This window comes from Equus quagga, chromosome 13 (genome assembly GCF_021613505.1).
Source record: "Equus quagga isolate Etosha38 chromosome 13, UCLA_HA_Equagga_1.0, whole genome shotgun sequence".
In the NCBI taxonomy this organism is placed as follows: domain Eukaryota; kingdom Metazoa; phylum Chordata; class Mammalia; order Perissodactyla; family Equidae; genus Equus; species Equus quagga.
The window spans coordinates 37,370,554-37,510,032 of record NC_060279.1 but is presented as its reverse complement, the minus strand read 5'-3'; the positions used below and the strand labels follow the sequence as shown (position 1 = coordinate 37,510,032).

At 51.1% G+C, this 139,479-nt stretch overlaps 5 protein-coding genes and 2 long non-coding RNA genes across 16 annotated transcripts in view; 3 read left to right on the top strand and 4 right to left on the bottom strand.

The window, feature by feature from the left end:
• The first annotated feature begins 6,785 nt into the window (after positions 1-6,785).
• On the top strand, positions 6,786-14,815 carry LOC124249716 (uncharacterized). The gene is made up of 3 exons (XR_006891451.1): positions 6,786-6,916; positions 12,127-12,288; positions 12,805-14,815. It is a non-coding gene; the product is annotated as an uncharacterized LOC124249716 (long non-coding RNA).
• On the bottom strand, positions 13,059-46,216 carry MEF2D (myocyte enhancer factor 2D). Of its 5 annotated transcripts, none has more exons than XM_046680957.1 (12): positions 45,870-46,216; positions 29,605-29,796; positions 28,781-28,984; positions 26,909-27,043; positions 25,855-26,065; positions 25,578-25,634; positions 23,695-23,885; positions 23,176-23,196; positions 21,764-21,893; positions 18,031-18,259; positions 17,266-17,572; positions 13,059-16,932 (listed from the first exon to the last, which is right to left on the bottom strand). In XM_046680957.1, the coding sequence occupies exons 2-12, from the start codon at positions 29,656-29,658 to the stop codon at positions 16,921-16,923; spliced, it is 1,551 nt and encodes a 516-aa protein (XP_046536913.1). In that variant the 5' UTR covers positions 29,659-29,796; positions 45,870-46,216; the 3' UTR covers positions 13,059-16,920. The 5 variants fall into 5 exon arrangements, with proteins under 5 accessions (XP_046536913.1, XP_046536911.1, XP_046536912.1 ...); XM_046680955.1 differs by lacking the exon at positions 26,909-27,043 and adding an exon at positions 27,100-27,237 and having other exon boundaries at positions 45,870-46,215; XM_046680956.1 differs by lacking the exons at positions 26,909-27,043; positions 45,870-46,216 and adding exons at positions 27,100-27,237; positions 45,156-45,274.
• Positions 46,217-64,437: 18,221 nt separating this feature from the next.
• Positions 64,438-103,970, bottom strand: IQGAP3 (IQ motif containing GTPase activating protein 3). 2 transcript variants are annotated; one of them, XM_046680150.1, is made up of 38 exons: positions 103,910-103,970; positions 101,571-101,658; positions 96,958-97,114; positions 96,244-96,321; positions 94,889-94,965; positions 94,077-94,144; positions 93,874-93,987; positions 93,450-93,628; positions 92,900-92,987; positions 92,163-92,326; positions 91,549-91,636; positions 89,735-89,898; positions 88,094-88,251; positions 86,539-86,660; positions 86,275-86,438; positions 84,998-85,088; positions 83,926-84,093; positions 83,693-83,832; positions 83,418-83,588; positions 79,969-80,052; positions 79,759-79,830; positions 79,583-79,652; positions 76,651-76,859; positions 75,812-75,964; positions 75,355-75,518; positions 74,795-75,019; positions 73,782-73,922; positions 72,253-72,337; positions 71,601-71,833; positions 71,126-71,258; positions 70,890-70,992; positions 70,099-70,225; positions 68,930-69,017; positions 67,850-68,062; positions 67,236-67,402; positions 66,824-66,925; positions 66,276-66,384; positions 64,438-65,589 (listed from the first exon to the last, which is right to left on the bottom strand). In XM_046680150.1, the coding sequence occupies exons 1-38, from the start codon at positions 103,944-103,946 to the stop codon at positions 65,476-65,478; spliced, it is 4,908 nt and encodes a 1,635-aa protein (XP_046536106.1). In that variant the 5' UTR covers positions 103,947-103,970; the 3' UTR covers positions 64,438-65,475. The 2 variants fall into 2 exon arrangements, with proteins under 2 accessions (XP_046536106.1, XP_046536107.1); XM_046680151.1 differs by having other exon boundaries at positions 92,900-92,978.
• Positions 103,971-107,407: 3,437 nt separating this feature from the next.
• Positions 107,408-114,714, top strand: TTC24 (tetratricopeptide repeat domain 24). Its single transcript, XM_046683216.1, is given in 13 exon segments — positions 107,408-107,494; positions 108,761-109,464; positions 109,666-109,869; positions 110,472-110,600; positions 110,773-110,885; positions 111,220-111,318; positions 112,350-112,447; positions 112,573-112,682; positions 113,122-113,141; positions 113,143-113,193; positions 113,195-113,237; positions 113,358-113,454; positions 113,863-114,714. Coding segments are annotated over 12 exon segments (1,746 nt in total). The 5' UTR covers positions 107,408-107,494; positions 108,761-108,764; the 3' UTR covers positions 113,945-114,714.
• Positions 114,715-118,120: 3,406 nt separating this feature from the next.
• NAXE (NAD(P)HX epimerase) lies at positions 118,121-120,683 on the top strand. The gene is made up of 6 exons (XM_046683215.1): positions 118,121-118,457; positions 118,583-118,691; positions 118,837-118,947; positions 119,033-119,146; positions 119,916-120,063; positions 120,425-120,683. The coding sequence occupies exons 1-6, from the start codon at positions 118,276-118,278 to the stop codon at positions 120,625-120,627; spliced, it is 867 nt and encodes a 288-aa protein (XP_046539171.1). The 5' UTR covers positions 118,121-118,275; the 3' UTR covers positions 120,628-120,683.
• Positions 120,684-121,015: 332 nt separating this feature from the next.
• On the bottom strand, positions 121,016-127,964 carry LOC124250914 (G patch domain-containing protein 4). 4 transcript variants are annotated; one of them, XM_046683213.1, is made up of 9 exons: positions 127,868-127,955; positions 127,270-127,430; positions 125,463-125,599; positions 124,941-125,014; positions 124,740-124,832; positions 124,553-124,639; positions 122,920-123,011; positions 122,611-122,661; positions 121,016-122,394 (listed from the first exon to the last, which is right to left on the bottom strand). In XM_046683213.1, exons 3-9 carry the CDS (start codon positions 125,539-125,541, stop codon positions 121,611-121,613), a joined length of 1,260 nt encoding a protein of 419 aa, XP_046539169.1. In that variant the 5' UTR covers positions 125,542-125,599; positions 127,270-127,430; positions 127,868-127,955; the 3' UTR covers positions 121,016-121,610. The 4 variants fall into 4 exon arrangements, with proteins under 4 accessions (XP_046539169.1, XP_046539167.1, XP_046539170.1 ...); XM_046683211.1 differs by lacking the exon at positions 127,270-127,430 and adding an exon at positions 126,923-127,001 and having other exon boundaries at positions 127,868-127,944; XM_046683214.1 differs by lacking the exon at positions 127,270-127,430 and adding an exon at positions 126,942-127,001 and having other exon boundaries at positions 127,868-127,944.
• A 7,210-nt stretch (positions 127,965-135,174) lies between these two features.
• LOC124250885 (uncharacterized) overlaps positions 135,175-139,479 on the bottom strand; it is an 8,725-nt gene continuing 4,420 nt past the window's right edge. For both annotated transcript variants that reach the window (XR_006891644.1, XR_006891643.1), the window contains 2 exons: positions 137,980-138,545; positions 135,175-136,712 (listed from right to left, as the gene is read on the bottom strand). This is a non-coding gene — a long non-coding RNA (uncharacterized LOC124250885). The remainder of the gene's footprint in view (positions 136,713-137,979; positions 138,546-139,479) is intronic.

The window sequence follows — 139,479 nt, the reverse complement described above, 5'->3', positions numbered from 1 at the left end:
CTGCAATTTCAGGAAAGAAGAAGGGGCTCAAACATGGAGAGGTACATGAGAGTCAATAGATGCTTCTTCTTTTTTTTTTTTTTTTGAGGAAGATTAGCCATGAGCTAACATCCATGCCCATCTTCCTCTGCTTTATATGCAGGACGTGTGCCACAGCGTCGCTTGATAAGTCGTACATAGGTCTGTGCCAGGCGTGGAGTACACAAACTTGAGTTCCCGAGAACTTAACCACTACGCCACCGGGCCGGCCCCAGTAGACACTTCTTGATTACTCTTTGGAGAAGTTTGATGGTGAAGGAAGAAGAAAATAAGATAGTAGTGTGAGAGGGTAAAAGGAGCTGATGGAACACTTTTTTTTCCTTCTATAGGAGAGATTTAAGTGTATTTGTTGCAGAAGGGAAGGCATTAATACTCTATTAATGGGAGATAGTGCTGACATAAGACAAAGGTTCTAGGGGAGGAGGGAAGGACAGGAGCACTTTTGGAGGGTCTGCCTTAACGAGAAGGGAGGAAAAACAACCTCTCAGCGACAGGAATTTAGGAAAAGAGGGAGATAAGGGAAGACACTGAAGAGTCACAAAAAAGAAACCACTGTGCACAAGAGCAGTGAAAGTTGGCTAGAGGCTTCCAGAAAGTGCAGAAGATTGAGAATTACCCCTACGAGAAACTTGCTGCCACCTTCTCCTCTGCCTTTCAAGTAAGGTGTGTATCCCAGGGGAGTTGTGGGAATGCTCAGAAGGGAGTGATGAAAGATTTAGGAGAAAGACAGGGGCTCAGAGTTGAAGGGTCAGATATAATTTATCAAATCAGCAAAAATTAAAAATAATAATATCCAATGTTGGCAAAGGGACAGGCAAATGAATGTTACCATATACTCCTGGTACAATTTTTCTGGAAGGCCAATTTGGCAATATGTATTAAAAGCTTTTCAAATGTGCGCACTCCTTCGCCTTCCATTTTCAGTTCTAGGGAAATAAAAGACATGTACAGATATGTTCAGTGCCATTTATAATAGAAAAAAAGGAAACAGAATTTGCAACAAGGCAGTAGAACACAGCACATGTGTAGGAGGCAAAAATGTAGAAAAGTATTTATTGATATGATAAATGATCATGACATTAGTAAGGGAAGAAGAAAACATCACACATAAAATGTAAGTATGTTGCTATTCTTTTAAATATCTACTTACACACACACACACACACACACACATTTGCAGAGAGAGAGAAACAAAGAAGAGAGGGAGAGGGAAAGAGAGAGAGAGAGAGAGATGAAAATCTGTATCCTGTATCTGGCTTGAGCAACTGGGAAAGCATTGTGACCATTAGCTAGGATAAGGAATTTAGGAGAAATTAACAGCATCGGTCCTGAAGATACTGAGTTCCTGTTCAATTTAACCTGTGAAATATCCTGGGGATATGTTATACAGGCAGGTGGATCCATAGATCTGAAGCTCAAGAGAGGTTTAAGCTACAGATACAGATTGAGCATCATCAGCATTTAGGAGTTGCTTTAGGAGTAGGTGACACTTCCCTGAAAAGGAGTAGAGAGGGCAGCCAGAGACAGAACCCCCGGGAAACAAGACAGAGTGAGCAAAAGGAGCATAGCCAGAAAAGAATAACGTCTCTCAGATCGCCAACGATCTATCGTTCTGCTACACCACCCCATTATTGGAGACATAACCTTGCTTCCATCTTGTTGATAAAATGCACAGGAGCTCTCCTATATCACCCTTCCCCAACTCCAGAGCTGTGTATAATCATGACTCAGGCCTTTGACCCTTCCGCCTACTTCGGAGGAGACTTTTCACTTCCTTGTAAAGGCCAACCAACCCCTTCAATTGGCTGCTTGCTCAGTTCTCTCCCATCACCTCTGATGGTGCACTCTCAAGTAGGCCCCTTCCTCAAGCACTTTCAGCATCTCCCATGCTGCTGGTTTTGTCTCCTTTACCTGCAGACATGCCAGGACTTCCTCAATCTTAAGAACTCCAATTGGCACTATTGTCTCCAATATCTCCTGCTTGATTTTTCTTCCCTCTAAGTGCCAAACTTCTCTAATACATAATCTATACTCTCTGTTATCGCTTCACAGCCCTCTCCTTTATAAACCACAGCAATATGGCTTCCAACATCCTCTGCTGAAGCTGCCCTCTCAAAGTCACCAATAATCCCCTTATACTAAAATTCAATTGTGTTTCATTTGACCAACATAGTCTTTGATCTTTCTGCAAGTTTGATGATGCTGACCATCTTTCTTTCTTGAAAATACTTGCCTCTTTGATTCAATAAACATTGATGGAACATCACTTAAGTGCTAAGACTAAAAAAAAAACAAATGCATAATCCTTGATATTTGAGGAATTTAGCCCAGTTGGAGCAGTTCAATTAATTTAGCAACAGAGACCTTTGCCCTTGGTCAGAAAGGCTTCAGTGGAGTGGTGGGACATTTGTGAGTTGAGGAATGAAGCCACATTATAATGGGAAGAGAAGGAGCAGAAATAGCAAATGCAATCGACTCTGTCAAGAAATTTCTTGGAGAAAGAAACAAGAAAGAACTTTCTAGAAAGTACCTAGAAGGGATTTTAGGATAGTTGAGCAGTGTTTTTAGCACATGCAGAGACTTCAGCATGTTGTTAGACTGAATGAAAGATGCAAGTAGAAAGGGAGAAGTTGGAAACAGGACAGCGAGGGGCTATTGACAGGGTAAATCCCTGGAGGTACCAAGCAGGGTTGGGATTGATGTCATAGAACTGCTGTGAACAGGAACAGGAACCGGAAGCTCTTCCACTAAAATCATACTTAAGCATGTATAATTTGAGGGTGGGAAAAGTGTTCCTCCCTGGTACTATACTAGAGAGGTTAAAGACTGGTGGCCCAACAAATCTGGCTTACAGATGTGTTTTTTGGCTTTTGTTTGTGGGTTTTTTTTTGTTTTTTTTTTACCTACATAGAATTTTAAAATGATCTGAATTGATTGACAACACTTAAAAATCATGAAATTTCATGGGGCTGGCCCCGTGGCCGAGTGGTTAAGTTCGCGCGCTCCGCTGCAGGCGGCCCAGTGTTTCGTCGGTTCGAATCCTGGGCGCGGACATGGCACTGCTCGTCAGACCACGCTGAGGCAGCGTCCCACATGCCACAACTAGAGGAACCCACAACGAAGAATACACAACTATGTACCGGGGGGCTTTGGGGAGAAAAAGGAAAAAATAAAATCTTTAAAAAAAAAAATCATGAAATTTCAAATAAAAACCTGGATTTCCAGCTTCACCTTAAAAACTGGAAGATGTGGCAACACAAGCATTGGTAACTTGAGACAGTTGACATCTTTAGATGGGCCATGGCCTCTCCAGTCTCCCCCACTCCCTAACGATTACCGCAGGACCACTTCACTCATTTACACTATCTGCCTGGCTCCTCTAGGCGTCTGATTTTGTCACCCCGGTTATTTTTATCTCTTCTTCTCAGACTGATGCTTTGATGTCACTTTCATTGGATTCTCTTTCTTGTATTGGATAGCTGGGTGTTGCTTCTGATCTCAATCTTCTGCTACACAATTTCCCTCTGAGAATTTGTTTAACTATCACTTCTATGAGACGACTTCCAACTCAATATTATAGAATCACTGAATATTGGGGTTGGAAAGGATTTTAGAGATCAGATACTTCAGTCTTCTCAATCCCTAGAACATAGTTGGATAACAGAATTCTAGAAGTCAAAAGAACTTTAAAAATTAACTAGCTTAATTTACAAGTAAGGAATTTTAACTCTCAGAGAGATTAAACAACGCTCTTTCTACTTTACCACCCAATTCTGTGCAATCCAAGACACATCTACTGAGTTCCTATGTTGTGCGAGGCACCGTGGAGGAATATAAACTTGAGTGAGATAGGGTTCCTTCTCTCAAGGAACTCACTTCTAGCAGATGTGTACAAAGTAAAAGTCCTATAGTGGAGAAAGAACATCACATTATGGGACAACAGAGGAAAGCAAAGTTCCAGTGATGGATATCTGTATATTTCACTATATGAATAGATTTCACTAGATCTTGAGAAGGGGATAGGGCACATTCTTCTTTTTAGTTCTTGTTGTGTGTATATGTTCTTTAATATGTGAGGAAAGAGACTCAGACAGATTAAGTGACTTGTCCAAGGTGACACTGTTAATTAAAGGCAAGGCCACGTCTAGAAATCAGGTCTCTTAACTCAAACTCCAGTGCTCTTTCTCTTACATTTCAGGGTGTCTTCAGCCCCTATTTCTTCTGAGTACTATCCTGTACTGTCAACTGCCTACTAGGCATTTCTTTTCTTTTCTTTCTTTCTTTTTTTTTTCTGAGGAAGATTAGCCCTGAGCTAACATCCGTGCCCATCTTCCTCCACTTTATATGTGGTACACCTGCCACAGCGTGGCTTGCCAAGTGGTGCCATGTCCGCACTCGGGATCCAAACCAGTGAACCCCGGGCCACTCAGAAGCGGAACGTGCGAACTTAACTGCTGCACCACCGGGCCGGCCCCTAGGCATTTCTAAATGAATGTCCTTGTTTTACTTACTTAGTAGCACAACCATTCTTCCAGCTGGGTTGTATCAACATCCTGTAGCCACATACAACAACTACAACACACCTCATATCTATTCTGGCAATAGGTCCTATTAACTTATCCTTCAAAATGTCTGTTTTATCCTGGCCTTTCTTTGGTGACCACTTCTACCACACCAGTGGAGAGACTTATCATCTTAACATCTCTTTCAGCCTCTGATAAACTCATGGAGACTTAGAATTGAAAAGAACCTTAGAGGGGCCAGCCTGGTGGCACAGTTCGCACCGCTTGGCACGCCATGCTGTGGTAGGCATCCCACGTATAAAGTAGAGGAAGATGGGCATGGATATTAGCTCAGGGCCAGCCTTCCTCAGCAAAAAGAGGAGGATTGGCAGCAGTTAGCTCAGGGCTAATCTTCCTCAAAGAAAAGAAAAGAAAAGAAAAGAACCTTAGAGGTTATCTATTCAGCCTTCACCCAGAGAGAGAATCCCTTCTGTAGTATTCCTGATCCTGACAGTGGTCAGCCGGCTGCTGTGTACGGTATTCAACTACTTCCAGGACAGTTCGTTTCACTGCTAGACGCCCAAGTAATTAGACAGTTCAGGCACCCACTCAACAAATGTTCACTGATCATGTTCTCTGTCCCAGGCACAGTGCTTGGCACACTGGAGAGTCAGCTGCACAGGGCTCCCCACTGGCCTTCTGCACTCCCACCTTTCCTGTCTTCACTCACTGCCTTAAATAACTTTCAGTTGCTAACATGGAGATAATATCTTGAAGGGTTGTTCTGAGGATCGACTGATAAAATGTGTAGAAATGCTCTGGAAATTAAGTGTAATATAAGTAAGGCTTTCTCCCTTCTCTCCAACTATGTAATATATTTTTGGAGGGGGAAGTGATTCCATTATTATTTTTTAAATTATATTTTATGCACACAAAAGAATAATTGTTATATGTGTTTATTTTTTTTAAAGATCGGCACCTGACCTAACAACTGTTGCCAATCTTCTTCTTTTTTTAAAATTATTCTCCCCAAAGCCCCCCAGTACATAGTTGTATTTTGCAGTTGTGAGTGCCTCTGGTTGTGCTATGTGGGACGCCACCTCAGCGTGGCCTGATGAGCATTGCCATGTCCATGCCCAGGATCCAAACCTGCGAAACCCTGGGCCACAGAAGCAAAGCGTGCGAACTTAACCACTGGGCCACGGGGCTGGCCCCTGTTTTATATGTATATATATACACACACACATATATTTATAATGAAATACCCATAAATCTACCATTTAACCCATTAACTAAAACATTACCAATAGCATCCGCCTGTTCTTCCCCATCCCATCCCCAATCTCTCTTCAAGGTTACTACTAATGAATTTTGTGTTTATCATTTCTCTGCTTTTTAAAATGTTTTGTCATATATACCTAAACAATGTATTGTTTAATTTTGCTTGTTTTTTTGAAATTTACAAAAATCGTTTCAAATGTTTGTAGTGTTCCGGGACTTCTTTTTTCATTCAATATTATGTTCCTAAGATTTATCCACGCCAAGTATGTACTTTGAAGTCATCTTCTTCATGTAGCCTTTTCAAATCACAAGAGCACAAGGTGATCTTCCCCGCTTTAAATGCCTCCAGCACTCATTGTCTATTAAAGAATTGGCTGAAAGTGTACCTTCACTTTTCCTATATCTTAAGTGTCATCACCTCAACCAGACATAATAAGCTCCTTGGAGAGCAGGGAGGCAGCTCATCACGGCGAAGAGCACTGAGTGGGGAGCTGGGCGGCCTGGGTTCCAGTCCCGGCTCCACCCTTGCAGCGTCCTCGGCCTCCTGCCTTCGCCTTCCTGAGCCTCTGATTTTTACTTGAACCTACTTGGAGGAGGTTTTGTGAGGAACTCCTAAGATAATGGATATAATGCTTGGTAAACTGCGAAGCGTTGTCCTCAAATTAAGATTCTCGTTACTGTTGGCCCACAGCTCCCAGAGGGGTCTCTGCACAAAGATCCAGGCCAACGGCTCTCTGGTTGTGCTGGGGGACGCTCGTGTCGTCCCCGAGGGCTGGGACAGAGATTCTTGCTTTCTTCCGGATCCTCGAGGCAGTGCCAGGTCCGACGTAGTATCTACAGAGGCTGTAGGTCTGGGAAAAGCGCCATGAGGCCAGAGGGCGCTGTCTCTCCCTCAGGCTGGAGAGGGACGGAGAGGAGCTGAGATTCACGCATGCGCACCTCCTCCTAGAGGGCCCGGCGAGATCCAGCCAAAATTGGTCCGCTCCGCTGGGCTTTTTTCCCCCATACAGGGGCTGAATCTTTTGTGTACGCATGCGTCTTGCCCAGGCTGCGGTTGGCTGACGACTCCAGCCGTCATTGGAAGAACCAATGGGGTGAGCCTCAAGATCCACTTCCCGCCCAACGGTGGGGGCGCTGGAGACGGATTTGGGTCTTTGTCTGCACCCACGCCCGTGTGAACGAACCCTAGTGAGGAATTTCTCTGGGCTCGGGCAGTTGACTGGGGTCTGTTGGCTCACCTGCTGCTGAGCGATTGCCTCATTTGCTGTGTCACAGCGGGGAGGGTGAATGGGGGTGTGAAGGGGCCGGTCTAAAGGGCGGTAGGGTCACTGCTGCTTCCGGCAGTATCCGAGGGGTGGTGGCCAATCAACTCTGTGAGCGCCTACTGGGTGCCAGACACTCCCCAGGCGCTCTGGAACGGTGATCTCTGCCTCCATGGAAGCTTACAGTTTAGAGGGGCGGATTAAACAAGTCCCTTTGTTGCCTTCCACCTCTCTCCCTCCACTTCGCCTTAGATGGAGATTTTCCTCTTCCCGAACCCCGAACCGCTCCGTCGCCCCTGCCCGGCCCTGGCTGGCAGCGCAGGGATTGGGCGTCACGGCGCCGGCGCCAGCCTCCGCTCCCAGCCCAGGGTAGTGACGGGGCGAGGACGAGCGCCGAGGTCACGTGGGGGCGGGGGCCTGGCGGGCGCGTGACACCCAGCAGGCGGGGCCCTTCCCTTCCTCCTTTGGACCCGCGGCGTCGTCACCAGCTTTTATTGGGCACGTGGTGGCTGATGTGCAGTAAAGAGGAGTGATTCTGGGCCGCCACGCTGCGAAGGCGGGGACCGCACTTTAAGAGAAACCAAACTGCCCGAGCGAGGCTTGAGAGCTGTAAACACGTGGACAGGAGTACAAAGCAAAGGGTGGCAAATGCAAATCAAGCCAACTGGAAGCAATAAATCCTAGGCCCCCAGGCTGATCTGAGCTAGTCCTAACTGGGGACTGCGGGAGGCGCTGTGGAGAGAACCCGAGAGCTGCCTTTTACTTTTGGGCCTTGGGTTTACTAACTGTGGAATAGGGCAGAGGGCTGCTCGTGCCTCTTGGCCGGGCAGTGACACAGTGATTTAAGGCTGCGAACAGAAACAAGCAGCCTATATGGGCTCCAGTAGCAGCCACTTGGGAGCCTGGGGTGGGGTCGCCTTATGTCCCTTTCACATCCGCTAGCTGTTCCTGAAACAAGTTTCCACAATCACAAGGCTGGAAAAGTTACTCAGCCCATGGGACTGAGCGGTGAGTCAGAAGAACATGAGTTACAGGGAACTGGCCTGGCCTGCTTCTTGGCTGGAACGATCAGATACCACCCTTTGCTTCCTGCCTGCCAAGAGCCATCTCTTTGGGGGTAGGAGCCCAGTGGGTGCTCATTCTTCAGTGGACTGATAGCTAAGCCTAGGAAACTGAAGCCCACACTCCTCAGCCTCATTGGATCTGGCGCTCCTTCAGGAGCTGGTCCTGGAGCTGGAAAGTAGAAGAGAAGCTGCAGAAAGTCATCACACCCTTGAAGAAAAAAAAAAAATCCTTGGGGTTTGTAGCACTCCACAGCTTACAAGTGTACTTTCACATGCATGATCTCATTTTAGTCTGACTGAACACATACTGTGTGCCAGGCACTGAGCCAGACACAAAAAAATGGATAAGGCAGTGCATTTTTTTAAAGGAGCTTTCAGTCCAGTTGTAGAGAGAAAATAGAAACTAGTATCTACATTTTCAGGTAGAATGAGGTAGGTGCTATAAAGAAGGGACAGATTCCTAACACATCTCATCTGAGAAGAGTAACATAGCCAGCTGGGTAGAATGGGAAGTCAGGAAAAGTTTTTTGGGGAGAAAGTTGAAGGAGTGGAACCTTGAATGATAGGAAAGGTTTCAAAGACAGAAATAGGGGTGTAGAGCAGCTTTTTGCCCATAGACCTCTTCTTACCCAAGTCAGCTCATCTGTTTTCATGTCTTTGACAAGTAGCAGTAATAAAAATAATAACTAACACTTATGGAGCACTTATTATGGGTCAGGAATGGTTTTAAGTGATTTATATGTATTATTTATTTAAATCTCATAGAAACCCATTTTACATATTAAGTGACTAAGACATGGAGAGGTTAAGGTACTGTCTAGGCTGATGTTTCACAAGTCTACTCTCATCTTCTCTGGCCTAGGTCTCGTCCTGAGCCCCAGCTTCATCCATCCAGCTGCCTACCAGGTAGTTCCTCCTAAATATCCTCCAGGTACTTAGTAAAGAAGTGTCATCTTCCCTTATCAAAAGAAAACCAACGACCTCTAGGGTTGCACTGGGTGTCTGGCCTTTAGAACCAGAACTTCTTAAGGCACCCATACCCCTGACCACCATGCCCAACGCTGCTATTACCCATGCGAAACAAAGCACCCTTCCCCACCTTTGATGCCCCAGATAATGCACCAATGAGCTTTCCCTTGTTCAAGGTTAGCACCAGACTAGTGAGTCAGGCAAGGCTTTAGTAAAGTTAGGAGATCACAGATAGGAAATACATTTCTGGTTCATCTAACCTACACACCACTACCCATATGTAGCTGGGGGCCCTCTATTCGAGGCTCTTATTGCCTGGCCCTTCAGCCTTCCTCCGTGTCCTTGGAGTTCCCACTTCCTGAGGACTTCTTCATGGTGACCGACACTGTGAATGGCTTTCCTCTTCAGAGAAACCTTCTCCCTACCTTTCTCTCTGCTGGCCTGAACAGGATGACCATCTTTCAGTACCGTACAGTGGCTTCCATGTACACCTCCAACTCAGTTCGTCTGAAATCAAACTTCTCTCCTCCGGACATACCTGGTGGCCCTGTCTGGAACCACATCCAGTCAGTAGTCCAAGCACAAATTTGGGAGTCATTGACTCTCCTCCCTTTCTTTCCTCCTCTCCCCTCACCAGGCAATTTCTAAGTCCTGTTATTCTTCCTTTTAAATATCTACTAAATTCATCCTCTCACTTGTAAAGGACCCTGACTGAGCCTCAATTTTGCATTCCTTCCAACTGGTTCTCAGCACTGCTGTCAGGGAGCTTGAACTGGCGGGAGCTTTCTGAAATGCAAATCTGATCAAGTCCCTCCTCTACTTAAAATCCTTTGATGACCAAATATCTTCTGCAGAATAAAGTCCAAATTATGGCAATCAAGGCCCTTCCCAATGAGGCTTCTGCCTCCCTCTTCAGCTTTATCTGCTTTTCCTTTGACTTGCACCACGGTATTAGATTTCCTGAATGCACCATTCTTTCTTCACACCTTGTATGCTGTTCCTGCTATCAGGAATGCCTTCCCTGCTGTCATTTGTCCAGGTAACTCATACACGTCTTCAATCCAGCTCAAACGCTTCCTCGAAGAAGCCTCCCCTGATCTCCCCCAGCTTGGATTTGGCTGTGCCTTGTTTCTGATCCCACAGCCCACTCATATCCTTCCTATGTTTTAACACAGACTGCTGACTCAAGTGTTACAACTTGACTGTTGGTTCCCTTGGCTCTTGTCCCCAGTAGAGTGAGAGTTGCTGAGAGCTGTCTCTCTCCTCTCCATATCCTTAGTGCCTGACAAAGGGTTTCACACACAGTCAGTGCTTAATACGTGTTTGCTGCATTTCAGACAGAAGGATGGCATAAGCAAAGATACAAAGGATCTGTAAAGGAATGGAGTGGGCTGCCCGGCTAGCCTCGAGTCCCAGGGATGTGCAGCAGGGATGCATGGACTACATCTGGAAAAGAAGTGTTGTGTTGGTTCTTTGAAGGCCCCAGGAGCCAGGCCGAGGAGTTTGGACTTTATATGGTGGGCAGCGGAGAACCCTGAGGTATACAGATGACCAGAGTTGCGCCAAAGATAGGAGGATGGACTGGAGAAGGGAAAGGCAGGGGTTAGAGAAAACAGGGAGCTATTAGCTGCTACAGTCAATGAACCGGTGGCTCGGGGAGATTGTGACTACCCAAGGCCACACAGCTGGTAAGTGGCAGAACTAGGAGTTGAATTAGTTCTGGGTGATGTCAAGTCCAGAGATCTTTGTACCTCACCACAGGCGGTTTGCAGTACATGGGGCTTCAAGATTGTCCAAGTGTGAATGGATACTCCACCATTCAGGATAGGATAGGTTATATTGCAGACACAATACCAAAATCTCTGTGGCTTAACACAACACATTTCTTTTCTACAGAGTTTTTATTTTTCCTTTTTCTCCCAAAGCCCCCTGGTACACAGTTGTGTATTTTCAGTTGTGGGTCTTTCTAGTTGTGGCATGTGGGATGCTGCCTCAGCATGGCCTGATGAGCAGTGCCATGTCCGCGCCCAGGACTCGAAGTGGCAAAACCCTGGGCTACCAAAGCAGGGCACGAGAACTCAACCACTTGGCCACGGGGCCAGCCCCACACGTTTCTTTTCTATTCACATGAAGTCCACTGTGATGCTGGGCAACACCTTAAGGCAGCTCAGCAACCTGGGCTGCTCTGATGTGCTTCCACAGTTCCCACAGCAGGGAAAGAGCACTTGGAGAATCATGTACTGGCTTTATTTTGGAAGTGACACACATTACTTCCCGTTACAGACTATTGGCCAGAATTAGTCCAGTGACCTCACTTGACTACACAGGGACTGGGAAATAGTCTTCTGTGTGTCCAGGAAGGGGAAAAGAACAGGAAATACTTGAGGGGAATAGTAATGCCTCCCCAGGACATCAGGGGGTGATGCCCATAGAGAACGAGGGGCAGGCCAAACAGTCTGAGGAGCAGATATGAGACGTACAAAGGACAGCGGTTTGGCTCAGGATTTGGATGTTAGGTCAGGGCTGTTCTGGTCACCTCATGGGCATGGCTGACCTGAATCAGTTTACAACCTACCAGTGGGCTCTCACCTGTAGCAGTGTCTGGGGAAACTTGGGAACTCTAAAGACAGAGGAGAAGAGGACCTCACTCAAATGGCTGTTGGCAGGAGGCCTCAGTTCTTTCTCATGTCGGCTTCCCCACAGAGCTGCCTAAGTGTCCCACGACATGGCATCTAGCATCCCCAGAGCAAATGATGGGAAAGAGAGAGAGATGCAAGCCACGACTTAGCCTCAGAAATCACAAGTCATCACTTCTGTATTTTATTGGTCATGTATACCAACCATAAGTCAATGTGGGAGACGACTATGCAAGGGCATGAGGACCAGGTTGGCGTAATTAGAGGCTATCTTGGAAGCTGCTACCACAGGCAGCCAGCAGGGGAGCCTCATCTGGAGTATAGTATCTTCTTAACTCCTTCCTGCTCAGCTCATCTTGCGTCTCTTCTCCAGCTCAGGGAGAAGGGAGGTAAAGTCTGCAATGACCCTGAGAGGGAGGCAGGACTGGTACGGATCGCTGCATTTTGCAGATGAGGAGCCCAAGGCACGAAGACACTGTGTGACTTACCTGACTCCCGTGTGTTCTTGCAGCAACCAAGGCATTAACCGTAGGAGGTAGATTTGGGAATCTGTAGGCCTGTCTCTGCCACTGTATATGGGCCCCTCACGCTCCATCTTTGCCTCTACAGCACCTGGCACGGGCCTGGTACAGAGAAGTGGCCAGATCCTGTCAGTAGTGAGCCAAGCCCTGGGCTCTTCCGTCCACAGCCCCTGCCTCTGCCCCACAGCACAGCTGTGCAGGGTGTGGGGAGGCGGGAGTAAGAGGCGCCAGCCCCTGCAGAAGGGCACCGGGTGGGGGCGCCCTTTGGGATGTGAGGAGAGCAGGGAGAAGCCCCCTGGTACTGTCAAATGGCTTCAAAAGGGAGGGGAAGGGCAGAGGCCCCTGCTGGAGCAAACTCTGTGGGGGCCGTGGAGGTGGACTCCATCTGTGCCTGACATGGCGCCTGGGTGAGCTGCTGCTGCGGCAAAGTATTCAGTAGTTGCAGGGCCTCTACCATCCTACTGCCCGCACCGCACACCGTCCTGTTCCTGACCTGGCCTTGGGTGGGATTTGTTTTTCTTGTGTTCCAGAATCCCTCCTATGGCTTCTAACCAGACAATTCTCCTTAGTCTGGGGCTGCCTCTGCTTCTGACAGAGCACCTGGAAGATACTCTCACCTGAAAACCCCACCTCAGACACCTTGAAACGCCCCCCACCGCAGGCTAACTGCCTTCTTTCCTGCTGAGGGGAAGCTCCGGGCTCACACGGTGGCAGGGCCACGCCGTCCTTCTTTCTCCCCCTCAGCTGACCGACCGCACCAAAGAAACCAGAACCCAAGCCGAAGTATCAGAAACGTGTATTCTTTTTCTTTTAATAGTAAACCTCTTTACAACAAATATAGTGAAAGAGTTTTCAAACAAAACTCATAAGAATCTCGAGGACTTTGTCTTTTCTTATTGTGTAGAATACTAAGAAAGCATCACCATACAGCACGAAAAGAAATATTGAAAACAAATCAACAGCCACACACTTGGACTCGCCCTGCCCAGGACCCAGGAGGAGCCCCAGGAGTGTGGGTGATTGTCGGGTTTGGGGGTGGGGCATCTCCATGGCCTGTCCCCCCTACCTCTCCCCCCTCCCTCTGGGACCTGAATGGGGAAGACATCTGAGAGAATCCAGATTCTCCGTATAACATTCCAGCCCCCTCCCCCCATACAAATCCCATTCCTTCTACAACTGCTTAGGGGGTGGAGAGAGGTGGCAGAGGGGGGATGAGGAGTTCCCAGGCTCCCTGTCTCCTCCTCTCCATGAAAGCCTAAATTCACCCCCCCCCCCAGGGGATTTCAAAGAGTCAGTTAAAAATATATAGATATAGATATTTCTAGATACACTTTTACATCATTTCTGTCTCTCCAAACAAATAAATAATCAGCAAGAGAAGGTGCATTACTTCCTTCCTGTCCAAGGTGGGGAGGGCTGGGTAAAGGTCAGGGGTCAGTCTCGCTGCATTGAGTGCACTGCTGCGGGGAGGGGAAATGGTGTGTTCCATTCGTGGGGGGGTGGGGGGGTCCTCTTGCCCACTGTCCCTGAAAGCTGTGGGAAACCTGTGGATGGGAGGGGCGTTGGATGACTCCAGTGATTACTTTGGCAAATGCCCAGTTCTTCAGAGGAAGGAGTGGGTGGAGGCAAATTTGGCTTGTGAGAGGAAGAACAAACGAAGTCCTGCTTGAGGTCTGGGTTCCCAGGGACCCATTCATCTGGCCGGCCAGGAGCCCCTACCCCCCAGAGAAACCTTGGGATACTGAATTGCAGAAATGTCACATATTCATTCACAGACCACCGCCTGTCCCAGGGATAGAGAAGAAGAGACACACATCCACACATGGTAATCTAAAGCCAGGTTTGCCCCTACAAGGCAGAGGGCAAAACTGGTGAATATTGCACCGTGAACTGCAGGGGCCCTCACCCCCACCCCGTGTTTAATGGTGGCCAAGTCCAGCCTAGACAGGTGGGCAGACTGATGGCAGGAGTAGCCTAAGAAGAGAAGGCCAATCATTCAATGTTTATTGAGCACCTATCATTCAACCATTCACCCGTTCAGCATTTATTGAGTGCCAACTCTGTGCTAGGCACTGGGCAAGGCTCTGGGATGCATGCATGCACAAGACTGCACCCTGGCTCCTTTTGAGGCCCTGATCAAGTCTCATCGATTCTTGAAACTCCCTCTAGGAACGTTCAGGAAGACTGGACATGCTGTGTGCCCAATCAGCAGGGGGTTAAGCTGTGAGCAAAGAAGGATCACTGCCCAGGCGAGGACCAAGCTTCAGGGAGGAAGAGGAACTTGAGTTCACCCTGACAGCAGGACTGGGGTGGGGGAAGAGCATACTCCAGGAAAGGGAACCTTGTGAGAAGGTGTGAGGACCGACTGGACAATTGTGTGTGGAGCTCTGGGACAGGCAGGGCTGTAGGGAGAAGCAAAGAGGCCAAGAGCCAGATCCCCGCTAACTGCAGTATCAACAAATCCGAGCTGAGGGTGAGGACAGGCAAAGGAGCAGGGGAGAAGGGAGCAGGGCTCAGGAAGGAGGGCTATGGAGCTGGAAGCCAGGGCTGTGTGGCTGCAACAGCCACCTGTCCCTCTGTAAACACACACCCAGTTGCATGCACGTGCACGCACGCACGTGCACACACACACACATGCCCTCAGAGCTGAATTCACACAAAGATTCACGCAGACGCCCAGATGGGCTCAGAGACACACAAAGATACACCTATGCAACCTCTCACACACATAAATACAAAAGTACACTCAGACACACCAATACCAGATGCCCTCGTGAACACACTCAGGTACATGTGCGGTCACACACACCCCTCTGCTTCTGGTTCCTTCCCTGCATCAAGTGTCGAAATACTGCAATTGGCTGGGTCAAGGAGGCGGGCAAAGACAGTCACCTACCACAAAACCAGGCCTTGTCTAACTCTCCTTTCCCACCAGGAGGAAACCTCAAGGGAGCGCTGCACCCCTTGGGCAGAGGAGCTGGGCTTCTGTGAAGGAGTGGGGCAGACCCCAGTCTGCCTGCCCATGTCACCCCAGGCCCCTTAGGGCGGGGGGTTGGTGGTAGATCATGGGCTGGGGGCCTTCCCCCTCCAGTTTGATCTGTGATCCAGCCCAAGGTCTCAGGACCCCATGCTTCGGCCGCCCCTACTGGGGAGGCAGCAGAGAGGGGCGGACTCGGGGAGGGGAGGGGAGCAAGAACAACAGCAGAAGAATCTCGTCTGTACAGTACAGGCCGTTTGAGTCATTATTATTACAATATACTTTGACAAAAATAGAATCTCATTTCATATCAATACAACAACAACAAAAAAACAGTTTCCTGGACTGTTACACTGCTAACGTTTTCCAAAGGTTGCTATTTACAATTACAGTAGCCAAGAGGGAAGGTGGGATGCGGCCTGGGGGTGGTGGGACAGGAGGTAGCGAGACAATGAGGGCGCCAAGAGCAGAGAGGTGGGGTCAGGAGCGGAAGGAGCTGGGAGGAGGGCTGGGGAGAGGGGCCAAGGAGGAGAGAAGGGAGGCAGGCCTTCTGCAGACCTCCTCCATCCCCTCTCCTACCCTCACACACCATCCCAGCGTCCACTCCTCTGGGGATGTGCACGTGCAAGGAAGAGCAAGTCCCCTCACTCACACTTGCCCCTGGATGCAGGGGTTCCCATCCTCAGGCACCCAGGGTGCCCAAGGCCGTCTGGGGCTGAGCCACCTCACTGGAGTTCCTCTCCCAGGTTCTCCCTGCACTTTGTGGCCAGCTTTACACGGCTGGTGTCAACTGAGGGAAGGGGAGATATTGCACTGTATATCTTAGAGAAAATGCTGGGGGAGGGAGGGGTCCCAGTTCACCCCTTTCCCCAGTCCTTTGCCCCTGCTCAGCCCTCTCCTCATGGCTGTCTTTCTCTCCAAACGTGCTTCAGAGAGGCCCCCACCTCAAACCCCTACCCCCAGTCTCAGACTCCCAGCCAGCATTCCCAGCCCAAAAGCTCAGCCAGCACCCCGACACCTTGGGGTGCAGCTTACATGAGAATCACTGAGAGTGTGTTGTGTGTATGCAGGGGCATTTGGGGGCCAGGCTTGGGTATTCTGCCCCATGTGCCTGTGGCCACAGGAACAGCCCAGAAGCAGAGACCCTTTCCAGAACCTCTGCCTCACTTTCCCCCTGAAACACAAACCCACCCGCCAAGCCGACTTTGGGGTTTCAGTCTATTGTAAGGGGTTTTTGTTGTTTGGTAGTTTTTTTGGTTATTTCTCTCTATCAGGGGGATGGGGTGGGAGGGCTCCGCATGCAGGGCTCGGCACCTGTCCTTTCCCAAAGGCCCATTGGGCCCCCCACCCCCTCCTGCAGCATATGTGTACAACGTGCAAAGTGTCCCTCCCTTCCCGCAAAAAACAGCCCCCCAGCCAGTGACAATGGCAAGGGGTGCAGAAAGAGGAGAGGGGAGTATCCCCCTCTCCAAAGCGAGAATCCAAATTAAAAAAAATATAATAATAATAATATAATAATAATAATTATACACAAATGTAACCGTCAACAGGACACGGAGCACAAGAAAGGAAGTGGGGGTCGAGCGGGAGGAGCCCAGGACAGGGAGGGGTGGGCGGTGAGATTGTCAACTCTTCATCAGGGAGGCTGAGAGGAGGGGAGTGGGAATCGTCACTTTAATGTCTGTGAAGAGAGGAGATGGAGAAGGGGATGTGAGGGGGTGGCCCAGGCTGTTGGGTGTGTGCCCCCCACTCCCCTCTCCCGTAGGGCCAGGATTCTAGTGGCAGGGCCAGCCCTGAGGGAGGAGGTCATCGAGCAGAAGGACTGATGCTGGAGGGAAGGTAGGAGATGGGCCTTTGGCAGGGTAAAGGGTGTCGGTGCTGCCTCAAAAGTGCTGATGGAAGGGCTAGCTGGCCACAAGGCCTCTTAGGTGGGAGATAAGACAGGCTGGGGGCATTCGGGGCAGTCCCTGGGTGCAGCAGACAACGGCAGACAGGAGGGGTGATGCTACAGTACCCAGGTATCGAGCCGCATCCTCTTCACAGCTGAGCCCTCAGCCTCAGGCTCTGGGGCTGGGCGCAGCAGGCCCAGTGTGGGCCCGAAGTCCCCCCGTCCATCATCCCGGTCCCCCGTCTCATAGGAGCCCCCAGCCGGGCTGCTGAGACCATCACCAGGCTCAGGGCGGGTGGCTGGGAACACAGCTGGAGGGGGAGGCGCAGGGCTGCGCTCACGGCTTGGGGACACTGGTTCCGACTTGATGCTGATGTGGGGGTGGGTGGTGACCGTGAGAGCAGCACCCACATGGGGCAGGGGGCTGCCCGGGCTGGAGACAGAAGATGGGGATGGAGTGGGGTACAGGGGACAGAAACAGAGGAGGTGAGTGACAAAAAGTGATGGGAGGTCACAAGACAGAGAATGAGAGAGGACAGAGAATGAGAAGGAGGAGGATGGGGTGAGGGGGGAGGGGAGAGACAAGTGGATGAAGACAGAGAGATCAGAAGAGAGAGGGCCAAGTGAAGGGAAGAGAAGAGAAATAAGTCGTATTAGTTCTCTTTCTATCCCATGTCATCTTCTGCAGTCCGGGGCCCCCCACCCCGACCCCCACCCAGGGCTGGCTGAGAGGGGCTAAGGGTGGGTCTCCCAGGTCTGTACAGGGGACTCCAGAGCTGCCACTTGGTGCCTCACATACTATCCACCAATGACAGACAACTTCGAAGGGATCCGATCTCTAGAGGCCCCTCCCCTTCCCACTTACTCACACGGTATCCCCCAAGAACTCACATTAGGTTGCTGAGAGACACGGGGACCAGGTGGGGCTGCTGCTGAGGTGGCTGCTGTGGCTGCTGGGGCGGCTGGGGCTGCGGCTGCGGCTGGGGCTGCGGAGGCTGCGGCTGTGGTGGCTGCTGGGGCTGTTGCGGCTGTTGCCAGGCGGTGACATTGCCTAGCGACAGCCCCCCGGGCGAACTGAAGGCTGGTAAGGAGGAGAGCTCTGCACTGGTCAACTGGTAATCTGCAGGGGGTGGGGGGAAAGCGAGGGTGAGCCTCCTGCAGTGGGAGGGAGGGGACTGAGGCTCCTGTGGGGAGCCACCTCCAGGAGGGCCAGAGAGATGGGGGGGCGCAGCTGATAGATGTGAATAATTAAACACATACAAATTCTGCTAAGATGGCACTCATAGTTAAAGAAAAGCAAACCGTAATAACCATGAGGTGCTGTTTTTAACAGGATGAAAACAGAGGTGGTTTTTTAAAATAAATAAATTAATTTTATTTAAAGTAATATAAATAATAAAATAAAATAATTTTTTTTTCACCATGTGTAGGTATCACTTTTAGAATGTCGATTTAAAAAAAAAAGAAAGGGAAAATGGTAAGTAGGAAAGGTCTAATATATGTCTAACTGTCATCTTGTCAACTACCAGGCCTTCAAGTACCTTTCTGAGACAGAGGGGAATCCTGGTAAATGGCAGGGGAATGGGGCGCCCGAAGCAAATTACTGTGACTACCACTCCACCTTCTGCCAAGTGCCCGAGTCTCCTGAAGCCTGTCAGCATGTAAACTAAGCAGCAGCAGGGGTTCGAGAAGTGTCTGCAAGAACAGAGGCGCAGCGAGGGGAACGAGCCTGCAGCACAGCTGGCCAAGGTGCTGGCAAGTTTCCCCATGAGGTGGCGCTCATTATTTTCTAAAATTTCTGTCTTAATGAAGAAACTGTGATGTTTGCACTGTCACAGAACAAACAGAACCATGAGACGTTTCACAATTTACACAGCACTGTTATGTTTCATGTTGCATCCTGTTTGGGAGAGATTAGAAAATGTCTTCCCTGAGGAACACAGGGCAGGGGACCGGGCTGCGGTGCTGAGGGCATGAGCAGGCCTCCAGTCACCCCGACCCGCTCCCACCACGCTCTGACTCAAGGTCATCCGCCCCACCTCTATCTTTATGCAAGGAGGACAGCAATGTCTGTGCAACAGAACAATCAGGTGAAGGGCACGAGCGATGAGGTCAAACTTCCTGGCTACCCCACTTACAGGTCATGTGACCGTGGGCGAGCTGCTTACTCTGTGTCTATAAACTGGGGGCAATAATCCTGCCTGCATCCCACAGCTGTTGTGAGGACTGAGTGAGTTAATACACATGAAGCATGTAGAACAGTGTCTGGTACACAGTTAATATCCAAAAGATCTGGTCTCCTAACAACGTTAGCCAGGAGTTTTGAGATGCTTCTATTTAAAAGTGGAGCAAGGGCAGAAAGGGGCCCCTAGGACCAGCTATTTCCAACCCTCATTTTACAAACAAGGGAGCCAAGCCCAGAACAGCGGTGCCTTGCCGACATCCCTCAGTGAGCCAATGGTAGAGACTCAGCTCTCAGGCCCGCACTTCGCACCGCACTCCAGCCCTATCTACCTGGAGGCCTGCCCCACTGGGGCCAGCAGAAACATGGCCCACAGGCCACCTGGCAGCCCATTCGGTCTGCCCCTAGAGTGACCACAGCCAGAACTCTGCTGCCAGTGTCAAGAAGGGGCCAGGGCTGTCCCTTACCCAAGACATTACCATAGCCAGGTCACCCCGAGCAGGAACTTGAACTGGAGCCAAGGACTGTAAACAGTGAACAACTTAACACTCACGTGTTCAATGGGGTTTTGTTTATATACCTAGGGTCACCTGAAAACACCTGCTGTTTAAACCGAGGGCTGCTTAACTACTCCTGCAGCAAGAGGAACTGAAGCCCCCATTTCTGAGACGATGTGAGAAAGCCCGCACACTTCCCAGTGGGGCTCCCAGGGCAGGCCCAGCATCAGAATCTGCTTTCACACCAGAGTGACAGTCTAAAGTCTAGCCTCGCTGAACGCCTGTCCCAGGTTCACTGACCCCTCCATCCTCCCTCCTGCTTCACAAAGACGGTGGGGAGCTGAGAAGACGGCAGAAGACCACTGCCATGGAATTCCTAAATAAACAAGAGCTCCCCAAAAGTGGTCTGTGCTGCTCTCTGCCAACCACCCTTGTCTGCTCTCTGGAGACAGCTTTTCTAGGTGGGCCCCAGGGCCCCAGCTGGCAGGGCTGGGAGAGCCTCAGAGACCTCCTGTCCACCCCGCCCCTTACACCTGAGGAGAGTGGCCATGTGAAGAGGTTCTCTCTGAGGATAAGATAGCCTGGGAGTGGGTGCACGCATGGGAGCACGTACAAGGGACAAGGGGCTATACAGACACTTGGGTGGCAAAATCTAGACACAGACACACATGCCAGAGTCTGGCCCCTCAACATGAGGCGTTTCCTCCAGTTCTCTTACCGGCCCCAAGGGACCTTCCTATGTACAGGGTTGGGTTCTGGATTTTTACTCACGGTGAAGAGGTGGGATTTTTGTGGCTATTTGTGCTGGTGTTTGGGACCCAGCATGGTTCAACTCTGGAATGGGGGCTTGGGGAGGGGGGAGAAGTTTAGGAGTTTTTTGGTCTAGCCAGGTCTCATCACAAAACAACCCTAACGCAAGCCATTCGTAGGTCAGAGAATGTGGGAAAAGGCAGAGGCTCTTCAGTGGGAAAGAGAGCAGCCTCCCCAGCCACATAAATGCTCTCAAACAAGGTGACAAGGTGTCTCCCCACTGCAAAATCCACTCTGACACTGCTGCTTGGAGTGGAGGCAAGGATGGCTGAGAGTGTCACAGACTGTTCCTGGGAGGGTGTGGGTGGTGACACAGGCTAGGACAACCCTGGGGACCCAGGAAAGCCCAGGTACTGGGTGTCCTGTCTGAGTTCTTCTATGTAAAGACCTCTCCCTTGTCCCCAAGTGACTCTTCACCTTCAGAGCCCTCTCCCCAACCTCACCAGTCTTCCTCCTCCCTTCCTCCCTCATTACCCTACCACCAAGCCAGCATCGGGGTGAGAGGCCCCCTACCTCCTCCCCCCTGCCCTGGAGCCCCCACATGGCTTTCCTAGGAAGCTGGATACATCTTCCTGATCATGCCTCCTCTCTGGCCTCCTCAGCCTCCCGTCTCTTCTCTTCCTCATTCCTTCATTCTCCTCCTCCAGGACGCTTTGCTGAACTGACCATGTCCCCCTCCCCACTCCCCAACGCTGGTGGGCCTGAATCATCTATTCAGCCCATCTCTGGCTTGGCTCCTCCTCAGATGGGAGAGGACCCTAAGGACACAGCCTCCTTTCTCCATTAAGTCCTGTATTAAAAATAACAGATACCTGCTTAAATTTGAATTTCAAACAAAACAAGGATTGATTTTTTTAGGCTAAGTATATCTTTGGGACATACTTTACCAGAACTATGTCTCTGAGACATACTTCTACTAAAAAATTAGTCACTGTTTTATCTGAAATTCAAATTTAAGTGGGCAGTCCATGTTTCTGTTCGCTAAATCTGGCAACCTTATTCAGGAGGGGGATCCCCAAATCCGTGGCCTTCCTCAGACTGCAGCATCCCCCAGAGAATATCTCATGTTCCCTCTCTGGTCCCAGCCCTGCCCCAAGGCCAAGCGCACACAGCTACTTATCACACGAACACTCACCTGTGTTGTAGGCGGTGGGCATGGAAGAGAAGGGGAGGCCCTGGCTGAGTAAACTTGGTGTTGCCACGGAAACCACTGGGGTGGTGAGCGAGTGGGTAGACTGGGAGACCCCAAGGCGCTGGGCGTTGTTCTGCAGGAGAAAACTGTCTGTCAAGAGGTGGAAGATGGGTGGGCTGCTTTATCCTGGCCCTCCATTCCAAGGCCAGGCTGGAGTGCCTGAATCCCAAGGCTCAGGTGGGATGCCTCAGCATGGAGGACCCCCATAAACACCCAAACACACGCTGGCGCATTCACAGAGACACTGAGAGCCATGGAGAGAAACATGCACACACAGATCCATTCGCACCTACACCCAAGCAAAGAGGAAGGCATGTATGCTGGCCCTGTGGCCCCAACACCAACCCTGGGCCTGTCTCCTAGGGCAGAGTGAGAGAAGGGAGACACATCATTCTTCTCCCGGCTAGTCCCTCTGGAGCCTACTCCCCATCCATCACACTGCAGCACACGCCCTGGTAGAAGTGTGCTGGCATCTGTGAGGGGAATGCGGGGCCTGGCGTGGCGTGTGCCTGCGTGTATGCACACACGTGTGTGGGGCTGTCAGCTCCATCTGCCGCTGAGTCACTTGTTTATTCTAGCTCCACGCTGGGGCCGAAACTGCCGCCGTGTTGGCCGCCAAAGCCTGCCTGCCTTTTCCAGCCTCTCTGGCCTCCCATCAGGAAGTTGGGGAGGAGGAGCCCCCACCCCACTCTTGGCTGAGGGTGAGTATGCAAGTGTGTGTGTGAGAGAGAAGAGTGGCTGTGTCTGTCTCTGATTGCCTGTGAGATGGGCTGTGTGCAGGAGGGAGCACAAGGAGATGGGGAGAGGTGGGGAAGCCCCCCCACCAAGGACAACTCTGGCCTTTCCTTGGGCCTCAGCTTCCCCTAGAAAACTGATTTTACTGTCCACCTGGCAGCCCTCCTAAGGAGGTCCCTGTCTTGGGTTCCAAGAATGCTCGGTAGGCCTGAATGGAGTCAGAGGGCAAGTGTGGTCCAGCCCCTGGTCCAAGAGCCTTAACCCAGGTATCTTGGGACCCATGGAGATGGGACCTCTGAAACGTGGGGCTGGCCCACTCCCCTTGCACACACACATACACACACACAACGGTGTGTCTGCATGAATGTAACATCACATAAAGACATCCATGTACAAACAGATACACACACATGCATGTCTAATCCCTCATCCCACCCCATTCACCTGTGTGTGCCACCTGGCACTGAGCGCAGCTCTTGGCAAATAACCAAACAAACAACACACACTACACACACAGGCGAAAGGACTAGGGCACACACATACTCCATGCTGGGCGACCGGAGAGCAATGGGTTGACCCAGAATTCAAAGCCACAGCAAACATCTCATAGCCTCACTTACCAGATCTAAATGGTCCTCAGTCTGGGAGCAGAAACAAAACCAAGGGGATGGTTCAGTCTCTAGCCTCTGCCCTCCCCTCAAACCCCTGCCCTCACAGCCATCCCATCTACCTCTTTGCAGAGGAGCAGGATGGCTCTCACCAGCCTAGGACAGAGCTCTTCACTGTCTTGACTGATTTCCAGAAAATGCCACATCCCAATGTCCATCGGTTAGGAAATCCTCACAGTCTAATTCCCATCCCTCTGCTGTAATGGCAAATCCTTCCTATCATCCTCCCCATCACAGAACCTTCTCTCCCACCTCCTGTCCCTTTTACTGCCCTTGAGGCTGGTGCTTCTGTGTTTCAACCTCTTGTATGGCCCTCTGAGAAGCAAGAGCTCATGAAAAGCCATGCTTCCATGCTCTCTTAGGAAGTCCTAACTGCTGGTTAACCTTCATCCCTCCTGCTGGAGCCGGCTCTCTCCTCCCTCGCCACCCTCCCATGCCCCACTGCTGCCCCTTCTCCCAACATCCACTCACCAAGTGATGCATCAACCCCTTCCCTCCCTGGGAAGTGATGACCCTCAGGTCAGGCTTGCGGCTTGGGGCTCCAAGCTGGGCGCTGTGGGTGGGTGGGGGCGGAGACTTGGCAGGGATGACCTTGTTTAGGCTGTTGCCATTAGCCACAGGGAGGAGGCCAGGGGAAGCCCGAGCACTAACGTAGCCATTCCCTGGAGAAGAGATGAGGGTAGAAGGGAAAACATGGACCCACCCCTCAGCCCTGTTAACTGCCCCCAAGCCAGGACTTCTATCACCAAGAACCTCACAAAGCCATGCGCAGGCTTTGAGTGGGTGCTGAGCTCTCTGATTCTCCCCTAAAACCATCCTGTCTTGGAGAAAGGGGAGAAGATGCCTTACTCCCAAATCACTGGGTTTATCCCCCTGCCTCCAAACTACACGTGATGAGGCTGGGTGGCAGAGCTCTGAGATTGTAGGAAGAACTGGAAATGGAAACCGCAATGGCCAAGAGGCTCTTCCGCAGCCAAGCCTCTCCCTGCCTTTTCTCTTCTTGGGTCTCCACGGACAGGAAATCCGGCACCTTCTGATCCCACAAGCTGCCCCAAACTGGGCCCACGGTGACCTAGGTTGGAGGAGGGATGGTGGCCTGGAATTTGGGCTTCGATGAGAATCCTGGTCACCAGGGCAAATCAACCACTGACTACTCCCTTCGCCATGAGCTGGGGATGCTGTGATGCAGACGAGCACATGACGAGACACCCACAGCTCTGGGGCAGAGGAGCCATGCGCTGGTGGTGGTGTCGTTACCGGCACTGGGGGACTGATTAACATAGCCACCACCATAATTAGACTGGAAATAACAAGCATAATGACTATCTTTTACATTTGTTCCACACTCCACAATCTACACAGGGCTTTCACACACATATTATCTTATTTATCCTGCAAAACGGACAGGACGTGTATCATTAGCCCTATTACAGAAGAGGAAACTTGAGGCCTGGTTGGCAGAGATGTAATGACTTGTCCAGGGCCACAAAGCCTTCCACGTGCTGGACTTCAGGACCCACAAGTATCATTGTTCCCTTAAGATCTGAAGGCACTTCTCTGGCCCTCTCCTTCCAGAGGGAGGGGTATTCACCCATTCCCCCATTTCCTGACCCCAGTACACAACTACTGCCAAAGCGGTATTATATGGTGTGTAGGGCTAAGCTGGGGGATTCTAAAGCCCAGAGATGTGGGGGTGACCACAGTCAGAAGTGTCACCTTGCTCTGTCCCCTGAGAGTACACTGTTGCCCTGGAAGTGTGTGGCACCTCCATCCCAATTCCCGGATCACTCTGGGAATGGCAGGAATGTCAGGGTGACGTCAATGGTGACATTCGAAGTCATAGTCACCAGCCGGACAACGGCACAGGGCAGGAGGGGGCTGTCAGCTGTGGGGGTGGGGGGATGCAGGGAAAGCAGCCTTTGTTCTGTGGCTTATAGACGTGTGCTCACAAGTTCACATCTAATGTCTGGATATTTCCACAAGAGTGAGGATGTTTGCCTGTGTGTGAGTCTGTGCCTACTGTCTGTCAGCAATGCCAGATACTCACACCCTCCAGATCCCACCCAGACGCCCTCATTCAACTGGAAAAACCTGGGTCTTCTCCTCCAACTAGAATTGTTGGTCCCTTCTCACCACTTGCCCAGAATTCCCTGAGCCTCCATCTCTGCTGATCATCCACACCAATCACGCCACAGACAAGAAAATGCTGGGGCTTAAAAATCCTCAGACTCTACATCCAATTCAGGCCCTGGGATCTTCCTCTCCTCTAATCCAGATCCTTCTTGCTCCCTGGCCCCTGAAGCCACTGAGCAGGAAGATCCCACCCCACCCCCAGGCAGGGCAGCTGTACTCACCAACAGGGCTGGGGCAGGCTCCGTTAGCACTGGTGAGGTCCCCTCCCAGCATGGCCCCTGAAGAAAGAACAGAACCATGACGAGCTGACAGGAGGCCCCCTTCCAGAGTGAGTCTTGGGGACTGAACAGAGGGAGGAATCATAGTTCCTTCCCTCAGGAGCCACATAAACGGGAGACTTCTGAGGTAGGTGAAGGGAAATACACTGTTGAAAATGGGTCCCTGAGTCTCCATCACACCTCATTTCTACCTCACTTACTCACCTCCCAGCCCACTCACCCGCACTGGCTGGCCGCTGGGGCAGGCCGGGAGATACACTGTTCCTCTGTAGTGCTGGCTGCTGGGGAGACAGGAGCCGTGGGTCCGTGAGGGATGACGTCACCAGGGAAGGGGTGACCAGGGAGCCGCTGGGATTGCTGAACTGCAGTGAGCTCTGATTGGACACGGGCACCGTGACGGGCATGGCAAAGTTGGGGGCCGGGACAGCTGACTAGATAGAAAACAGAGAGGCAGGGTCAGGCCAGGGTGATCTCCTACCCTGGACCCACTTTGCCTGAGAGGGCACGCAAGGGTTCTTCTAGTCTCTAGGCTGTGCATCCTAGGGCCGGCAGCTCCATCTCTCTGCTCTGGGCCCTCTTGGAGTCCTGCCTGCCACTCCCACCAAGGAAGTCCGTTGGTGGGAAGGCTTTGGGATCCAGTTCTGGCCCAGAGAAGGAGAACAAGGCTCTGTTCACTGCAGACAGGACCTGGAACCCCCCTAGTGGAGGTGGGTTAGTCCTCAGCCAGGCAGGACACAGGGAGCAGGTTAGAGGCCCTGAGTACAGACCCAAATTCACACACACAGCTGTTAAAGGCCTGCACCATGGGTCAAGACGTCATTTCACTTGCAGTCTCTCATCCATCCAGCCTGCTGCAAAGGGTGCTCACCCCACCTCACTGCCTTCCCCTTTAGCAATCTCTGCTTCCCCTAAATAATGCTAGAGTATATTAGGCTGGGGATGTCAAAGCAGGCCCAAGGGGCCCTCTCCCCAAAAAAGATCCAGACAAAGAGCACATTCTCTACTTTCCTCTCATCTAAGGATCTCAAGTCATCTACACACTTCTTGCTGGTGAGGGGAATACCCCAAGCCTCTCCCGGCCTATGCTTCATCCAAGATGAGTCTCAGCAAGTGTCACCAGTTTATTATGACCAAGGTCAGAGGTTCCTCAGTGGTCACCAATAGCCCCAGCATGGCTCAGAGCGGAACACCCATCAGAGGCAGCCGAGGGCCGGGCCGGGGCGCGAAGCCACACCATGCAGCACAGGGAGGCTCTCCTCCATGCGACTACTCACGGCCAGTCTATAACTCTGCATCATTTTATCAAACTCCTCGTCTATCTTTTTATATTTCTCCTCCGTCTGGGGGGTCAGGGCAAACACCTCGTCCACCTCAGGGCTCTCACATTCCCTGTGCTTCTTGTGCAGCGCCTGGGGGGGAAGGGGCCGGGAGGGGGGCCAACAGAGAGAGAGTGAGTGGGGCTCACCCCATAGCGCCGGAAGAGCCCGTCGAGCTCCTCGCTGGCGCGCCGGTACTTGTCCTCCAGCAGGGGGCTCTGTTCCAGCGAGTCCTCCCCGTCGGGCTCTGGGCTGTCGCAGCCGTTGAAGCCCTTCTTCCTCAGGGTCTGTAACCGCACCACTACCGTCAGCGGGGGTGAGGGTCCTCCCCCGCCCGCCTCCCCAGAGCTCCTTCCAGCCCTTGCCTAAGACCCTCCTACTTTTCCCCAACCTCTTTCCTCAGGGTTCCCAGCATCTCCCCAGCCCCCTCCCTCAGTGTGCCCCTCCCCTCCTGGGGCACTATGTGAAGATGTGGTTGGTGGGGGAAGCATCAGAATACAGGGGTCATGTGCAAGGTGGGCCTAACTCAGAGAAGGCACTTGGCACAGACACACGTGCTTCCAAGGTGATATGTGGGGAGGGGGCTCTCTGGGGCATGGGTTGAGGGGCTGGTGCCCTTGGCCAGCCCCGGACTGACCACTCTTGGGCAAGTGCCAGCCAGAGGCATGGAGACTTCCCCAGGGGAAAATATTCAACACTGGCTTTGCCCAGCTCAATTCCTGGGTTCTCCTCAGAAGAAGAGAGAAACAGAGGGAGAGAGAAATAGGGGAGAGAGAAAGAGAGAAAGAGAAGAGAGGGAGAGGAATCAGAGGGAGAAAGGAAAAGAGGGAACGGGCACTTGAGTCCTCACTCTACCGGCCCGCACGCTGTCCCTGCCCAGAGGCCAGCGCTTCTCACATGTGTGCATGCGTCCACACAAGGCAGGGCACACCTGCTGGGTCTGGAGGAGACCCCAAAGCTGCCCTCTCCATGCTCAAAACAGCTTCACAGATACTTGTTTTGTCTATAAAATGAATGCAAATTTTACATTCTAGCCCAGAATAAGTCTGTTTTCTCTAATATAAAAAAATAAAGGAATTTCCTCCAAATCTTTGAGTTAAAGTCTCACTCCAGGAAGGCAGGCCTGGGGCTTCCGGACACCCTCTTCATCAGCAAAAGTTATGTACCCCCAAAGCACATGGACCTCACTGGGCAAAGCAGGAACAGGGCTGTCTCATTCAGTTCACACAACACCCTTCAAAGCAGGCAGTGGCCCCATTTGGCGGAGGTGGGCACCAAGGCTCGAGGAGGCAAAACCACCTGCCCAAGGCCACGTGGTCAGGAAAGGCCAGAGCTGGGTCCCAAAGCCCATGTCCTTCAACAGTTCACAACGTCAGCTCTCTGAAACAGAAAGTTGAGCCATAGGGACCCACAAAGGGACAGAGACAGAGCAGGAGAGATGGAGACAAAGAAAAAGAGTCGGATGCAGGAGCAGACCACAAGATGGAGAAGGGGGAAACAGAGAGAGAGAGAGAGAGAGTGTGAAAGAAGACAGAGCAGAGAGCCGTCATGTCACGCCTGACACACATTCAGAAAGGCTCTCTGAGAGGGCTACAGTGGGAGTGGGCTGGGTGGGCAGCCCCACCTGACATCTACTTGCTGCCCCTCCTTCCTCCCTGGGCCGGGGTTTGTGTGAGAGGATGTGGGTTTATACGTGTGTGTACGCAGGTGAGGGGCTATGAGGGGCCGGTGTACACAGGCATGTGCTCGGGCAGGTCCGTGTGTACGTGCTGCGTGGGCATGTGATGTGCAGTTGCAGGCAGGGGGTGGGGTCCGGGTATGTGGGCCCACCTCGATGATGTCGGCGTTGGTGCGGCTCTCGTGCGGCTCGTTGTACTCTGTATACTTGAGCAGCACCTTGTCCATGTCGGTGCTGGCGTACTGGAACAGCTTGTTGGAGTGGTTGAAGATGATGAGCGCGATCTCGCAGTCGCATAGCACGCTCAGCTCATAGGCCTTCTTCATCAGCCCGAACTTCCGCTTAGTGAATGTCACCTGTAGGTGGGCAGTCAGGTCTGGCTCAGTCAAGGCCTGCCCAGGAGTCCCAGCCTACAGGCAGCTGGAAAGAGCCCCTGCCTTGGGAGGCCCCATTCTCAGGGTGACACAGCCCTGATCTAAGGAGCCCCTGGTCTGGGGAATGAACAGGCCAGGACCTCTCTGCCAACACATGGCCAAGACATAGCCCAGAGTCAACTCACTGAAGGGAGAGGATTTAGATGGACAGAACTCCACACCTCTGTGCTGGGGGCTATAAAGAGGTCAGGGAAGGAGAAGAGAAGGGCTCCCTGGCTCTTCCCCTGAAGGAGGAAGAGGGGAAGGATTCATCTCGGAAAGGGGGCAGCCCTGGTGCGGCCTGCAGCTTGCATGCAGCTCCTGGGGAGGGGCACAGGTCCATGTGGCTGCAGCAACAGATGAGCCTCAGGGTTCTGGGACACAGGGTTCTGAGAGCTGCAGGGAGGCGAGGCTCCTCTTCTCTCAACTCAGCCTTTCCCCTTCCATAATGGCCTCCACAGCCCCCTTCTTCCAGGAAACCCTCTTGGAGTGGCTGGACGGAACGGAGGCAGAGGCCAGCTCCCTGCCCTCACCCACTCTGTGTGGCTCCAAGACCTCCTCACCTGTCGGTTCCGCTCATCAGTGATTCGCTGGATCTGAATCTTTTTCCTCCCCATCTTCTCCGGGGATCCTCAGTGCCAGGGAGGGGAGGGGATCGCTGGGTGGTGGGTCTCGGCACGCCTTACACTGTGCTCATGAACGGTCTTGGACCAGCGCTCAGTTCATGGTCTGCAGGACACCTTCTGTACAGCCTCCTGGGAGGGGGTGGTCACGAGAGGACTGTCAGACCTGGCAACCCTCAGCCTGCTCCTTGACCACACGGGCCAGGCTCACAGCATCCCTCTGAGGGGCTAGTGGCATCTGAGCCCCATCCTCAAAGTGAGGAAATGGTGGTAACCTGAGGCAATGGCATGCCACAGCCAGGCACAAGCTGGAACTCACACTCAGGGCCCAGGACTCACACTATCACTCCTGCCCTCAGGTCCTAGGTCAGAGTACCAGGAGCTCCCTGGCTTCAGAGGGTCTGGGTCTTAGAGAATACCCCCCACCCCCTTCTTCCCAGCGCCTGCCCAGAGTAGAGACATCTGGGTTCACCAGCTGCCCCTCTGGCCTAGAATGGTGCTTCCCGTTCTGGAGCGTGGTGCAGAGAATGTGCTGAGTGAACACCTGCCAAGGCTCTGAACAGCTAGCACAGTGTACCTGGTGCCAGGACGGGAGTGCTCTGGGGCCCCTAGCTCAAGAACATAGCAGAGCAGGTCTAGAGCAGTGGTACTCATACTCGGCTCACGGAACCCTGGAGCCTGGCGTCCCAGAGTGGGGCTGGGGCTGCAGGACCCCATCCCCTCAACCAGGGCTCCTCCACACCAATCCTTTACTCAGCCTCGGCCTAAAATTTTTGTTTGAAGGAACGGTTCTGCTGTTTTAAATAAACAAAATAAATAAACCACCCCCCCCGACCAGAGGTCTGTAAATTTTTTCTGTAAAGGGCCAAATAATAACTATTTCAGGCTTTGCAGGCCATACAGTCTCTGTTGTAACTACTTGACTCTGCCAGTGCAGCATCAAAGCAACTGTAGACAACACATAAACAAACGAGGACGGCTGTGCCCCAATAAAACTAGATTTAGAAGAGCAGGCACAGGTCAGATCTGGCCCCTGGGTCACAGTTTGCCGACTCCTGCTCTAGAGGAATGGGCCAGGTCTAGAACCCAAGTTCAGTCAGAGTAGTGCTTCCCAACCCTGTCCACCTTGAAGCACAGAGAGAAAACACAGAGCCTACTGATAAACCAAGGAGGCCACTGGCAGCCAGGGGACGCAGGCACCAGGCAGAGGGATCCCCATCCCAGAACACCTGTAAACCAATCACAGACTACCGAGCCAGGACAAGAAACACTTCCGCACTGTACACCTCCAGGATGGGAGGGGGACCAGGAGTGGGAGCCCAGCCTGGGCCAGAAAAGGTACGCAGTCTCAGGGGTGGACAGTGCCCAAAGAGGGTGGGTGAGCCCTCGGGGACTGGAAGGGCTCAGGGTGGGATGGAGGCATGAGATGACCCCGGGACCCCTCTAGCTCTGTGATTCCAGAGGTAGAGCCTCCTGGGAGATGGTGGAGGGCAGTGAGCATGGAGCCCAAGCTTTCTAAAGCCACTCTGATTGGGTCCTGGGAGGAGTGTGGCCCTCAGAAGTCTAGCCCTCCCCTCTAGAACGCCCCCTCCACACAGCCCCTTCCAGAGACCCCACTGCAGAGTCCAGGAAGGTGGGCTCTCACCTCTCCTGGGCAGAGGTATCCAGGGAGCCTCTGTCTTGACCTCCCCTCTAACCCAGGCAGAGGGGTCACTGGGGTGTTTGATGACAGATATCTGTAATTATGAACCCCCTCCCCAGCCCCCATTTCCAATGGCTGCTCAGCTTCCCTGGAGCCTTTTCAGCTCCACTCAACTGTGGCCCCCAAGGTACCACAGTAGATGCCAAAGTTCAACCTTGGCATCTTGGCCATGGAGGGAAGGGGGAAGGGAGGGCAGGGAATCTATGGACTTGGGAGGAGCCAGGAATACCCCTTCCTACCCTTTCCCATTACCAGGACTGTACCCTGGGCTTCCCCTAGCCCCGGTGGAAAGAAGGCTTCTGCTCTGTCCAGATACCTTCAGAAAACAATGTGCTCCCTCCCTCCACCCCTCACTCTCTCTCTCCAGAGAGGGACCCCAGAATCCTCTTCCTCTCTTCCTTATCCTCAAGGTGCTCCTTGGGCCTCCTACTGTCCCCCCTCACACACTCCCTAGGACAACACCAACACCAGCCCTGCCAGCCCTGAGTGGCTCAGCAGCCACCTCTTTCCTTGCCTGTGACCTCCATCTCTGCCAAACCCCCACCACAAAGGCCTCAGCCCAAGGACTCCAGCTCCCCTGCTTCCCGGTGCAATCCAAAGGCTGTACTTTCTGGAACTGCAGTGGTATGGGCTCAGCAGGGAAGGTGGGGAGGGCACACTGAGGGCAAGGGGGCGCTAAGAAGAGGGCTTTTAAACAGGCCTGGCCTTGACACCCCCCCATCTAGACTGATCAATGCAGTCACTGCTGCACACCCCTGGCTTAGAGCATCTGCCTTACCTCCCTCTCCCATTTCACCGTCTCCCGCTGGCCACCTTTCCTTCGTAAGCGAATTCTTGCTGAGCTGTAAGCTCTATCAGCTCATGGCCAACACCACCTCCTCCTCCAAGTTGGGAGAGAACGCTCTCTCTACTCTCATGAGCCTCAGGAAAGTCATTCCTGCCATCCAACCTCATTCCTTTGGTTCTCCCAATTATGTACTCTCAGAGCATCCTGTTCTTTTCTTTCTAGCACTTACAGTTGTAAATAATTACAATTCTGTGCTTCTATTACATGCCTGGTTCCCAATGAGATGAAGCTTCCTGAGGGCAGGAACCACATTTTTTTTTTTACTACTCTGTCCCCTGTAAGAAAGACCTCAGGAAATGTCTGTTGAAAGGAAGAAATGATTGTTTCATTGTTGAGACCCTGTAAGAAGTCCTTCTTGTTGTCTAACTTGAATCAGTCCTGCTGCAGGACCAGCTCCTCTCACTCTGTCCTCTGTGGAGATAGAACACTTCCTCTCCCAGATGCCCCTGAAGCTTGTCCATTTGGATACCACCTACCCTCTAAACACTGCTGCTACTTCAGTCCTCAACCCTCCCTACCCTCGAGTTGGCTGGTACAGAGGGTGAGACTCTGAAGTCTTCTAAGGAGCAGCCCTGAACACATGGAGATGGAGAGGATGGGGTTGCTTAGGCAACTGTCGCCTGGCAACCAGCTCCCTGGCTGATCTCCTACACCGCCCCCCCACACCCCCGCCTCATGCTGGGGGAGCTGGGATGGGAGAGGGATCAGGGCTGAGAAGATAGGGAAGCCATAGAGGCCCACTGAGCATCCTCTGACAGAGGGAAGTCAGGATTAAAAAAATCTAGGCCCCATCTTTCCCAAGTCTCTGCCGAGGTTGCCCAAAGCACTTTTCCTAACTCCACGTTCCCAGGGCCCCTTCCCCACTGCTGCTCCTACCTGTGCCAACACTGCCACCGGAGGAGGTGCCCTGCCTTGGGCAGTCCTTCCTCCAATCTAACCAGGAGCGCTCCAACAAAGAAGGCTCAGTCTGGACTAATCTCTTTCCCCTTCTGCTATCCATTCTACATTGTTGCAGTGTTTGAAAGCCCTGGGGCAAGAACATGAACTTAGCCTTGACTTTGGAAGGAGTAGCTGGGGCCTGGATGGGCACAAAGGACCCTAAACTGATCCTATCCAAAGTAAGGAGGCCTATCTTGTCCAAGCTTCCCTCCTGCTCAATTAGGGAGGTTTTAATGAACACCTGGACCTCCTTAATTAGCCCTCTGCCTAATTACCTAACCAACTGCCAGGAGCCAGAGGCCTGGGCATCTGTTCTCCAGATGTGAGCCTTTTCTCCCTGGCCTGGCCCCATTCCTCTTCTCCTTTCCAGCCTGCTCCTCCTCTAGGAAGCCCTCCCAGATGACCTGGCTTTTGGCTGCTTCTCCTGGAGCCCAGGGCTTGGGAGGGTTTAGGGCTGGCATGGAGACAGGGGGTTGGTCAGGATGGCCATCCTGAAGGCCCCAGGACCCACCCAATCCTGACCTCAGGCCACAGCTATGACTCCTTGGGCTGGCAGCATCTGTGTCACCAAAAGTACCCCCTCGAAGGCTCTGGCTGCTTCTGATTCACCCACTCAGGGCAGTGCTGGCAGGACAGGGTTGGGCAGGGTGGCCCTCCTGGGGGGTGGGGCTTGGGGGCAGGCAGAGGCAGGGCCTTCTACAACGATGACAACGATGGAGACAGAATGAGCAAAGAGGGAGGGAGGATGGCAGCTGGGCTGAGCCCCAGAGAGCCAGGCTCAGGCCCACTTTCTGCAGAGAAGGGTGGTTGCAGAGAAGCCTCAGCAAATGGAGAGCAGAGAGGACGCAGGGTAGGAGGCTCATCAGAAAACACCCTTGACAAGGAAGGGCTGAGGGAACCAGAGCTGGGGAGATCCAGAAGGATCCCCCTGGACAGCTATTGTTCCAAGCAGGGCTACAGACCCAACTGGAACCTGTGGGTCGTATTTACATGTAAACGAGGTACAAATAATATACCAAAGGTACCCTAAAGGGGTCTTGGTTTGGAGGGGGTAAAGGAGAAGAAACAGGCCCCTGCCTCCCGCAATGTAACACCTCTTGGTACCTGAGCAATATTCAAACCATTCTCGGGTTTCAGAATGATGCTATCTCAGTTCCTGTGTGAGGGTGGCCTGGGGCCAGTGGGGAGAGTTGGGGGGAGAGGTCAGGGCGGCCTCCTGGAGCTGCAGCTGCAGCAGGGCGGCCCTTCCTGGGGAGGTGCAGGAGCCGTGCCTTCCAATGGCTGGCCTCCACCCCCTTTCCGGCTGTAGGCAGGGCAGTACCGACCACCCTTCTCCCCTGCACCCTCCCACCCATATCCACCTTCTGTCCCAGAGGCTCAGAGGAACTGCAGGGCATCTGCTTTCAGAGCTGCCATACCAGCACAGGCCAAAATGGAGCAGATGCCCAGAGAGGCTGAGTGAGCAGCCCCCCATCACAGAGCAACGGGGCTTCAACCCTGCTCTTCCACACAGTGAGAAAGGCATCTCTCATTAAGCAGCCCTTCATCCCTCCCTCCCAGGCTGCTCCAGGCTGCAGGCTGTGGACTGGAGGAGAAGGCAGGAGGCGCTGGAGACAGCTGTCATCCCTCCTCCCGCCCCTTCCCCGTGGCTGGGCTGCAGGGCATGAAATAAGCAGCAGGCGCTGGGGGAGGGGGTGACAATCCAATCCACCTGTCACCCCCACAGTCAGGCGGCCTCAAGCAGTCTGCTCACTAACGAGGGAGGAGGCGTGGGTGAGGCAGACATGAGGGGGGTGGCAGAGGGGGACAGACACACAAACACAGGAAAGGAGACAGAGAAAAGAGGCAGAGAGGCCAAGAGGAAGGCAGAGTGTGGGGCAGAGGCAGAGACGGACAAGGAAAGGGTCAGATGAGAGGGAGAGAGAGAGACCAGATAGAGACAAAGATTCAGAGAGAAACAGGTAGAGAACAAGAGACAGGTGCAACAGCTGCTCGCAGAACCCTGAGGCTAGGCCGGGCGTGGGCATAACTTGACAGGACACCAACCCTGCCCTCTGAAAACTTGCAGTCCAGCCAAGAGAGACAAAGGAAGGCCAGGTCCCATCTAGGGCGAGGGCAAGGAGAGGCAAGGGGCCCTTGGGGACCTGGACTGGGCCTGGGATGGAGCATCTCCCCAAGCCTGAGGGCAGGCCCCGAGAGCTGGCAGAGGTGAGCACAGGCCTAGGGCCTCTTAATCCCCTGGGAACGGCCCCCACTCCCAGCCCACCCCCACGGCTCACAACCTTCCTAGTCACTCTCTGAAGCACAGCCCTCGGACCTCTTCCCTCTAAGCAAAGACACACGCTGAGGAGCTCTGGAAGACGGGGTGGGAAGGTGAACTCAGCGACTACCCCCCAAACACAGAAAGATGGGGCCCAGGCAAGAGGGCCCTGGGGTACACACAGGGAGCCGTTCCTTCACAAACACTGTACTGGCCCCGAAGTGGGGGCATCACCCCTCCGAAGTCTGAGCGAAGGCAGTGCTGGAGTCTCACACTAACCCCCCTCCCCAGCCTGGTCCCCACCCACTGTTCCCCGGCTCCTTCTTCCACTCCATTCTCTCTGCCCCCTCCCCCATGGCAGCCTCTTTTCATTCACCCCAGAGTTCTTCTGGGGTCTGCTCTCAAAGGCGCAGGCAGGTCCCCATCCCTGATCCTCCTCCCTTCGAAGTTCTGTTGGCAGGCTCACTTCTCAAACCCCTGGTTCCCACCATCTTCCCCTCCCTCGGGGACTCCCCTCCCCCAGCCCAGCAGCCTCAGGGTTGGGCAGGGGCTATTTTTAGCCTGGGCACTGAGCTAATTTTAACTCACCGACAAGGGACCTGGGGGCGGGCTGTCAGGCTGGGGGGAGGGAGGGAAGGACCAGTCCAGGAAAGCTGAACCTGGGGCAGGGGTGGTCTTGGGCCCCAGGCACCCCAGGACCACAAGTGGAGGCAGGCACCGCAGCCTCAGCTTAAGGAACAGGAATTGAGGTGCCAAGAGGAGCACCAGTGTGGGGAGCAGGGCTGGGAGCCCTCCCTCCAGCTTCCGCTGGACAACTCTCTCAAGCCCCACCCTAGGCTTCCCGCCCTCTTCTCCTTGGCAAATCTCCTGGGACGGGGTCATCCTGTTCTCTGCCCAGGAGATGCCTCTCCAGTGAGGGTCTGGCTCCTGAGCCTCCTCTACTGCTTCCCCACCCCAGCTTGTCCTTCCTGTAGTCTAGCTCTCATCCTTCCTGTAGCAGCTGTGAGGTTGTTTGCCTCCCTACAGAGGGAGCAGCCAGCCCCCCAGCCAGGCTCCAACACCTCCCACCCCAGGCTCTGGCCTTCCCCTCTGGCCTCTGGACTGGCTCCTAGGAACCCCTCCCAACCCCCGCAAGTTCCTAGAGCCACCCAGCTTGATCTCAGGAAGAATTTGGGGGCAAGAGGAGATTGAGTCCTAGTAGAAAAGAGATGGGTGAAGTAGAGCAATGAATAGCCTGGGGAAATATGGGGGTCCGGGAGGGATTCAGGATGCCTGGGTCTAGTCCCTACTCTGGCCCCAACTCACTGTGTGACCTTGAATAAGTCACTGCCTCCTCCTCCCTCCAGGCTTCACCTCACCGGCCAGTACAGTGGGTGGGTGGAGTGGACTAGGTACCCAAGTGCCCTTACAGCCCAGAAATTTGGTTCCTGTGCTCTTTAGAGAGGCCCAAAGGAAGGGAGAGCAGGGCTATGATTCTCTGGAGAGGTAACAGAAGAGATGGCCGGTTGGGTTCACTGTCCTTCAGCTTGAGGGGGAAGGCAATGTGGAGGCCAGAAGAGAGTGGAGAGGGGCTGATGAAGACAGAGGTGCTTTCTAAACAGTAACCCCCACAACAGACGGCCAAGGGGTGACAGAGGCTCGTGGTCAGCTGAGGCAGGTGCCAGGTGGGGCACACAAGGCCCTGGCAGCAGAGCTTCAGCCATCCCAATCTCCTCACACACCTGGAATGCCTGTCAGACCCAAGGCTTGAGGTCTTGCTTCTGGTTACTGAGTGGCCACTGGCCCAAGGTCAATGTCATGGTCATTAGTGGGGCCAGTTCTGGAACCCAAGCCTGAGCCTTGCTTCATGATCAGTAATGACTCACTACTACTCATTTGCATGGGGATTTGCATAGTGTCTCTGACCTTATTCCATCAGGCTCAACTTCCCATTCCAGGACCTGGGCCACCGCCACTCAGCATCCCTAGGTACTCAGGGACCCCAAGCAGCGTTCTTGGTACCTCAGGCCTCCAGTGCCATTCTTCTCCTCCAGAAAGCATGTCTGAATTGATAAATACCCCCAGGAGTATCATCTTTCTAGAGCTTTCAGTCCAACTGGTCATCCTCTCCCGTCTAGGTCCCCTGTCCAGGAAGGGAAGTGGGCGGGGGAAGGTGAGATTATGAGGAATAAGCAAGCACTGCAGCCAAGGAGTTCGATAAATTCCTAGGGTGAAGTGTGATGGCTCCACAGTGATGCTGCCTGGGGCTCCACAGCAGAAAAGCCTCATTCCCCTCCTTAGCGCCGAGGGTGGGGCGGCAGCAGGATGGGAGTGGGCTGTGCTTTCCTTCTACCTCTGTTCCCACTTCTAAAATCCACTCGTGAGAGCGCAAAATGAGGGGAAACGGCCTCGTACGGCAGGCAGGATATATGCAAGACTACAGAGAAGACTTCCCAGGTCTGAGTTCTTGGCCTCAAATTAGCCGCTGGGGCTCAAATTTGCTTTGTTAGAAGTCACCCAACCCAGCATGGGCAGCCGGTAACATTTGGGAGAGCACGGGAGCCCTGGCATTACACTCCAACCAATGGGAGCAGGAAGACAACCAGTCCCCTGCCTACCTTGAAGAGGTCAAACTGACCTCCGCTTGTCCAGTTGTAGTATCTACACCTCCAGCCATACCCTCTGAAACAATGGAGCCCAGCAGTGGTCTCCTTTCCTGGGAAGTCCTTCCTGCTATCTAACCACCATCCCTCCTACTGCAGCCAACCCTTATATTGCAACCTAAGCCCATGTCAGTCATGTGGATGAGAGTGGTGGACAGGGGCCCCTGGCTATTCGAAGCCTTGACTGAGGAGAGGTGGGGGCGGTTGGGACGGTTAGTGTGTCACCTTCCACCTCCCCACCCAACTTCCCTCTGGGGTCTCAGGAGACAGAAGTGAAAGTGGCAGCTGGGGCCTTGGGGGCGGGTCAGCTTAAGAGCCGTTGGGGTGAGTATACTGCTACCAGTGCTGGGTCTGGGCTACTTGCCATTGCAGCAGGTGGGCTGATGGTTAGATCAGGGGAGGGACTTCCCATGGAAATGAGGGCATGGGGCAACTATGGAGTGTGGGCCAAAGGAAAAGCAGGCTCAGGGAAAAAGTGGAGAAAAGCAGGCAGTAGACAGTCTCAGAAGGGCATTCCCTTTCAGGGCAGTGGTTTGTCCCCTTGTTTAAAGAGCAAGATTCTTTCTTCCCCACAGAACAGGGGCATGGCTGCTTTGGCTGAAGCAGATGAAAGGGGTCTGGGCCCTGACTGCTGGGAGGTGAGGGCAAGGAGAGAGGGCAGGGGGCCCCCTGAGGCCTGGGCCTTCAGACTGGACAGCACCAATGCTGATGGCAGAAAAGGTGGAGGATCAGAATGTGAAGTGTCCACCTACAATTACAGCCAGGGGGGTGAAAGAGGCCAATCCAATCAGGGAAAGCAAATCCTCCTAGAGACATCATGACCTCAGGAAGCCACGGAGGATTTAAAGGGGCAGCTGAGGGCAGTGGCCAGGTCTCCTTCTGACTCGAAGGACAGTCCTCCAAGCCCCTGGCAGGGGAGGGCAGGCAGTGCGGCTGCGTGGGCCTGCTGAGGCGGCCAGCCAGGCAGCTCTTACAGGATTAGCTTGCTGCTTTCAGGAAAGGTGCCAGGTGAAGCTAAGATGCCCAGCCAGATGGAAGGGGGCCGGGCGGCCGGCTTGGTGGGGGTGGGTACCTGCACACAGCTATACAAATACTCACCCCCAGATTTGATTTGTGCCCCTCACCAACACCCAGCTCCTCACTCTTTCCTGAAGACACTGTGCAAAGAGCCCTCTGATTTCTGCCACCTAGCACCCCTGCCCACCAAGCTTGCTCTGCCGTTTCTATGACCTGGAGCTGTCCTTCCTCTGAGTGGGAAGTCCTCCCTGTTGTCTACTCTCAATCCTTCTGCTATACTTTACAACCAGGGCCCCACCCCAGGGAGCAGGTGAGGGGCCAGGAGGTTCCTCCTTTCCCCTCCCTGTCAGCTCCCCACCCCCTGGACTGACAGGTGGGGGAGACAAGAGAGAGCAGCTGTGCCAGGACACCTGTCCCCACCCAGTCAGCCGGGGCCCCACAGGCCTGCCATGGGGTATGCAAAGGGGAGTCAGCAGAGAGGCAGGCAGCTGTGGGGGCAGGAGGAAAGGGGCTCAGAGGTCAAGGAGAGATGTGACTGAGAAGGCCCGAAGCACCTCTTTGAGATCAGCCCTTCCTCCTGGTCTACCCCCAACCATTGTCCCTCACTGAACACAGAATACACACATGCTTCGAAAGGAAAAACTCCGGGTGCGAGGTCATCTGCTCCATCCCCTTGTCTCCATGTCACTTGATCCAACTGGAGTGGGGAGATTCCACAAAAAGGAAGAGACCGACCCCTCCTCTCCCCACCTACACCCACTCCCACCGTAAGTTTTCCCTTGAGGATTGGGGATGAGCTCCCTCTTATTCCTTGTGCTCCCAACCCTCAACCCCAAGTATTTGCTGGCGGGGTGGGGGTGGGGAAATCATGAGGAGTAAGAAAGCACGCAGCCAGAGGGATTTGGTAAGACTCATGGGGCGAAGTGTGGAGGGGGTAGGTTCGGAGACAAGGAGACAGCTGGCTGGGGAGGGCAGGGCTGGGCTCTGCTTCCCAAGCCCATCCCAGGGTCAGACTGAGCCCCAGACCTGGAGGTCTCCTCAGGCCTCCCCAGCCCCCCTCCACACCAAGTCCTTACCCAGGGACCTTGACTTCACCCCACCTTCTGGGTGGCTGCCTTAGCAGGCAAGTCCTAGGCCTTGACATTGGGCTGGAGCTGATGTCTGGAAGAAAGGATGCACCCCCTTTCTAAGCACCCACTCTGAGTTGAGCACCATACATTTTCCCACTGAACCTCCTTCCTTTCCTAATGAGGAAGGAGGTTCCTTTTCTCTCTTTCATAGAAATGGAAACCAACTCAGAAACAGGCAGGGACTTGCCCAAGGTCACCCGAAATAAGTGGCAGAGGTGGGCTGACTCCTCAGCACACTGCTTCCCCGCGTGACCTGGACTGAGAGCAGGCAGGGTCTCCCTCCACCAGAGAGTTACAGCACATTCCTTCCATGGCAGATCCCCTAATTTCTGAGCCTGGGAAACTCGTATCAGCCATGCCTCTTGCCTTCAGACAAGCCCAGGACTCTTGTGGCTCAAGTCGTCCCACTCTAGTCTCGCTCCTCATCCATCTGAGGTGGTAGCTCAAGGGGTACTAACGGGTACGCAGGAGGGGTCCCTGAGTGCCATCCGTTCCTGCCTTCATACCGCTGCTTTGGGGGCTTTCTCCCATGGCGGTCAATCAGAAGACAACACGTTCTCAGGGAACTGAAGCACACCCCCCTCAATTTGCCACCAAACCCTAATCCTCTGCCTTCTGCAGGGAATCCTACTAGGTTAGCTCTTTCCTTCAGCAAATCCTCCTCCTTCCCCCGGACCTCCTTTCCCAGTGCCCCAGCTGCAGGGCAGAATCCTTCCCCCAACCCCAGACAGAAGCCCTTAACATCTCCTAACTGAGAAAGCTTGAGCAAGTCACTTAAATCTGACTCAGTCGCCCCAAACATAAAAAACAGTTGTGGAGAGAAACAAATGAGCCTCCATACGTTTCCATGCCTAGTACGGAGCTTGGCACACAGGGGCACAGCAAATGGAAGTTTCCTTCCTCCAGTCCCCAGGGACCTCGAAAGTTCTAGTTTTGGGTCTCCAAAGTATATCAGAAAACAGGGAGAGTGGGGCACTGCCTGAGACTGAAGCTCTCTTCACCAGGGGTCAAAAACAGCTCCTTCTCTATATGCTTCCCTGGTCTGCCCAACTCCTACGGGAGTGGCCAGAGCACCCCGCCAGAGGCACCACGCCAAGGTCAGTGACCAGGCCTGGAGCCCAGAGCCTCCTGGGAGGGTGAGTTTAAATGAGTAAATATGGTCCCGCCTGGGTGTGGCCAGCAACAGGCCAGAGTTGCGGACAGGCCCCTCCCCTCCCAGCCCACAGCAGAAGGGAGAGACAGCAGGTACAAGGGCCTGCCCTCCCCAAGGCTATCGGGGTCCTGGGCAGAGTCAGTGAATGCATCCGTCTGTCTCCACACCTGGCCAGAAGCTGGGCCAGGCTCTCAGGAAGGGCAGGCTGTAGCAGCAGCCTCAGGAAAAGGAAAAGTCAGATGCAAAGGGCCTTGGGGATCACCCAGGCCAGGGATCTGCCCCAAAATGCCTGAGGGCGCAGATGCAATCTGGACACCTCAGAGTGGCCTCGCTCCTCAGCGTGAGTGGGGAGGGCAACAGAGTCGAGTGACAAACCACCAAAACACCCAGGTGCTCTGATCACCATGAGGCTGGCGAAACTCCTGTACGTCTAGAAAGCTGACTTACCCAAGGACACATGGTTGCTGAGGGGCAGAGGCAGGCTGGGCCAGGGCCACAGAGAGGAATAAATGAGGGGAACTGTAAGGGGTAGTGATGGAAGTCAGCCAGGGCTTCTCAACTTACGAGCCATGCTTTAGGCCTGCCCGTCTGTGGTCTAACCTCAATCCCTCCTGCTGTAGCCAAGCCTCCTTTCTCCAGAGCTCTTGCATGCCCTTCGCCTTCTTGCCTCCAGTCTCCCCACCCTATCCCCAGTCTCCAATCCTTTAATCATCTTTGCCATTCACTACCCCTCCCCCCACCCCCCACAGAGTGGCAGCTGCTCCGGGGGTGTCTACACACCGGTGTGTATGCGCCACACACCTTCATGCATGTGTGCCACCACGAAATGCCGTGGACCTGCCAGGTGCATCTGCGCATGCCAGCCTGCACAGACATCCACCCAGCCCCCACAGCTCCAGAAGACTTTCAGCCCCAGGCAGGGGGAGAGAAGAGAAAATAAATATTCCAGGAGCCAAAGAGCACCATCTCTGCTAGGCCAATGTTCAAGGCCTTTCAGCAGAGCCACCAAGAGCCACCAGAGAAGAAAGTGCTTTGAGATCCCCTTCTTTTCCAGGCCAAGTTAGAGCCATTTCTCTCTTTCCCATCTAGCCCCACTGGGAAGTTCTTCTTGAAGTCTAAGTTCCATTCTGCCTGCTGCAATTGTGGACAGACAAGGTAACATCAACCACAACACAGTAAGGTGTCCAGCTTCCAGAACAGAGCTACTAGTACCTAACACCTTCCCCTCCCCCGCATAAGTAAGTCACCAAACTGGGACAGAACAGACGGTTGGCCAGACTCTGGCCCCATGACTGGCTCATAAAAGCCACCAGCAATTACAGTGATGCTGAGGCTATGCCAGCCCTGACACCATCTCCTCCTTCCGTGTAAAAGGGAGATAATTGCCTCAAACCAGTTGGCCTCTGAGAGCCTGGCAAGTCCCAGCCATGGTCCCAAGTGGTGGGGAGACCCCACCACCACATGCCATAAGACCCAGAATCTGACCCTGATGATGGGTGACAGGCCCACGTCTGATCCTCATACCCACTGACGGAACCAGGGTGAACACCAACTGTGACTTCTGCCGGCACAAGAGGTCGAGGCCTCTATTACCCACCGCACCAAGTCTTTTTCTCCAGTAAGGCCACCACCCTCCGGACTAGAGCGGCAGACAAGCAGGGGCCTGGCTCCAAACACAACTAGGGAAATGCTGGACCCACCCATTTGTCCCTGCCTCCCCTTGCCCACAGAGGTACAGAGTGGGTGGCAAAGTGTTCAACACAGGGCCCGCCCACACCAGGCCACGGTAAGCACTGAGATTCTGGACCCAGTGCCAACCAGGGAGGGCAGGGGGCCCAGCTGGCCAGAAGGAAAAGGTTGACACGACGAGCAGAGGGCCAGGCCTCTCTGAGGGCACGAGGGCCAGGGAGGCCCACAGCAGAGAGACCTTCCCAGGGCAGGGTCAGAGGAGGAGGGTGGGCGGGGCTAGGTCACAATGAATGATGGTCTAATCCCAAGGCCTCCTCTCCCCTGTCCCCCTCAGGGGCCAGGGGGCCTCTCCCAGCCTCCTTGCTAATGATCCTCCAGCCCTCCACCTGGGGAGTCTACCTTCTGGCTTCTCCCCCCCATCATACCTCCCAGGAAAGACCCAGGGAAGATTTTAAAAAAACAACAAAAACCTGCTGGGGAGAGATTATATAACAGCAGCCAGAAAGACTATCATATCTCCCAGCCTATGAGAAGAGCCAGGAGCCAAGAGGGGCAGAGCTGGGAAGCCCCAGCCCCTTCAGCCCAGGAGCAGCGGGTACAGTGAGGTGGACAATGGGCAGCACCGGCTCCCTTCCAAGTCCTCCACTACTCTGTTCCAGGCATTGGGCACAGCAGACAGAAGCTCTAGCCCAATCTCCCCTGCCCATCCTCCAACACACGGGTTATGAAGCTCTCTGACTGGGTCCTGCTTCTCCCCTTGGACCAGGGCCTCCAAGACTAAGGACTGTGTCTTTCTTCCTATGGTCTCTCCTACTATGAAGCTGTGCCTGAAAGAGCAGTGGTGGGGCTAAAGTTCTAACACAGATTTGCTGTGTGATCTCAGGTAAAAAGCTCAACCTCTCTGGTCTCTAAAGGAACATGCGTGAAAGATCCTCCTTTCCCCAGAAAAACCACACTCCTCCCCTTACAAATATACATGCACATACATTCATATACACACACATATACAAACACATATGAGGTGTGTTGTTGGGGGAGTGAGCAGAGGAGTTACAACAAAGAGAATCTGATCACTGAGACCCAAGGGTCCAAATGCCTGTGTTGGGGCAAATGGGGAAAGAGTTACACATAAGCTCCAGTGTCCCCCCCATCACCCCATCTAAACAGGTCCTCAGCAACCCTCACACTGATCCCACCCCACCCCCATCTCCTGTCCAACACACTGGGAAACCACAGGAAGGAAATTCATTCCCAGGCAGGCCGTGGGAGCTGGGACAGCCAGGCTAAGTCCTGGGGCGGGTGTGACCCAGCGGCCACAAGCGGGTAGACATCTGTGAACACTGCCATGTGCCTTTTCAGTGCTCTCTGTGGCTACTGAGACTTCCTTGTTGGGGGGCTGGAGGGGAGTGGGAGGTGGACAGCTTCCTAACTTCAAAACACCCAATCTCACGCTGGCCTGAGCGCCCCTGCTATCTCCAGGCCAGAGCAGCCCAAGGTCACCGCCCCAGACGGCGAACTTCCCATAGTCCAGGCTGGCCCCTGAACTGCCTAGGAGACCCACTGAAAGCACAGGGGAGAGGGGCATTTGGTTTCCCCCAAACCAAAGAAACCAGGCCTACGAGGGGACCTCAAAAGTGGGGCTGGGTGCAGGGCCGGGGAGAAAGGATCCACCCACTGTACCCTCCCCCAACCCATCAACAATGCACCGCTTAAGGGGAGGCAGAGAGTACCTCCCACTCAGAAGGACAAACCTGGGATAACCTAGTCAGCGGCACCGAGCGTGCCCACACCCAGGAGCCCTCCTTTATGGGGAGAGACCTCTGGAGGTTGCTGAGAGGTCAGTTTGAATCGGGGGGAGGGAGGCCCTTTCCCCAAACCCTGTAAGACCCAAATCTCATGGGATGTGGGCTGGCACTGGGGTGAGAGACTAGAGGCATTTGAGTCTCCTTGGCCCTCCCTACCCAAAAGCCCCCCCCAACATCCCCTCGACCCCCACTCCCAGCCCCGTTCAGCCTGCCATAGGTGGAGAGAGGGAGTGGAGAACTCTTGCCCAGATGCTGAACAGCTGCAAACTTCTGGCCGGGGGTTCTTCAGCTGGGGCTGCTGACAAACCAGATCAAGGGTCTCAGAAGCGAGCTAGGAGGTCCCAAGGAAGGGTCCTGTGGTGTCCACCTCCGTGGTGACTCTGCGTCCCAACTCCACAGGCACCCGGCAAACCCGGGCCCCGGACGCACACACCCTCACGCACCCCAACCCACCACCCCGGTGTCATCTGAACAACATCCCCCCTCCCTCCCCCGCTTCCCAAACAGCTGCGGCTCCCCCCGCCCCCACCCTCCCGCCGCCCTCCCAGGCCCCCTTCTGCACCATTTCGGGCCAAGGAGGAGGGAACAGGCGGCGCTGGGAGGGAGAGGGAGGGAGGGCCGGCTGTTAAAATGTCAGTAGCTCCCGGCTGTCACCGGAGACCCCCTCTGAGGATGGCACCCCTTCCCAGACCACTCGGAGGCCGTCGTAACCCCCAGACACCAACAGACCGGCGCGCCCCCAAGCCGCCGGTGCCCACCCCGACCCCAACACCTAAGGGAATACAGCCCACTTCACTTATCCCTCACAGCCGACTCCCTAACACAAACAAACAGTCCTCATGTAATCTCCCACCAACGCCGCAAGACAACACAGCCCGCTCCGCGAGTTCCTCCCAGCCCAGGAGGCCACCCCATCCCACCCCTCAGGGGGACGGTCTAGACCACCCTCCACCCCAACCCCAGGACGGGGTGGGGGAGGGGGCCTCTTAAAGCGGCAGGAGCATTATTTTTCTCTACTCACCGGCCCCGCTGGGAGAAGGGGGGGGTGTCACGGCTGGGAGGGGGTAGCCCTCGCCCCTAGTCCGGGAGATCTTCAACACCGGGAAGCCGAAGATCCGGGCGGGGGGAATAATAAATGAGGCTGGCGTCCGCGCGGGCCCTGGGCGGCGCCGGGGGGCCTGGGCCCCCTTCGTGGGCACGGGGGTAGGCAGGCGGGCGGCGGTCAAGCAGGGGACCGGGGCCGAGCGCCCGAGCTGCCTCGGCTGTTGTTGATATTTTGCTTCCTTCCTCCTTTCGGGCTCCAAAGGTAACTCCTCCAGCCCCCGGGAGTCGAGGCCGACGTAGGCACAGCTCAGCCTAGCTTGAGGGGTGGGGGGACAGGGGTGATGGACAGGCGGGGGGGCCAATGGGAGGAAGCTGTGGGGGCGGAGGGGCGGGGCCGGAGCAGGGGCGGACCTGGAGGACGCGGCCCCGCCCCTCGCTTCCCTCGGGCCGGCCGGGCCCGTCCGGGTCGGCCCCCACCCCACCGCCCTCCAAAGCTAGGCTGCAGCGCCGGGAGCGGCAGATCCCTCCGCCAGCCGGGAGGGAGGGAGGAAGGGACGGAGCCAGGCGAAGTAGGGAGGCGAGACCCAGAGGCCTTTAAAGGGATCGGCCCGCGCCCGTGCTGCCCCTCCGAGCTCGCCGGACGGCCGCCCGGCACTGCTGCCACCACGCGCTCAAGGAGGTCCTTTCCGGGGAGGCTCCGCGGGCTCCGTGCACACTCTCCCAGACACACGTTATCTCGACGTCCCCACCTTCCTCCCGCCAAGCCCCCAGAGAGTTGGGAGGTGGGAGTCGAAGTAGATAAATTAAGGGTAGACACTAAGTGGGGAAAAGATTCCATCTCCTCCACTTAGTGTGTGCCGAAGCCTCACTGAAAGGGACATGTTCATTTCTGGGGAGTTACCTGGGGAGCTCGTTTGCTCCCTCTACCTGTGACAGGCCCCCTCCCCTCCCAGGGCCCGGCTCGGCAGACGCCCAGCAATTTAAAGCTACAGCTCATACTTGTAGGGTGACCTAATCCCCAGTGCCTGCGGCCCCAGAGCACTTACAGCCGAGGGGGGCAATTTAAAGGGGCGGGACCCTAATTTCTCCCAGCGTAGGAAACGCCCAAAAGCATTTTGTTAAAGAAGCAGTAGTAGCTCTTTGAAAAACATTAAAATTTAAAATTCTGGTTGTCCCAGGGTGTGGTGAATCTTTCTGTGTCCTAAGCAGGAGTGTAGGGGCTGTGCCTACTGGACAAATGTCCCGTCACCTTTGCTCTCTCGCATCACTGTTAACCTCCAAGTCCTGCTGCTTTCTACCTGGAGGTTGAGGAAATGATGGAATCTAGCTTAGATCTCAAAGAACCTTGCAGAACAGAAGGGCACTCAGTTCTTCACACACCCTGATTTCTATCTGGCTGGGTCTGAGTTACTGAACAAAAACTGATTCTGGGTCAAATGCCGAAGAGACTATTATATACAGAGAGAGGCAGCATGTCGTGGTGATTAGAAGCATCAACTTTGGAGTAGTCAAGTTGCCTTGGTTCAAATCCTTATTCCACCATTTGTTAACTAAACACAGGCACATTATTTAACTTCCCTGTACCTCATGATCCTCACGGGGAAAAAGGGAGATGGGGATAATAGTACCTAACTCATATATTTGGTGTGAAAATTAAATTAGTTCATAGAAGTAGATTGCTTAGAACAGTGCCTCATGCTGCATTATAATAACTCAAGGGCTGGACTTGCAAAGACACCTTTAGGCCCATTATCCTATACAAGCCTCAAAGGAGGCAAGTTCAGTGGAATTGCTCTGCAAATAGGTTGAAGGCTTGTCTTGTAGTCCTAAGACCAGAAGCCAGCAGACTCCTATTTCCTTGGCCTCAGTTTCCAACCCTTCCACCTGGCCCCTCCCTCAGGAAACCTGATTTAAACAGTGTCCCACTTTGTCCCCAAATGTAGCTTCTCAGTTGCCCACTGGATCTGGGAGATGGGGCCCCAGCACCAGACAATGTCAGCATTCCTTGCCAGGCAGGGCTAACTTGCCTGAAGGACTTCAGGGTAGGCAGGGGGAGCCATCTGCCCCGTCCCCAAGGACTCTGAGAAGAACAGAGCCTTGTGCCAGGCCTGGGGCTTTGGAAGTAGCAGGATGGGAAAGTGCCCCCCCTCCCTCAAGTGGGGAACCTCCCCTCACTTGTGGCCTCTATTTTTAGTGCTTCCCCAGGCTCTAGCTGGAGAAACCGTTTAGTCATCAGGGTGTTTATTTTCCGGCTGTTTCCGACGTCGGGAAAGCAGAATGTTGAGACTGGAGAGATCCAGGGCTGCTGGAAAAGACTTCTTACGAATAGGCCTGGGAACTCAGCCTTCAGACCACTGGGTCCCAGATCACAGAAAAAAAACAAAGTGGGCAGGGGGGCAGCCAAGCCCGCAGGAGACCAAGAGAGCTGAGTTCCCAGCCTGCCCCTAGTTTTGAGGCTCTCCAAGCCAGAGACCCCTCTGGCCCCAGCTCCACTTGAAGGATTCACTCCCAAAACCTAAGCAGCCCCAGAACAAATTCTTTCCCAGGGCTAATTCCCAGAAACCCCTCCCCAACCCCTTATAGAACTGCGTCGTGAGCCTCCCGCCAACCACAGCTCCAGCCAATCTCAAGCCCGAGGCAGGCTTGCCAGGGCCGTGATTGGCCAGCTAGTCCTCCTTGCCATGGAATGTTGGGTCCTTAACAAAGGAATGAGGAAGGAAGGTGAGTCACCTGGGAGGGTGTTAAAGGGCCAAGATCAGGAGGGAGAAAGGAGGGGAGGGAAGAGCTCAGTAAGGGAGATGGAGTGTCCTGGCCCCTGAGATGCTGAAATAATAATTCATTAGAGAACAGAGTAGGAGTAGGTGAGGCAGACATGGCAAATGAGGCAGAATTTTTCTTTCTTTATTTATCGAGAGAACTTAATGAGAAAGGATAAGTAACAAACATGAGGTCTTGATTTCCGTGGCGGACTAAGAAAGGATCTAGGGAATAATGTTGTTGGAAGTTAGATTATAATGATTTCCTAAAAGTGACTCACTACATCTTTTTCTCCTATTCCCTGGATAACCCGTCCTAGAATCCTCTAGGTGGAAAATGCCTGAGCAGGCTCAGACACCTCAGTCTCATTTTTCCTTCTCCCCTTCTGGCTACTAACCCATCTTTCCTAGAGAAAAGTCATCTAACAGCCCAAAGTTTCTATAAAATCCCCTAAGAGTCAGACAGATGCCCACCAAAGTCCTAAAAAGTATGTGTAAACTCCTCTGTGCAGTATCATCTTCAAAAGTTTATATGGCAATGGGACACCAACAGCTCCCTTATCCATGCCCCCCCAAGCATCCCTAATCCAACTTAATCTGGAAAGGTCTTCCTCATCTCAAGGGCTGCTCCTCTTCCTGCCTGCTGTTCCGTAACTCTGGGATGCCGTTCCTGTTGTTCCAGCCTCTGTATGGCTGCTTGGTTGACCTTTCTTGCCTTCCCCATAGTCGTTTGGACAATTTCCACCCCTGACCTTCATCCATCTCATCCCCTCCATTGGGCTGATCATTCTTCCTTCTAGTTTTACAGTAATCCCAGCAAGTTCCCCCATCTCTCCCCAAATCTTCCACCTTGCTTGTGAGGGGAAGGGCCATCAGCCTGTGTCCTGGTGGTCCTCTGTGTATATATTCTCCATGTGGACATGTGTGTCATCCTCTGCCTCCACTTGTGTACAGTGCTCTCTACTCTGTATTTACCTCATCAGTACACACCATATGGTAGTGACGTTTTGGGTTTCCAATTTACTCTTCTTCACCAGATCCTGAGCTCCTTGAGGGCAGCAGTTTTAACTCAACTTTGGGTCTTCAGGGCCTTGCAGGACCCTGCATGGAATGGGCTCAGCAGATGTCTGTTACATGAATCTGTATATGTGTATGTATGTAGCTGTGTATCTGCTTCAAGATTATAAAAACTTTATTGAACACCTCTATTTGTCCACTGATAACTGTGCTAGCCCAGGGATGGGGCTCTGCTCTGACAAGTCCGACTCTGGGCCAGCGTTGGGGGGCCAGGGGTGCTAGTTAGGCAGAGAGGTGTCCAAGGCTGTGCTGGCAGAGTTGTGCCCCAAGCTCAGAGCCAGGGTGCCTGGGGCCAGGCCCGGGGCAAAGGGCAGAGGCCCCACCCTGGAAGTGAAGGGGGCAGGGAAGGGGTACCAAAGCCAGGTCCTCGGTCAGTGCCCCCCCACAAGAGTTCCCTGCCCCCGGCTGGGCAGGATGTGGTGGCAGCTGCAGGAGGGTGGGCAGGATGTGGGGGTGGGGGCAGCTGAAACGAAGCCTGACAGTCGTCTCCCCAGCTCCTCCCTCCTTCTCTCCCCCCCCCTCCCCCCCCCCCCCCCGCCATCCGCCCCCTCCAGGTCACGTGCTTTCAGCTCGGGCACCGACGGACTATTTTCCCCTTTCCGCGGAAGGACATAATTGACATCGCAAACTCGAGTCACCACTGACTTCAACTGTACCACGCCTTTTTCTTGCCCCATAGCCCAAAACGGAAAGTTTGCCAGATACACATTTCTTTAAAGCTCTGAGCACTAACCCGGGAGTGGCCCCTTTAAATGCAAATGAACCGCCTTCACGCTCTCGGCCCCCACCCCCATCCCAACTTTGCTCCTCGTGCCCAGACTCCGCCAGCTGCCATTGACGTCACGCGTGCGTCAGCGTCGCCAGCCCAACCAGACGGCACGTGGGGGGAAGAAAGTGGCCTTAAAGGGCCAGATGCTTTTGGCCTGCCCGGTTACCGCTGTGAGATTTGGCCTTGAAAAAGAGGAATGGGTGTGGAAATTTATTAGAACTGGAAGAAATGCGGGATAGACTTCCCAGGGTAGGAGGGCCAAGCCTTTTCTCTAGATTCCCCAGAAATTTGGGTATTTGTGCCTGGGAGAGAAACCCAGGAGGAGCAGAATAATTCTGAAGGTAAAGGAGACTTGGCGTTGAAGACTCACCCAATTATAATTTCAGCCTTTCCTCTATCCCTGTCAGTGTCCACAGTGCAAGGATTTTGTTCACTTTGGTACCCGCAGCACCAAGAACAACGCACGTAGTAAATAGTCAATTTAAGTCTTTGTAGAATAAATGGAGTCCAGTGCACAGCCACCTCCCCTAGGACGCATTCCCTGATTGCTCCGCCCCCCCCCCCCCCACCCCTTCCCCCCTCTCGTAGTACACACCTGCAGCTAGAGACAATCTCACTCTCTTCTGAACACCCGCACCATTTAATGATTTAAGGGACCTACCTCTTCCTTCCATGCATTAGGGACCACTGGGCAGTGGTTAGGAGCACAAACCTTGGAATCATGTAAGCATGGTTCCGATTCCATTTATACTGTTTACTAGCTGAGTGACTTTGGACAAGTCTCTTCATCTTAGTTCTGATAGTTGTCAAATGGGGCTAATGCTACTTAGACCATTGACTTGCCATGAAGGTTAAATGGAACAATTTCTACGAAGCTCTTGTGTGGTATCTATTGCATAGTAAGTGCTCAATAATCGTAAGGAGTAGTTTTAAGATGGCCATCTCCCCCACTAAACTGTGAGCTTCTTGAGAGCAAAGACCTCGCCATACTAATGTATTCCCAGTACCAACACAATGTGAGGCTTGTAGTTGATGCTTTAAAATGTTTGTTGAATGAGTGAATGATTTCAGTACTTCCTGGAATCTGACCTCCAAACCCACCCCTGAAGGGAGAAAACGTTACAAATGCCCCCTCTGTACCCCAGGTTTTAAGCTCTGTGGTACAGCCTCAAGGTAGAATTGGGGTGAGGCTCTAATCTCTGTGGTTAAACCAAAAGCATTATGCAAACAAGCCGCAAATGATTGGTTTGCAGTGGAGACCCAAGGGGGGGCCTCCCAACCTCTCCACATCCCCAACTCAGCTCTAAAACCTGTCCCAGGAAACCCAGGCTGGGCTTCCGCCAGGGACAGAGGACACTAAAAGGGAGCTGGAAGAGGGGAACTTCTTGCCCCTTCAGAGCTTCTCAGCCCAGACACTAATGCATCTTTGGCCTTTTCTTCTCTGGAGCCTGATCTGTTCCTCCACCAATTCCTCTCCCCAGCTCTGCCTCCCATCCTCCACCCTAACCTTCATTCCGTCCACAGCTTCCCAATAGTTATGGTGGGGGGTGAGAGGGGAACAAGACCTCCTGTCACCTGATTCCAGCTCCTTGGCCAGAGGAGCAGTAGCCACCTCGTCCTGGTTCAGCCTGTCTTGCAGCTGCTTATCGATCTGATTTCAACATCTGTCACCATCTCTGAAGTGAAAGGGCTGACAGACAACAGGGTCTTCCTGCCAGGGGAGGAGCTATGAGCAGAGGGTAGCGAGAGCCCTCTCTTTCCTTGAAGACCAGAAAGAAGCAGTGAGACCCTCCTCTGGCTGAGAGCAATACTGTCAACCCAAGGAACCCTGGGGGGTGCGGGTGGGTTTCCCCCACAGGATCTCCCATCAGCCTTGATGGTGGCTCCACCCCCTGCAGGGATAGGGTGACGCCCAGGAGCACTCTGTGTTCCAGAAAACCCCAAAATAACCCGCCTTCACTGTCCAGCTGCTATTTCTGTCCATCTTGTTTAATTATTCAAACCCAAGTTGGGGAGTGAACTATAAAAAGCTCTCCTACTTGGGGACCCAGGAGAGCCGGGAGACTCGCCAGGTTGCAATAGCAGCAGACCACAGGGTTTGGGTGAGGTCACTTGGTCCGGCCTCCTGCCTGGAAGTTCCATCTGCTGTTTGCCTGCTTCCTCTGCTAGAAGGTAGAATCCAGACACCCCTCCCCAAACCTCCCTCCTGCCCTCATTTCAGCATCCCTCCAACCCTGTTCTGCCTGGGAGCTGGGCTCCGCCCTGCCTCCCTTTACTCTGGAAGTATATCCTCTCGGTCCACTCTTTGCTGGCTGCTCCCTAGTCTTGCTTCTTAATTTGCAGATCGTATTGTCAGACCCAAGCATTCAGGACGGAGGGAGGTGGGGTGGCAGGGAGTGTAAAGAAGTCAAGTCAGGTGGACACAGACAGGGAGATGGACACCATGCCCTTGGAGGCGTGGTGCAGCTGGGGGCAGGGGAGCACTGTTCCGGGTGGGAGAGGCTCTTGACCATGGCAGGTGAGCCTCTCCCAAGGCTTCTCTTGGGAACTCGGACAGTGTAGCTGAGGGGATGGTGGGAAGGCAGCAGGAAGGCCTTTCTTTCTTTTCTGGCCCTAGCCCTCTTCTGGTTGGCCAGAAGTCCAGTGTGAGTTTCCACTGAAGCTGAAACCCAGGGCAGGTTAGTGAGGAAAGGAAGATTCCCCTGGGGGCCTCTTCTGTGACCCATTCCCACCACAGGCCTTTCCTAGAAATTTGGTAACAAGGGGTGTGGTCATGGTTGCTATGGCAACATGGAATTATCACAGTGATGATGGGCCCTTGGAGGTGGGGAGAGAGGGGATTTGTGTTAGTGAAGGAGAAGTTACATGGTCTGAGCAGGAGGGGCTGCAAGAGAGGCTGGGGCAGCTACAGAGACCCCAGAGACAGAGACAAAAAGACAAGGAGCCTTGAGCCCCAAGAAAGGGAGAGACCACAGGGACAGATCCAGAGACCCAAGGCAGAAAGAAGGGCAGACATGTGACAGCACAGAAGTGGGCTGAGACACCCAATATGGGAGGGGGAACAAGCCACCTGGCAGATGCTGGGGACAGGGGAGCATGGCAGGACTTTCCAAGAGTCAGTGTGGGACCTGGGTCTTAAAAAAGAACCTTGGGTTTCACACTCGGGCCTATTTTGGGGCTTGTTCCCACACATTCCCTGTCAGCAGTGGCGGCAGCTCCTGTGGGGTCCAGCCTGGCTCTCCCTGCTGCAGCTGCTACTAGAGCTACAGGGGAGGTTGCTGAGGTAGGGGGAAGAGGCACGCCGTTGCTAAGCAACCAGAGGCTGTGTACCTGGAGGGCATAGGAGGGGGCCCTGGCACTGATTACACCAAGGGGAGGCAGGGAGACAGTAAAGGAGCAGGGTGGACAAAGCTCGAGGTTCCCTCTCCCATCTTCCTCACGACAGTTACAGAGGAGGGATGGACTCCTCACCCAGTCAGCATGTTAATGATTGTGTAAGTGTGTGTGCACCTGTGCCACACTCACACTATCTCTGAGGGCTGGTGGGGGCCGGGCAGGGGGTAGGGGATGAATAACCAGGTCAAGCATCTTTCATGGGGTGACAGGAGGGGTCGAGGACTTGCCCTGTCTTCTAAAAAGTAGGCGACTCTCCGGAAATGCAAAGGCCCAAGGTGGGAAGCCTGGTGGGGAGATGGAATGGGAGGCTACACAGAAGAGAGGCACCCTGTCAGCGGGGGTTCCTCACCCATCCTGGAAGCTGAGTGTTCTCAAAGCTGAAGTGCTCCACTGTATTTCCTTATTTTTATCCTATTACTTTAAATTTATTTTTAGGTTGACTGGAGTTTGACAGAGGGAACCATCGATAGGAAAGACTGTATTCTTTCTCCTCTGCGCCTTGTCACCCATCCAACCGCGTCTCTAACGGGTCTGAGGACTTGTCAGGAAGCAGCGCAGGCCTTCACTCATTGTTGACACAGGGCCATCACCACGCTTCTTCACTTCCCTCATTGGTGAAGCTCCTATCCAGAAGGAGCACTTCCGTTCAACAAGTATTTACTGAGCAGCTATGAAACTTGCTGGGGGAGTGATGAGGGATGGGCCCTGTGGTGCAGAAGGAGTTCCTTCAAGGGCCTCTCCCTCCAGGGAGGTTACTAATGAGAGGCACTGTGGGGGCCCGGTGGCTGCTTTCACTTGTTTCACAGAGTGGGCTTCCAAGTAAGCTTTCCTCTGAAGAGCCGGGCCACAGCTTAAGTTGTTTGAAACTCCTCTGTGGTCTGTTATGGAATATCCATGCCATAGAATGCCCCACGGCCTTGCAAAGCGGGAAGTGGATCTGGGCCCACTGATGCACCATAGTCTCAGAGACAAATTGTTCAATGAAGAAAGGAAGTCTCAGAGCAATCTATACAACAGCAGGCCATTTATGCAAATAAGCAGGTGTGGGGATATGTGTATTAATCAACTCTCTATAAACTGAGTGGCTTAAAACAACAACTATCATTATATTATTATTGCTGATGGCTGGGGTTCAGCTGGGTGGTTTTCAGTCGGAGTCTCACGCTGTTGCTTTCTGACAGGCTTTGGGGCGGAGGCTGTCTCACATGTCTGGCGCCTGGGTGGGAGCACTCAAGCAAGGTGGGGTTGGGAAAAGCTATGATCCTTTCTCTCTCTATTCTCTCTGTGTGGTGTCTCCTGCATGGGGCTTCAGGGTAGCCAGACTTCTTACAAGGTGGCTTAGGGCTCCAGTAGTGTGTGTCCTGGGATAGAGAGCCAAGGGGAATCAATATTGCTTCTTCTGCCCTAGCCTTAGGAGTCACCTAACATCACTTCTGTCATACGTGGGCGAGGCAGTCACAGAGGCTGCCCAGGTTGTGGGGTAGTGGACGGAGCCTCCATCTCAGGCAGCATGGCAAGGTTTTAGAAGAACATGTGGAATGGGAAATGTTGTCGTGGCCATTTTTGGAAAATACACTCTGCTGTACTACGTTCGTATACATGAATGCAAGCGTACAGAGACAAGGCCTGGATCTGTACCAGACCGTCAGCAAGGCTTGCCTCTGGGGCAAATGAGGTACAGATATGTTTCACCTTTCCTTCATATGTATTACTTGAATCTTTTTTTTTTTTTTGAGGAAGATTAGCCCTGAACTAACTACTGCCAATCGTCCTCTTTTTGCTGAGGTAGACTGGCCCTGAGCTAACACCCGTGCCCATCTTCCTCTACTTTAGATGTGGGACGCCTACCACAGCATGGTGTGCCAAGCGGTGCCATGTCTGCACCCGGGATCCAACCTGGCAAACCACGAGCCACCAAAGGGAAATATGCGCACTTAACAGCTGCGCCACCGGGCTGGCCCCTTGAATCTTTTACATTGAGATGGTATATACTTATTTTGTTTGTTTGATGGAAAGGAAACAAAAGAGAAAAAAAAGAAGGAGAAAATAAGCCAACTTTGCTGTAAGCCTTTTATAATAAAAGGGTTTAATAGACTGGTATTTCTGGGGAATGTTGCATAATACATCTGAATTTCATCAAAGCATTTAATTTGGTTGATTATAATATATTTTAAATACGATGCAGAAATGTGGACAGCATTATTATTATTATTATTCCAGCTTTACTGAGAGATAATTGACATATAACATTGTATAAGTTTAAGATGTACAATGTGATGATTTGATACATGTATTGGTTGTGAAATTATTATTACAATAGGGTTAGTTAAATCTCCATCACCTCACATAATTGCCTTTTTGTGTGTGTGTGTGTGAACATTTAAGATATACTCTCTCAGTAATTTTCAAGTATATAATACAGTGTTAACTATAGTCACCATGCTGAACATTAGATCCCCAGGACTTATTCCCATTGTAACTGGAAGTTTGTACCCTTTGACCAACCTCTCTGTATTCCCCGCTCCATAGACAGCATTATTCATTCACTTAACAAATAGTTATTGAACACCTACTGTGTATTAATTGAACAGCTATACTCAGAACATCTTGTTAATGATCTGTGTCAGCTTTGAGGGGCATCTCTCGTAGTTTCATCCATTGCCTCATCCTGTTTAGCACTTTCATCTGGAACGAGAAAAGCAGGCTTGTCAAGGAGGTGGCATCCTAGTGTAAAAAGACTTTTTTTTAAAAGATTTCATTTTTCTCAGTACATAGTTGTATATATATTTTAGTTGTGGGTCCTTCTAGTTGTGGCATGTGGGATGCCACCTCAGCCTGGCCTGATGAGCGGAGCCATGTCCACGCCGAGGATTCGGACCCGTGAAACCCTGGGCCACCGAAGCGGAGCGTGTGAACTTAACCACTTGGCCACGGGGCTGGCCCCAAGACTTCTTATATTAGATAAAAATGGTGAAGATGTTCAGCTTCACTCTTCGGTTATCTATTGCTATGTAACAAACCACGTTAAAACCTAGTGGCTTAAAACAACATTATTATTGTTATGGTTTTGGGCTGACTGAGCTCAACTGCCTTGTTCTCTCTCAGGGTCTCTCATGTGGTTGAAGACAGACAGTGGCTGGAGCCATCTCAAAGGCTCCCTCACATGTCTAGTTGTCAGCTAGGACCTCAGCTGGGAAGGTCACCTGGAACACCTACCCTTGACTTCTCCACATGACCTCAGCTTCCTTATAGCATGGCAATAGACTTCCAAGTGCAAACGTCCCAACAGGCCCAGATGGAAGCCATATCACTTTTTACGACGTAGCTTCAGAAGTCACATAACCTCACTTTCATTCTAGTTACAGGCCCGCCCAGATTCAAGGGGAAGGAACAGAGATGCTCCTCTCAATGAGAGGAGTGCCAATGCCATGATAAGAGCATGAGGCATGGGAGATTTTGGTATGGCCATTTTAGAAAATACAGTCTCCTACATTTACCAAATAGCAAAGAAATTAAAACTAAGCAATGATGCTTGTATTTTTCTAATGAATGGCAATTGACTCGGTTAATGCAGAGTGGAAGCCGAGTCCTCTGTGTCAGGCTAGATGGGCTAAGCTGCGCTGCTGTGATAACCACCCCTAAATCCCAGAAGCTTAACCTAGAGTCAGTGCCGGACAGCGGCTTCTCTCCAGGGTGCTACCAGCTGGCGACTCAGCTCATGACGCACATCATATGCAGGTTAGTAGAGGAGGTTCCGCTCCACGTAGTCACTCAGGACCCCAGGCTCATGGAGGCTCTACCATTTTGTAGCTACACCACCTGGAACGCGGCTACCACATCAGGGAAAGAAAGGCCAGGGAATCATATGCAGGATTTTTGTTGCCTGAACCTGGAAGTGACACACTACGCTTCCAGTCTTATTTCATTGGCCCAAACTAGTTATACAGTCCTGCCCAACTGCAAGGAGGCTGGGAAATGTAGCAGAGTAAATAGAATTTTTGGTGAGAGATTGGTGGTCTCTGCCACCTTGCATGGCACCTACAGGGCCATACGTGATCTGTCTTCCACCTTACCTCTCAAACCTTTTCTCCAGATAGCCACATGGCTCGCCTCTTCCCTTCCTTCAAGTCATTGCTGAGAGGTCGCCTCCTCAATGAAGCGTCTCATCACCGTATTTAAAATTGCTGCCCACCCCTCTTCCTCTCCGTCACCCGTGTTGTCCCTTATTCTGCTCCTTCCTTTTTCCAAAGCACTTATTACTTCTAACATACTAAACAGTCTGTCTCTCCCTGCTGCAGTGTCAGCTCCGTGAGGGTGTTGACCTGTGTCTGCTTTGTTTAATGATGGGTCCCCAGTACCCAGGATAGTGCCTGGTACACCGAGGGCGCTTAATAAATATTTGTTCGAGGACTGAGTTTTTAAAAATACTTGCTGCTGGCAAGGTTGTGGTAAGACTAACACTTCTATCCCTCTTAGTGGGACTATAAATTGGTGCAGTAGAGTTTTAAATAAACTTTTAATTTTGGAATAGTTTTAAATTTACAGAGAAGTTGCAAATACAGTACAGAGAGTTCCTGTATACCCCTCACGCAGTTTCCCTAAGGTTAACATCTTACATTACCATGGCACATTTGTCAAAACTAGGAAACTAATATTAACATATCCCTATTAACAAAACTCCAGACTTCATTCGATTTCACCAGTTTTCCCATTAATGTCCTTTTTTCTACCCCAGGATTCAGTCCAGGGTACCACGTTGCATTTGGCCATCCGTGTTTTTTAAATGTGCTTGTTCCTTGTGGAGAAAAGGGCCCTCTTAACGCTGCACTGGTGGAGACGCAACTGTGAGGTCTCGCAGCCTCAGCAAGGGCAGGTTGGTGTTGATTTGCAGCAGAGTCAGGCTGAACTCCTTTCTGGACCCTGGACCACTGGCCCCCGTGTGGTGTACCCATTTCCTTTCACCTTCTGTGCCCTCTGTCTGTTAATTGGTATAGACTTTTTGGAGAACATTAGGCCATATGTAAAAAGGTCCTTTATCAGGTACATACCCTTTGACGCAGCAACTTCTCTTCTAGAAATATAATCCAGGGAAATAAACACGGGCACAAAGGTTTAGGTACAAGGATGAATCAGGAAGAAATCTTTGTAAACAAAACATGGTGCTGAGGAACTTCAACAAGTAGGGATTTTTTGAGAGATGCTGAATAGCAATCAGGATTGTAAGGAGTGAGATGACTGGATCTAGGAAAGATGCCACACTGACCCTTCTGGAGATCTCAGTGCCAGAGACTGGTGGCCCTCTCTCCAGGGTGCTACCAGCTGGTGACTCAGCTCCAACTGGCTGCCCTTCCTGGGTGCCGCCCTCAGCATTCTAATTCCCACCGCAGAGGGGAAGGGAGTCTGAGTGTCTGCTCTAGAGTCCTGAGCCCAAGGTCCTGGTCAGTGGGAGGCAGACTCTGCTAACCATTAACCCTACCAGTCACGTGGAAGGAGGGAGGATCAGTTTCCTAAAGGAGACCCAGAGACCTAAAAGACCTAAAAGACCTAAAAGAGACCCAGAGAAAGCAACCCCAACAGACAACCACCACAAAGGATTTGCCACATAGCATTCTTTTATATATTGAAACTTAAACCATTTAGATGGTTATTTTATAGTGCATGGATGAAGTAAATTATAGCATATCCTGTTTAACATGGGGAAATGTTTACAATATAGATGGAAAAAAATAGGTTACAAAATAAGATGCATAGTGTGATTCTAATTACAAATATGGTTGGAAGAAAATACATCAAAATGTTACAAGTGGTTATCACTTTATGATGGTATCATGAGTTATTTTTACCCTTTTTTTGCTTTTTAAATATTTGCTAAATTTTCTGTGATGAGTATGTATTATAATCAGGAAAAAAAAATTTTTTAAGTTCATGCTCTTCGATCGCGTAATTTCTCTTCTAGCATTCTATTCTAAAGAGATCATTAGGGGCCAGCCTGGTGGTGCAGCGGTTAAGTGCGCACGTTCCGCTTCGGCAGCCCGGGGTTCACTGGTTCAGATCCCGGGTGCGGACATGGCACCACTTGGCAAGCCACGCTGTGGTAGTCATCCCACATATAAAGTGGAGGAAGATGGGCATGGATGTTAGCTCAGGGCCAGTCTTCCTCAGCAAAAAGAGGAGGATTGGCAGCAGATGTTAGCTCAGGGCTAGTCTTCCTCAAAAAAAATAAATAAAAAAATAAATAAAGAGATCATTAGAAATGAAAATAAAGATCTTGTACACAAAGATATCCATCACAGAATTATATACCATAGTGAAAATGGAGAACTGTTCAATATTGTAGGAATGCTAAATACATTAGACATAGGGGCTATATTATAGACATTAATAATGTTTTTGAAGAAATTTTAAAGACATGGGGAAATGTTTTTCATGGCTAAATGAATAAAGTAGAATCTAAAATTGCTTGTACAGTATGATCTCAGCTACTTAACTCAGTCTCTCTAGTTTAATTCAGTGGTGCTAATGCATTCTTATGTCACATTCCTAGAAGTATGCCTTCGTAGTTCTGTAGTGAAGGACGACTTTTTAAAATTTCCTATCTGTTATGGACTGATATTTTTGTGAAATACAATAAAAACTAGTTACTAGAAAAATGAAATAAAAAAGACCTATAAAATATAAACTTAATTTCTTTTTAAAAGATTGGCACCTCAGCTAACACCTGTTGCCAATCTTTTTTCTTTTCCTTCCTCTTCTCCTCAAAGTCCCCCAGTATATAGTTGTATATTCTAGCTGTAGGTCCTTCTATTTGTGGCATGTGGGACACCACCTCAGCATGGCTTGATGAGCGGTCCCATGTCCTCGCCCAGGATCCGAACCCATGAAACCATGGGCCGTTGAAGTGGAGCGTGCAAACCTAACCACTCAGCCACACGGCCGGCCCCTAAACTCAATTTTTTTTATTAGATGGAGGGGTGAAACGACGAGCTGGCTGGAAGTTTCTCAACGCTGGCTCTCCGTCTCTGCAGGTATCTGGTCATGGACCAGGAACAGCTTGTGGAGCCTACTCCAAGCAGCACTGCCCTAGAACAACGGACACGCCCCTCCTCCATGTTGCTCACACCTCAGTTCTCGAGCTAACGTTTGTGTTGGCTTTCCTTTTCATAAGAGTAATGCAAGCTCATTGTAATCACAGCAGAGAAAGATACTTCCCCTCATTCCTACTCCCCAAAGGTGACCACTGCCAAGTTTCTTGTGTGTGGCTCCAGACAGCACATACCAGTGACAGCTCTTCACATCAGTACACTAAGATCTAGCTCATCGTTTCTATTGGCTGCATAAGGTTCCATTGTGTGTCTGCACTAAGACCATTGCCGTTACATTCAGTCCTGCCACAGATACTCTAGAGCTCTTTGCCCCCCATGCAAGTATATCCATAGGACAAATTCCTTGCTGGGTATGTGCGCTTACATTAAAAAAAAATAACAGCTTTATTGAAATATGATTCACATCCCACAAAAATCATCGCTTTAAAACATACGATTGAGTAGTTTTTACTACATTTACAGAGTTGTGGAGCCATCACCACTATTTAATTACAGAAAATTTTCATCACCCCTAAAAGAAACCCCATACCCAGTAGCAATTACTCTCCATTCTTTCCTCTCCCTAGACCCTGGGAACCACTAATCTATGCTCTGTTCCTATGGATTTGCCTATCTGGATGTTTCATATAAATGGAATCATACAATATATGACCTTTTGTGTCTGGCTTTCACTTAGCATAATATTTTCAGGGTTCTTCCATGTTATAACATGTATCAGTACTTCACTCCTTTTGATGGCTGTAGAGTATTCCATTGGTTGGATATACTACCTTTTGCTTATCCATTCATCAGTTGATGGACATTTGGATTATTTCTACTTTTTGGCTATTATTAATTTTTTTCTTTCTGCTTTTTCTCCCCAAATCCCCCAGTACATAGTTGTATATTTTAGTTGTGGGTCCTTCTGTTGTGGCATTTGGGACACCGCCTCAACGTGGCCTGATGAGCGGTGCCATGTCCGCACCCAGGATCCAAACCAGCAAAACCCTGGGCTGCTGTAGTGGAGCGCGTGAACTTAACCACTCAGCCATGGGGCTGGCCCCCTTGGCTATTATTAATAATGATGCAGGCCTGTTCAGTGGTACAGCAGTTCACAAGTTCCACTTCAGTGGCCCAAGGTTCACCGGTTTGGATCCTGGGTGTGGACCTACACACTGCTTCTCAAGCCATGCTGTGGCAGGCGTCCTACATATAAAGTAGAGGAAGATGGGCACAGATGTTAGCTCAGGGCCAGTCTTCCTCAACAAAAAAAGAGGAGGATTGTGGCGGATATTAGCTCAGGGCTAATCTTCCTCAAAAAAGAAAAAAGATACTATGAACATTTGTGTACAGATTTTTGTGGGACATATGCTTTCAATTTTCTTGGGTTTATGCCTAGGAGTGGAATTGCTGAATCATATGGTAACTCTATGTTTAACATTTTGAGGAACCGTCAACTTTATTTCCAAAGCACGTCCACCATTTTACGACCTTCCCAGCAATATAATTGAGACTTGCACTTTCCCCACATCCTCACCAATACTTGTTATTATCTGTTTTACTTTAGCTAACCTAGTGAGGGTGAAGTGGTATCTTATTATTTTGATTTGTATTTGCTAATGACTAATGATATTGAACATCTTTGCTTGTGCTTATTAGCCATTCATGTATCTTCTTTGGAGAAATGTCTATTCAAATTCTTTGCCCATTTAATTGGGTTGTCTTTTTATTTTTGAGTCGCCAGAGTTCTTTATACATTCTAGATATAAGTCCCTTATCAGATATGATTTGCAAATATCTTCTCCCATTCTGTTTATTGTCTTTTCATTTTCTTGAAGGTGTCCTTTGAAAGCATAAGTTTTTAGCTTTGATGAAGTCCAATTTACCTATTTTTCTTCTTTCGTCACTTGTGCTTTTGGTGTCCTAAGAAACCATTGCCTAATCCAAAGTCATGAAAATTTATATCTGTTTTCTTCTAAGAGTTTTATAGTTTTAGCTCTTACATTTAGGTCTATGATCCATTTCAATTTTTGTATATGTGTGAGGTAGGGGTCCAACATCATTCTTTTGTATGTGGATATCCAGTTGTGTCAGCACCATTGGTGGACAGACTCATCTTTCTCCATTGAATTGTTCTGGCACCCTGCACTTACATTTTTAATGTTGCCAAATCGTCCTCCAAAGAGATTGCACTGGTGTGTACTCCCACCCATAGAAACTAAGTGCCTGTATCTCAGATTGAGCATCGAAGGTTGGGAAAAGACACTGATGAACTGAAGCTCATCAGAGACCATCACTAGGGTGGAGGAGAGGGGTAGGCTGGAAAGAGTGGCCTAAGAGCCGGGGTTGAAGGAGGTGGAAATGTTTCTCCCGGAGAATAATGCAGGGGAATGTAAATTCTGGGTGGGCGGGCCTCACTTTGAAGCCCTGTTCTGTCCCTGACCAGCTGTGCAGCCCTGGGCAACTATCCAACCCTGCTTACCTCAGTTCCATCATGGGTTAAACAAAGAGGGCACTGCTTACCTTTGTAGAGTTGTTGCGAGGAGTAAATGGATGTAAATATCTTAGCCCATGACAGGCCCTCAATAAGGGTAGCTACTGTGACATTTCTAACTGTGGTGTCTGCAGCTGCGATCATGTGACTGTGGGTGAGCCTCACAGTGGGATAGTGTTGGAGCCATTGGTGAGTGTGAGATTTTTAATGATGACTGATCATGGGTAGAAACTTGGATCCACTGGTATGTGTCAGTGTCACCCAGAGCAAGGCAGTACTTGAAGTCTTTGCTGTGACATGTTAAGAGGGGAAGAGGATGTGACTGAGATTGAATGTGACAGCAAGATAGATCCTGAGTGACAGAATGGAATGGAGTGTGGGGAGGCAGGCTGCACCAGGCAAACTTGTGGGTGCCCAACTGGGGCTGCCTCGGAGTTCAGATGTCAGGCAGGTGTCTGCTGTGCTGTCCCCTTCTCCACAGACCTCCCTCCCTGCTTCCTGAAAGCAGGAAGGGAGAGGGGGCTTTCCTCCTGGAAGGGAGATTTTGATCCGAGTATAGAACCTACAATACCTAAGGAACTGCAGCTGAGGCACCTTTGGCGTCGTGACCCAAGACTCAGGACCAGAACCCTGCTGGGAATGTGTGCAAAACGGGTGGAGTAGAACTCGGACTGGTGTCTCCTCCTCTTGGCTTTAGTCTTCAGAGTGGCCGATAAAAAACAGAATCGAAACCTAAGCATTCCTTCCTCCTCTCTGTGCCCTGGGGGAGGGAAGAGAGGAATAAATGCCACATCTCATTAAGCTTTTACGAGCTTTGGCTGGCAGACTGGGCCCACGCTGGAGGCAGGCAGGGGGCCGGGGAGGTTGCAGGAAGGACTCCCCAGATCTCTCGGGGAAGATCCGTCCCAGAACTGGGAGGCCTGCTCTGCAGGAAACGAAATAAGAGGTTAACAACAGATGTGGGGGGAACAGCTGCTTTTATTAAAATGACATCAGAAGGACAACAGGGACGGGAAGTTGGGTAGATGTGGGGATGAGAGAGAGCAGGGGCAGAGACAAGAGTGCAGATCTATCGAAATTGCCTGGAAGAGTCAGCTCTAAGGTGCGAGAGTCCTGAGGGTGAAGGAGAAAAGGGCAAGACTGCTCTTTGTACCGCATGAAGCCAAAATAATGAGCTCTTAAACATGAGTGCAATCTTATTGCCCCAACCCAAGGTGACTTTATATACAAGGTATAAAAGATCGGCGTGAATATTAGTTTGAATAGGGGAAATGAGAACTCTTTCTCTGAGCTCAAAAAGAAGAAAGACTTAACCATGATTAAGGCTGCACAGTGATCCAGAGTGTAGGGGTGGGAGAGAGAATAAATACCCTAGTGACCCACATATAAAACAGACCATAGACATGGGAGTGAGGTTTGAGGTTAATGGAGGGTCATCTTGCCTATGCCGCCACGGAGGACAACAGCGCCACAATGCCACGTGGGCATTAACAAGCACCGTCTGCCCCGGGGGGAGGCATCGCAGAACAGAGCGGCCTGGGGCTCAAAGGGCAGGAACACGCGCTGCTGAGGAGTGGAGTAGGGATAGGGAGCCCGGCCCTGGCTTTGGGGTCTGCAGAGAGAAGGAAGATGGAGAGAAATCAGGCCGCCAGGGCAGGGCTTGTAATACTGGGCTGACTGTGGGAAAGCAGCGGCAGACACAAGAGCAATAGCTTTCCCAGGCCAAGGGCAGGCCTAGGTTCATACCCTACCATCTGGCTGGAAAACCATCGGGTTCTGGGACTTAAAGGCCACAGAGCCATACCCCGAGGCAAGGCTCACTTCAGCCAGTCAGAGACCCTGCCTGTGGCCAGGTAGACAGGCTCCCCCGAGCCGGGGAGGGGGTGAGACTCCCTGAGCCTCGCCCAGTCCTGAGCTCTGGGTGTCTGCAGGGAAGCGTGGCAGTGAGTTAGTGTTAAGACAAGCATCCAGCGAGGTCAGAAGGGCTTGCATGGCACCCACTGCCGCTGTCACTTCCGCAAGAACTTCTTATTGAGGAGGAAGATGAGAAGGTTGACATTGACCTTGGCCTTGTTGAAGAGTTTCATGACAGCCACACCTTCGTACTGGAGCTGCAGGAGGTCCTAGGAAGGAGGGAAGGGGCAGGGAGGGGAGTCTGAGGGTTCCTCACTGTGGTCCAGCCAGGCGACAGCACACTAACATCTTGGAGCCTTTCACAATCATCCTTGGCACTGGCCACTGAAGTGGGGCATCGAAACCCCACTTTACAGATGAGGAAACCAAGGCCAAGAGAGAGGTACAGTGACTTGACCAGACGTCAATTCAAGCAGAGCCAGGGCTTGAAATCAGTTCTCTCATTCAAAAGGCAAAATAGCAGAGCAAAAAGATTTAGATTTAAAATGACTGCTTCCCTGAACACTGTCCTATGACTTAGGCCAGCTTCTTAACCCGTCAGCCTCAGAGCCTGCAAAATAGGGATAATGCCTCAGAGCGGTGGAGAGGATTAAATGACGCAACGTATAAAGTCCCTGACATGCGATAGGGCTTCAAATATTAATCCTGCTCCCGACATCACCAGCCCACTCCACTCTCCCGATGCTTGGCAGTGGGGTCTGTGTCAGGGCACAGGGACAGACGGGCTGAGCCTGCACAGACCCTCACCCTTCTCTTCAGGAACAGACGATACTGACTGGGTGGGGAACAGAGCTGATGTCATCAGAGGCCTAGGGAAGCGAGGTCAGCCTACTGTCTCTAGGCTAGCACCTAAAGCCCAGCGGGCATCTGAGGGCTCCTGGGAGTGTCCCCTCACCTGATAGTGAAGTTGAAATCGCTCCATGTCCACACCCAGGAACTTGGCATTTACTTCGAACTTTCCCGCCTCATCTCCAGGGGTGATGTCAAAGACCACGTTTCTGAAGCTATCAGGAACAGGATTCAAAATGGGGACCCACTGCCTCTTTCATGGCCCCAGCCTCACTCTTCCATCCACTGCTCTCGTCCTAGGCAGCGGTGTGTATCACCCAGAGCCCAGACTTACCCTCCATCGCTCCCGGGGGGCATAGCCCTTCATCTTCTCCCAATTTTATATCTGCTGACCACCCACAGGTCTGTTATCTGCCCGGTCCTAATCAGCTGTTCTCTTCTCCAGGAAGCTTTCCAGCCTCCTCTGCCTTGGGGTGTGAACTGTGCCAGACCATGCCCATGGCCCTAAACTTTCTGACCACAGGTGTCCTATCCGCCCATCATTCTAACAGCTCCTTCAAGGCAGGCACCGTGCTTCTCCTTCCCTCCCACCGGGTGCAGAGCCCCAGGTTAGCGCACAGGAAGGGTCTGACACCGCCCTCCAGAGACACATACTGAGAGGTGGGAAGATCTTCAATTTCCACCAAGACGCCCTTCTCCAGGAGCTGGGCAGCAGTGTAATGAAGAGATGACTGCTTCTTCCCTTTCCCAGAACTCCTAATTGAAAAAAGGCCCCAGAGAGTTCATCCGCCAAACTCGGTAACACCAAAGACACTAGCTTTCTCTGGGGGCGGCAGGAAGGAAGGCAGATGCCGAGGAAGACTTCTCACTGGTAGATGACGAAGGAGGGGGCTGCACTTGAGCCTATGACTCGGTAAGTGAGACCCAAAGACCAGAGTCAGGAAGGGACCACGCTGTGCTGGGGTGAGATGCCCCTTTCAAAGCTGGTAGGGAGCGGGGCAAAGGTCGACATGGGCAGGGGCGAGAGGTCACAGCCACCTCCCAAGTGCAGGAAGGCAGCACCTACTTGGAGCTGGGGGCCAGGTGGCCCAGGCAGGCCCGGATATACTGGCTGTAGTAGTCGCCCTGCTCCTCATAGAAGGTGGTCTTAGCGCTCAGGCCCTGGAAGGTGGTCTGAAGCTTCACCAGCTCTGCCTTCCGCCGCTGCCGGTGCCTGCGCTGGTTGCGGATGTCCTGGGGTTGGGGGGACCAAGGGAGGGGTGAGTTGGCCCTTCCTGGCAGGAGAGGCTCAGGGCCTGACTCAGGCCCGAGAACAGCCCACTGTGAGGATCTTCGGGAAAAGCAGGAAGAGGAATATTTCAAGGCTGTTTTTCCTGGGAGGAGGACAGTCTGACGGGCTCCATCCCAAGCCCTCAAAGGATGTCTTCAGGACCTCTCCCCTGCTGAGGAGTGACTGTTTCAAAGCTCCTGGATTTTTAGTAAAGAGAGGTGCAAGAACACCCCCTTCCCTGACTAATTTGAAGATCTTTCCTTCAAAAAGGACCCTTTGGAGGTCCCGTGGCCTTCCTCTGGCTGGTGACAATTCTGGGTGGGCACTTACAAGGGAGAGGCCTGCCCTTGAGGGGCCAATGCTAGGCACGTGCACACACACACACCCCCACACAGATCCTAGGTCGTCACCTTGGCCAGTTCATCCACCAGCCCCTGGTAGCCGTCACTGGCACTGACCAACCCCAGGCTCTCGAGTCGGCGCAGGTTCCGCAGGACCCGCCGCTGCTTCTCCGCCAGCGGCAGGAGGGAGTGAGCTGTCAGTGAGCGGTGTCGTCGCAGGGGCTCTGGGGTCTGGGCCTCACAGGCCTGGCGTCGGCACATCAGCCGCTTGTGGGCCGCTTCCTGGGGGACAGAGATGCTGGAGGGATCTACCCAGGCTCTACCATTCTGCCCCCAAGTCAGGGGAGGCCCCACAGGCACCAGCAACAAAGGGAAATGTGGGCACTTGGGGTCTCATCAGGAGAGCCCAGCTTCTGAGGGGCAGGGACGGGGACTGGGGTTGGGTGGCTTGTGAAGAACATCAAAGTGGGACATCTTGGACATGGAAGGACCTCAGCGATTGCCACAGAGGGAGGACTGGCCCAAGGGAGACCCAAACAGAAGCTACAGCATAAAGAATTCCAGATAGACACTGGCTGTGACTTCCCAACCATGGAGCTTTGTGACGGCTCCAGGGTATTTGGGGGCATTTCCCTCCATCTTCCCTGTGTTTGGAGACATGCCTCTGCTGGGTGTCCCTACCTTTTCTCTGGGAAGCCCCTGGCTGTCTTCACTTCAGCTGGCCCAACTTGCCCCTGGCCCCCACGCACTCACCACCCTCTCCTGCCTCCAGGCCTTCAGGGGGCCCACTCCCTCTGCTGAGTCCCCCCTTCGGTTCTCTTCAGGGTAGCTGCCCAAACTGCCTCTCGGCAGCCCCTCCTGGACAGCCGGCACTGACATCAGAGCCTGGCGTCCCTGCAGAGCTCACTCAGGTTCAGTGGGGAGTGGGGACGGCGAAGCGCAGCCCCGGGATCTGCAGGCTAGGGCCGCTCTCCTCAGCCTGTGGGTCTCTGGGGGTCAAGGGCAAAGGCCTTGGCCCTCCAGAGCTCTCATCACTGGTGAGCACAGGTGGGAGACTGTCGGGGGGTTCCAGGGGAAGGACTCAGCAATGCTGGTGGGGTGAGGGAGGGATGGACAAGACAGTACCCGTGGGCTGGCCTGGCCACTCACCTGCTCTCTGGATGCCGAGAGGGACAGGATCTCCTTGAGGGAGTCCCCAGGATGGAACTGCATGATGTCAGCCAGCATCTGCTTGGTGCTGCAGGAGGAGGGGAGTGATGGGGAACAGGGGAAGGGTCTGGACATGGGGTTGGCCAGAGTGCTGAGGGTAAGTGGACCCTGCCCTGCATCATGGCCGCCAGGGATGCTTGGGAAGGGAGAGCGAGCAAGGAACGGGGAGGTGTTGTGAGGAGAATGCAACCCAGGAGGGATACCCAGAGGTGGGTTGATGGGCCTGATGATACAGAACTATCATAGTTCTGAACACACTGTGCTCTCTTGCACCTCTGTGTCCTCTGCCTACAGTGCCTTCCCATAAACTGTCTTCCTTTGAGTCCTTGGGCTGAACTATGCACTTCGTCCTCTGTGAGACCTTTCCCTCTCCAGGTGTCCCTTCTCCTGAGCTCTCAATGCACCTGACACCCACCTCCCTCTTGCTGGCTCTCTGGCTATGTGTCCACTCCTAGCCCCACCCTGCTATAAAACCTTCGACTGCAGAACCAAGCTGAATACCCAGCTCACTTGTTTATTGGGGTGAATGGATGAATGGAGGGGGTTGACTTGTTGGGAGGGACACTGAGGTGATGACTTGAGTCCTCCTCTGCCCAGATGCCCAGCCCAGCCCTCGGGGGGGTCCTCCTTAACTTTTGCAGAACTGGGGGAGCAGAGTTCATGCCCATCTCCTGACCATCACTCTACAAGGACAAGGACTTAGAGCCGGAGCTCACCACCAGCCCGCTGTGAGACTTTGGGCAGGTCATTCAACCTGTTTCTCTCCTCAACTGGAAAGCAGGGAAACCATCAGCTACCTCGTAGTTTGCTTCTAAGATTAAATGATAACGTATACAGGCATTTGGTAAACAGCACAGCAATATGCAAACACCTGTTCTTGCCAGTATCCTAACTGCTCCTTGGCCTTCAGCTACAACACAGCAAACAGCTGAGGTTGCCAGAAGGAAAACAGCTGGGACTGCAGCACGGGGAACGCCAGTTAGGCTTCAGGGAGAACTTTCGGAAGGATAAGAGACCCAGGGAGAAGGTGGAATGGCCACTTCAGAGAGGGCCACTTTCCCGGCCTGAGGGAGCGGCTCAGGGCAGCAGGCCGAGCGGCTCCCGCCCACCTCAGAAGCAGGCTCCGGGCACTGGCGTCATCAGCGTCTGTCTCCAGCCCTTCAAACTTGTTGGTGAGTGTCAGGGACACTTCTAGCTTGCTCAGATCCGTGTTGCCATCTGCAGCTATGTTTTCCCCTGAGGTCAGGTGAGGAAGGAGAGAGACAAACATACACATACGCTCAGATGGGGTCACGGCAAATGCGCTGCTCCATGCGCCCTTCTTCCTGTAAGCCTTCCCACACTGCCCTGTGGCACCACCCTGTGCCCTCAACCCTGATCACTGATGGAAGGGCTGTTACCCACAGAGCGTACCCTTGCGTTACTGGGGATGTGCCTCCGTGACACCCTCAGCCGAGGTGCCCTGGGGGGTGGGGACTGTGCCTCCCTGAGCCTGGAGCCCCTGGCTCTCAGCTGTCTGTCACCACCTTCATCCTGCCCTTCCACCCCAATATGCCAGCTGCCTCCCATTCCACAGCTCCTGAAATCCCTCCTCACCAGAGAAACCTTGTGAGACCCCAAACAGGCCCTAGTCCCTCCACAGCTATCTCACGTGACTTAACTGGCCGTTTATATGATGGTACTGGGTCTCTCCGTTATCAGCCCACTCTCCACATCGGTCTGTGTCCATGTGTCCATTTCAGAACCACAGGGAGGGAGGGTGTGTAACTAGCTGCCTGGCACACATCCCACACTGAACAAAACCTCAAGAGAGGGCATGCTCACATGCCCTGCTCACCTGCTTGTCTGTCCCTCCCGGCAGGCTCCCCCCATAGCCCCAGCTGTGAAGGATGGCACGCACCGATGAGGTCAGGGACAGTGGGCAGCTCTCCAAGGTCCTCCAGGAGCTCATGCAGGGGGTCACGGTGGTCAGGGGCAATCCAGTCCTGGTGCTCCAGCAACAGCTGCAGGACGGAGGGAGAAAAAGAGATGCAAGGTCTGGCCCTGGCCTTTCTTTGAGGGCCAGCCCACCACCCCATGGTAGACTTCCAAAGCCCTGCCCGCCTACCCAGTGCCCCCGTGGTTGTGGCCCCTCACCCTGTGCGTGTTGATCAGCTCCCCCACAGTGATGTACACCATGGGCTTGGCCACAGCCACCATGTCTGAGTACTCGTCCACCGAGAAACGCTCCTCTGGCTCCGGCACCTGGCAGGCTCGGCAGATGAACCTCCTGTCTCCAGAGGGAGGGCATGTGGGTTGTGGGGCAGGCCAGCACCCCTACACGTGTGCTGTTCCCCTCAGCCCAAGCCGACTCTGAGTCTCTGGTCTCGGCTCTGGCCCCTGTGCCCTGCCCTACCCCTCTCCCAGTGTCCGCTCAAGCCAACTTCCTTCACTAGTCCTCCTTTCTCTCCCCTGGGGAGCCCCTGCCACAGTCTAGCCTCTGGCTTGCTAACTATGCTCGTCACCTCTATGCTTCTCTTCCTCACGGATTCCAGAGAAGGGAAGTGGGACGTGAAGGAGGATGGGAAGAGAAAAGGGAGACAGGGAGGAATAGGATGCCAGGACCCAAGACCTGAACTTGAGGTGTGTCTCCTCCAGATAGTCATTCAAGACCCGCAGGTGCTGGCTCTCCCCAGAGAAGGCCTTGCCAGCCGCAGCATGCTGCAAGAGCTGAGCCACAACCCCCAGGGCATGGCGCTGGGGGGGAGCCAGGGCGCCGCCTGCTGCCATGGCCACAATGTCGAAGGCGTCAGGGGCGACTACAGCTGGGTTCAGGAAGCGGTAGTACAGGAGGTTCCCTACCACCTGAGGGCAGAGGAGACTATCTCAGAAGCAGCCTGGGGTCCACCTTGACAGCCCCAGCCCCTCTCCCAGCTCACTCGGCTGGAAGGGACCACCTGGGCCAACCCCATCATTTTACAGAAAACAGACCCAGAGCTGGCAGGCAACTTGCTCAAGGTCATACAGCAAACTGGAGCAAGAGCTAGGACTAGAACCCAGAACTCCCGACAAGTCCAGAGTTGTCCACTCTGTTAGCTCATGTCCCAGGTGCCTTTCCGTCTGCTACCTGAAGCCCTGCTGGTGAGCCAGGGTCTATTTACGGGGTGGAGCATAATATCCTTGGTTTTTACAGCATAGGGCCTTCTGTCCTTTGGTCCTAGTCTGGGGGTTCACAGGCACCGCAGGGTCAGCTCGGGAGGTTGAGGAGGGAAGACAACACTTGCCTTATAGACCTCATTCTCCGTGGCATCGGGGAATTTCTCTGCCAGAGTTGTCTTCAGGACCTTTGCCACATATCGCATCCCATAGCTGGGGACAAAGCAATAGGTGTACTCTGGTTCTGCCCACCTCCACCAGAGTCCAGGGCCTGAGTGCACTCCCATCTCCCTCCACTGGGCTCAGCCGCACCAGAGTTGAGCTCAAGCACCGGCCCTCCACTGTCCACAGCCAGCTCCCTGCTGCCTTCCTCCAGGCAGCTCTGGGCCTTGTCCCTCCCTCCTGCCCTCGAGTCACTACCCAGGACCAGGGCCCTGTCATCCACTGAGCTTGCACAGTCTCCAACCTGGCCTGAGAGTCTCTTCTTTGGCTCCCTCTAGTCTTCCCTGGGGGACACCCCAGATCCCAGTATGCATCCCACCTTCCCCAACAGAGGCACCTTTAGCCTGTACCTTGGGTGTCTGACACTCACAGCTAGAACCCTGTCCCAGGACAGCCCAGGAGGCTCTGAGGTGGCCAACCTTGTCTGTCATCTCGGAACACCCGTGTGGGGCCTGGTTGAGGCTAGAGGCAGGGCCCGAGGAGAACAGTGACCAGGAGAAGAAGCTCCAGTCCTGACTCTACCACTAACCAGAGAGGATGGCTGAGGCTATTTCCTTCCGCTTATCAGTTCGTTCCCTGGTCTGGAAAACGGGAATGATCATCCTTGTCCTCTCTATCTCATAGGCTTTTTGTGAGGATCAAGTTAAAATATGTCTGTGAGAGTAATGTAGAACAGTAGAGTGCTATTCAAATGAGCTAGGCTTCATTACTATTATCATTTTTATTATTCTTATTATGGATGTGCCACCTACAAATTTAATTATATTTGTTTCAAAGATATTTCCACCTCCTAGGGTACCGCAGACAGAAGTTTACAGCTCATTGCATACTTTCTTTATCAGTCCTAGAATGATCTTTGCTGAGCCCTAATTGTATACCCTTAATCCCGTTCCCCAGGTTTGGGGAGTAGGGGCATGAGCTCTGTGGGGTCCCCTCTGCAGCGCCCCCACCTTGCCCCGTGCAGCATTGAGACCAGGAAGGCTGGCTGGCTGAGTGATGATCTAGATGAGACCTGCCTTGTCAGCGTTTTCCATCATTTGCTTTTTAAAAAACACTTATTGACCAAATTTTAAGAAAGGAGAGAACTATAAAGTGCTTTACTGGTTTGAAGTATTTCTTATTTTTGACTTTGTGGACTGAGAGATCTACTTTTTCCCCATTTGCTCTCAGACAATAATACGTCGCCATATTCACTTGAAGTTTCCTTCTCCGGCTCCAGTGATGTCCTGACAGGCCGCACGCAGACCCGTGTGCTGTATTCCAGCTCAGGTCTCTAGCAGGGGCTTCGAGCACTCTCCACCCATCTCCCGGAAGCCCTGGAGCACCCCCAGCCCTGTTTCCCTTCCTGCCTTCCTCCTTTCAGGACTGCTCTGCTCCCACAGTGGCCTGGCCCTCCTGAGATCCCGTGCCCAGGCTGGGGTGGGGTTGCACATACGGAATCTGGTCCACGGATGAGATGATGGCCACAAGGAACTTATCGGTCATGGTGAGGAGGTTGCGGAGGGAGATGTCCAGTCGCCTCTGGACCTCAGGGTGGCTCAAGGCCTGCTCTGGGGTGACATCATAGGGGAGGTGGCTGTGGGCAGAGAGAGACAAGGTGTCAGCCAGAGTCCCCTCCCATGGCCTCCCCTCCCCGGACCCTACCCCTTAAAGTTTCAACAAACAACAGGATTTCATACACACATGCTAAGGGCAGCCCAGCACGCTGAAGGGGATCAGGCCAGAAAAGGAGAAAGGACTCAAAAAGGACTGGAGCAATGTGGGTGGAAGAAGAAGAGAAAAGAGTTGGAGCACCCACAGGATGGAGGAAGAGAGTAGGAGGGAATGGGAAATCCGGAGTCTGTGGAAAAATCCTAAGGAGAACCGGAGGAGACCAGGGCCTCCCTGTATCTAGTCTTTGGAAACTGGGGCAACAGGGAAGACTGGGCCAGGGCCTTGCAGTCCCCCTACTGACAAGCCTGCGTGCCACCCAGAGAAGCCACCAGCACTGTCTGCTCTCCTCAGCAGCTCCATTTCCCTAGTACCTATGCACCTGAGTAATGCCTCAATCTGTAAGGCAGCCCTATTTCTCCTACCATCTCACTTGCCTATTCGTCTGTAAATCTGAATATTCATCTATACCCCCATCAATGAGGAGTCCATATCCCAACTCCCAACAAATTTGACATATCGTTTGCAAGAGCTGATATAGCAATTAAACACATTTGCATATTCATCTGTGCTCATTCTGTGTAGGCACACCAGGTCCAGTGTCATTTACATCAGTTCCATGTTAATTACCAGAGGAGGTCTAAAAGGCTACCTTACTTCATCCTACAGGGTTGGTGTCACATTTGCATAAATCAGCATGCTCATTTATATGCCACCTTCAAAGCACACCGAAACTCCCACAGTGAGGCCCAAGACCAAGTGGATCAAAGAGAGCTCTCCCTCCACCTGTCTGCTCACCTGCGCTGCCCTGTCTGGGCCTCGGTCTGGTTGATCCAGCTCTTGTAGATGTGGACAGGGTCTGTGTGGACACTGAGCGTCTTGTCCTCCAGCACATCCTGGATAACCTTGCCCAGGATCTCCTGCAGGGCACTCTGTCCCCGCCCGTTGCGGTAGAATCTCACCACCAGCCTCACCACTGTTGGATTGCCTGTCACCATGTCCTGCGGCTGCTCCACCTTTGACCTGTGTTGAAGAGGTCATTGAAGCTGTGTAGGACAAATAGCTGCTTTTCCTTTTTGAGATTTTGGCTCTTCAAAGCCTGCTCTGGTGTCCCTCCTCTTAAGAAGCGTCCTGATATCTCTGTCTTATCCTCTGTGCCAACATGTCAGCTGATGTCCTCCTACTGTGCTGTCCTAGGAAATGTCTTACTTACAGTTGCCACACATGAGGCAGAGAAAAGAGGTTTTCTAATTCCATTTCTACCCACAAACCTCAGTAAATGGTCACCTTGTGAAGGAGCCAACAGTGGCAACTCTTAACCCTTTCTCTTCCCATTCCTTTTCATCTGAAAAACCTACTTGATTTCCTCCTGGAGCGCTGTCTTGAACAGCTGGAGCAGGAGATATGCCTCGCGGCGGTTGGAGGCATAATTGTACAGACTGAAAATCACTGACTCCATGAACTTGGTGGTTTTGTTCTGTGGCATCTGAAAGATCAGCTTGGCCAGGTAGATGGGTTGAGTCTGCAAGCAATGGGGAGACAGGAATGGCTGATAATGCACCTCGAGGACTAGTGATCGGATAAAGACAGGCTTTCCTGATGGGAACTTGGAATGGAGAAAGCACTGCCACACTTTCCTGGGGGTACTAGAAACATTCCAGACACACAGGAGGCAGTCTCTTTCTCTGGGGCCAAGGCATTAGGATTGTGGGAAAGGACACCTTACATGGAAGCAAAGGCACAGACGTGAAGGCCTCAAGGTCTCAGACCCCCAGGGGATGGTGGAGTCCTCTCCTTCCCGAGTCCTCTGCTCACCTGGAGCAGGTAGAAGAGGTGCTGGTAAGCTTCTAGTTTCTGCCGTTTCTCTTTGCTCAGCGACTTTAATCCCTTCTGCTTGTCCAGAACCATCATATCTGACAGCTGTTCCTTATTCTTCTTGGTCAGCTTCTTGCAGTGGGAGACCACCTCCTGCAGGGGCAGGGGAGCAGTGATAAACCAGCCCAGGCCAGCACACAGCACAGAAGACGTGGTCTAGAATCAGCGCCTTCAAGAGCCAGGGCTTTCTGTCGTTCAGGGTATTCAAGGCAGAGCCAAGGGAGAGAAACGGTCTAGGGTGAGAAAGGGCCCCTCCTACCGCGCTGAGACTCCATCTGGCACCTCTGCTCTCACAGGGTGAGTCCCTAGAGAGAACTGGGCTGCCAGGCTGAGACACTGTGTCTCGGTTTTAATTAGACTGTGGTACAAATTTGAGGTGCAGATATCACCATATCACTTCTTCCCCGTCACTGCATATTTGTATGGTCATTTACAGTTTAAGGAGTTTTCATATCTGTCTCTACATTTGGCCTGGTGAGGTGGGCACTCTCATTATTCCCACTTTACTAACGAGGAATCAAGCTTAGAGGTTAAATGAGCAGCCTACAGTCCCATCTCAGCAGAGCCGGGCGTCCCAATTCCATGTCCAGTGCTCTTTCCACTAGATGACGTGCCCCCAACAAACTACTAGGGCAGAGGACCACTGAAACAAGGACCTGAGCCAGGTGATAAAAGCCAGACATTTAAAAAATATTTGATTAGCAACCAGAGAATGACTAGCATCACCTCTCCAGAAGCAGCTGGATCTGGGGGAGGGGATGGGCCAGCGGGCCCCTCACCTGCAGGGTGATCCGGTTCTTCACTAGCAGGCCGATCTTGATGTCCATGAGGTTGAGGTCCTGCTCCAGCTGCTGATTGGACCGGATCTTCCTGACCACCTCTTCCTGGAGCTTCAGCAGGTCTGCCTCCGCCAAGAAGTCCTGCTGGCTTTGATTCAAGAGGTGGGCAAATCTGCGTACCACACTGAGAGGGGGATGGCGCGCGTGGACTGGCAGGAAGGGAAGAGGCGTCGGGATTAGACATGCCCTCACCAGAGGCTTCCTCGCCAGCCCCCTATCCCGGTTACCTCACCCTCAGTCCCCATCCTGCTTGGGCCAGCAGGCCCCCAACCCCAGCTCCCTTTCTAACTGGTTCTGCCTGCAGTTGGAGGGCAGTGGCAGCCTCCCAGCCAGTCCTGGCCCTGGGCTCCTTGTCTTATATGCAGGTATGACGTAAGAGCTGTCCTTCCCCTGCCTCTGGACTCACCCCCAACCTGGGCCTATCCCAGGGACCTCCCACAACAAAGTCGGAGCCCTCACTCCCTCTGACCAAGGCCCCCCATTCCAATTTACTCCTCACTCCTGCTCGGCCACCTTACTCTCCTCCTTTATCCCAAGTTCACTTCCATCCATAGCTCCACTCAGCCCCGCCTGCCCCTCACACGACCCTCCTCTGTCAGGAGGGTCTGCACAGCGGGGAGCATGGATAGTGGGACTGTTCAGTGGATTTTATAATATAGGGAGGTCAGAGCTAGGTGGCAATTGTCCTTGAATCTCTTCTGGAATGGGTGTTTGGGCAAAGAGGAGCGTCTGAGCTAAGCTACAGGGCATAACAACAAACTAAGACATATAAAGTTCACTCTGGGACAGAAAGTGTTCTAAGTGCTTTATACACTTAGAACAACCCTGTGAGGTCAGGATACTGTAACTTACTGATGAGATCACTGAGGCACAGAGCGGGTAAGCAACTTGCCCTAGGTTACACAGCTAGTAATAAATGAAGGAGTCAGATGTGAAGATGAATAAAACTAGGCCCTGTCCTTAAAGGCAGTCCAGGAAGGGGACTAAACCAATAAACCACAGTTCACTACAGTGTGGTTAGTGCTTGGAGCAGGGGGACCTTTGGGAAAACAAAAGTGGGCCACCTAAGCCCCATTGGGGAGTGAAGAAAGGCTTCCCGGAGGAGGTGAGGCCCAACCTGCTGTCTATGTAAAGGAGGTGAGAGTGTGTGAACGCAGCTGTTTGCGGGAGTGTTGGAAGTCACTCATGTCTGGAGCACAGTGCAGAAGGCACAGGTGGCGAGGGACAGGGCTGGGGGGCAGTGAGGCCAGAAGTGCAGGGAGAGGCTGGATCACAGAGAGCCTTGGAAGTTGGCGTTAGGAGACGGGACTCATCCCCAGGGCAATGGGGAGTCCCTGACAGGGTTTAAGCAGGAGAGTGACAAGAGCCAAGGGACAGGTTTAATGGGTGAATCTGGCTACTGCACGGAGGGTAGGTCTTCGAGGAGTGAAGAATGGCGGGATCAAAGACAACTGATGCCCTCTTAGATTCGATGAAATACAGCGATAAAGCACATTAATTCATTTAATCCTGAAAACAAGCCTACAAGAGAGGCACTCTCATTATCTCCATTTTATAAGTGAGAAACTGAGGCAGTAAGGAAGTTAAGGAACTCGCCTAGAACCACACAGCTAACACGTGGCAGTGCCCTGAGTGCAGCCTGGGTTAGTGAAATTGGGAGACAGACGTGGGAAAAACAACTTCTTCCAGAAAAACTATAAACGAAAGAGAAGGAAAAGCAGATAAAGGATGGCCAGGGCAGTGGCATTAGCACAACAGTAAGAAAAAAAATAGGAGGGGCCAGGCTGGGGAGGGGTGAGGATGAAAAGCAGCTGGCTCCTGGAAGTGATGGGCCAAGTGTCCGTGGCCGGAGAGGGGCAGACGGGGCCCCTGCAGGCAGGACAGAGTGGGAAGAGGGACCGAGGAGGCGGAGGAGATGACACCTGAACAGTGTGTCCAACCTGAAGCCCAGGAGTGTGGCCTCAGGCCCAGAAAGGAAAGGGGCCTCCTCTTCAGGAAGCCAAGGGCTGGAGGGGAACTGGAGATGGACCCCAAGTCCATTTCATAAAAAGGAGGGGGACCTCCACGGCTGGGCTTCTGGACTTTAAGGACAGGAGCCAAGAGCAGCCTAGAAGGACCTCTTTACGGCTTTAAATGCACTCCCAACCACGGGAAGTACGGGGCAGGACGGGGCTCCCGCAAGGGCTTCTCCGCAAGCTCCCCAGCACCGCAGAAAGAATGCCACACACCTCACCTGGCTGCGTGTGTGCTGGGCCACAGAGGGTGGGAGGTGAAAGAGGCACGGACCAGGGAAGAGGGGAAAGTGGGAGAAGCCTGGGCCTCTAGGGAGAGGAGAAAGATCTTTCTCTTTTTTTTTGGCTTTGGTGGTAGCAACACGAAGATAATCTAAGCCTGGTACAGACATAACCTGGTGAGAGAGGCTTTCCCTGTGATGAGGCTGCTATTGGGGTGGGCAGGGGGGCCTTTGTTACAATCCCTGTTCGACATTCCTGTGCAGACAACCTGTACCTTTCTCCTTATCTGCTGGGCAGCTCCAGGAGGGATATCTAGACCACTCTGATTCTGGCAGAATTCCTATCTCTTGCATCAAACTGGGGAATCCCCAAAGGCAGGAACACATCTCACTCCTCCACCTGCCCTGGGTCCTAAGAAATGTTCAAGGTTGGGGACATCCGCTGTTGATGAGAGAAAAGGACCCAAGAAGGCCAGACAACTTCTCTGAGGCCCCAATTTGTAAGCTGTGGAATGGTGTGACTTTCTGCCTTGCTGACTGTTGAAAGCCAGGAGGCTCACGCAGACAGACACTCGCACAGACAGAGGAGGGAAACCAGGCAGTTTACTTACAACACAGAGGGGACAGCAGGCAGCTCACCTAACATCCTGTAGTCATCCCGGGCTTTCCTGGCTCGGAAGAATGCCTGGATCTTCACAACAGAGTTAACCTGCCAGGAGCACAGGTGGGGGAAGGGTCGCTGGCTGTGCTTGCCTGGTCTCACGGGTAAACGTTCGCTATGTGGACGGGGGATGGGGGGGCAGGATGACACTCACATTCTTCTGGAAGTAGTCCAGACGCCTCTGGTATCTTCTCTGAGCTGCCCACATCCTGGCCCACGCCTGGATCTGGGAGGAGAGACGTGCTACCTCAGACCCAGGCCAAGTCAGCCATCTCCAGAGGTCACAGGGAGGTGAGAGGACTGAAAAACTGTTCCCAGAGGGTCCTTGAAGAGAGATAGGAACCTGCCCAATCACGATAGCTACCTTGATTATGGCGTCTACGTTTGCTTTAAAATACTGCAGCCGTTCCAGATAAAGCTTCCGCTGTCTGTAACCCCGCCAATGAGCCTGTGCGTCAGGAGAGAAAAAGAGGTAACCCCAGCTGGTCTCTGTTGGCCTGAGAGGCTTGTGGGAAAAGCTTCATGCTGGGCTATCCAGGGGAGGGCAGGAGCAGGCAAGTAGAGGGGGAAGGGGAAACTGGCCCTGTTCTCAAAGAACCTCCAGCTTCATGGGGGAGACCAAATGTCTGCGTGTAGCCAACCGTGCCCTCTGCCACACTCCCCGGTCCCAGCCTGTATGCAACACACACATGCACTGTACAATCAAACACACACACCATGCTAACCAACACCTCCTCACAGAAACTCAACCATAAGATACAAGCTTAAAAGATATTATAAAGCATACACCTACTCACCAACTTCACCAAAGCATGCACCATATCCCCCCCAAATTCACTCATACACCCATATAGAGATCACCCACACACTATCAGCCACTCTGTCTCCCTCACATGCACAGTCTGGAGAGGCACACGGTGGCATGGATGGAAAGGGTGTACAGGCACGGAGCTGTGCACCCACCATCTCTGCTAATGGGCAGCAGGTCACTAAAGCTCTGGTAACTCGCGCTTCTCTTTACAACTACACCATCCGGCTCGTTACCCCAGCTCTAAACAAATCTTCCCTGCAAGGTCCCCAGGAATTCAGCTCTCAGTCTTATCAGACTGACTAGTCTGCGGCAAAGGGTCTAAAAGACCATCTCCTCCCTAAATCACGCCGCCTTTGGTCTCTAAGACAGCAATCTCATGGCCCCCTTCCGTTTTGGTCTCTTCCCTAAGGGCCTCTTCCCTTTCATCCCAAGCTTGTGTAAGACGAATTTTCCTAAAGCACCACCGGCCTACGTCTCTCCCAGCCTCCAAGTTTCCAAGAGGTTTCAACCATCTGACCCCTGACTCCCATCTGACCTTCCACAGGTCCCTGCTTAAAGATTCTAGCCACATCAGACATTTCACTTTCTGCTAAACAAGGCTTATGATTTCCAGCCCCTGAACCTTTGTTTATGCCCCCCGCCCCCCAGCCCCATTTCTACCCACGGAGATCCTTTCCGTCTTTCAGTGCCTGTCAGACCTCCCCCGGGCACTCAGGCCCTGGAAGATACTCCGCCACTGACAGTGTTGCATTTGGTGCATTAAGAACATCCTCCTTCAGCCAACTGTCGTCCCAGCCCCTCCTGAAGCCAGCTCTCCTGGCCAGGCTTTCCCCTCAGGCTTACACTGCCCCTCTGCTGGGACAGATGTATAAGGTGCAGCCTGGCCCCACAACACTGCTGTCCACCTTGGAGCCTAGAGGCCAGGAAGCCCCACTTCCATGTGTTTCCTCAGCACTCCTTCCTCTCCTACTCCAGGTACTGCCTGACATACCCTCTGGACAGCTCCGGTAGTGAAAGACAGGGGCCTCCTCTCTGCACCTACCCGCTACCCACCCCCACGTGGCTCCTCCTTAAAGAGGCCTCCCAATCTGGATTGCTTACAGTTCAGGACCCCAACTTGGGTCCCAGCCAGAGTCAGAGCTTTCTGGAGAGTTTAGAGTCTCAGCACACCCAAGTGGCTTCATTTCTGACTCACTTCCCCAGAGCTGCAGGGCAAGTGGTCTGCAGCTCTAGGCCACCTCTCCCTGTCTCTGTCTCCCAGGACCCAGGCCAGAGCCTGCACAGCTCCAGGAGTGGAGCAAATGAACCCTCTGACTATATTCCCTCTTACACTCTTGATGTGGCTTTTCAGCTCCTTAGAGTTGGTGCGAAATTCCAGTCTGGACTCAGGAGGGAGGAATCCCTATGATTCAAACCACTAAATGCTGATTCCTAAGGTTCTGGATTGAGTTCTGGGACCAATGCCCTGAAATGTAACATCTCATGATGGCCATCACCAATGGAGCGCTTACTGCACTGAGTGCTACGTGTAAAGTTCCTACTTAATCCTTACAGTCAGCATATGAGGCAAGTACTGTCATTGTGGATGAGGAAACTGAGTGTGGGAGAGGGCTTAAGTAAGGTGCTCAGGGTCACAGGACCTGGAAGTGGCAGGACCCAGAGGCAAACTCCAGTCTGTGACTCCAAAGCCTGAGCTTTCAATTACCAAACCCCACACGTCCTAGATCATAATCGCGGGCCATCTGCCAGTCTCAGCCCGTGCATCTGTCTCCCCTGGGGTTCTCTGGTGTTGTCTTTGTGTCCCTACTATCACGACGTCTAACATCAACTGTACTCCAGTTCCCTCGAGGGGAGAGACGTGATCACTCATCTGTGTCTCTCACACCCATCTCCCTCCCGTGCCCAGTGCTAAGTGGCAGCCTTTGCAGATCCTGGGCATTCAGAGACATTTATTAAATAAAGTCTCTTTACACTGCCAACTTCTCCACGAGGCCCACCGCGTCACATCTACCCAGGGAGGTCTCTGCTCAACTCCCCTAATTCCTGGTTTGTAAAGTGCCCAGGTCCAAGGCCTATCTTCCCAGTTGGCCCCGTGTCTCAGTTACCTGTGGATTGGTCTCAGAGGTCACATTGGACCCTCCACAGGTTGGAATAATAAAAGTGGAAAGGGCAGGGGCCATCCTGGTGGCACAGCGGTTAAGTTCGCATGTTCCACTTCTCGGCGGTCCGGGGTTCACCAGTTCAGATCCCGGGTGTGGACATGGCTCCGCTTGGCAAAAGCCATGCTGTGGTAGGCATCCCACATATAAAATAGAGGAGGATGGGCACGGACGTTAGCTCAGGGTCAGTCTTCCTCAGCAAAAAGAGGAAGACTGGCAGTAGTTAGCTCAGGGCTAATCTTCCTCAAAAAAAAAAATGTGGAAAGGACTGGCTGGAGAGAAAAGGTGGCAGTTCTGTCCCTAAGGGATCGCACCCTTTTCTGTTTAACCACCACCACCCCTTCACCACTCCTATTCCAGTCAGGAAGTCCTCCTGGCATCTAAACCCAATGTCTTACTAAATCTTATCCCAGTCTCTGTGTGGGGAGCTCAAAGTCGTTCTCGCACCCTCTGCATAGTGATGATGATAGTAACTAGCACTTACACCATGTTCTTGCCTATCTGCCAGGCATTGTTTAGAAGCACTTCAGATATTATCTCACTGACTCCTCGTAACAACCTCGTAACAACCCTATAAGGTACGTGCTACAATTTTCAGGTTCCTATTGTTTGGGTGAGAAAACTGGGAAAGAATAAGTAACTTGTCAAGGTCACACAGCTCATAACTGGTAGAGCCAGGATTCAAACCCAGGTCGTCTGGGCTCCAGAATCCATGCTGTTAGCCACTACTGTTCAGAGGCCAAAGAGCATCTTAACTCTACTCAGCAAAAAGGAAGTAGGAAGGAAATCCTGGAACTCAGATAAGTCCAGGCCCTGAAGACTTAGGGAGCCAGAACCTGTCACCTGGATCTTGATGACTGCCGGGAGCCAGGTCGTCAGAAAGTGGGAATGCTCAGCAAACGTCTGCCGAACCAGGAAGCCACGGAGGCGGGCCTGGAGCTGGATGACGAAGCCAACATTGGCCTTCCAGAGCTGTTGGCGGTCGTGGGCAGTGGTGACCTTGGTGACAGCTGACTGTGGAGGCAGGAGAGAGGGACTGTGGTGTCCTGGTGGGTAGGAGCCCCTCCCACAGGGAACCCCCAACCATGATCCCCCTCCCTCGCAGGGGTCCTGCCAACCTGGATCTCCTCCCGAGTAAGGTGGGAGGTGTTGAGGCGGCAGCCGGGGGGTCGCTCCCAGGTCCCCTGGAAGGTCTGCAGATGGAAGTAGTAGGTGGTGCCATCCTTCATGTCATGTTGAACCCAGTAAGCTGCGTCCCCTAAGCAGAAGCCAAGTAAGCAGAGAAGGCTCAGAGGAGGCAAGAGGTGGTAGGGGCAGAGAGAGGAGCAGAGGCTCAGGCTGGGGCCATTACCTGGGCGCGGCTTCTTTGCCATGGCACTTTCCAGGACTCGCTGGTAGCCGGTGGCACAGTCGGGAACCACTCCTCGGAGGGCCACGGTGGGGTTCCTTAATACCCGCTCTGTCTGGGCTGCCTTGCCCTCCTTGATGGCCTGATTGATGGCGGCCACACCAAGAGCCACTGACAGGGGCATCAGGAGGGAGCAGTCAATCCTTCCCTGAGTCCCTCCCATGGGCCCTGTCCTGTCCACGGGGGAGAGATTCAGAGGAGGACACAAAAACACCCCGTCTGATACAGGGGACAGGGAACATCCCAGGATGGAGGCAGACACAGATGAAAAGAAGCAGCACACAGCTGTGCTTGGAGGAAAAGGTAGCAGTCATGGAAGGCTTCCTGGAAGGAGGCAGCATGGGGCAGGGCTAGGGCTTGGTAAAAGGAAAGTCAGCTCGGACAGAAGCTCAAAGGCAGGCTGTGGGCAGAGAACCTCAGGACAGCTACTTAGGAGGAGAATAAAGTCGAAGAAGTGGGAGTGGTTGATGCAATACCTGCCTTCCAGGCACTCACTGACAGACAGATGGACAGAGGGCCTCCAAGCACTGAGAACTAACACCATCAGCACCCCACACCAGAACACCAGCGTCTCTTTGCACTGATCCTGCCTGCTTTTTCTCAAAGCCAACCCCTCTTCTCCACCCTTAAGACTAAAGATTCTCTAGCCAGGGCTGATCGTGAGAACCCAAACTCAAGCTACCAGCAGAAAATGGGATGGATTTTTGGCCACCACCTGACTTCACAGGCTCACATTGTAGGGCAAAGCGGCCACAGGAAGGCACAGAAGGAGGCAGCGGATGGACTATGGGCTCTCAACTCCTGAGGATTTCCTGCCCAGCTGACTGCTGGGAAATCCATCCTATGGTCCAAGCAGCAACCCTCCTATTCTGACTCTGGCCCACCTCCCCACCGAGGGTGAAAGGGAGAGGGAGGTGACTGGGGAGGCTACTTGATCATCTGGGCTCTTGCTGAGCCCACATCGCCTTCCCTCCCTTCCACTCCTGCAGCTACCCCACCTCCCCGGCCCATTTACTTCTCTGAGCTGTGTTTGTGTCCTGATTGGCTCTAACCACTTCCTGGCGGATTTCTTCCAGCCACAGCACAGCTCCAGGATCCCCTGTCACCTGATAAATTGAGGAGATGGGAAAAGATGAGAGCCCAGGGAGGTCTCCCCAGGCTCCCAGGCCTGTTGGAACCAACCTGCAGCACTCGGTATCCCCCAGCTTCTCAACAGCTCACTTCCTGCCCTCGCGCCTCAGCCACGTCCAGGGGGAGCCCACGCTGCAGGCTCCACCTCCCTGCCCCTGCTCCCCATTCCCCTCTGCCACCGTTCACACCTTCTCAGGCTGATCCTGACCCTGACCGCCACTTTCTCCTTCCCATTCCCACTCAGTACTCCTCTCCCACACAAGGTGACGGGCAGATTACGTGCAACCACAGGTCAAGTGAGCCTGTGCCTGCCAAATTGTCAGGCTTGTTCCCTCCCTGGCCTCACCCAACCCCAACCTAGACTCTTCTCCTTCCCAACTCTGCTCATTAACAGAGTGGACTTTCTAAACTAGCATTTGAATAAGCACTATGTGCCAGGCAGTGTTCTAAAGCACTTTGCCATGAACATTAATAAGGCACATAGAACAATGTCTGACACGGAGTGAGGACTCAACCAACGTTAGCTGGTTCTACTGTCATATCATCTCACTTAAACCCCACAACTCTGAGATAAGTTCACTACTATTACAAATTTGTAGGTGAGGGGACTGAGGCAGAGGGGTAAGTAACATGTGCAGGGTCAGCCTGCCAGGATGCAAACTCAAGTAGTCCGGGTCACGAGTTTTAGCCCTCAACTGCTCTCTAAACGGCCACATACTCAGGGAATTACAGGCCAAACCCTGCCGCCTTCTTCAACTCATCCGATTTCCACCCCCATTGCAGGAGGTAGGTAGGACCAGGGCATGTAGTGTTCTACGGGTGAATAAGCAGAGCTCAGAGACATTAGGGATTTGCTAGGAGTCACATGGTCACTAAGTGTCACAGCAGAAAATCCAACCCAAGTTCTCTGGCTCCCAGGCCTGTGCTCTTCCCATGCACAAGGCCCCCAACATTCTCTCTGTGCTGCCAACTAAGCTCTGTCCAGTGCTGGCAATGGGAGCTACCTTCCCCCATCAGACCGGAACCCCTCCTGCTACCCACCCCGAGAAGGGACTGTGTCCATTCCACAGGGGCTTTCCCACGGTGCATACTGGGCACAGCTCTACCCACAGGGGATGTTCTTCCCGCTCCGGTGACCAACCCAGCCCACCCGAACCTCACCTGGGCCTTCTGCCTTTTGGCTGCCACAAGGAGGAGATGGTACCGAGGGGCGACAGGAAGGCTGACATCGTCCAGGCCAGCCGCTGGAAGCAGCAGGGCAGACAGGGTCTTCTCAGGGCTGCCCTGGTCCAGGGCCTCATTGATGAGGCTGAGCGCAAGGACTTCTGGGGAAGAGAGATCTAGGTAGGCAGAGCCCCAGACTTATGGCTAAGGGATGGGCTGCCTGTGTTGGGCCGTTTTCTCCCAGCCCCAGACTCCACTCACGATCAGTCTCTTCCTGGACCTGGGCGTTGACCTGGCTCACAGTGGCCTGCAGGTCATTCCAGCTCAGGAAGGTCCCATCCACTCCACGCACCTGTCGCAGCTTCACCAGAGCATCAAAGTAACTGGCAGCAGGGTGAGAGAGAGAGCAGTGAGCAGCGCGTGTATCATCAGCCAGAAGTCAGGGGAAAGTTTTGAACTACCCTCCTCACTCAGCCGCCAGGACATCACATTCTGCTGGCTCTCTTCTCACCACACAGGTTGTTCTTTCTAAGCCACCTGTGCTGGTTCCTCCCTGACCTCTAAACATCAGAGCATCCCAAGGCTCAGTCTTCAGACCTCTTCTCTCTCCATATTCTTATCCTAGGTGATCTCACCTATCCTCATGGCTTTAAACACAATATTCTAAGGACTCCCCAAAGCACACCTCTAGCCCATTCATCAGTCCCAGCTGCCTCCTGGGCATCTCCACGGAAATGCCTACTGAGCCACTCAAACCCCACGTGCTCCCGATCCCCCCCAATTCCCCCTAGCTCTTTCCTATCTTTCCCATCTTGGTAAATAGTCATTCCAACCTCTCAGGCCAAAAATCTTGGAGTCAGAGCCTACTCTACCCTCTCTCACACCCATGTCCACTATATAACCAAATCCTGTCAGTTCAGCTTTCACAACATATCTGAAATCTGACTCTTTTTCTCTACCTCCACTGCTACCGCCCTAGGCCAGGCCTGGATTCCTCCCACAGGCGTCTAACAAGGCCTCCCTGTTTCTCCCCTTCTAACCCTGAAGTTGATTCTCAGCACAGCAGCCAGAGTGATGCCGCTAACAGTGGGTCAGATCATCTCCCTGTCCGCTCAGAACCCTCCCACGGCTTGCTTCCTCACTCAGAGTGAAAGCCAGAGGCCTGCATGGTCTGGCCTCTGCTTCTTCATCTCCTGCTGTTCCCCCTTCCTTGCTCTGCTCCACCACACTGGCTTCCTGGCGTTCTTTGGACACACCAAACATGCTTCTTTCTCAGGGCCTGTGCCCTAGCCAGCCTCGTGGCATCACTTCTGCCCTTTAGGTCTCTCAAAATGACCCCTTACAAAGAGGACTTCCATTACCATACTCTGTAAAATACACAAACCGCCCCACCACCTCCCCACCTTCTAACCCCTCTGCCCTGTTTTACTTTTCGCCAGAGCTCTTCTTCTCCTCTAATCATCTGACATGTTTGTTCTTTGTCTGTCTCCCTCTACTAGCATGTGAGTTTGATGAGAGCAAGAACTTTGTTTTGTTCAGTGTCGTTTCCTAGCACCCAGAACAGTATCTGACATGAGTGGGTACTCAAACCTTCACGATGAAAGGATGAACAAATGGAGGAAAGGGGCATGAGTGTGAACTCACCCACTCCCAGGAGGAAACACAGGCCAAGGTGCTGCAAACAGACGCAGAGGGTGGGCCTGGGCCCCAGAACAGGGCATCACGCAGAAGGCTAATCTCCAAGCAGGAGAACTCAGGGTGTTGGTAACATTCCCCACATCCCTTCACTCTCAACATGTGGGTAAACCTTTCTCACCGCTGAGCATTCTCTCCTTCCACCTCGGCCAGGCCTGTGGCGGGGTTCACCAGATTGCTCCAGAAGCCGCTGGCATCCCTGGCCTCCAGGGCCTGGTTAATCAGGACCACAGCTGAGAGCATCTCCACGGCCACGAAGAGCTCCTCCTGGCCAAGCTCCTACAACAGAGGGGAGAGCTGGTTCCCAAGTGGGCTGGTAAAGGGTCTGGGGGCCTACCTGCCATCCTGTCCCCAAGACTTTCCTACATCCCAGAGTCTCTATCCCAAAACCCCAATGGCCTGATTCATTCACTAACAGTTAATCATCTTAATACTCAAGAATGCTTACTATATGCTCAATGTGTAAGTACTTCACACACATTATCATTTAATTTGTATAACAAGCCAGTGAGGTAGGTATCATTAATATCCTCATTTCACAGATAAGCCCATAGTCAAGTAATGCACGTTAAACCAAGCTGCCTGATTCCAGAGCCCACACTCAACCAGTGAGCTCTCCCAGCTCCCTTCTGGCCCCTCCCACTCATCAAGAACTGCACCACCCCGGCACTCAGAGAGGAAGATCAAGTGGGCAGGGCACCTGCACGCTGCACCACACATCCGAGGCCCTGGCCCCTCTTCCCTGCCCAGGCTTCTCCTCTCCAAACATCTGCTTATGCTATTCCCTCTGTCTAGAGCACCCTTCCTGTCCTCTACAAACAGAGTGTTGTGAATACTAGCAATAATAGCAGCTAAAACGTACACGCCAGGCTGGTTTCAAAGCACATATGTTAACTTGTTTAATCCTTACAACGATCCTATAAGATAGATAGATTATTGTCTCATTTTACACGTGAACTGAGGGGCAGAGAAGGTAAATAACTTGCCCAAGGTCGCACAGCTGAGAAGGAGCATAGCCAGAGTTTAACCCAGGCAGTGTGGCTCTAAAGTCCACAGCCTCAGTCACTGTGCTTTACTCTTAGCACTCATTGTCTGCTCCCTTGTACCATAGACTCCTGTGTTGAGACTGAGCCCTTCCTGAGGGCTGTGCCTGGAGTCGATGCTCTATCAACGCCTGCTGTGGGTATGATTCTCTACCGAGTCTCCTCTCTTCCAGGAAGCCTTACCCCAGCTCTGCTCCACCCATTTCCCTGTTGGGAAGTCATCTTCCACTTACATCATCTACTCTTCCCTCCCTGTCTCTGTCTGGACCCTCAGGTATATTCTAACTCCTCCACCAGACTAGGAAGTCCCTAAGGGAGGGCCTGATCACCTCACAGTCAGAGAAGCTGAAGGACAGGGATGGGATAGCAGAGTGGTTTAGAAGTACGGGCCTCAAGAGCATTCACCCTGCACTGCCAGTTACAGCTGAGTTGGATGAGTTACTTAACCTCTGCACCTCAGTTTCCTCATCTCTAAAGTGGAAATACTACTACTCACTTTATGGGGCTCTTCTCAGGATTAAATGAGCTAGTAAAGCAGTGTTTGCTCAAGGGTATTGGCTATTATAATATGCTCAGGGTGGCAAGGACGGTAGCCCTCCTCGCTCCCCTAATCTCTTGCCAGCATCTAGGAGTACCCTCAGAGGGTGCTCTGGACTGACTGCCCTGATCCTCCAGCTGCTCAGGAACCCAAGAGCTAGACCGTCATTTCTGGGGCTTACCCCCTGCTGCTGCCGCTGGAGCACTGCCAGCTCCTGCTGGTACACAGCCGAAGCAAAGGGGTACACTGGAGGCAGCTGGGCTTCGGGACACATCAGCTCCTTCACAGTGTCAGCTGCCACTCCCCTCTGGATGGCTCTGTTGATCCTCTGCACAGCCTGGAGCACTGCAGGGGAGGAGGGAAAGGGGCTGCATGGGCTGGGCATTCAGTGCCATTTCTTCTCTCCTGGCCAACTAGGCTCTGCTAGGGATCTCTGAGGGGAAAAGGCTTTGTAACTGCTCTTGAAAACTACTCTGCTGGGTTCAAATGCATTTCTAAATGTTCAGGAGGAAAAGGGGCTGGGTCACTTTAAGAAGAGGCTCTGGAAGAAGCGATTTGTCAGGCCCAGAAGTTGAGCAGCTCAGCAGGTAACACGGAGGGGCTGTCACGGCAGAAGTGAGTTCCTGAGGTGGTGAGCACAAGATTGACAGGAGGCTATGGAGCGTAACTAAGATGAGGTTAGTCAAGGGGCTCCAGGGACCAAATCTTGACGACAGTGCAGAGGAATAAGGAACCAGCTCCGAGGGGGAGCCATTTGGGTTGCAGAGGGAAGGAGTAAGCTAAAAAGGGGCAAGGGTGCATCACTGTAGTTTTAGCTTTCAAACGCTGGGGCTTATAAAATGCCAAGCAGATATGACCTTAGCATCAAGGAGCGCACTAATACTGGGGAGAAATAAGGATACAAAGAGACTTACAGTGCATTGCTGTCAATGCCACATTAGAGGTACTGCCCCTCCCCCCACATGCTATGGCAGTGCCGGGAGGAGGGATTCTGGGGGAGAGAGTAGGAGGACTTCCCAGAGGAGGACGCATCTGAGGCAGCTCTGGAGGAGGTTTTCACCTGCTTTCAACAGGTGAAAATGTGGGAGAAATGTAATCCAGAGGCCTGGAAGTGTGAAAGGCTGGGGCCAAGCAAGGAAGAACAGGTTATCTAGCTCAGCTGGGCTGGGTGGAATGTGAAGAGAAGGGATGGGGATGACTCAAAAGGTCTTATCTGCCACACTGAGGAGATTAAAGTCTAGGATACAAAATCAAAGAACCCACGAAGGTCTGAAGAAGCTCAATAGCGAAGATCAGACCAGATCTGTGCTTGAGAGATTACTCTGTCAACAGGAATGAACTGAGATAAGCAAGGAGTTAGCCAGGATTGGCTGGGGGTTGTTCGAGCTAGCATCTGAGAGCTCTGTTAGACAAAGGGGAATGGTTAGGGCACAACCTCAAAACCCGACAGCAAGTCAAGATGGAGTCAAGCACCTGTCACAGGTCTAGTGTCACAGGCTGCTGCGTGGCACCTCAGCACTCTAATTCTCCTCCCTCCTGCTATCCAGGTTGGTCCCCTCGGAGGGAGACAATCACTAACTCACATTCTTTTAATAAAGAATTGTATTTATATATAATGTTTTTAAGGAAAACTGAGTTGGATCATGAGTTTCTCTCTTATCTGGGAAATCACATTTCAGAAACCAAAGGAACTCAAGGTTGAAACTGTCAAAATACAGAGTAAGGCTAAGGGCTCGAAGGAAACTGCCTGTTCCAGGAGTCCAGCTCAGTGCAGTCATGGCCGTCATTATCTCTAAGGCCTTAATGAACTTATCTGTAGTGTCCCTGCAGGCAGCCAGGAATAGGGCACATGAGATGAGGGGAGAAGTCCCTTGCCAGGCTGGAAAATTGGGCAGCAGTTTGCATTGTCCTACACGGAGGCCAGCAAAGGGGTTAGATGCTCTTCCAAGAGCCAGCGATACACCTAGGCCAGGCCTCAGCCTGATGATGACTTACTGGCTTGTTCCTGATCACCCTTCATGTTGGCTGCAGCCACACCAGCTTGGACCTCCTCCTTTTCCAGAAGCTCTACCAGGCCCAGCTCCTGGAAGAGGGAGGAGATGCAGTAGAAGAAAGTCCTCCTGGGGCCATGAACATGCTTTAGGAGCTGCCAGCATGAGCTCTCAGGTCCACCTGGTCACCCACCTTCAATCGCGCCTCTCCCCTTTAGGCAGACCAGCCAGGCCCACCCGTCCCCATTAACCCATCTCTAACTTCTGGCTCTTTATTACCCAGCAAACATCTGAAATAACAACAGAAGCAGCACAAATATAAATAGTATCAGGGAAAGAGTCAACAGTATTGAAAATAAGATTGCTGAGTTGAGGACCCAATTCAGCAGTAGGGGAGCATATCACTGCCTATTGGTCTGCCCCTGGGTCCCCCTGGTCAGTCTGAGAGAGACTCAAAGGCAGAAGCTGATCAGTCTACTCCATTAGGCTTTGGGGTGATTTAACCATGTAAACATGGCACTTATTGAATATAAAGAATTGACAGTGGTGACGCCTAAGAGGCCCTCCCCCATCCTACAGTCAGAGAGAGGAGGTTGCAGGTGATAGACAGAGCCCAACCTGTGCTTTCTGCTCTCTGTCTGAGCTCAGCTGGTCCAGGTACCAATCAGCAAAGTCTCTCCTCACTCCTCGCAGGGCCAGCGCAGGGTCTCGAAGAGCCTCAAGCAAGGCCTCAGGGCTCTGTCTCTCCAGGGCATCATCAACAACTTCAAGAGCCCCATGGACTGAAAAAGACCAAGTTTCCATAAAGGATGGTGTGAGAAAGCCCACCCCTCACCATCCCCAGCCCAGCCCTAGGAGTCTGCCCTCTTCCTGCCTGCCCAGAGTTACCCCCACCTCTGCCCTCTAGGTTCCTGGGGCCTAATTGGACCCGCCCAAATTCTTTAGCATAATCCTCCCAGCTTTCCCATCTCACCACCCGAGACTCTGAGGATATCCTGACTCAAAGAGGCAGATGCCCATCCATCCTGAGCCTTCAACCAGCCCCTCCTGCTCTGCTCGCCCCCTTTCCTATCCATCCTCCATCGTCCTTGAAGGACCCCAGTTCAACTGCCCGCAGCACCAAGATCTGTTTGATCTCCATTCAAACAGAAGCCCCCTTGACAGGGACCACTTCTCCAGACACTGATAGCCATAAAACAGAGCACACACTGCCTTGACTCTGATTTTCCCTGAGACGTGGGTTGGCCCAAGTGAGGTCATAGGGCCTTCTGGCCTGAGAGCCTTCCCCAAACCCCCCTGTGTGGCGGCTTACCCTGAGAGCACCCCCAAAGCCCCTCGTGGCCCCTCTCTCTCACCATTGACGTGGTTGACGTTGCCCTGGATCTCAGCTTGAGTGAGGTAGCGGTCATAGATGTCCTGGCTTTCTCCATCATCCTGCAAAGACTGCATTGAGAGGGGAACCTGGGAAAACCAATCCAATCTCCTCCTACTCCTCCCTCCCATCTATTCCTATTTCTTCTTCTGGAGTCCTTCCCAAGGCCAAAGGTCAGTCTGGTTGGAAGGAATCTGAAGAAATCGTGGGGTCCAAGCCCCTGGCACTGAAACAGTTAAGTCAAACAGCAACCTTTGGAATCTCCAGTCCAATCTGATCCAGTTCTACATTCCAGAGTCTCTCTCAGCCCCTCTGAAGATCCATCCCCACAGAACCTCTTCTCCTGTCTTCTCTTCTGAAATCTCATCATTCTCCTGAGTTTCTCTCCTACTTCTCTAAAATGACTGATGAGTTACAATTTCTCTAAGCAACTTTGGAACTTAAGAGACAGGACAGACAGGAGTCCTGGTTTCACTTGAGATTTTCCAGGCCACTCAGATTTTCAGGCCCCGAACTCCAGGGCTCCTCCTTACGCGGTTCCTGGCATTGGCAGCCTTCTCCATCTTGGCCTGGGCCAGCAGCTCCTGGTAGATGGCTGCCAGAGGCTCTCGAAGATTCTCCAGCAGAGCACTGGGATTCTGTAAGGCAGCCAGGGTATCCTCGACTACCCCTCGCTCCACTGCCTCATTGATGGCAAGAACAGCTGCATGGACTGGGAGGGGGCATGGAAACAAGGTCAGGAGGCCGGAACAAACCCCAGACCAGCTGCAGCACAACCAGCTGCAGGCCACTCCGACATCATCCCCTTTTTCCAGCCACAGGGGCCAGGGAAACCAGGTAGCCTGATGGCCCTGCCTGTGGATGAGAGGTAGCCAGAATCCATCCGAGAGCTGTGAGGCTCAGAGTCCTCCCATTCTTGCCGAGCATACTCCTAGCAGGGCAGAGCCCACCCCCTACCTGCAGCCTCATCCACCGAGAGCTCATTGGCCAGGATGCCCCCGATCTTGCTGAAGGCAGGCAGCTGGAGGCCATATTTGGCCAGTTCAGAGGCCATGTTGCTGAGTTCCTCGGCTGCAATGATACCACAGGTGCCCCACATCAGGCCCAGAACCCCAAGACCCTGCCGGGACTGTGGTAGTTGAGGAAGGAGCTGGGCTTACCTGTGAATTTCACTTTCCCATATAGATCATGTATCTGAGGGGCCAATCCTAGCCGGAAGAGGAAGAGACTGGGAAAAAATGCAATGCATTGGGGCCTGTTCATTGTGACATGCTGCCCATAATGGGTTTGCAGGAGATACTAGGGGACCTGGAGATGAAGACCACTCAGCACCTGCCCTCAAGTCACCCCGATTCCACAGGGAGAGATGTTATTGTAAGTCAGCCTGAGGCAAGCGCTATAGAAGATAAATAAGATGCTGTGGAAGGTCTGGGGAAATTGGGGGGCTTCACAGAGAAGGGCACATTGCAGTAGCAGGATGGAGACGGAGGGTGGGAAGGGCAGAGCAAGAAGAGACCTGCTGAGCCAAGGCACAGAGGCTTGAAAGGACATGGGAAATGAAGTCAGGAAGAGATGGCATGGTGGACACAGGAACTGGTCAATCACTTTCTGATTTAGCCAACTGGTTGCAGATGGCTGGCTGTGAGTAAGAGCAAACAGCCGTGGCCATTCACACTAAGTGACTGGCATGTGACACTCTTGATGGGTCCTGTTCTGATTCCTTTGTACCCCAGTCACAAGCTGAAGCCCCTTCCCTGCCTGCCCTTTTCCTTCACTCGCACAGGTCACATATAGATGTGCCCACAAACATAGACATAAATCCAAACACAACTACAGAACTCTAAGACCCCACACTCCTGAGAAGTGCTCCCTATGGTCTGCCTCCGTCCTTCCTGCTGCAATGTTTGTTGCTGTCAATCGTTGGTTGCCTCCACCTACAGGAACTTGGATGATGAAAGTTTGGGTATCTCACCTGAGTGCATGGATGCAGTAGACCACCCGGGGCATGTTCTTCTTGTCATAGATGTCCGTGGTCTCCGGGAAGAAGGTCTGGAGGGGAAACTGCTGGTTACTGCCATTGGAGACCATTAAGCAGCACCAGATTTGGAGAGAATGGATCTTCATCTCCAACCTGGGGTGTGTGCTCCTTTGTTGTCTGGGGCTTCTAGGTCAGTCTCCCCAACTACTTACAGCCAGCCCGGTATAAAAGAAAGGCACAAGGGACACACACTAAGCCAAGACCCAGCCACAGACACACAGCCCCACATTAACCAAACACTACGCAAAGCTATCAAGGCTATAGGATGCAGGCCATATCCTCCAAGAGAAACAGGCCCCTATTCATCCTATAGACACAGCAAACCTGTGCTCCTCACCTTGGACTCTCAATAGAAAGGTGGCATGCTGGGAAGCTGACCACGCTCCCACAGAGGGCCCAATGAGGCATATATTGCCAAGGACCACAAAGAGGCATGTCATCCCTGTCTCCAAGCCAGAGGTGTCTGATCAGTGGGGCCCTTCTAAGAACCGAGTCATCCCATGTATGGCTTCCCATGCTACCTGGTGACTAGAATGAGGTCTAACCTCAATACCTCTCAGTTACTTTAGATTCATAAGAAAGGACCAAATCTAAAGACTTAAAAGTATTCCAGTCCCACTGAGGACACATGGCCTCCATTGCTCCTGCCTCCCACCAAAGCGTTTTTCTTTACTGCTATTTCCTGGTCTTATAATTCCCTTCTACAGTGAAGAAAAACAAAACAGAAAAATTATACATCGTAGAATCCTATATTGTGCCTTAATTTGCATAGTTCTTTACAATTCACAAATGGAATTCACAAAGATCATGTGATCCTCCTGACAACCTTATAAGGTGGACAAGGCCAGGATTACTATGCCCATTTTACATATGAGAAACCAATTGAGATTCAAAGGCTGAGAGGACATGCAGCATGTGTCCTACTGGGGTCTTGGGCCTAGGCTTCCAATCTACCACCTGGGGATGAATTCCACACTATGAAATTCTGGTGGAAAGATAGCTGGCCACTATGACCCCATCTCCTACATTACACAGGGGCCTCACTGCCTAATGGGAACAACGCAAGCTGGGCCAGGGAGCCTTCACCTCCTTTTACCCACAGGGAAGTGGAGGCAGAGACCAAGTAACAGGGCTCAAAGATACACGGTCCCCAAGAACTTAAACTCTTAGATTAAGTTAGTTTAGAAGACACATGGAGATGAGGGCTGAAGGGTCCCAGGGAGATAAAGCATGTCTGGGGGTGCTGGTGAAGAGCAAAGAGGAACCCCAATCTTGAGGCTCAGTGTTACCGAAGGCAGACCGATGTGAGCGATTGCAGACAGCCAAAAGTTGATGTTGTCTGTGTGACGGAAATGCAAGCCAGTTGCCTGAAAGGGAAGGAAAGAGAAGATAACGTTTCCACCATTCTCAGGGTTCCCTAAGGGCAGAGCCCAGACCACAGCTTGGAGATTCAAGGAGCAGGGGGAGCTGGAGGACCCTGCCCTATGGATTTCCCATCCCCCCAGGACAGACACACAGACACAGAAACCACGAGGAATGGATGACCCAGTGGGTCATTTGGAAAGGATGGCACAGGGTGGGAATAACAATTTAGTATTCCTGGAAAACGGGAGTCCAGAGCTGGGAGGGGAGAAAAGGGAGGGTGGGGCTGGCTAGAGCACAGGGAAGGGGCAGCGTGCCCAGGAAATGCTTCCGGGTGGCACAGCCCACAAGCCTCTGAGTGTAGACTGTGGGTAGACAAGTCTGCCTGGAGCTTCTCATATCAGGGGCATCTCAAAGCCCAGCTAGCAAGTGTCCCTTGCTGATAAAGATGGTACACACTGCCTGGCTGGGAGACACCCATTGATAACTGTTGTCCCTGAGCAATGATTAATAGCATTTCCTTCACCCCCAAAGTGTCCAGCTTTGGACAATAAATTATACGTTCACCCTACCTCACAGCTTTGAGGATCAGGGTTCGTTTGAGAGGAAGAAGGTGGAAAGCAGAAACCGCTATTCCCCACCTGGTACCGCAGCTGCTCCACGTCATAGATCTTCTTCAAGGGAACCACAGAGGGCGCAAAACAGTGGCCCAACTTGGCCAGCAGCACTCCATTCCGGAGGCTCTCCTCTAGCTCCACGGGGGAAGGAAGCTCCTCCTTCAGGCAGGCCTCCATCCAGCTGAAAGCATGAAAGCACCTTCTTGCCCACTCTGGCAGGACAGCAGCTCCTTCTAATCACAGGACCTTCCCTCCCTTTCTCCCCTAAGCAGCCTGACTCTCTCCTACCTCCTGTTCCTGCCCTACGCCCAGCTCCCCTCCCTGGCCTTTACCTGGCTGTTCCCACCTTCTCCCAAGTGGCCCTAAACACCTGGATTGGCCAATCCTCAGCCCCTACCCATCCCAGAAATCCTTCCCTGACAGATCCTGAACCTGCCCATCTTCAGTAAGGCTTAAACAGGCTCTTATCTGTGAAGTGATAGAACTTCTCACTCAGTCTGGTTATGCCTTTGACTGTTGAACCAGACTGAATCTGCTCCCTTCTCTCATTCTGCATGTTCTCTGAGAACCCAGGGACAGAAAAGTCACTTCTGCCTGAACAATCTCCACAGCCCATAACCCAGCTTTGATGACGGTGAGGGTAGCGGGGACCCTCAGAGTTGACGGGAAGGAAGTGGCACAAAGGGACAGAAAGGTCACAGCCCTTGGAATCAGAAGACCTGCTTTCCACACTACCTCCCCCATTTCACCTCTGAGCCTCAGTTACATAATCTGAAAAATGAAGAAACACCCCCTGTACTTCCAGCTTCAGTGGGCAGCTGCCAGGATTAAATGAGCTAACGAATGTGAAAACACTTTGAATATAAATGTAAAGTATATTATTGCTGATGCTTGTATGAGGGAGAGAATAAGAGCTCCTCAGATGGAATGTCCAAACTTCTCCACATACTGGGGGCTATAGGAAAGTAACCATTTTCAAAGAGAGTCAGTCACATCTCACTTCACACCTTCCCTGCCACAGACACCTGATCTCCTGTCTATCACATCCTACCTACTTTTTGGGAAAACATTAAAAATATACTATTGATTAAAGGAAAGAATTAAGGATTTATCCTGACTTTGGAGCCAATATCCATTTACAGAAAATATGGGGTAAAGAGGAAGAAGTTGAACGACACAGGAAGCAAACAGACAGAGCCAGAAGGGAGGATGTTCTACAAGGCAAATGACATGGTTTCTTCAACAAGTCAATGACATAACTGAAAAGGGGAGGCAGGCTGTTCTAGATTAAAGAAGACTTAAGAGACATAATAACCCAATGTAATACGTGAAGTTTTTTAGATCCTTATTTGAATAAGCCAACTGTAAAAACAGATTACCTTTTAGACAATCAGGAACATTTGAAAATGGCCCTGGGTATTGATTTTCCAAGGATTAATGGATAACTTATTTGGATATTATAATGGCATTGTGGTTATGTAAGCAAATATATATTTTATTGCGGTTACATTGGTTTATAGCATTATATAAATTTCAGGTGTACATTGTTATATATTTCGATTTCTGTGTAGATTACATCACGTTCACCACCCAAAGACTAATTACCATCCATCACCACATATGTGCCTAATCACCCCTTTTGCCTTCCTCCCTCCCTACTTCCGCTCTGATAACCACCAATCCAATCTCTGTTTCTATGTGCGTGTTGTTATTTTTATCTCCTACTTATGAGTGAGAGCATATGGTATTTGACTTTCTTCCTCTGACTTGACTTATTTCACTCAGCATAATACCCTCAAGGTCCATCCATGTTATCACAAATGACCAGATTTCATCACTTCTTATGGCTGAGTAGTATTCCATTGTGTATATATACACCACGTCTTCTTTATCCATTCATCCCTTGATGGGCACCTAGGTTGCTTCCAAGTCTTGGCTATTGGGAATAGTGCTGTGAGGAACATAGGGGTGCACATGTCTTTATACATTCATGTTTTCATGTTCTTTGGATAAATATCCAGCAGTGGAATAGCTGGATCACATGGTGGATCTATTCTTAATTGAGGACTCTCTATACTGCTTTCCATAGCAGCTGCACGAGTTTGCACTCCCACCAGCAGTGTACAAAGGTTCCCTTCTCTCCACATCCTCTGCAACAGTTATTGTTTCCTGTCTTGTTAATTACAGCCATTCTGACAGGAGTGAGGTGATATCTCATTGTAGTTTTGATTTGCATTTCCCTAATAGTTAGTGATGTTGAACATCTTTTCATGTGCCTGTTGGCCATCTGTATATCTTCTTTGGAGAAATGTCTGTTCAGATCTTTTGCCCATTTTTTAATTAGGTTGTTAGTTGTTTTGTTGTTGAGATGTATGAGTTCTTTGTGTATTTTTGTTATTAACCCCTCATCAGATATATGGATTGCAAATATCTTCTCCCAATTGTTAGGTTGTCTTTCTGTCTTGTTGATGGTTTCCTTTTCTGTGCAGCTTTTTAGTTTGATGTAATCCCATTTGTTCATTTTTTCTATTGTTTCCCTTGCTGGGTCAGACATGGTACTTGAAAATATGCTGCGAAGACCAATGTCAAAGAGTGTACTGCCTATGTTTTCTTCTAGAAGTTTCATGGTTTCAGGTCTTGCATTCAAGTCTTTAATCCATTTTGAGTTAATTTTTGTGTATGGTGTAAGATAATGGTTTACTTTCATTCTTTTGCATGTGGCTGTCCAGTTTTCCCAACACCATTTATTGAAGAGACTTTCCTTTCTCCATTGTATGTTTTTGGCTCCCTTGTCGAAAATTAGCTGTCCACAGACGTGTGGGTTTATTTCTGGACTCTCGATTCTATTCTATTGATCTGTGTGTCTGTTTTTGTGCCAGTACCATGCTGTTTTGGTTGCTATAGCTTTGTTGTATATTTTGAAATCAGGGAGTGTGATACCTCCAGCTTTGTTCTTTTTTCCTCAGGATTCCTTTGGCTATTTGGGGTCTTTTGTGGTTCCTCCATATATTTTAGAGATATGTATTGTAGTATGTAGGAGGGTAAAAGGATGTGATATTGTCTTTGTTCACAGATGTCATGATTGTCTGTAGAAAATCTGAAAGAATGTGACCAAAACACTCCTGGAACGAATAAGCGATTATAGTAAGGTTGTAGGATAATATATAGCAAGGTTAATATATATAAGTCAACTGCTTTCCTATTTACCAGCAATGAACAGGTGGAATTTGAAATTAAAAACACAATACCATTTACATTAGCAACCCCAAAAATGAAATACTTAGGTATAAATCTAACAAAATATGTACAAGAGCTATATGAAGAAAACTACAAAACTCTGATGAACAAAATCAAAGAAAAACTAAATAAATGGAGAGATATTCTATACTCATGGATAGGAAGACTTAACATTGTCAAGATGTTAGTTCTTCCCAACTTGAGCTATAGATTCAATGGAACCCCAATCACAATCCCAGCAAGTTATTTTGTGGATATCAATATACTGATTCTAAAGTTTATATGGAAAGGCAAAAGACCTAGAACAGCCAACATGATATCGAAGGAGAAGAAGAAAGTGGGAAGACTAACACTACCTGATTTAGCCACAGTAATCAAGACAGTGTGGTACTGGTGAAAGAAGAGACAAACAGATCAATGGAACAGAAAAGAGAGCTAAGAAATAGACCCACACAAATACAGTCAACTGATTTTCGACAAAGGAGCAAAGGCAATACAATGCAGCAAAGACAGTCTGTTCCACAAATGGTGCTGGAACAACTGGATATCCACATGCCAAAAATGAATCTAGACACAGACCTCACACCTTTCACGAAATCAACTCAAAATGGAGCATCAACGTAAATGTAAAACACAAAACGATCACACTCCTAGAAGATAACATAGGAGAAAACCTAGATGACCTTGGGTATGGCAATGACTTTTCAGATACAACACCAAAAGCACAATCCTTGAAAGAAATAATTGATGAGCTGAATTTCACTAAAATTAAAAATTTCTGTGGTACAAAAGACAATGTCAAGAGACATCTCATTATGCATATTACTAAGTAAAAGAAGTTAATCTGAAATGGCTACATGCTGTATGATTCCAAGTATATGACATTCTGGAAAAGAAAAAACTATGAAGACAGTAAAAAGATGAGTGGTTGCCAGAGGCTGGGGGAGTGGGGTTGGTGAAGCACAGAGGATTTTGGGGGCAGTGAAACTACTCTGATACTATCATGATGAATACACGTCATTATACATTTGTCCAAACCATAGAATGTACAACACCAAGAGTGAACTCTAAGATAAACTATGGGCTTTGGTTGATAACAACATGTCAAAGTAGGTTCATCAATTGTAACAAATGTACCACTCTTGTGGGGGCTGTTGATAACGCAGGAGGCACGCAAGTGTGGGGACAGGGGATTTATGGGAAATCTCTGTAACTTTCTCTTAATTTTGCTATGAACCCAAAACTGCTCTAAAAAAATTAAGTCTTAAAAAAAAGAGGCTATTTCATCTCCCCCTTTCCCACAGAATGGACTCTTGTCCTTTTGCATTTGCTCTGGGGGCAGGCGCCTCGGGTAGGCAGGAGGGAAAGGGGGACAAGAAAGAGGCAGCCCCTCTGCTCACCGCTTAGCTTCCTCCAGCCGGCACAGGTACTGATAGGCAACATTCTGCCGCCTCTGCTCATCCATTTCCTCAGCTGTGAGGCGTTCATCTGAGGAGTGAAGGAGGATAAGGTCAATGAAGGGAGCGTTAGCTAGAGGGCCAGGCCGTAGCATGGAAGCTTCTTCTTAACAGACTTTCTTAGGCAACTCTGCTCAGAAACCGGAAGCATGTCCCATATGTCCGTCCTGCTCTTCCCAGGGCACCCCAGGCTCCAATCTTCTGCTTGCATCCAGTAAAGCTTGTTAAAGGGTGGCCTCTCTACCCTTTAACAGGGGGATCCCTCCTGTATCAGAGGCGTCCCTTCCTTTCCTCTCCAGCCATCTTCCTGACCTCCTCCTCCCCAAATATACTTCATGATCCTTCACTCAGTGCCTCTCAGCGGGGATGTCCGGATCCCTCCTTGGCTGAGAATTTAGCTCCTTATTTCATCCCTAATTAGACTCTGAGATTTTCAAGAACTGGGCTTGTGTCATCCTCCTCAGGTACTCTCCCAGAGGCTCAGGTTAACAGAACCAGCTAGGACTCATCATCCAACAGCCATTCATTCATTCAATACCCCCTATATGTCAGGCACTGGGCTAGTGGCCCCCCACTCTCAAGAAATACTGAGATTATTATTAGAAGAGAAAAACATGTAAGTAAAAAACTCCAACCTAAAGTGATAAATGTGACTATAGCCCATGATTAGTCTACGGAAGCAGCAGAGGAAGTAAAGGGCTCTACATATGAGTAGAATCTTAAGGAATGAACAGGAAGGCAGATCAACAGAAGGAACCATGGGACAAAGGCCACTCACTTGGGATTACGAGGAAGGACAGAGAATTTTAAAAGACCACAAAGGTATCTTTACTCTCCTTTTTGTGTAGGTCACCCGAGGAGGAAAATAATCTCCAAGCTAAATAAAACTCAGAAAATACTCTGACTCCCAAACTCAAGAACAGGGAATCCCTTAAATGAGACAGCACTCATATTCTGCCTTAGCCACAGCCTCCCTTTATCATTCTCCTTCCTCCTCTCCTCATCTCTCTTGTCCCCATAGGGAAGACAACACAAAATCAGAGAGGATGAGAGAAAGCTACACACATACACTAAGAAAATAAACTCAGAGGGCTTGAAAGGAGAAACAGCTTACTCAGTCTGTCTTTGATTCAGCACTTAACAGCATTCCCATTCTTTATCTTATTTCCTTATATTGCATACCCTGCAATAGGATTTGGGGGAGCGGAAGGGCTTCTTCGAACTGGCAGTTAAGCAAGTTAAAGCGCACATGCACACACACACCCCGCTCCATGTTCAGATTTGAAAGCACTGGCCAATTGCAGGAAATCCATCAGTTCCTCCGAGGGGGTGTACAAGGAATAAGTGTTGGTTGCTAAGCTTGGAAAATAAGCCAGTAAGTGAATGACATCACCTCAGAGTTATGAATTGAAGACTGTGAGAGAAGGGCGGGACTTTGTTCATACACACACAGAGTCTTAAAAAAAAAATCAGTCTCTCTTCTCAGGTCTGGAACTAGCTTTCCTTCAACAGATCAGTAAACGCGGACTTTGCTTTTTGAATCCTAATGGAGAGGAAGGGAAGAGGGTGGAAGAAGGAGCAGATTTTGCCTTTCATTGTGAAGGTCAGATGGAAACCTTTCTGCCTTCCCATCCTTGTGGACCCCAGACTCTCTTTATACAGCAGCGTTTTTGAAAGTGTGCTTCAAGGACTACCTGCATCACAATTACCTGGGGTGACGAAGAAGCACGGCAGCGCTTGTTATAAACCCCCATCCGGACCTACTGGAGCTAAAGCTCAGGAACCTGCATTTTAAACAAGCTCCCTAGGTAATTCCCACACACTAAAATTTGAGAATCACTGTCTCAAAGAGGTATCAAAAACTGAAGGAGCCCCCCTCCCCATCTCTTTAGGCGTCCTGTCCCCTGGCAGCGCTTGACAAGTATGGGTAGCCGTCCTAACTGCTGAATTGTAAGAGGCCATCCAGACTACCTACATTCTCCCAGCTCCAGAGCCTTAGAATTCGGGAATAAGGGAGAAAACTCTTTGTAAGCTTTGAAGCTCAGCACAGAAGTCGCGGGGAGGGGGCTGGGCGGGGGGGGGGGGGTGCTGTGCGTTTCGCAGTTCACAGCTTTCCTCCGGTCCCGCAGGAGTCCGGAATGCTCCCTCCCCACTGAGCACAGTCCCGCCGCCCTTGCCTGGCAGACCCCGCGCCCAGCCCCCGCCCCAATCCCTCTCTGGACTGTCGAGTCCTCGACCAGGGCACCACTTCTGGACCCCCCTCGGCCTGTTCTGGCACTCACATATCGCCCGGCCCCGGCCCGCTCCTCTTCCCTCCATGTTCCTCCTTCTTCCAGGTTTGAATCTCCCGCCGCTGGGCCACCGCCCCTCACCGTAGCCACAGTTGGACAGACACTTCCGGTCTGTGCCGCAAGGGGAACTGGGATTTGTAGTTCCAGGCTGCAGTTCGCCGGCCCGTGGGGAGGAAAAAGGCACCACCCGAGGAGGGAAGGGGCGCTGCCCAACCGACGGTACATTGGGTTGCTGTTCCTCCAGGGCTCCTTTGCTGCTAAACCGTCTTATTTCAAGTAGAGCCTACCCCTGCCCTTGCGTCTATTATTTCAATATCCACGCTCCGCTTCGTATGGTATTCTTGGGTCCCGCTAACTGGGGGGCCTACTTGGTGCTATGCACTAAACTAGGTGGTGAGGATGTAGGAATAAATAAGCAGAGTTAATGCCCTAAAGAAGCCTGCTGTTCTGGAAAGAGTGATAAACATAGTCAAGTAAATCAGCGGTCAACGATTCACAGAAGGAGGAGGTAATTGCTGTAATTAAGAGCAGTGAAGGACAGGAAGACTTCCTAGGGGAGGTGACAGCTGATTGGGGTTGAAAAGTTAAAAAGAATTAATCAGATTGGAGGAGAAAGGAATTTCACTCTGTGGAAACAGCATGAGCAAAAGCAAGGAGATGAGTTCAGGAAATTAAAATCGGTTCAGTTTTATAGGAGAACAAAGCTCAACCAGGGAGAGGCAGGAAGTAAGCCTGGAGTGGCACAGGGCCAGATCCTGCAGGGCCTTGGGCACCATGCTACGGTGCTGGGCTGTGGTCTGGGGAGCAGTCATGAGCCAAAGAACACTTTAGACATAGGTCAGAGCCAGATTTATATTTTAGAAAGATTTCTTTTGCAACAGAGGCTTGGAGTGGGGTGAGGCTAGGGACAGAGACCAATTGGGAGTTTACTGCAGTAACACAGGTGAGAGATAATAAGGGTCTGAACTAATAAAAATAATTATAACAACCACGATGCTGAAAAAATATTTTTGGGTATATTACCTAATAGGCTTCCCCCATCGGGTATTTCTCCTTTTGCCCTTCCCCCCAACGCCCCATTCAAGCAGCTAGGCAGCCTAGGCTCATAGCCTCAGAGGAGAGATGTGAAGGGGCAGAAAACAGAAAATATACAAACCTTCAGAGGAACAGAGGTGCATCAGGGCTGAGATAAAACTGGGAGACGTGGGTTTGAAGAGAGTGAGTGTTACCTGAAATCAGAAGAGATTCCCTTTTGTCCCCCCCCCCCCCCAGGGGGAAGTAGAGAGAATCTAGATGTTGGTGGCTCCTGGTGATAGAAGTCCCACTCCCTGCTTCCTGGGAAGGACCCTGGAAGCACAGGACCCTGAGAAGGAACAGCTGCATAATGAGCCAGGTAGTATGCTCTTAGACAGTTGTGCAGAAATTGCCCAGTCCAACCAGAAAGGAAGTATCTGGATGAGTTACCCCCTCTTCTGCTTGACACGAGGGTCCCTGGACCTGAAAGGGCCAGGTAGATGAGAAGAAAGGTGGTGTCAGTGGATAGCAAATGGACCAGATAGGCTTCTCTCTCAAGTCTTAGCACCCGATACCTCCCCCAACTTGGACTCCACCCTGGCAGAAAAGAGGAGACAAACTAAATGGACTCACATTGTTTCCTCCTTCCCAGTGGAATAGGGGCTTGAAACAATATGCACTGAGTGCTTACTATATGCCAGTACTATATTTAGTGTCATCTTACAAGGACCATCTTATTTAATCTTCACAATACAAATGAGGAATCTGAGGCTTAGAACTGTCACACCAGTAAAAACTGGTAGAGCCAAAATTCAAACTCAGATAGGCCAACTCCAAGCTTGAATTCTTAACCACTATATACTATACCACATCCAAGGCCATGGCCATGAGGCTGCAAAAGGGAGCATACACTGGATAGAGGTTTCAGAGGTAGAACCAACAGGACAGAGAGCTGGAAGAGAGAGGGGAGTCATGGGTGTCTCCCAGGTTTCTAGCTTAGAGACTGGGTTGGTGGTTTACCAGCTAACACTGGGAGCATAGGATGGGTAGATTTGAGGAAACAGGAATTTTGCTTGGACAAGGCAAGTCTAGAAGTATACATTTAGAAGTTATTGGCTTATCGGTGGTGTTAAAATCAAAGGAGTGGACCCACATGAGAGAAAACAAAATCAGAGGAGTGAAATGTCTGTGGAAGAGTATGTAAAGTAAAAAGAGAAGAAAGCAAAGGGCAGAGTGTTGGGGAACACTAGCGTTTAGTAGACAGAGGGCCCAGCAAAGGAGACAGAGAGGAGTTGTCAGAGCAGAAGAAAGAGCCAGGACACAGTGGGTCATGGAAGCTGAGTGAGGAGAGAGTTGCAGGGATATGTCAGATACAGTGGGAATCAAACAAGAAAATGATTCAGAAATCATCACTAGATCATTGAGAGGTCATTGGAACCTTAATGAGAGCAGTTGCAGTCCCCGTCCCCTCCCCAAATCATCCTCTCCTCCTCTTAAGGAAAGCCTGCTGAATGAGCGATAGATTGTACTGCCTGTTTGGCCCTTGCCAGGCTGTGGTAGCATCCTGAAGGCCCAGCCTGTGGACAGAAGCTACAGATAGCTGGGAGAGCCTGCCTTGGGCGTGGGCACCGTCTGTGGCACACAGCACCGTGCCCGCACACAGCAGGCACTCAGCAAAGGCTGCCCGGCAAATGCAGGTGAGCGCAACTACTTCCTTATAATTTTGTTTCTGGCAAAGGCCTTTACTTAGAAGAGAGCTTTCACCAGATAAGATAAATGAGGACATTTGCTGTCTGATGCAGGCCACCCTTGGAGAGTGAGGGCAGTAGGTGCCCATTGTCCTGGGGCCCGCTGTCCTCTCATTAAGCAGAACTCGGAGGCTGCAGATCAGTGGAACTGAGAAGAGGAGTCAGGGGCCAGGGAGGCTCTTCTGATCTCCAAGGCTTTCATGATCATCAGCATTTCACCCTGTTCCCAAATGAGAAACTGCCACACAGAAGCACAGTGCATAAGAGTGTGTGTGTGTTCGTGTAGGTATGCGTGAAAGGGTTCACTTCTGGGACAGCCCAAGCCTCATTAAAGCTTGCAATCAGTGTAGTGGAAGGGAATCTAGGCTTGTCAGCCCAGAATCAGAAAACCTGGGGTCTAATGCCAGCTACAGGACTGCTCTGTGACCTCAGGCTAGTCACACCTGCTCTCTGAGCCTGGTCCCTTCTTCTGTGAAATGAGGGTATGCGATAGATGATCTTTGAGGTTGTAACTAGTAACAAGCCCATGATGCTTTGATTCTTTTCTTTAAGTGAGGGACTTGAGGGGTGTGTCTGCAGGGGTGGAGAGTGGCGGGGCAGGAAGGGCAATGGAATCCAGGTATCTGTGGCCAAGCACCAGCAGGGTTCAGCACTGAGATAGGGCACTTAAGCTGTCAATCAAAGAATTCCGTAGGAGTGGAGGGCGGTACTTGGTTGTCTGGTCACCCCGGGGGCTCTGCGTTAAGATCTAGGGGAGGTAATGTGAGCCAGAGGGCCCATTCCAGAAAGCCAGCTGCAGAGAAGATCGAAGGAGGTAAGGTGTCCGGTGGCTGGGGCCCCAAGACCTGGTGCGGGTAGCCAGAAATGCCCCAGGGATGAGGGCCTTGAAGAGGCAGGATTCCTGGGTGTTCTTAGGAGCACGGTGAATTCCTTTAAAAAGAGAATCACCTCTGCCTGCCTCTCCTAAAAAAGGCGGAAAAAAAGGACGAAGAAAATGGGAGGGGCTGAGAGCCCAGTGCCTGGGTCTTTTCCACTCCTTTCCTGTTTCCTGGGAGGAGAGTTCATGAAAAGGCTTTGCTTTTCAAGGGGAGAGATAGTAATGGGAAACACATGCTGATGAGAGAAATGTATTTGGGTTTAAGAGGATTCTGGAGATCACAGCAGGATGCTGGGGAACCGGAACTAGCAGCAGACAGAAAGCCAAGGAGATAGGGGAAAAAGAGGTTCCCCCTGAGATAGGGAGTGGGCAGTAAATGGAGAGACAGAATCCTCGCTCCTGCAAGTTGGCTCCTTGCCATTTCAATAGCCTATTCAACTTTGTGCCCCCAGTACCTTGTATGGCTCCTGGCACATAGCAGGAGCTCACTGAGTATTTGTTGAACTGACTTGAGCTATATCTTGAGATTAGACAGTAGGAGTACTAGATTATGAGTGGATGGGTGCATGTGGAGTCACAGTGTGAAGATGATGTTGGAGAGGCTCTGTATGTGCTCTGTTCATTCATCCATTCATTTATTCATTCAATGAACATTTTTATTGTGGTAAAATATATATAACATAAAAGTAACCATTTTAAACCATTTTTTAGTCTCCAGTTTAGTGGCACTAATACTCACATTGCTTAGAACCATCATTACTATCTATCTCCAGAACTGTTTCATCTTATTCAATAAACATTTATTGAGCATCTACTATGTGCCAGACCCTTCAAGTCACCGCAAATCTAGTAAGGGAGATAGACATGAAAGTCAGCAATTCTAACCCAGGGTGATAAATGCCATAAAAGACATAGGCATAAGATGCTATGGGAGTAAAGGAGTCAGCTGGTTCAGGAGGGGCTTTCTGAAGGAAGCTCTCAGTTGAACTGAGTCTTGAAGGAGGAATGAGAATTAGTTGGGATATTAGAAGGAGAGTTGATATGGGGCGTAATGGGATAGATGAAGCAAATTGAGATGTAGAATGAAATCCTTGAAACCCTGAGGGTCACATCAGGCACAGGTAGAGCTGAATTGTCCTTGAGGGATCCTGCTTTGGAGGAAGCCAAAGGTGACATACTGACCCCTCTGTTCCCCGTTGTCAGCACTATGTCTTCCCCCAACCCTGAGGATACCCGCCAAGAGCCTGAGCCCTCAAGCTCCAAGAAGAAAAAGAAGAAAAGAAAGTGGCCACAGCAAGAGGCCAGCATCGAAACCCTCACTAAGGCTGGCCACAGGGCCCTACTGGATGGCAGGAACCATGAGGCCTTGATCAGCTTCCAAAGGGCCTTCCTCCTGGCCTTGAAGGCCCCACGAAAAAGGGATACTCCTGTTCTCCGGGCCTGTGCCTTCAACCTGGGGGCTGCCTATGTGGAGACTGGGGACCCAGCCAGAGGCCTTGAGCTGCTCCTGCGAGCCCAACCTGAAGAGAAGGCACAGGGCAGGTGTCATGGCGACCAGTGTTTCAATGTGGCCTTGGCCTACCATGCCCTGGGTGACCTGCCTCAAGCTTTGGCCTGGTACCATAAGGCCCTGGGCCACTACCAGCCACTCGGTGACCAGGGGCAAGCCCAGGCAAAAATGGGAGCCTGCTACCAGGCTCTGGGACAGCCTGAGCTAGCAGCCCACTGCCTGCAGGAAGCAAGCCGGGCCTATGCACAAGCAGGGCAGCCCCGGGCTGCAGCCCTCGCACTGGGGGCTGCGGCGGGGTGTATGCTGAAGAGCGGGCAGCATGGGGTGGGTGAAGTGGTGCAGGTGCTGGAGGAGAGCTGGAGGCTTGCCGAGAGGAGCACCGAGCGGGGGCTGCTGGGTGAGGCCTTTGGGCAGAGAAGGTGTGGGGTGTGGGGAGATTCAGACCTGGTGATACTCTGAGAGGAGGGTGGAAGCAGAGGCATTTTCGAGGGCTGGGGAAAGCGCTGGGGGAGCCCTGGGAGAGTAGGACAGGGGCTGCACCAGTACAACCTCAGCTGCATCTGCCCTGGCCACCAGTGACCCTGGCTGTGCCCTCTAGGGCAACTCTATAATGACCTAGGCCTGGGCTACTCCCAGCTCCAGCTGTTCCCGCTAGCAACAGAGGCCTTCGTGCAGGCCCTGCCCCTGTGCCAGGGGCCAGGAGAGGAGGCCACCGTGCTAAGAAACCTTGGGATGGCCCACAACGCCCTTGGCAACTATCAGGAAGCGCGGGAGCTTCACCAGAAGGCTGCCGACCTTCACGGTGGGTACCAGGGGCTGGGGAATGGGAATCGGTCCAAGGATCTAAGAGGGGGTTCCTCAGGGCCTCAAGGCTGAAGAGTAGATGGACCTTTAGGACTAGTTATGGGGCCGGGAAGCCCACCACCAGGGGGCAGGTGCAGGAGATAGGACAGCCAGACAGGACAGAGGGTTGTGGGCCCAGAGGCTGAAGCCTGGGGTTGGAAAGGCAGCAATGGGCACAGGGAAGGGCACTGGCTGGGAAAAGGAACCTGATGTGGAGCCCGGTGCCTCCTCTGACTGAATGACGGTGTGATACTCAGCGAGTCATTTTTGCTTTCTAAGCTTTAGTTTCCACACGTATAAAAATGGAGCTATTAATATCTGCCTTGCCTGCCTCACAGGGTTGTTGCATGGCTCCAACTAGCCAGGGGGAGGCAGTCAGGCCAAAACTCAGGACTGAGGAGAGGCTGGGTGTGGACAGTTCAGGCCTCTGTGGAGCATCTGGCGGTGTGCTGGGGCTGAGCACCAGGACTCCTGGGACCCTCCCTTGGTGGTTGAGGGGTAGGGTCTGGATGCCCCAGCAGCCAAGGCCCCCTCTCAGGGTGGGCCGGGCTCTGTCATCAGGCTCCATGGGGCAGCGGTGGGAGCAGGGCCGGAGCTTTGGCAGCCTGGCATTTGCACTGAGCCAGCTGGGGGACCACAAAGCCGCCAGAGACAACTACCTGCATGCTCTGCAGGCTGCCCGGGACACTGGTGAGGGTGAGGGGGTAGCAGGTGGCTTGGGGGTTGGGGGTGGGCAAAGGCTGAGGGTCCTCGGGGTTGGTGGAGAGGCAGATGGGGGGACTTGGGGCTGGGGAGTACCTCTGGAGGGGAGGGTCAGTGGGGCAGGGAACCAGGAGAGGACCTCTCAGGCTCTCTTCCCCAGGGGACGTGAAAGGGCAGTGGCAGGCCTGTGAGGGTCTGGGGGCTGCTGCAGCCAGACTGGGGCAGCATGATCAGGCCTTGAAGTACTATCAGGAAGCACTGGCCCGGTGTCAGGTGAGACCCTCTGTCCCGGAATCTAATGTCCCTGCTGTCCTTCCAGCTGACACTCCTGCCTTCACTCCTTGTCTTCTCCCCACCATTCATCCACTCATCAGACATGCACTGGGCACAGGGTGTGCTAGGTCTCAGGACACTATTGTGAGGGAGAGTCCGTCTCTGTCCCCTGGGCAGGCAGTGGCAGGACCCTGTCAAAGGCACGGGGATGAGGTAGAAGAAGGGGAGACAAACCCCCTTCCTTCCTCCCTTTCCTGTTTCTTTCTTCCCCAATCCCCAGAGGACCACAAAACCCAGGCCTTCCCCTTTACCCCATTATCCACCCTGTCCCCAGAAGGAGCCAGATTCTGTGCGAGAGCGGCTGGTGGCCAAGCTGACAGACACCATGAGGATCTACTTGGCCCGGGGTGGGCTTGTCCCAACTCACACCCTGGTGAGATGACACCTGAGACAAAGAGTAAGGGGTGGGGAGAGGTTACCCAGAGAAGCGGGTGGTGGTAAGAAGAGCCAATGTCCTCAGGGATGTTGCGCTTGACTGCTCATCTGTGTTCATCTGCTCTGGGGCCTGCTTATGGGACATATATCACTTTCCCGAAGCCACTTGGGGGTGGGGAGGTGGGCTGGGGACTGTGGCACGTCTCCAACACTAGGGCTGTGCCAGAGCTTTGGCTGAGTGGTGACTAACCCAGTGGGTGGAGGCCACGGGGTGCAACCAAGGATCCTGAGCAGTACTTCGGAGGAGGTGGAAAGTTTTAAGGCCTTGGTTGCAGTTCCTGAAAGGGCCACAGGATGGGGACAGTGCTGCAAGGAAGTCCCTTTCTCCCACCTGCGGTTCTCTGGGGGCCATTTCTCTGTGGGTCTCCACCATGCCCCTCTCTTGGACTCCATCTTACCCTCTCTCTACCTCCCAGCCCATCCCAACAGGCCATGTCTCTCCAACGGCCTCCTCCCTCACACTGTGAGATACCCTCAGGCAGCCTCCCACCCCAGGAATTGAAATTATACTTTATTATATTTATGTAATAGGTTTTACATCCTCTCTTATTTTAAAGTCTAGGATACCACGTTAATAATTTGCAAGCGAAATTAAATTAGCCTGGTACAGGCAGAGGACTGGATGGGGGGTAGAGTCAGAAGACCTGGGTTCCATCAGAAGTCATCCACCAACTTTCTGTGATTTTGTCCCTGGGGGCCCAGGCAGGATGGGGTGGTGGTCGGGCTCTGGCCAGGTCTGCTAGTCCTTGAGCTTGAGTTCTAAATTGAGTTACTAGTGGGACCTTAACAGAACAAAGGGCCTTGCCCCGCAATTTCATTCTCAGACAAGCAGCACACCCCGGTTTGTCTGGCACTTCTCCGTCTCTCTGGGGCCACTGTGTCTAGAGGGAACATACACTCTAACACACATCCACAGCTGGGATGGGCATTTTTCTCAAACTGATTCCCTTTACTCCCCTTCATCTTCAGACCTCGGCTCCACGGAGGCCTCAGGCTCCAGGTGGGGTCTGCCCGGCGGTCGGCACCCCCGCCAGGGTGGGATGGAGCACAGCAGAAGCGCAGCACAGGTGAAGGATGAAGGTGGAGCTTCCGGGATGGATGTGGCTCTGGAGGGTGTTGGGAGGTGTCAAAGTTGGGTGTAGGGGTGGGACCTCCAGGGAGCTGTTCTGCCCCCTGTTCTCTACCCCTACAGATCTTCGGGTGGGTGGGAAGATGAAGAGTTAGAGGAGGGCCATGAGGAGAAAGAGGAAGAGGGGTCGGTGAATATTTCCATGCAGTCATCTTGGGCGCAGGGACTGGAGTGTGAGTCGAAGTCCCTGGTGTGCTCCTCCTCCCTGAAAACAGAAGCACTCTCCTCAGCCCCATCCCCGTTTCCCTTACTGTTCCCCCCTGCCCCCGTGCCCAGGTCTCAGCATCAGACCTGATGCTGAGGCTTGCCCCACCAGCTCTCCAGGGTCCCAAGCCCCAGATCATCCTTCCCCGGTTTCTGTTCCTCTCTCAAGGCCCTGGCCCATTTTCCCTGAATCCCCTCTTCCTCCCTGCTTCCACGGCTTTCCTAATTTCCAGAACTTTGCATCTTAGAGCACTAGGGTTTGTTGGAAGCCTACTGTGTGCCTGGGCACTGGGCACTTTTCCTACCCTGGCTCACTGTTTACTACTCTCCTCCCCGAAAGGCTTTGGACTCTGGGGGCAGAGTTGCTTGCTACTTGTTGACTTGAATTCACTGATGTCTTCTTTTCAGTGTGTTTTCTTCCAGGCACTGGTGATTCATTCCCACAGTCTAGCCTCTAGTTGGCCCAGGTTTGCCAAGCATCTGCCCCATACATGGCACAGTCCTTGGGGCCCCCTCTGTGTACAGTGACCAACGTATCCCCTAACCCCCACCCTCTTTGTTTTCCCAAAGCTTTCTCTTTTCTACTGTGATGGTTCTTGGTGCAGAGAGGCCTGTGATGAATGCGTCTGTCCCTCTCCATCCAGGTCCAGGACCCAGGGCCCATGTCCCATTTGGAGGCCAAGGCCCCCTCAAAATGAAGTATCCTGGCATTCTGGCACCTAATGGTCCCCAAGCCAATAGGTGGGTCCCTAGGGGAGGGGAAGAGGCCTGGGGAATGGATAAACAAAGTAGGAGAGGCGTGGCTTTGGATGATTTTAACAGAACATGATTACTGTTAAAGCTGGAGGGAGATGTGGTCTGGTCACTAGGGATGTAGTGCTCCGAGCCTCCTTGTCTTTGCCTGCTAGCAATCTGAACAACCCTCATCCAGGGTTGTTCCCTGCCTCCAACACAGCCTGACTGTGGGCCTCGGAGAAAGGGGGAGTCCTGCTGAATGGGGGGATATGCAGCTTAAGCCCACTCCTTCCTGCCCTGGAGCCCACCAGCAGAGGTAAGGGCCAGAGGGCAACAGAAGCTGGAGCCAGAGCAGGCTGCCTTCTGCTCCTTCCCCAGTCCCTCCCACGGCAAGCCCCTCTCTGCCTCCTTCAGGTCACTCAAAGGGCCCAAGGAAACCCCCAGCAGGAACCCTCAGAGGAGATCCACCAAGTCTGGCTTCTGCACGATCATGTGACCCCATCCTCCTAGCTGTGGCCCTGGCCCCTGCGGTGTCTCCCCAACATACACATGGCAGGGATTCCTGGGATTGAGCCTCTTTCCCAGTTGTTCAGCGCTGTATGGACGTGGAACCCAACATGGTCAGCAAGTGAGCTCTACGGGCTCAGCACGGAGGTGTTCAGTTTGCTCCTCACTGGGAGTTTTGGACTCAATAGGAAAAAGTTAAAAGGAAGATGGATAGTGAATTTTCCCCTTTTCTTTCTGGATCCAAACCTCATGACTGCTAAGGCCCTTGCCAGTTCTTAAAACAGGCTTCTGGTCAAGAGGCTTTGGAGTCACTGACTCCCTCTGGACCTCATTTTCTCATATGAGAAATGGGGCCATGATACTACAGAAGATGCATCTTAACCAACTGATGCACCCAGCTTCCTCCGTGAGATGCAGGGATGCTGCTGCGGGACCCCAAGCCTGTAGCCTGGAGGACAACTGCTGCCAGCAGCCACAACAAAGAGAGTCTGTAACATTTACTGATCACTTAGTCCCTGCCACACACTGTTCCAAGTGTTTCACAAGGGTTTTCTCCTTTAACCCTCACCACTAGCCTATGAGGTGCTATTATTATCCCCTTTCACAGATGAGGAGAAGGCACAAAGGTTATGTAGTCTGTCCTCCCAGGTCACACACTAGTAAGTGGAGAAGCCAGGATTCAAACTGAGACAGTGAGCACCTTCCAGAATGCTGTGCAGTTCCACTCCCCCAGTTAAGCCATTGCTTACCAAGAGCCGGTTACGTTTGATACCAAATGTGTTTATGCTGGTTGTATGTGTGATTGTAATTTGTAATTTAATTAAATACTATACAAATGAATGAACTAAGTGTGTGAAAACAAGCACTGTTTCTATGAAAACTAAGTTGAATCCTTAGAAGACTTGATTAAGGTGAGTCACTTTAAAAACTGCCGTTGAATTAGTGTGAGCAGGAAGATTATTACAGATTGAGGGAAAATAATAAAAATCTAGATGAATTTTACACTCAGCTCGCTTCAAACATGCCATTAACTGTCTGTTCCACCTTAAGGAGGCAAACTGGAAATTGCAGGTGATACATAACTGGTGAGGTTTATGGAAGAAAGATGGAGAATTACAATCATTGGCCCCATCCTCAAAGAAAAGACCCTGACCACACTTTGACAGATGGCAAATGAATGTGTTTTTTGTTGTTGTTGTTTTTTAAAGATTTTATTTTTTTCCTTTTTCTCCCGGAAGCCCCCTGGTACATAGTTGTATATTCTTCGTTGTGGGTCCTTCTAGTTGTGGCATGTGGGGCGCTGCCTCAGCGTGGCTTGATGAGCAGTGCCATGTCTGCGCCCAGGATTCGAACCAACGAAACACTGGGCCGCCTGCAGTGGAGCGCACGAACTTAACCACTCGGCCACGGGGCCAGCCCCATGAATGTGTTGTTTTAAGTTGAAATAAAATAATCCACTCTTGATCATGTCAGATAAGAGGGCTACTGTACTGTGAACCACTTCACAATGAGATTTTGAAGATTCATTAAAATATTTATGAGCACCTACTATAAGCCAAGCGTGGAACTAGGTGCTGGGGACACAGCTGTCAATCTTCCTTATCTAAATGGAGCTTATTATCTTGTCAGGCATTCAAGATGTCTTGATTTGGATGCAAGTTCACTAGCTGTAAGAAAGACTGATATAACAGTGCCTTTAAAAGGAGAGAACGTTATTCCTTTCTCATATAAACAGCCCAGGGCTGATTTAATGGCTCCATAGAGCTTGGGGAGTCAGGCAGAATGCTCTGCCATCCTCAATAAAGGATTTCCATCTCATGGTCTAAAATAGCTGCTCCAGCTTCAGCCGTAATACCTTCATTCCAGCCAATAAGAAGAAAAGAGGAAGTGGAGGAAAACATTCATTTTTTAAAGGTATGACCTCACAGTTGCATATATCATTTCTGCTCACATCTAATTGGTCAGAAGTTAGCTATGGGTGCATGCCTAGCTGCTGCAAGGGAGAAGGAAAATGTAGTGTTTAGCTGGGCAGCCATGTGGCCAGATAAAACTCAGGGGTTCTGTTACCAAAGGAAGAAAGGAGGATGGATTTTGAGGGACAAGTAGCAGCATCTGCCACACAGGAGTACTGCTACTGGGTCAGGTCAACCCAACATCAACCATCACTGGCTCTACCATTTAATAGCTGTATCATCTTAGGAAAATTACGTGACTTCTCTCTGCTATTCAATTTCCTCATCTATAACACGAGGATAAAAATACATCACAGGATCAACAGGATTAAATTAGATAACATATGTAACGCATTTGGAACTCAGCAGGCGCTCCATCCACGTGCCCTTCCTAAAGGGGTTTTGAAGACATTTCCCCAAGAAAACTCCAAACGTCAGAAAGGCAGCAGCAACAAGGTGGACTACATCTTGGGCACTGCCTTCCTGGGGACAGCCCTTATTTGGTTGTTTTATAAATTCTGGGTGTGTGTGGTGGGATATGTTTTGTGTTACTATTCTATAGTTACACCTCATCAAAATGCTAGCAGCAACATCCCTTTAATTACATATGTCTGCATTTGGGGAGGGCAGTTCAGTATAAAATAACACTTCAGAGCGCAGACTCTGAGTCAAGCTACTTGGATCCTAGCTCCACCTACAGCTATCACTGTATCATTAGGCATGTCATTCAACATCTTTGAGACGGTTTTCTCATCTGTAAAATGGGAATAACAACAGGGTTGCTGTGAGGATAAAATGAAATGATTCACGTTAGTACTTGGCACATATAAGTATTCAAAATGTTATTTATGTCAAAGAAACACACTTCACATCGCATTTTAGAAATGAATCTTCATAATCACCAAACTTATCTTCTCAAATAGGCCTGAAGGGAGTCTCGACTTGACTAATATATAAAAGTGAAGCTGCTTATATACTGGTGAAGTTATAAAACAAAGTTAATGAGGCCTTTGATAAGATTATCCAGTTGTAACATACACCGTACATTACAATTTAGATGAATAAACTGTTTCCAACCACAAACACAGTCTAACAAAAACAATTTTCCACCACAATCACAGTCCGATAAATTGAATTTCTCACAACAAACATGTAAAACAAGCATAGCTGGAGGCTAAGGGTATATCTTATAGGAAATGAGAAACCTCCTATAATTAAAAAGGAGACATCAGAGGAGTAGTTAAAAGCAGGGCTTGTTCTTGCCTTTCTCAGTGAACTAGCCAGGAATGCAATTCATGAAACAGAAAAAGAATAAATATAGCATAAAAATAGGACCTTCATGGGGCTGGCCCCGTGGCCGAGTGGTTAAGTTCGCACGCTCCGCTGCAGGCGGCCCAGTGTTTCGTCGGTTCGAATCCTGGGCGCGGACATGGCACTGCTCATCAGACCACGCTGAGGCAGCGTCCCACATGCCACAACTAGAAGAACCCACAACGAAGAATACACAACTATGTACTGGGGGGCTTTGGGGAGAAAAAGGAAAAAATAAAATCTTAAAAAAAAAAAAAAAAAAAAATAGGACCTTCACCCCACCTTGATACTCATCTTCATTTTAGTGCCTTGATGGTAACTGGTTTGTTATTCTGCAGACTTCTCCCTTAACCCTACGAGAGTGTGTCTTGGGTAAAAAATTTAAGTCTTTCTCTCCAGGTTTTTCTTGAAATATTTTTGTGACATGGAGTCTATGGTTTCAACTACATTTTTAACCGTAGCATATTCAACCTATTTAGAGTTTACAATTTTCTATCTCCATAAAGAGGGAGAAATATTACGTATGATTAGAGAATATGGCGTGCTATCCCGGTAAAGAGGGGAAACTAACGTAGTGGGGAGAGGGGTCCGAAGTTATACAAAACACAGTAGTGTAAAAAATTAGCTTAATTTATCGTGCTCTACGTACGAGGCGCTGTCGACGGCTTTACCTGCATTACTACCCTGTGAAGTGTGTACTAGTATTCCCGTTTCACCGACAGGAAATCGAAACCAAAAGCGTCCAAGCTCACTCAGCTAGTAAGTGGGAGGGCAGGGCCTCAGGTTAACCGCCATGCTAAACATGACCAACTATCGTCAAAGGGCGGTTGGGAGCAAAGCGCTCCTGGCCCACCTGGACGTGTGAGGCAATACGTACACACTCTCGGGAAGGGCTGGGACGCAGGCTGGAAGTGCCGGAAGAAAACACCCGCTCGGCGCCCGCGCCAGGACCGCTTCCGGCAGGGGCGCGAGGGCCCGGCCTCTCGGGGACGAGGCGAGGAGCCGCGCATGCGCTGGGGCGGGAGGCCGGGTCGGGGGCGCGCGCTCTGCGAGCTGGATGTCCGGGCTGCGGACGCTGCTGGGGCTCGGGCTGCTGGTTGCGGGCTCGCGCCTGTCGCGCGTCAGAGTCCAGGCCGGCGTCTGTCGCACGGGACCCACGTGGTGGGAGCCGCGGCGCCTGAGCTCGGGCGGCCGCGGGGACGCAGGGATCATGGCGAGCACGGGGGTGAAGTACCTGAGGTAGGCGAGGCTGCGGGCGGGCACGCGGGACACGGGACGGGGTTGGCCTGCTGTACTCCCGGGGGCGGGATCGGGGCGGCACTGCTGCGCGGCGGGGCGGGGACTCAGGCTGTGGCTTTCCTCAGCCAGGAGGAGGCCCAGGCCGTGGACGAGGAGCTTTTTAACGAGTACCAGTTCAGCGTGGACCAACTGATGGAGCTGGCTGGGCTGAGCTGCGCCACAGCCATTGCCAAGGTCAGTGGTGCAACTCTCGACCTTTGGGACGAGTCACTGTGCAAGCCCCCTGGCCTAGGCACAACGGAGTGGGAGGGTAAGCTGGACCAAGCCTGGGCTCTTAGTGCCCAAAGCCCCTCTGAATCCCCTTTGACTCTGCCTTCAGGCCTATCCACCAACGTCCATGTCCAGGAGCCCCCCTACTGTCCTGGTCGTCTGTGGCCCTGGGAATAATGGAGGAGATGGCCTGGTCTGTGCTCGACACCTCAAACTCTTTGTAAGTATTTGGGGAAGGGCTGTGGGGGGGTGGGCGTGAGGTTTCTAGGATCTGGGCTTGAATTACCCCTTTCCTTTCCTCGTAGGGCTACCAGCCAACCATCTATTACCCCAAAAGGCCTAACAAGCCACTCTTCACTGCACTGGTGACCCAGTGTCAGAAAATGGACATCCCTTTCCTTGGTGAAATGCCCCCAGAGGTAGGTGGCTCCAGTTTAGTGGCCTCCTCCACAATAACCACTGCCTGTGTTCTGCTCTTCCCTCGTTTCCAGGCTGCGCTCATTTATCTTCCTCTTTACCCAATAAGCTCTTACAGGGTAGGGATAGTGTCTGGCACAGAAGGTGCCTGAAGTATGTTCTGTGAATAGAAGCAGTGTAAGAGCCTTCTCCTCCTCAAGGTGTGCTCCCGGAGTCCCAACACCCCCTCTCTAAAGCTTCCTGTCCCCTTCATCTCCCCTGGGCACTCCTTTCCCTCTAGTCAGTTCCTCTGCCTCCAGCATGCAGTAAACACATTATCTGCCCCCTTTAGGGGCTGAAGTGACTGCCTCATCCTTGACCCTTTCTGCAGATGCATGGATTTAGGGGTGGGAAATTGAGAACTTGTTTTGTTTTTTTAAATTTCTTAACACATTTTACAGATGAAGAGACTGAGGTGCAGAGAAGTGGTTTGTCCAAAGTCACAGAACCAGATCATGGCCCTCCTGACTCCCAGTCTCAGGCTGTCCCACACTGTAGCCTCCCCAAGGGCTGGCAGGCACTCAGAACAGAAAATGTGTCTGGACTCAGCTTGGCCTGGATCAGTGACCAACTTGCACTTAACTCTAGGCCTCAGAGTGCCATCTGAATGAGAGAAAATTACCTTTGTGCCTCTCTGAATAGTCTCTGGGTGCAGAGGACAACCCTCTTCTGTTAAGGGCTCTTTGTGCAGCTGCTGGCTCTGCATCCTTTCCTTTTTCTGTTCCACCACAGTCCATGCTGATTGATGAACTCTATGAGCTGGTCGTAGATGCCATTTTTGGCTTCAGCTTCAAGGGTGACGTTCGGGAGCCATTTCGCAGCATCCTGAGTGTCCTGAATGGACTCACTGTGCCCATTGCCAGCATCGACATTCCCTCAGGTGCTGGGTCCAAGGAGGTTGGGGGGATTGGGGCCCTGCCCTGTCTTGAGGTAGGTACCTAGGAGTCCTGATTGTTGACCCAAGGCTCAGACCAAGTCTAAAATGAGTTGAGTCTAGAGGGGCAGAACACAGCCTATGGATCCCACAGTAGGGCTGGGGAGCAAAGACTTCAGGAGTTCCCTTCACACATTAGCTCCAAGAGACCAAAGCACAGGGGTACGTGGAGCTGCAAGGATGCGAGTTCCTCAGGTGGGAACACAGAGGAGCTTCCCACTTCCTTAGGACTAGGGTAGAGGAAAGTATGGAAGGAGACCAGACATCTGGCCTCTTCTGCTCTTCCTGAATACCACCCTCTTTTTAGGCTGGGATGTGGAGAAAGGAAACTCTGGAGGGATCCAGCCAGATTTGCTCATCTCCCTGACAGCACCCAAAAAGTCTGCAACCCACTTTACTGGTCGCTACCACTACCTGGGGGGTCGTTTCGTGCCACCTGCTCTGGAAAAGAAGTACCAGCTGAATCTGCCACCCTACCCTGACACTGAGTGTGTCTATCGTCTGCAATGAGGGAAGGTGGGTGGGCATTCTTCCCAATAAAGACTTAGTGCCTCTCTCTCCCAGAACTGTGGCGTCCTGGCAGCTCTTCCGGCAATAAAGGTTAATGGGTGGCGGGAGCCAGAAAGCAACACTGGAGACGAGGTGCCATATCTCTAGGGGAACAGAAGAGGCAAGAGAGGTTGCTCTGGCATTGGGGACAATGAAAACTGACTTTCAGATGCTGAAAGAGGCTCCCAAGTGGGGTGTGCTCTCCTTTACCCACACGAGACTCTTACCCATTAGGGAAACAGGGAGCTGAAGGAGGTTCTCTAAGCTTTCTCCTTCTGCTTAACAGAGTAGCAAGATGACAGGAGGTTAACAGAAGGCATTTCTTCAAAGGAGTCCAAGGAAACTCTACTTTGTATTCAGGATGTTCCCAGACTGGGAAATGGAGATGCCAGTCAGGACTTTATTATAGACAGGAGCCCAAGCTGATGTTTATGCAATCATTTGGTATAGTGTTAGAAACTGGCAACCTATGGGATGAATGCAGCCCAGAGACCTAAATGTGTATGTTTTTCTTAGCCTTCACAATATTTAGATACCATTACATTTCACATAAGTCTACATTTTCAGCTTCTTATAGCAAGGATCCCCCTTCAAAGGGTATCTGCATTTCTGTTCCCACAGCCCTAAGCACTCCTTGTCCCTTGGCTGCCAAGGTAAGCCAGGAAGGCCTGCTCCTGGGCCTCTAACCGAGCAAGCTTAGCCTTCCTTGTGATCCCAAGATGGGCAGCCCTGAAATAGGCACTTGAGTTGACGCTCTCTGGGTTAGAAGCTGCAGAGGGGACCCTGCCCGTTCCCTCACCTAAGGCATGGTGACTGGTGTTCCTGAGCTGTTTCCTCCCTGGGAGGGACTCCTCCCCGAGGGTGCAGAAGGCCTGCACCGACTCAGGTCTCTGAGGCTTCAACTCCTGAAGAGGAATCGATTGAGCCCCACCTTGACCTGACTGTCAGTCTCTCTTCTTCTGTTTCTTCTTTTTTGCTCTCTGGTCAGTGCTGCCTCCAGCTCTTTCCTCTGGCTGCTGCCACCGCCTCTTCTTACTTCTGCTGCTTGAGCTAGTGCTCTCCACTTCCCCAGTCCTGCCATCCTCCTCATCTCCTTCATCCCTTACATCCAAGATCTCCTCCTCCTGATGCCGCTGTCTTTTCTTCTTACTTCTCCTGCTTTTCCGATCGCCACGTGCTCTGCCTTCTGCTTCCCTGGTCCCACCACCTGTAACAGCCGCCTCCTCCTCATGCTGCCGCCTCTTCTTGCCTGTGCTATGTGGGTCAGGGTATGCTCTGCTCTCTTCCTCCTCTGTCCTGACCGCACCTGCAGCCTTTTCCTCCTCCTCTTCATGGTGCTGCTTCTTCTTCCTTTTCCTGATAGACTGATGTTCTCTGCTCTTCAATTCCCCAGGCCCACTTGCTCCTGCGTCCTCTTCTTCCTCATTCCCTATGGTTGTTCCCTCTCTCTCCTCTGAGACCTTTTCTTGATGATGTCTTTTCTTCTTGCTTTTCCTGATGCTCTGATCAGTGTGTTCTGGGTACTCTTCTTCTGCATTCCTTTCAGTTGCTGTAGCCTCTTCCTCCTCCTTCTGCTTCCTTTTCTTTTTCTTTTTTTGGGGGGGCTTGCTCTCAGACTGCAGGTGAGGAGTCCCAAGGTGCTGGCCTTTGAGATGAGCCAGGAAGGCCTGCTCCTGGGCCTCTAACCGAGCAAGTTTAGCCTTCATCGTGATCCCATGACGGGCAGCCCTGAAACAGATGGGGCCAAGGTCAGAGCGAGGTATCAGGGAAAATATGCTTAATCCTTGAGACTGGAGGGAAAGTTGGTAGGGGAGGAGCTGCCTATCTTCAGGCAGCTTCAGCAATGGGCAGACAGTAGGAATTATTTCCCTAGGCACAGGCCCTCCTCAAGGGTGGGCTTGGGATGGGAAGAAAAGGGAGCCCAAGGAGCTAAACACTACTTACTTGTGTGCTGTTCGCCCCTCACAGGCCTGGAGCAGCATCTCATCGGTCAGACTGTTGGGAGAATGGGGAGATCAGGAATTACAAACAGATCTGGTGGAAAGGCTGGACCTCTCCTCCCCTCTAAAACACTCCTTTTACACTGAGTTCCTATTCAGGACCTGGCACTTTTCTAGGTGTTGGGGATACAAATATTAGTACGCATGGTTCCACCCCGAAGAAACCCACACTCAAGCATTAGATTTGGTCCTTTGTCTTGAGATTTGAAGACATCTCCTCCCACGTGCCCCCAGCGCTAAAATGAAGTCTCACATCTTTGGAGGCTCGGGCCCCCGGTTGTCGTCATCACTGCAGCTCTCCGAGTCCTTGTCTGGCTTCTCCCCACCTGAAGTCAGTGTGGCCGTCTAGAAGGAGGGATTATGGGGGTGGACAAGGCCCACGAAACACCACTGCCATCCCCCTTCCCTCCTGGAAGTCCCCCACGAATTTAGGCATAGACACAAATTTGCCAGCCCCCAATGTCACTCCTTACAGACCCTCAGAGAGATGTGCCAAACTGCATACTTCAACTTGGGCAGGAAGTGGGCGGCAGTTGCCTGGGGGGGTGGGGCCTCCCTGGCTCACCAATAGCTAGTGGGCAAAAGAAGGGAGGAAGAAGTGCTCTAGGTCATCAGGTCTTCACAGTGGGACAAGTGCCCCCTGGTGGCCATCTGACAATAAAGATGGCACTTCTCACACCCCCATACCTATGCACAGTACTTTATTTAACCAGATTAACTGACAACCTATGGGCCAAGTGGTTGGGGATGCAGAGTGGAACAAGAATGAGAGGGGTCCAGCCCAGATGGAATCGACATGATGAGGGGGAAAGGACGATGGCAGAACAGAGGCAATTGTGATGCAAGTGTTGCCTGTGCTAAAGGAAAGGTACCCAAGTTGGACTGCAGGGTTTGGGGAATAGGTTCTTGAAGTAGCTGAGCTCTGGAAGACAAGAAAAAGTCAGCAGATAGAGGGGGAAAGGGAGCAGTGTGTCCCCAGCAGGGGAAATAGCATGTGCAAAAACGTGAAGGTGAAAGAAAATGGTACCTTCAAAGAAAAGAATCAGATTCCATCTGGCCACAGTGTAGAGGTCCTGAGGGAAGTGGCAAGGGATGAAGCTAGAGAAGAAGGCAGGGATGGGCATGAAGGGCCACAGGAGCCAGTCCGATAAATCTAGACAGTGTCATCCTAAGTCAAAAAGGAGCCAGTGACAATGAACCGTGTTTTAGCGAGAACACTGGATGCTTTGTGGAGGATTGGGGTGGGGAGTGAGACTAGAGGTGAGGAGTCTGGTTACTAGGCTGTGAAAGAAATTAAGCAGGAGATGATGGTTTGAACTAGGGTAGAAGATGGCCAGAGAGATGAAGAGAAATGGGACAGATTTGCTAGATAACATGTGGAGCCCTTAGCACATACAGATGATCAGTAAATGTCAGCTCCCGTCTCTTGGTATGCTGGAAGCAGGAGTCTGAAGACCTGGTTTCTAGTCTTGTCTGCCACTGCTAGCCAGCCATGGGCTCTACAGCAAGACACTTGCCCCACTTTTGGCCACGTGTGCAAAATAAGGAGGATGGGCCAGATGATCTCTCAGGTCTCTCCTGGCTTCTGAGTCCTCTGAATTAGACACCCGCTCCCTGCCCTGCCCTGGCAGCTCCTGACTGTGTCCCTGCTCCCACTCCCTACTGCTGCCCCATCAGCAGATGGCAGGGATCCATGCAACCCGAAGATTGCCATTCTTGCTGAGGGTCTGGGCAGTCTAAGGAAGCAACAGTGAGGTCGGTCACAGGATTCCACTATGTTAGGACAGTCCTGAGAACAGGTAGGGCATACAAGGCAATTGTTCAGGCCCCAGGGGAGACCAGGGAAGGAAAAAAGGATGGACCCTCTCACCCGCAGCCTCTAATACCTTCACAAACTTCTGATACAGCAAGTTGGGCTTGGGATGATTACGATGGGTGGTCTCCTTAGAAAGGCGCCTTATCTGTACTCCATCCTGTGGGGAAGTATCAGTGAGTGGGTGACGTGCCATGTCTCCCTCCCCCCATGGGTCCCAGGCCCTCATGTTTCATGTGCCCATCTATTAGAGCTCATACCTCCCTAGTTTCCACTACCAGGCTGGCCGCAGTCCTGTTGAAGAGCTCATTCCACCAGTGGTTTGTGAACTCCTTGGCAGGGTCGTGTCCCACCTGCCAGGGGAAGAAGTATGAACTCAGGACCTGTCCCCTTCCCCCCCCCATCCTCAAGGGTTCCTCTCTCCCGTCCACACTGACCTCCCTCAGCCTGTCCAATCTTACCCCATGATTGTCCTGCTTCAGTGTCACCCTGAGGGCCTGGGTGATGCCATTCTCCTTCCGGCCCAGGCCTTTGCCTGCAGAAGACAGTGAGTGACTCGGCTTATTCTGCTGCCTGCCCCCAGCCCTCACATGGCACCCCCAACACATGCCACTGCTTGCCATTCCACACACCTAGCATTGGGCAAGCCCTGTCCCTCTTGGAAGCCCACTCCGGGCAGTTCCCCCTGCCTCTGTCTGAGCCCAGACTATCTTTTCCTTCATAATTCTTTCAGGACAGAGGTCATGTCACTTTCTCCCTCTCCCAGTCCTCCCAGCCACTTCTTTCTCACTATTCACTGTCAAATTTCTTCCATTCTTCCCTTTTCTGGAAAAGTCAGAAATTTTCTTCTGCAAATTTCCCTTTAAACTCGCTTTTCCTCCTCCAACTGAATGGACCACATGGGGGTAATCCAGGATGCTGCCTCTCCCTTGGGCAGTAGGCAGGGAGTTGGCAGGATGTGGAAGGGGCCCCACGGGGATCACCTTGAGTCCATCCGTGCTTTAGCAGCTGCTCCTCAGCAAACTTCATCCCACGACTCTTGACCTCCGGGGTGACACTCATGGTGAGAAGAGTCACTGTCCTCAGGCCCTCATTAGAGAAGAGGAGGTCACCATCATCCCTTTAAGAGGAAAGGAAAAGTGCCCAAGTCATCCATCAACTCCATCCTGACTGCTCAAATAAGAATTCTTTCCTGAACCTGCGGCAGAGACAGAGGAAGGAGGCCTGGTCCTTGGGGAGCTCCCTGTCTGACCACAGAGAGGTCAACATCAACATGTCAAAAAGTCAAGGAGGACTGGTATTAATAATAATACCGAAATTTATGGAGAGCTCACCACATGCTAGGCTGTGCTAAAGCTTTACGTGGATTATTTCATTTAATCTTCCCAGCCCAGGAAGAATTCCTGAACTTCACGTTCAGAAAAGTATTATTTCTTTTTCACAAATGAGAAAACCAAGGCCTAAAGAAGTTAGGTGACTTGCTCAAAGGTCACACAGCTAATGTGTGCAGAACTCAAACCCAGGCCGCTTGTCTGCAGAGTCTCCACTCTTTACCACTACATGATACTATCTCCCACGATTATTACCATGAAAAACAAAGCAATGACGTACTTGTTAACCTTAGTTATAAGATAACGGTACTTAACAGAGTCCATATCCCATACCCATGCCCAGCATTTACACTGTCTCCTCGGTGTGGGGGCTACAGACCTCGTCCCCATTGCTGCTGTCTTTCAGTCTTTTTGGAGCACCCCTTTTGAAACTGTCTAGCGTAAGAAAGGCGCTTTTCTTGAGCATTTAATGCATAACAGGTGGACTGGAAATATCGTCATATTGTCTTATTTAATCCTGACAGTTCTGAGATCGGTATTATCCTTATTTACAAACAAGGAAAGCAGCCCTGGGTTTCTTGCCTGGGTTACACAGCTACTAAGAGATGGAGCTGGAACGAGCCTAGGCTGCCCAAATCTGAAGTGGCCCTTTTGATGATATCACCAACTAGGTGGAGTTCTTTATAGACATTCAGATGTTCCTCCTCTTGGACCCCCATAATGGCAGTCTCCAACTTATTTATACACCAAATTTGCCTCTGAAATGGTTAAGATGGATTATCATACAGACATTCAAAACTAGGGTGACCACTGCTGACGTGACTCACTGAAGTTAACTTGTACTAAGATCATTTATCGCAGGAATCGCAGACCATTTTGAAAGCTGATTAATGGCACTACTGGAGTAATCCAAAGTGCCAGCTCTGAAGGATAAAACTTTCACATGTGTTTAAGCAAGTATGCTTTAAAAAATCAGACACATCATTAAGTAACCCCTCCTAAACGTTATATATTAGGCTTAAGAATGATGACCAGTCTGATTAGGTGTGAACACTAGCAAATTCAGAATGACTTATGTTTCTGTTCACATTTCTACTGTGAAGGACAATTACCTGAAAACATAACTGATACCTTCAGAATCCCAAGAGAAAAGCACTGAGTGAAGAAATGATCCTATCTTGCTTCTTGATACTGTAAGAGAAGTAAAATTCAAACACTGACGCCTTTAAGGCCACCTCAAAACTCTGCCTCTTCTCAGTTCTCTCTCATCTGTCAGCTCCAGATTTCAATAATTATAACAACAACATCATTCAACACTTACGCATTTACTCAATGCCTGCCTGTTGCTAATTGCTTCACAGAGATTATCTCATTTAATCCTCCCAACAACCCTATTAAGGAGATGTTATTAGTGTAATTCACAAATGAAGAAATGGCACTGAGAGGCTTAGTTACTTGCCCAAATCAAATAACTGGTAGGTGGTGGATCCGAGATCTCAGGCATTCCAGAACTGGTGGTCTTAATCACTACACTCCTCAGTCTCTCACAGCTCTTTATGCTTTCTGCCGTGAAGTCTTACCACAGCCTATCCCTGTAGCAGCAATTTGAAACGATATGCCCTGGAAATCAGAGAGGGGCTTTATTCGTCAACCCTAGTGCACTTAATACAGAGCCGGGAATCGAGACTGCGTTCAGTCGTTATTTGTTGAACTGAATGACACAGGTGGGAAGTGCTTTAACGGACTTACAATGGATAACTGCGGACAGAAACAACTAGGTCCCAGGCAGTGCGCCGCAGTCTTTGTGAAAGCTGCGAGCACGCTTTCAGGAGCTGTCACCTCTCCAGTCACCCTGAGTTTTCTGGAGAAGTGGCCCGGGTCCACTCTTCTTAAGCGGTTCTAAAAAGCCGGCTACCCCCTCCCCTGGCCTCCTCTTGGGGTCTAAATTCCAGCCTCCCCGCCGCAGTTTCACTTGGGTAAAACTGCTCTGCTGCTCTCACATCTGCTCCTGAGCCCTAGCTCAGACTGCCACCATTCAGGAGACAGTAGCCCCTTACCGTTACTGCAGGGTCCTCTCCGCGGAAACACGTGCCAGATCTGACTTGTGCCCCGCCATCTTCCCGGAAGTGTCGTTTTTGTCCTTCTAGGCTGTTGAAACCATAGAGACGCCCGTGGCAACTGAAGTCCCGGTCCTCCCAGGAGAAACTGTACTGAGGAGGCCCGGTTGCCTGTATGGTTGCCATAGAAACTCGGCCCCGGAGCGTGCCTATTTCCGGAGGTTCAGGAGGTGTTCTACTTACTTGCTCTCTGCAGACCCTGAGCTAGTCCCGGGCACAAATATGAGGAAGGAAAACTCTAGAGGAAAGCATCGAGAGTCGCCTGAGAGATTCGTGGGGGCGGAGAAGGAGGTAGCACCTCTGAGGTGATTTTGCGAGGATGAATACCCAGCCTGCGGGACAGTTATTTATAAAAGCCTAGAGATTAGAGGTTTCAGTAGGTTCATCAAACACCGTTTAACTCACCACTGTGTGCCAGGACCTGCGCCTTTGGTACTGGTGATACAAAGATGCATAAGACACGAGCCCTGACTTCGGAGAGCACCCAGTCTAGCCAGGGCAAGTTGGGACCTTGAGTAGGATTGGAGGAGATGGGGGCAGGGCATGGAGAGACGCAGGATCCCGGAAAACGTGCCATGCTGAGTTTGGACTTGCCTTTTAAGCTGAGGATCCATTCAGCAGGGGAGGGAACGAAGATACTGTAAAGAAGTCAGCAAGAGGGGTTGTACGTGCCCCCTCCCCACGAACTGTTCCTAGGCTTCACTGAGCCACCCAAGAGTGAAACCTCAAAGACGTGTCCCTCCCTACATCGGTATTTCTGGTAACGTCGCGGCCCCTAGGAATCCAAAGAGGAAATTCGTCATGTCACAGTAAAGCCTTGTCCCAGTTGCTTAGTATGTCATACTTCTCAGCTTTCTACGTCTTTTTCAGTAGAATTATTTTTACTTTTAAAATATGCTCCATGGGGACAATACTTTGCTCTAAACATTGAATCTTGGTTCGTGGAATTTTAGATGCCTGCAGAAGGGATGTGGGATGATTCTGAGGTTCTTCTCAAAGGCTGGATTCAATAGAGGAATGTTCTGTGAATCAGATCGGAGCCCTTTTCCCAGTCTGCCACTAATTACATGACCTTGAACAAGGGACTTCTCCTGCTCAAGATCACCCTTTCCCTGGTCTTTAAAAAAATACTGGACTAGTTCAGTCATTTTTACAAACTTGGTTTTACTGTGGTCTCTTGGGCCACTGGGAAAATTCCACAGACAGGACTTCAATTTCCACCATCTCCTCCACTTCATCTTTTCTACTCCATCTACCTATTTATCTATCTATCTATCTGTCTATCTAATATTATGTATTGTGCTCATAAAAGAGGTTTGGAAACTCCTGAATGAGGCAACCTCAAGGGCCCTTTCCAGCCCACAATTTCTGTGTGGCACACATTGCAGGCCACTCCAAATACCTAGTGGCCATAATTCTTTGACTGAAGATTCCTAGTCTGGTCTAGAAACTTGAGCTCCTTGTTCTACCTGACTTGCTCATTTGATAAACATTTATTAAGGGTCTCCTATAGACCCAGGGCTAGAGGTATAAAAATGTCCACCTCTTGTCCTATTGGGCCTCACGATCTGGAGGTATAACAAGGTACCAGGCATTTATATTGCTGAGTGATGAGAACTATGCCAAGGTCAGGACAGTGCTGTGGGGTAAGATGAGAAGCACCTGACCCAGTCTAGGACCCCTGAGAGCTTCCTGAAGGAGCCACCTCAAGGCTGTAGGCCTGTCCCTGAGGACTATGTGGATTTGCAAAAGAGGAGGAATGGGCCTCACGGAATTTGAAATTTCATGGGGTCTCACACCTCAGAAGAGTAGAAATAAAGGCCATTAAGAGAGAACAAGAATGCACAAATACTTATAAGGAAATAATCTGAAATGCAGACATAGCAGGATGCATAGAAATATTTATTACAGAAATATTTGTAAAATGGAAAAATTGTAAAGAACCTAAATATCCCTTTCAGAATGGCTGAATAAATTAGTGTAACCATTCAAGGACTGATATGTAGCCTTAAAAATGATGTTGAAGAAAGATTCTTAATAAGTAGGGGGAAATGTCTATGATATAATTGAAAAGAAAAGAGCCAATACAAAATGGTACCCATAATAAGAGCCCATCTATGTTAAAAATCCATAGGCAATAGCATCAAAAGAAATAAAACACCTAGAAATTTAACAAAACATAACTAAAGAAGTGCAAGACTTGTGCACTGAAAACTACAAAATGTCGTTGAAAGAAATTAAAGATCTAAATAAATGGAAAGATACCTATTTTCATGAATTGGAAGACTTAGTATTGTTAAGATCACAATACTCTCCAAATCGGTCAACAGACTCAACACAATCTCTATCAAAATCCCACCTGGATTTTTTGCATAAATTGGCAAGCTGATCGTAAAATTCATGTGGAAATGCAAGGGGCCCAGAATAGCCAAAACAATGTTGAAAAAGGACAAAGTTGAAGGACTAACACTTCCCAATTTCAAAACTTATTACAAAGCTACAATTCTGGCATAGGAGAGAGATGTTGATCAATGGAATAGAATTGAGAATCCAGAAACAAACCCATACATTTATGGGCAATTGATTTTCAAAAGGAATGCCAAAACAATTAAATGGAGAGAGAATAGTCTTTTCAACAAATGGCACTAGGACAACTGGATATCCACATGCAAACAAATGAAGTTGGACCCCTACCTCACTTCATATGCAAAAATTAACTCAAAATGGGTCAAAGACCTAAATGTAAGAGCTAAACCTATAAAACTCTTAAAAGAAAACATAGATGTAAATTTTCATGACCTTGGATTAAGCAATAGTTTTTTTAACTATGACTGCAAGTGTACAAACAACCAAAGAAAACAATAGATAAATTGGACATCATCAAAATTAAAAACTTTTGTACTCTGAGGGACACCACCAAGAAAGAAAAGACAATACACAGAATGGGAGAAAGTATTTGCAAATCATATGTCTGATAAGATTCTAATATCCAGAATATATAAAGAACTCTTACAACTCAACAATAAAAAGACAACACAATTTAAAAATGGGCAGAGGATTTGGATAAACATTTTTCCAAAGAAGATATACAAATGGCTAATAAGCACATAAAAAGATGTCCAACATCATTAGTCATCAGAGAAATGCAAATGAAAACCACAAAAGGATACTATTTCACACCTACTAGGATAACTATAATTTTTAAAATGGACAATAACAAGCGTTGGTGAGGATGTGGAGAAACTGGAACTCATACATTGCTGGTGGGAATGTAAAATAGTGCAGCTGCCTTGGAAAACAGTTTGAAAGTTCCTCAAAAAATTAAACATAGAATTACTATATGACCCAGCAATTCTACTCCTAGGTATATACCCAAGAAAACTGAAAATATATGTCTATACAAAAACTTGTACACAAATGTTCATAGAAGCATTATTTATAATAGTCAAAAAGTGGAAAGAGCCCAAATGTCCATCAACTGATGAATGGTTAAACAAAATATGGTAGATCCACACAATGGAATATTATTCACACATCAAAAGGAATGAAGTACTGATGCATGCCACAACATGGATAAACCTTGAAAACACGTTAAGTAAAAGCAACCATTCACAAAAGGCCACGTACTGTATGATTCCATTTACATGCAATGCCCAGAACAGGCAAACCCATTGACACAGGTCCATGGAGACTGACTGCTACTGGGAACAGGGTTTCTTTTTTTGGGTTGATGACATGCTCTGCAGTTAGATAGTGGTGATGGTTAAACTTGTGAACACACTAAAACCTACTGAATTGTACACTTTAAAAGGGTGAATTTTATGGTGTGTGGATTATATCTAAAAAAAAAAAAATCCATGGGCATACTATAACACCCAGCGGGGAGCACTAACATGTCGTCAGCAGTCATTCCTGGTGAAGTGATTATGAGTAAGCATTTCCCTATCTTTACATTTTTCTCCGATTTCCAATTTTTCTACAATTAATATATTTTATCAGGAAAAATAATTTTAAAACAGCAAAAGAATCCAGTTGAGTTCCTCAGTGCTGAGGGACTGTCACAGAGATGAGAGACATACGACTGGCCACAGGGGGGACCTTGAGGAGGAAGTGAGTGTGGCCCCGAGATTACCTTTCCTTTCCAAATTTCAGGAGCAGAATTCAACCCTCAATATTCAGGTCTTGGCTTATTGTTCTGCAGTGGGTTTACGTCCACGCCCAATGTTGTAAAAGTCACTCCTTTCTGTTAGTGAAATCTGAGACTGAGGCAAGAGAAAAGAGCTTGTGGTTGCAACCACAATGTGGGATTTTTAAAAGTGTATGTCACAAATGCTAGCAATGTTTACCCAGTAGAATGTTATTTACTTTTCTTTCTGTTGAGAAAAAAAAAAAAGCTGCGCCTGTGTCTCACAGGGTTTTTCTTAGGTGGATATTATTTCCTCATCCTCAGCCTAGGCAGTTTCAAATTTTCCTACCTCATTAACCATTTGAGTTCACGATAATAAAAATATTGCAGTAGCCCTGGTGTACCGGGCTTTACTATTTAAAATTAGTGGATTTTATTGAAAACAGTGGTTTACAGTTTAAAATATCATTTTCACAAACATTATCATATTTGATTCTCACCATAATTCAGTGTTGTATGTAATTGTCCCTATTGGTAGGTAAGTAACCTGAGGGCCAGACAGCACAGAGAAAGGAAGTGGAATGACAAGACCGCGGTCTCAGCCACACACTGCTGTTCTCTGAAGCAGCCTGGTGTGGCATCTGCTTGGCAAACATTTATTTCTCTTTGAAGCACCACTGCTATCTGGTTTTTGGTGCTATCCTTCTCCCCAGTTGGGGTCAAGCCCCGTCTCTGAGGCCTGCATCATTGTCCCTCTAGTTCTTGTCTCTGCCTCTCCTTGATGAATCCGGTGAATCTTTTTTTGAAGGGATTTATGTGGACAGGCCAGTGTGAGTGAATGCTGGCTGTGGCGGGGGGCGGGGGGTGGGGATGGATGACCCGGGAGGGAGGCGGGGCATAGCGGGGCCCCCTTTCCCTCACAGCGCTTGCTGCCCCTTCTAGAGTCGTCCTAAGGAGTGGAGTTTTTAAGGTAGCCAACACATCCATCTTGGCTGTTTCTTTTTATTTTAAAAAATAAAATATTTCCAGATACATCAGTAAAAATTCTATGAAAAAATTTCTGAAAGTGGCAGTATAAAACACCAACACGAGTGGAAGTAGAGGTGGAAAAGAGGACCATGCTGGAAGGAAAAACAGCAAGGAATCCCAGCCTCGTTCTTTCTCTTAGCACTGCTGCTACAATAAGAAGAACGCTTTGAGAAATTGACTCCCTCCCTCTGAACTAGAGCTCAGCTAAACACAGGAGCTTTGAGGTCTCTGCTGTACCATTTGCATCTCAGAACATCCTCCGACTCAGACGTGTGGTGACCCGGCCACAGTGCACAGGACACCAGCTGGCTGCGGAGCCCCGCCCGCTGCAGGGCCCAGCCGCGCCGGTAACGCTGTCTTCTTGCGCCACCTGCTGGCTACCTGATGTCATGCACGTTGCCATGTACATCATGACTAAAAAAATTCACACACATGTAAATACATAGAAATGTCTTGAAAGTTTGGAAGGACAGACAACAAGTTGTTAAAAGTTATTTTCTCTGTGTGGCAGGACTAAGGGGTATTTTCATTTCTAAGGTTTTTGTTTGTTCAATTGTTTATAATTAAGTGTATCATTGTGTAATCAGTTTTTAAAAAAGTGATAGAAGTTGCCTTCCAATTTAAAAAATTATTATTCTATGATTCATTCTGGCTTCATTTTTATATTTACATCTTTGAGCATCCTGAAATTTATTTAGTTTAAGGAATGAATTTAAGATTTGATATTTTTCCCCAGATGGCTAACTAGTTGTCTCAACCTCTAGCAACCCAAATGTCCATCAATAGGCATCTCGTTAAATGAATTATTCTGTGGCCACCCAGTGGAATACCAAGCAGACGTGAAAAAGAATGAGGGAGCTTTATGTCGTGTGCTGATGCTCACAACATCTTATTAGGTGAAAAAAACAAGGTAGGGAACAGTTTGTGTAATATGATCTCAATTAGATTTTTAAAATATACGCATGATGTCTGTTTCTTTTTATCTGCAATCTTTTAGATTCTTTAAAACTTTCTTGACAAATATAGAAGAACCTTAACAACGGTTTAATTGTTCCAGAAGGAAGTGAGAAGAAGGAAGGAAGGAAAGGAGAATTTTACTTTTCATTTTATTATCCCTTTGATAGTGGTTGAATTCTTTTCCATTATATGCAGGTATTGCCTTTATTTTGTTTTGTAATAAATAAAAATAATTAAGTGGGACATTAACTTTTATGTGTAACTTTTATATCCTTTTAAAAATAAGGCAATTCCTTATAGTTAATCAGTATCTGTGTTTTGATTGATTCTGTCCCCTTTGATATTTCTTCCCCCCACCAATAACAAGGGCTAAAATACATCTAGTGCTTTCTGTGAGTCAGGCACTGTTCTCGTTATTGATGTTGTCACTGCTGTTGTTGTGCTTAATTTCAGATGAAAACAATGAAGCAAAGAGAAGGTAGGTAAGTTGCCTAATGTGATCCGGTTAGTAGGGAGCAGGGCTGTGATTTATTCCCAGACACTTAAATTCCAGAGCCAGTGGAGCTTAACCACTACACCATACTGAGTTTTTGCTAAGCTTGCAGAAATTAGAAGAAAACCTCAATTTTATTTATTTATTCAGTAAACATTTTTGAATGCCTATTATATGCCAAGGGAGGAAGCCGTTGAATCGTTTCTCGCTTTTGTTAAGGAAGGCTTCCCGAAGGAAGCACAACTGGTGTGTCATAAGGTCCCTGATGTTGCTAATGGGATTGAGCTGCCGGAACGATGGTGTTCCACTGGAGCAGAGGGTGTCCTTAACTACGGGAAGGCACGGAGAGGACTCCTGCTGAGAATGGCCACCTCCTCTCGGTGCCCGTTGCTGGTCCGCTGTGGGCTGGAGTTACACAGTCCCCTGCCCTCAAGGAGGTTCAGGTCAAGGGGAACTCACGGGCTGGTTCCGCCAGGGGATTTGCTGTTCGAGGGAAGCGGAGAGCGTTAGTGTGTGGTCTTCAATATAGGCAAGTTGAGAAGAGGAAAAACACAATTCTTAAGGTTATCTGTTAACTTACGTCAAAGATTTATTTGACTCATTGATGAGGGAACCAGGAAGAAGATAAAAGAGTAGCTTTGAAGAGCATTTGAGCAACAGGGACTTATACAGTCAAGAAGAAAAGGAATGCCAAAATGAGATTGCTAATTTAGATACGAGACTGGTCAACATTCTCGGACAATAAAACGAAAACACTTTTGTGGTTAACCTCTCTGTTGGGCAATACAACCTTATCATTTTATCAACTTCTGCCAGTTAACCACTAACCATACACGACTGTAAGTGTCTGCATCTTTGTCTGTTGTCGATTATTTATCAAATACACTGTAACAACAAAGTTACCCTCCCCGGGAGAGGAAGATGAGTGTCCAGCAAGCTTTTTGGACAATGCTCTAGAGTGATACCAAAAAGACAAAAACGAAAAACTGAGCAATCCGCATTTTACCTTTTCCAAGTTTGGAGGAAATATCCTTTCACAGAAGGGAGGACCTCAGCTAGCTTCTGCGATAAGCTACTGGGTCACTTAGTAGCCATATGACCTTGAACAGACTACCTGCCTTGTCTGGACATCAGGTTCCTTGTCCATAAAATGGGAATAATTATACTGTGGTAGTGTTTATTTCTCCCGTGTGAAGGAAAGTGGAGCTATAAGATAGGGCTCACTTTTTTAAATTATTCAAATTCTATCTGAGAATAGTTGATTAAAACCTGCAAATCTTCTTACTTCTGGGTTTAAGTTTGACTAGTATGAGACTGGGAGGGAGAGTCTGTACCAACGAAAGTCAGACCCAGCCCAGCCCAGCCCAGCCCAGCCACAGTGGGGAGAGAAGCAGGGCTCTGAGCGAGCTTTGGGGTCTGGGAGATAAAACGAGGGGTCAGGATCTCAAGGCCTTGGCAGGGGTGGTCGAACGAAGACGCAGTTTCAGTGGCCCACTTGGATATAGCAGTGAACTGACTGTTACAGACAGGATGAGAGGTGATGTGATTATTAATAAGTAAAATACAATCGTTAAATCTTATTAACCATGAAAATAGCCACTGGACACTTGTCTTTTGCTGTTCTCTGCGCTTTCTATGATTTTACTCTACCCTCGTCTACCTCTGAGGTCGACAGAACAGGTGTTATCCCGCTAGACTGAGAATTCTCTACGGCCGTCTACTTCTGCCCCTCACCTGCTTCTCTGCACAGTGAGGCCCTTCGGAAAAGAAGGACTTGAGAGGAGCACGGCCTGGCCCGCTGCCCCCGCTGCCCCCCAACACCCTCAGAACAGACATGATTGATGAACCTGAACATCTGCCAGGTTGAGATGAGGACAGCATGACACCCCCATCCTATTCCTCTGAGACGTTTCAGAGCCAGGAAGAAGCTGCCCATACAGCCAGCCAGCTCCTCCCTCTGGACATCCTTGGTGCTAGTTTCTAGGTTCTGATCAGTACTGAAGTGGGCACCATGAGGCCCACTTCTCAAGAGCCCCAAATAAAGGGGCTGGAGTGACAAACAGGCGACCAAGCTCTGCCCAGGACTTCCAGGCTGGGCAGGGCAGTCAACATGAGGCACAGTCTCCTGTCAGGGCTCCAGGTGGCATCTGAGGCACTGCAGTGATGTCCTCATGCTCGCCCTAGAGATGGAAATAGAGAGAGTAAGAAGGAGAGAGCTCTTTGGCCCTCTACCCCTTTTTGCCTCTCCTCCCTTCCTCCCTTCCTTCCTCTTCTCCTCTGCTGTTGTCTCAGACTTCCAGGGATCCCAAACTGGGAAACCCCACTGGTTACCCTCACTATATAGAAGGATCCCCCAGCCTCTAACAATGAACTGATTCATAATGTGCTTTTCACTTGATGGAATGCTGTTCCGTCTCCCTCACACCAATAAGTCTCGCTGGGCAGACGTGGTACCTGCTTGGCAATTAAAGACTGAAGCTCCAGGAGCTTGGTAGAGAGTCTTATATGAGGTTAGCATCTGGCTGACACAGGACTCCTCTCATTCCGCTGTTCCTTCCATAGCCCGTGTGACCTCATGCCCCCTCCAGATTGGCAGCCCCTCCAAGGACAGGGACTCCATCTCCCCCTTTCTTCCCACCCTTGACTCTATCCACAATACAAAGTCTGTTCAGGGTACAATGAGGCCTCCTGAGTGGAAAACGGGTCTTTTCAAGGCTGACTCCTTCGGCCTCACTCCCCACATCATCCTGCAGTGGAGCCAGGATCCAGCCCCACAAGAGGCCTGAGCCTGGACCAGAGAGAAGAGAGTGGCCTGGGGGCTGCCAGGGAGGAGGAGAAAGGCCAGGGCCAGCAGAGCAGGAGGGGAGGCTGCCCAGTGGCCTGCAGAGAACGCGGCAGCAGTGTGTGAACATGGATTGTGTCAGAAGGAGCAGGAGCCCTGCTGGGCATACCGAGCCGCTCCCTGCTCTTCCCTCTAAGGTGCCGTTTTGCTAACTCCTCCAGTCCTTCATGCAACAATCCCAGCAGTAAACTGGGACTGTGTTTGCCATCACCAGGGGTCAAGAAAACTGGTCAGCTGTGCCTGGAGGGTGGAGCTGAGTCTGGGGTGTTAGGGAAAGAGGTGCCAGGACTCCACGCTTGTCCTAGAGGGTCCCACCTCACCCTGGTCAGTAGTAGCAGGAGAGGCAGAGGCCTCTCCTCAGAAGACGCTAGTTCAGTGAAAAGACGCCAGCCGGCGCCTGAGCTGTCTCACACCTTCCTCTTTCAGAGAGTCCTGGGGAGACCTAGAAAGGAGCGTGAGCGAGCGAAGCCCAGTTTGGCTCTGCACTACTGACTCATTCCTGGTCTGCTCCTTTCTCATTCCATCCTCAAAGGGTTCTTTCTGCATCGATTGAAGAGTCTAGGCCTTGCTCCCTGCCAAACTCAGGCTTTTATGGATGTACATACCAGAGACTTCCAAACCACAGTTCAGAAGTGATCTGGAGAGAAAGAAGCCGTGGGGAGTGAGCCTGGAATGGTGGCAGCCACGGGCTGCCTCCCACTGTACTGTCCCCCTCTCTGCGGGAGGCTGTTTGTTTGAGTTGGGCGGAAGCCAATCAGATGCGCTGGATCAGGGCGTCCCTGGCTGAGGAGACAGGCGGCTGTTTGTCTTCTCTTGTTGGTCCTTCTCTCTGGGAGGAAGAGGGAAGGGCTTAGAAATGAGGATGGAGCGGAGAGGGAAAAGACAGTCAATCAAATCCTCAAAGAGGACCAGTGGGGTGGGCTCCTTGTTATCAGACACAGGCCCCAGTGAAAACCCCGCAGTTCAGCTAACTCGGAGAGTGGAGGAGAGCAGCGGAAGGCTGATTAGCAGAAAAAGCGGCGATTCTAAGCTTCACTCAACAACCGTGTCTGTGTGGCCTTGGGCAGGTCACTTTCTCCTCCATGTCCTCTTCTTCATCTGGTAACTGAGGAAGCCGAGTGTCCTGAGGTCCCTTCCAGTTCTGAACGTGGATGATTCTAATAGTGCGAAGCTACTGGTGTGAGAGCAGAGAGAAAAGAAGGCTCAGAGGTGATAACGAAGCTTGAAATGTTTCCCAATGGCTGTTTACAGAGCGAGTATTCCCACTGCATTGACAGCGCACAAAAGGGAAAGGGGCTTATTCTGAGTATTGGAAGTGTTCAATATCTTGATCTGGGGGTGGTTAGTTCCATGGTGTGTACGCAAGCAAAAATCGATTGAGCTGTACACTTAGATCTGTGCTCTTTGTTGTATGTAAATTATACCTCAGTAGAAAGGTTTAAAAATGAGCTTAAACTCCAGTAGGAGTTTAGACTTCAGAAAGAACTTCCTAATAAGGGCGACTTCAGAGAAGTGAGTTTCCACCCAGGGAGGCTAAGCGTCAACCTTCTCTTGAGAACTTTAAGATTATCCATCTGTTCTGAAGGAGGAGATGGGGAACCAGGGAACAAATAAGATGACCTCTGTCTTGGAGAGTTTTCCAAAGTTCTTCCATCCCCAGAAATTCCCCTGTCCTTTCCCAGGGACAGAAGAATCCTCCTTGCTGTCTAATTTCCATCTCTTTTATTGCGATTCTAACTCCTCACTCTGCCCTCCATGGAGTCCAGCCATCTCCCTGGCCTCACACAAAATCTCTTTAGAGCCTTGAAGCTTTGAGTACTGAGGGGGACCCCATTTCAACCGTCTCACCAACCACTCTCTCTCCCTCATCCCATTCCCTTCTCCTTGAGGATGTCAGTTCCTGTTCTGAGCCCGCCCCCACCCAGGCCCTTTTTCCGGTGGTGTGTGCCAGCCAGTCCTGCATCCCACATCCCCAGCTGTTGACATTTCGTACCCACAAGATAAAGAAAGGGCCCCTGTTATTCAACAATAGGGGAAGAGACGGAGACAATGGGAAATTGTGCTTCCGATGGGGTGGGGACAGAGAAGGAAAGGACAGACAGACG

Coding starts and splice junctions, on each gene's coding strand:
- NAXE (XM_046683215.1), top strand. CDS start 118,276: ATGTCCGGGCTGCGGACGCTGCTGGGGCTCGGGCTGCTGGTTGCGGGC. Junction 118,692..118,836: donor GCGCCACAGCCATTGCCAAG/GTCAGTGGTGCA, acceptor CTCTGCCTTCAG/GCCTATCCACCAACGTCCAT. Junction 118,948..119,032: donor CTCGACACCTCAAACTCTTT/GTAAGTATTTGG, acceptor CTTTCCTCGTAG/GGCTACCAGCCAACCATCTA.
- LOC124250914 (XM_046683212.1), bottom strand. CDS start 125,541: ATGAGTGTCACCCCGGAGGTCAAGAGTCGTGGGATGAAGTTTGCTGAG. Junction 125,015..125,462: donor AAAGCACGGATGGACTCAAG/GTGATCCCCGTG, acceptor TGTCTTCTGCAG/GCAAAGGCCTGGGCCGGAAG. Junction 124,640..124,739: donor TGGTAGTGGAAACTAGGGAG/GTATGAGCTCTA, acceptor ACTTCCCCACAG/GATGGAGTACAGATAAGGCG.
- IQGAP3 (XM_046680150.1), bottom strand. CDS start 103,946: ATGGAGGGAAGAGGAGCGGGCCGGGGCCGGGCGATAT. Junction 94,145..94,888: donor TACTGCATCCATGCACTCAG/GTGAGATACCCA, acceptor ATTTTTTCCCAG/TCTCTTCCTCTTCCGGCTAG. Junction 80,053..83,417: donor CGGCAGTCATCAAGATCCAG/GTGACAGGTTCT, acceptor CCTGACGCACAG/GCTCATTGGCGGGGTTACAG.
- MEF2D (XM_046680955.1), bottom strand. CDS start 29,658: ATGGGGAGGAAAAAGATTCAGATCCAGCGAATCACTGATGAGCGGAAC. Junction 28,985..29,604: donor CTGATGAGCGGAACCGACAG/GTGAGGAGGTCT, acceptor GCCCACCTACAG/GTGACATTCACTAAGCGGAA. Junction 27,238..28,780: donor CCAACGCCGACATCATCGAG/GTGGGCCCACAT, acceptor GTGCGGTTACAG/ACCCTGAGGAAGAAGGGCTT.